Source organism: Tinamus guttatus, unplaced genomic scaffold (assembly GCF_059628265.1).
Source record: "Tinamus guttatus ecotype Peru unplaced genomic scaffold, ASM5962826v1 Tinamus_guttatus_pri_ptg000242l, whole genome shotgun sequence".
NCBI classification, from domain to species: domain Eukaryota; kingdom Metazoa; phylum Chordata; class Aves; order Tinamiformes; family Tinamidae; genus Tinamus; species Tinamus guttatus.
In genome coordinates this window covers 5,331,059-5,452,954 of record NW_028288776.1, presented here as the reverse complement: position 1 = coordinate 5,452,954, position 121,896 = coordinate 5,331,059, and the positions used below count along the sequence as shown (strand labels likewise).

The 121,896-nt window shown below is 53.4% G+C and overlaps 7 protein-coding genes across 9 annotated transcripts in view; 3 read left to right on the top strand and 4 right to left on the bottom strand.

Moving 5' to 3' along the window:
• Positions 1–1,221: 1,221 nt before the first annotated feature.
• HYI (hydroxypyruvate isomerase (putative)) lies at positions 1,222–4,886 on the top strand. Its single transcript, XM_088526101.1, has 8 exons — positions 1,222–1,417; positions 1,702–1,813; positions 3,240–3,354; positions 3,443–3,521; positions 3,725–3,774; positions 4,184–4,253; positions 4,421–4,555; positions 4,741–4,886. The coding sequence occupies exons 1-8, from the start codon at positions 1,222–1,224 to the stop codon at positions 4,827–4,829; spliced, it is 846 nt and encodes a 281-aa protein (XP_088382227.1). The 3' UTR covers positions 4,830–4,886.
• A 1,128-nt stretch (positions 4,887–6,014) lies between these two features.
• Positions 6,015–63,583, bottom strand: SZT2 (SZT2 subunit of KICSTOR complex). Its single transcript, XM_088526103.1, has 73 exons — positions 63,552–63,583; positions 62,969–63,094; positions 62,646–62,819; positions 62,156–62,326; positions 60,317–60,448; positions 58,076–58,235; positions 57,525–57,631; positions 57,152–57,362; positions 55,808–55,978; positions 50,203–50,434; positions 49,401–49,530; positions 48,650–48,792; positions 47,828–47,980; positions 47,366–47,480; positions 45,810–46,015; positions 45,144–45,368; positions 44,173–44,251; positions 43,838–43,935; positions 43,372–43,540; positions 43,154–43,268; positions 41,612–41,725; positions 40,913–41,110; positions 40,684–40,796; positions 40,041–40,182; positions 39,325–39,489; positions 38,464–38,668; positions 38,131–38,243; positions 37,781–38,039; positions 36,204–36,369; positions 36,024–36,116; positions 35,751–35,832; positions 35,331–35,612; positions 35,028–35,166; positions 34,669–34,785; positions 34,493–34,556; positions 33,942–34,127; positions 33,533–33,871; positions 33,205–33,394; positions 32,739–32,813; positions 32,391–32,529; positions 32,026–32,146; positions 31,649–31,778; positions 31,390–31,542; positions 31,179–31,281; positions 30,705–30,822; positions 30,325–30,436; positions 29,776–29,894; positions 29,221–29,385; positions 28,518–28,602; positions 25,074–25,259; positions 24,760–24,957; positions 24,257–24,426; positions 23,912–24,078; positions 23,471–23,568; positions 22,687–22,819; positions 22,446–22,573; positions 19,548–19,678; positions 18,863–19,045; positions 18,144–18,414; positions 17,879–17,958; positions 17,399–17,524; positions 15,477–15,682; positions 15,264–15,357; positions 13,805–13,885; positions 13,289–13,363; positions 12,241–12,306; positions 10,882–11,095; positions 10,424–10,607; positions 10,035–10,157; positions 9,266–9,767; positions 8,867–8,983; positions 8,410–8,478; positions 6,015–6,179 (listed from the first exon to the last, which is right to left on the bottom strand). The coding sequence occupies exons 1-73, from the start codon at positions 63,579–63,581 to the stop codon at positions 6,036–6,038; spliced, it is 10,980 nt and encodes a 3,659-aa protein (XP_088382229.1). The 5' UTR covers positions 63,582–63,583; the 3' UTR covers positions 6,015–6,035.
• An 82-nt stretch (positions 63,584–63,665) lies between these two features.
• On the top strand, positions 63,666–72,506 carry MED8 (mediator complex subunit 8). Its single transcript, XM_088526184.1, has 7 exons — positions 63,666–63,671; positions 66,166–66,284; positions 67,334–67,478; positions 68,162–68,302; positions 68,672–68,753; positions 69,234–69,482; positions 72,261–72,506. The coding sequence occupies exons 1-7, from the start codon at positions 63,666–63,668 to the stop codon at positions 72,323–72,325; spliced, it is 807 nt and encodes a 268-aa protein (XP_088382310.1). The 3' UTR covers positions 72,326–72,506.
• Positions 72,507–95,227: 22,721 nt separating this feature from the next.
• Positions 95,228–99,013, top strand: ELOVL1 (ELOVL fatty acid elongase 1). Its single transcript, XM_010215668.2, has 7 exons — positions 95,228–95,360; positions 95,640–95,830; positions 95,986–96,066; positions 96,255–96,311; positions 96,659–96,764; positions 96,999–97,135; positions 97,566–99,013. The coding sequence occupies exons 1-7, from the start codon at positions 95,315–95,317 to the stop codon at positions 97,818–97,820; spliced, it is 873 nt and encodes a 290-aa protein (XP_010213970.1). The 5' UTR covers positions 95,228–95,314; the 3' UTR covers positions 97,821–99,013.
• A 3,668-nt stretch (positions 99,014–102,681) lies between these two features.
• On the bottom strand, positions 102,682–108,770 carry CDC20 (cell division cycle 20). Its single transcript, XM_010215667.2, has 10 exons — positions 108,537–108,770; positions 107,865–108,010; positions 107,010–107,106; positions 106,285–106,413; positions 105,320–105,516; positions 104,460–104,554; positions 103,874–104,105; positions 103,592–103,717; positions 103,322–103,439; positions 102,682–102,944 (listed from the first exon to the last, which is right to left on the bottom strand). Exons 1-10 carry the CDS (start codon positions 108,733–108,735, stop codon positions 102,766–102,768), a joined length of 1,518 nt encoding a protein of 505 aa, XP_010213969.2. The 5' UTR covers positions 108,736–108,770; the 3' UTR covers positions 102,682–102,765.
• A 577-nt stretch (positions 108,771–109,347) lies between these two features.
• MPL (MPL proto-oncogene, thrombopoietin receptor) lies at positions 109,348–115,766 on the bottom strand. The gene is made up of 12 exons (XM_088526175.1): positions 115,564–115,766; positions 113,062–113,200; positions 112,545–112,720; positions 111,989–112,230; positions 111,760–111,916; positions 111,439–111,568; positions 110,970–111,142; positions 110,745–110,887; positions 110,446–110,605; positions 110,273–110,360; positions 110,042–110,129; positions 109,348–109,615 (listed from the first exon to the last, which is right to left on the bottom strand). Exons 1-12 carry the CDS (start codon positions 115,664–115,666, stop codon positions 109,364–109,366), a joined length of 1,851 nt encoding a protein of 616 aa, XP_088382301.1. The 5' UTR covers positions 115,667–115,766; the 3' UTR covers positions 109,348–109,363.
• A 2,860-nt stretch (positions 115,767–118,626) lies between these two features.
• TIE1 (tyrosine kinase with immunoglobulin like and EGF like domains 1) overlaps positions 118,627–121,896 on the bottom strand; it is a 16,239-nt gene continuing 12,969 nt past the window's right edge. For all 3 annotated transcript variants that reach the window (XM_010215671.2, XM_010215672.2, XM_088526100.1), the window contains 8 exons: positions 121,225–121,335; positions 120,912–121,102; positions 120,328–120,441; positions 120,030–120,100; positions 119,688–119,728; positions 119,397–119,493; positions 119,007–119,106; positions 118,627–118,737 (listed from right to left, as the gene is read on the bottom strand). In XM_010215671.2, the coding sequence (XP_010213973.2) occupies positions 118,666–118,737; positions 119,007–119,106; positions 119,397–119,493; positions 119,688–119,728; positions 120,030–120,100; positions 120,328–120,441; positions 120,912–121,102; positions 121,225–121,335 (797 nt within the window). In that variant the 3' untranslated portion in view covers positions 118,627–118,665. The remainder of the gene's footprint in view (positions 118,738–119,006; positions 119,107–119,396; positions 119,494–119,687; positions 119,729–120,029; positions 120,101–120,327; positions 120,442–120,911; positions 121,103–121,224; positions 121,336–121,896) is intronic.

Sequence of the window (121,896 nt, the reverse complement as noted above, 5' to 3'; positions counted from 1 at the left end):
TGAATATCTTAATTGAGACTTTCCGAAGGGGGCAACACGTTTCTCCACATTTCCCATGTGAGGCCTAGCACCGGCTCTGGGGCAGACGGGACTGGAGGACAGGCAGGTAACGAGGAGGAGGAGGAAGGGCCGGCAGCCCCGGGGGCGGCCCTGGCATCAGCACCAGGGTGAAGTGCTGCGTAGCCACCGCGCATCCTCTCTATGGCTCAGCTATTGGAGATCCCCATTTCTAAGCAAACACATTTTTTTCCTCCTTGAATGCTGCCTAGGGATGAAGCTGGACAGGGCCAGGCTGTGAGGCCAGGGGGAGGCTGCTGCTCTTTTACCAACCTATTTCTTGCCCAGCAAACTCCCACTTGCAGCAAATGGAGCTGAAAAAAGGTGATGGCGAAAGATGCGCTAGAGCTGGACATTGGCAAAGCACAGGAGATGCTGACTAAAAAAATTGCAGCCCCCTCGGCTGTGAACACGTGGTGTAAACAACAGCAGATCGGTAAAGGAAGCGGAGATGGGGGAGATGGGGCAGCTCAGGGTCCCAGGGACAGCACGGCAAGACCCAGAAGCACTGAAATTCTGCCACAGATGCAGAAAATGATCCACAGAAACGAGTTGAGAAATTGTAAAGCACACATTCGAGGGAGGCTCTAACAGCTCTTGTTGAGCAGCTCATTGAAGAGGAGGAAAGGCAGCACCACAGGACAAAGACACAAGCCCAAAACAAAACGAAGCCCCCAGCCCTCCCAAGCGAGAGAGGTTTTTCTCCGGGGGTGAGAGGACGAGCTGCTCCAGCCCTGGTGCTGCAGCCCCCACGCACTGGCCCCTTTGCCAGGAGCTGGAGTACGTGTTGTTAAAAATACTGCAATGCCAATTTAAACAAAAACGTGTTTCAGAGAGAGACAGAGAGCTAAGCGGCTCCCAGCAGCGCGGCCAGGGGGATTTATGGGGTAATGAAGCAGCCCAGCGCGCCGCACAGCACGGGATTGATGCTCGGCCGGCAGCAGGCCGGTGGGCCCCCCATCGCCGGGGAGGGCTGTGGCCGTCGCTGGGCGGTTGAGCCGAGCGCCGCTAATTGATTAATCGGAGGCGCTAATTGAGCCGGGGCTCCGCGCGCCAGATGCGCCGCGCGGCTCCCGCCGCCTCCGCGCGGTGGCGCCACGGCGCCCCCAGGGGCGGGGTCTTCCCGTCGGCCCCGCCCCCTGCTCTGCATGGCCCCGCCCCGCCATGGCGCTGCGCTTCTCGGCCAACGTGTCGTGGCTCTTCCCGGAGCGCGCGGCGCTGCCCGCGCGGCTCGAGGCGGCGGCGCGCGCCGGCTTCGGCGCCGCCGAGGCGGCCTGGCCCGCGGGCTGCGAGGCGGCGGCGCTGCGCGCGGCGGCGGCACGGGCCGGGCTGCGCCTCGTGCTCCTCAACACCCCGCCCGGTACCGCCCGCGGGGAAGGGAGCCGGGGGGGCGGGGGGCGCAGCCGTTGGGGGCGGAGCCCGCCCTCATGGGGCGCGGCCGTTGCGACCGTTAGGAGCGTTGCGGGCTGATCCCGCCCTGGAGCGGGGGGAGGAAACGCGGCCATAGGGAGCTGATCCCGTCATGGGGCGGGGAGGCCGTTGGGGACCGTAGAGCCCCGCGCTGGGCCGGGGAATGGCGCGTGGGGGCTGCGGGCTGTCACGCTGAGGGGGGCGCCACTAACCTCCCCTTTGCCCGCCCTGCAGGAGACCCCGACAAGGGCGAGATGGGCCTGGGGGCAGTGCCCGGGCGCCAGGCTGCCTTCCGCGAGGGCTTGGCCCTGACCGTGCAGTACGCCAAGGCCGTGGAGTGCCCCAGGTAGGTGCGTGGGGATCTGCCTGCGCCCTTCTCCCTGCGGGGCTGGTTGCACTGTCCCCGCAGCAGGACCAGTGCTGAGGCCGCACTCTCACAGCGGTATGCGTTTGGGCAGCAGCTGAGGCCACTGTTCAGTGCTGCCTTGAACAGAACAAGCTCTTTTTGTAAGAAAAACCCTCTGCCTGCTGCTGGGAGGCACCTCTGCTCCTCTCATGCCCTAAAGCAATTAATCTGAGTGTGGCGGGGGAGGCAGAAGGCCCCCGTGGGGCCTCAGATGATTCACCCTGACTGCATCCAGTTCTGCTGTGTGTCCCTTGCTTGTACCTTGGCTGTTCCTCCATGCAGGACATGGCCTTTGTACTGTTACACCTTGCAACCTTGTGGGATAGAGACCTTCCTAACCAGATGCCCTTTTCTGCTGTGCAGGCAGCGCCTCCTGGGCTGGGAGCAGCAGCCAGCTCCATTTGCACCCTCCTGCCTGCAGTCCTAAAACAGTTAATGATTTCACGCAGAGCAGTTAATGTTTTCACTCAGAGCAGGCCCAAAGCTGACCCGTCTCAAGGGTCTCTGCACTCATCTGACCCTGTAAGGCCTCCTGGAGACTCTTGTCCTCATCTCCGCACAGTTGTCCCCCCTCTGACACCATTTCTATGAGTAATTTCCACTGTGACACCACAACTGAAGTCCCCACTGATCAAAGTGCAGTAGATACATTGCTAGAGATGCAATTAGTCTGGCACAATCCATTTTAGAGAAACAGTGTTGTATTTTTGTGCCATTTACCTCTGCATCATTCTTTCCCTCAAAATGTAATCTATGGCCCTGCCTACAGACTAGGTCAGACTGAGGGCTGCAGTTGCCTGGGTCATTTTGCTTTCCCTTTTAACAGGGAGATGATAGTCTCTTTTGTTTTCACAGTGCCCCTTAACCAAATCGTTTAAGATCTTTGCTCCTGTGCTGCCCATGGCCAAACAGCTGCCACCTCTTCTCCTCCCTCTTCTGAGCCTTTGGCCAGAGCCCACAGTGAGACAGAGCAACTGATCCACCCTAGCAGACAGCACGGCCGCCAGCCATCGTGATGGCTTCGGGGTGGCTCCAGCAGCGAGACCCTACAGGATCTGATCTGAACTGCCAATTGCTGGGGCCGGCCTTGGCATGAGGGAGGAGGTGGCAGCTGACAAAAGAGACCTATGATTTAGCACTTACTAGGTTCAAAGAGTATTCCCTTAGGATCCTGAATTGTGCCAGCTTGCATCCCTGCAGCTCACTGGAGCTTGCTTTGCCTCCTGCATGGGAGAGAACTGCTTTAGACACGTGTTCTGGGGCTGCTTCCCCATCCTGGCTGCATCTTCTACCTGCAGAGAAAGATGCACTAGTGCTTGACTGGTTTAGAGACTGGTGTTACTGTCTGTGGCTGGTGTCTCTGCAGGATCCACCTGATGGCTGGGCGGGTTCCCCTGGGTGCCGAGCGGGCAGCAGTGGCCAGCGAGATGGAAACCACCTTCATTGAGAATCTCCGCTATGCGGCTGACGTCCTGGCCCAGGTAACCGGGAAGCGGGGCCTGCCCTGTGGGTGTGACGCGTGGGGGCCGGGAGAGAGCTGCTCCAAGCGGGAACATCGCTGTGTTACAGGAGGACATGATTGGACTGATAGAGCCTATTAACAGTCGTATCACTGACCCCCACTACTTTCTGAACACCCCACACCAAGGTAAGGCAGACGTCCCTCCCCAAGTCTGTTCCACGGGAGAAGGGCTGGCCTTCAGTCAGATCCCTTGCTGCTGCTCGAACGCAGGGCCAGGAGGGTGCCTTGGCTGCGGGGAGCTGCGGTGGGAGCACAGCTGGTGCCTGGGGGTCTCAGGACTTCACCTGAGCTCCCAGCCCAGCAGTGACCTGCTCCTCTTGCGCCCTTAGCTGCTGCCATCTTGGAGAAGGTGGGACGGCCCAACCTGAAGCTGCAGCTGGTGAGTTACCATCTCGAGAGGGCACCTTCCAGCAGGGAGTTCTGCTCCCACCATGTAAAGCCAAACCTGGCTTCATGGTGAAGCTGAGTGTCAGCCAAACGCAGCGGGTGGCAGATGGAGACACCTACCCCATTGGCGAGGGCTCCTGACACCCAGCCCAGCAGTGTGAGGGCTCTGGACACCCAGTCCAGTGCTGTGAGAGCTCTGGAAAGGCTCAAGTGCTTCAGGGCTTTGCAGCCCTGCTCCAGCATCCCCAGCATGTGCACGCAGGGCCTGGCACCACAGGGACCTGGTGCCTGTGGTTGTGTAGCTCTTCTGAGGAGATGGGGAGGGACAGGGGCTGTGACACAACCATTCCTGTCCTCAGCTGCTTGCTGTTAAACAGCTGACACTGTCTGCTCTCACCCAGGACATCTTTCACTGCCAGATCATGGATGGGAATTTGTCACACAACCTGGAGACGTACTTCCCGCTCATAGGTAGGGCTCTGCATCTAGGGGGCTCCTACTCGTATGTGGGGCAGGAGGGGCTTTGAGATGGGGCCCTCCTTATCTGCGCTCCTTTGTGGCTGGTGGGGCTGCTCTCGGGTCACCCTGTCCCCTGTCTTCAGCAGCCCTGCACAGAAAGCCTCTCCTTCTCTCCCTAGGTCACATCCAGATTGCGCAGGTGCCGGGGCGGCACGAGCCCGACAGCCCTGGTGAGGTGAATTTCCCCTACCTCTTCCAGCTCCTGGAGTCCCTCGGCTACAGCGGCTACGTGGGGTGCGAGTACGCACCCAAAGGTGAGCGGGCTGCAGGGCGTGAGTGCCTCAGCACAGAGCAGCTTGCAGGGACTAGGAAGGAAGGTGGCAGGTCCTGGAGGATCTGTGTGGGCACAGGGGGCCTGCCTAGGGCCGAGTACCTTGCCTGCAGGAAAACCGGCTCCTGTTTGCCCAGGGGCCAATAGAAAACCCTTGCTTTGCTGTAGGAGACACAGTGGAAGGTCTGGGCTGGCTGCGCTCCTACTGGGAGAGCCGAGGCCTGCAGCATGGAGAGACTAGAAGGACAAAGGAATAAAACACAACGGAATCAGTGAAATAAAAGTCAAATCAATGGTACTAATGGAAAAGCAAATCTGTTTGCTGTTTGACTAGGGTTGTTTCTAGAGTGAGGGTAAGAGCTTCTGTGTCCTAGTCACCTCTTTAACACTCTGCTGAGACCAACGCTGTTCTGCAGCCAACCCTTCTGGGCCCACACACAAAGTTGGAGCCGTGTCTGCTTAAGCAGTGTCTGCCACAAGTCACACTTGGGGCAGCAGGGGAACAGGCAGGATGACTTCAGGTACCTCCTCCTGGCACACCAGGTCTGTGAGGATGGGCAAGGGAGGGGGTTCTTCCAGTCCAGCTCCAGCTGGAAACAGGGAAAGAAGGACTGCAGCTATGGACTTTGCCATCCTGCATTTTCCACAGCTGCAGTTCCTGAGGCTGCTGTTGTGTGGCCATGGCAAACCCTGCAGGCAGGTGGGGTAGGGAAAGAGAAGGGACCTTGCAGCTCTCTGGTGTCCAGCACTGAGGCCAAGCTCTGAACCAAGCTGCCAGGCTTGGAGCTGCCATCAAGGCTCCGTGCTGCCAGGGGGCCGTGTTACTGCTGCTCTAGAGCAAGCATGAGACTCCAGTGCAAATGCAGCCAGGCATCTGCAGCCGCAGTGAAGGCTTAGCCAGCAGCACACCACAAGGTATCTGGTTCAGTTTACTTCACAAATATAGCAATGGCTTTAGTGTACATCTCCAAAAAACCCTTTCCCCAGGTCCAGTTCACCCTTCCTGTCTCATTCAGTGCCCGCCTGATAAAAGCCAAGGGCCAGAAGCGGGCAGCGTCACTACCCAGAGCCCTAAAGTGCAGGAGCCTCTTTGCCTAGAGCAGGGTGCGCTGCTGCCCGCGCAGGGAGACGCAGCGCGCTCCTCCACCCCGCCTGGAGGCACAACTTGCGTGCAAGAGCCGCCCTGCCCACTCGCAGCAGCCCCTGGCTCCTGCTGCGCACACGAGGGCCAGGGCGACGTGTGTGCCGAGGGCTGCGGCTGGCGAACAGGGAAGCGCGGCCGGGGCCAGAGCCCAGGCGGAGCAGCCGGGCTGCCCTCGCTCCTCGCGGTGGTAGTGCCGCGTGCTGCTCGCGGTGCTGCCTGCAGTGCTGGAGCGCGGCTACCACGGGGCCTGTTCTTCCTGCCGTCCGCAGCGGCGCAGATGCGCACAGGGCCAGTGCGTGTGTCAGCGTGGGCCCTGGCGCTAGAGCAGGCCTGTCCAGAGGTTGAAGCAGGCAGTGTTGATCACTGACTCCAGGTGATGGTAGGTGGACACCAGCTGTGGCAGGGGGCTCTCGCTGTTCTGCGGCTGCACCGGGAAGGGCTCTCGGAAAACCACGGTGAGGCTCTGTTGACAGCAAGGGGCAGGTCAGGGATACGATTGCGACAAGTACATACATGTCCAGGGCACGAAGCTAAGGCCTCCCCTGCCATGACAGACTGTGTTTAAGCCTCCTCCTGTTTGTCCTGGTGAGAAGCAGGTCTGAGGAGAGGCCCACTCCTGCTTCAGCCCCATGGTTCTACAGTTGTACAAGCCTTGCATCCACTACCTCAGGAGAGCCCAGGATCTTTTTGCCTCCAGGGAAATTAGAGTGAAATTTCTTCTAAGGTGAAGAGTAGGAGTGCAACAAATGAGGATGGGGAGGAGATTAAATGTAATAACTGCAATGCAAAAAACTACACCGACAAGGCCAAGCAAGGCCAGAGAGGACAGAGAAAGGGGTTTCATAAGAGGTTGTAAAAACTGAAGCACAAGAGAAAACACAAATGGCTCAGCGCACTCATAGATCAGCACGACAGAGGCAGGAGAAAGGGGACTGCAAGATCTCCAGAGCTGGAATACAGACTTCACACCCAGCAGCAGGCTCTCCTCCCAACTTGTAAAGCCAGGAGTAGAGCTGTGTAACAAGCAGCAAACACACTGGCCATCACTCGAGGGAAGAGAAAGTGATCGGTGAGCTTAACTCCAACGGTGTGCAAGGCCTTGGAGCAGGCCTGGAAAGAAGGAAGCACAAAACAGACACAGCGCTGATTTACCAAAGTGATATGTGGACCCTCGAGTTTCCTTTGATAAGGTAATATTACCAGACAAAGGAATCATGATGTATCTTATCTGAGCTTCAGAAAATATTTGACATGGTACCATATGGGAAATTTAGGTAAGCTGAAAAAGATAGGAATTAATGCAAAAATTATAAGGTGAAGATGGTAGTGCTGAAAGTACTGGGAGTGCTGGAAGTAGAAGGCTGGAGAGAGGTTACAAATGGAATTCCTCCAGGACAGGTTTTGGGACTCTCAATGTCTCACATGTTATAATGAATCAGGTACAAAGATGAGGAGCACGCTGATAAAATTTGAAGCATTAATACAAAAGAGAATTGGGATAATACAGAAAGAAACCCTAGAGACTGTTGAGAGGCAACAGGAAAGGGATGAATGCTAAGCACAAATACAAGGTTAAGAACATGAAGGATTTCTGTAACAAGATGGGCATTTACTGACGGGAAGTGACAGAAGCGGTAGAGGGTCTGGATGCATGCGTGACCACAAGCAGCGGCAAACAGCACAGTGACAAACAGCAGTATGACACAGCCAGGAAAAGGCTAACGCCACCCCAGGCTCTACCAGATCCAGGAGGGACAGGAAAGCAGTGCAACTGCAGGGGGCTCTGGTGGGACTCCTGTGGAAGACCAACCACAGCCTCAGACATCCGTATTTACAACTGCTGACCTTTAGTGAAAGGGGGATGAAGGACTAGGAAGTCACTGGGGAAGGGAACGCCTTTCTTAGTAGTAGAGGCTTGAAGAGCCCAGCTTACTTCGCACGGGAAAATAGAGGTAAGAGAAAATTCCACCGTCAGATGTGGTGAGGAACCTGGGGATCAGGGAAGGACCAGTACTAGCCCTGTGAAGAGATGCTGTAGTTCAGAAACGCCGCTGGCATGAGAGGATAAAACTGGCCATGACAGAATCTCTAAAGTCAGCACAAGATGGGAAGAGCTCTTCACCGCCAGCTGTCAGGAAGGTTCTGAGCAGCCTTCTAGCAGGCACCTCTTCTGTCTCTCCTATGCACATTTAAGATGGGGTGCAACTTATTTACAAGGGGATCAAACAAGCTGCACTCCCTGTGAGAACATCACTGTGGAACTGGGTTTCCTGGGAGCCATCCTGCCCTCTGCCTGGAGCGCAGCTGGTAGCAATCTTGGCAGCAGATCTGAAGAGGGCCCAAACAGTTGCAGCTTTGCTTGGACCCTCACAGCACAGGTCCCTCTCCCTTCTTCCCAGGTACAAGCAATCTGCAACACTAGGGACCACTTTTTCAGCCAGGCCGAGTTTGGTCTGGCTTTGGATTGAATAGAAAAGGACTTTGCAGCCTGGAAAGAGACAACTGACAAGACGTTCTAAAAGCAACCCTGGGAGATGTCAGATGCAGGGATCGTATTTGGGAAAGGTGTCACAAGCTTCTTGACTTGCTCTTACATTCCCCATGGGCCATCCGCTCTTGGCCACTGCTGGATGAATTTAGACAGACTCCTGGTCTGAGCAGATACAACTACTCTTAAATTCTTAAATTCTTACCGTCTTTCCTGAATGGGAATCAAGAAACACAAGGACGAAGCAATCCGTAAATTTCTGGTTAAGCACAACCTGTCAAGAGAGCCACAACACACATTGGAAAAGAGACAGTACAAATCCTGGCAGAAGGAAAGCACCAGCCCAGGGACGTGCAGGACTGCTAGCACGATACAGCGGTGAAAGCACAACCCTGCCCTGGCTCATGGGTGACACTGGCTAACTGTGGGGATGTACGTTGGGTTACTGTGGGTAGGGTGCTCTGGAGGGCTAAAAGTGACCTGCCTGCCCGGAGGCAATGAGTGGCCACTGCTGCACTGCAGGAGCACACACCTCACACTGCACTAGCCCCAGAGCACAGAATAACATCCTGGCAGCACCCAAGCAATCCCGACAAGCTTCCTGCAGGTGGGCCCAGGTCAGGAAGCATGAAGCTGCAGGCAAGTGACAGGCAGGCTCTTACCAGGTACTGGGTGCCGGTTTCAGCGTTGTGGAAGTGCCGACAGCTCTGGGGAAAGCGGCTCAACAGCACTTTAATGAGGCTCTGGTACCAGGAGACCGTCATGGTGAGGAAGCATCCCTATGGGCGTGGAAAAGGTCTGATCTCAACCTCCCTCCAGCCATGTCATCAGCAGTCATAACGCTAAAGCATCCAGACCCCTAAAGGGACCCATCCCTCAGAGCTCACTGAGGCACTCTGAGCCAGGGCCACTTTCCATAGGCTGGTCTGGCAGCCTCCCCCTTCACTCCCTGGAAGGAACATTCCTGCCTCTGCCCCCTCACCAAGCAGCAGACGCGCTGCAGGGCTTCACCTGCAGCCCCGCTCCCACCCTGGAACAGGGCTCCCAGCCCCTCTGCTCACCAGCTGGGGGTCAACGTCAGCAATGGATTTCCCATGCACAGCGTCGAGCAGCTCCTCCAGCTCCACCAGCGACAGCTTTCCCAACTTCAGTTTGTCAGAAGCCAGGGGCTCCAGGAGGAAGAGGCGCTTCCAGAGGTTGTCCCTGCGGCAGTGACACTTAGCCAGCTGCACCATGTTGCTGAGCTGCTTCTGGGCTGAGGCCACCTCGGAGGCCAGCAAGGGGAAGAGCGGAGAGGTGTAGAAGAGGCCAGGCCCCAGTTTGACTTGCGTGCCCCCTGCATAAAACTCGCTGCTGTCCTCCACGTCCTGCCACAGCTCCCGCTCTGCCGGCTGCTGCTGCCCCAGGCTCTGCTCCGGCTCCGCCGCCTCCCACGCGGCCCGGCCCACCACAGGCTCCAGCACCTCCCGCTGCAAGCGGGGCAACTTCTTGAAGCGCCGCATGTCGGCCGTGAGCCGGGGGAAGAGCTCCCGCTGGCTAGTCATGATGACGTAGAAACGCAAGCTGAGGGGAAAGACAGGCTTGTGAGCTGCAGAAGGGCTGCCCTCTTCCCAGCCTGTCTGCAAATGAACCATGGTCACCTCCACTCCCACCAGTAAGGGTGTTCCTGTGCCCAGACACAGGGACAGCAGTGCTGGACAGACACCACCCTGCCCAGGCCCCTGCAAAGGGGCCTCCTCAGACAGCATCACACCTGCTCACAGTGTCCCCGCAAAGCCCTCTCCCCAGCCCCAAGCTTTGGTGAGGTGTCCCCGGGCCCTCCCTTCTCACCGGAGCATGCGTCTCTCTGCCTCGCTCTGCTCCTCAAACGGTGCCGCACTGTGACACACCAGCAGGGACACGTCAAAGTCATCGTGGTGACGCAGACCTTCCGAGTCCTTGTAGGAGCCCGAGCTGGGAGCAAAGACATACTGGTGTGAAACAGATCTCACCTCCTTTCCCAGAGCTCTCAGCCACAACAGAATTGTTGTGCAGGAGGGACTAGACACAGCAGGACTCCCTGGTAATGCCCATGAACTTGCTCACACACCAGCCCTGCTGGCCGTCCCCTCAGAAGAGCCAGCACTAGGGAGGACAGTCTCGGTTTTGCTGGCACCTCAGGGCAGCCTCCCCCCAGCTGGCGTGGGACAGCTCCAGGGACTGGCAGCAGCTGCACTCACCTGTTCCAGATGGAGACCAGTGCATATTCGTTCTGCTCCGTGCCCGGGGCGCCCTTCTTGCTGTCGCTGCCCGTGGCGGGCCGGGCCATGCGCAGGGGTTTCATGTGGTACGTGTTGGCGTGGTCAGCGATGTAGTTGTACAGCTGGTGCGCAGTGATCATGTTGGTGGGCAGGGCCAGCGTGCCTAGCAGGGCAGGACATGTTGCTGTCACAAGTCACTCAGCACCTGTTCCCTGAGCAGTGTCACTGCAAACTACTCCGGGGACAGAGCCCTCGAGCAACCAGCATCCCCCCCCACAACAGGGCAGCACAGACTTCTCCTAGAGCCCAAGACACCTTCTCCATGCCATCTTGCTGGATGCTCCCAGGGTCAGGTTTGCTTCTAGAACACTTGGGAACTTTTTGCCAAGTTACAGGCTGGCAATCATCCTCAGATTGATCACATACCAGTTACTCACCTTGGAAAACATGGTTGCGGCCAAATTTGGGTATGTCAGTGTGGTGGGCAATGAAATCCTCCAGGAAGCTGGTGAGATGGTAGCCCTGGCGGAGGGTCATATGGGAGCCCAGCAGATACTGGTGCACAATGCGCAAGTGGAAGTCATAGCTGAACGAATGCACGTGCATGAGGTCGCGCACCTTGTCACACTCCTCCGTGAAGAGCATGGAGAGCTGGGGAGGGACAGGCAGTCAAGGCATGTTCCCAAGCACCTCACACCCTTCTCCAAAGCCCTGGTGACAGCAAGGGTCGTTTCAATCACCCTTGCCCCAACGCCAGAGCAGGATGCAGCCCTAGATCCAGCTTAGTGGCTCCTTCTACACTTGACCTTCCTGCTGGGACAACGAAAACGCCACTGCTGACACTGCCTTCCTTTTGGCAAGGGGCTTGTCCCAGCTCTGAGCTGGAAGCCACATGGCTGTGAAGGACACAGCTCCCTTTCAGCTGACTCCTGAGCTGCCCTGCCAAGTCCCTGGGCAGGGACGGGATGCACCAGAGCAGGAGCCCTGGCAAGACTGGGGTCTGCAGGTAGAGGGATTGACCCCTGAATCCTCTCTCCTCCCAGAGGCTGCACAGGGGCCTGGGGGGAGTGGTTGGACCCAGACCCCATAGACAGGCAGTGACAGAGTGGCCACCACCCTGTAGTCAGTAACTAGCAGGGAGCCAGGCTGGCTGCTGGGAAGCTGGATCCAGTGGCAGCTGGTGTGTCCTAGCAGGAGCTGCCGGCATGTGGCCATCACCTCTGCGCCACACGCGAGTCCTTCGCAGAGCACTGGCCTTCATGCACACGCCACTGCCCCAGTACAGCTGCAGCTACTGCACCAGGGACAGTGTGAGTGAAGGCCTTGGCCTTGCCCTCACGCCAGGAGCCCATGGTGCCATTTTGCTGGCTCCCAGCTCTCTGAGCCTCTGGGCAGTTGACCCACACCATAAGAACGTATAAGAATGGGGGCAAGCAGGGAAACCAGCAGAGAGGAGGCCCCGGCACAACAAGAGGCTCTCGCTGCCCACACTGCTGCTGCCACAAGCACCCACAGGGCATGAGCAGAGCCAGGCCCAGTCTGGAGAGGGGCCTGGGGCTCTGTCCCAGAAGAGGCGGAGCAGAGAGCCAGAAACACAGGGCACCGTGGGAGCACCCAGGGCCCACCCCGTCCTCCTCCCGAGCTGCGCTGCCGCTGCGGCACGTGCTGCTGCGCCAGCCTCCAGCGGCACAGGAGGCGAGAGGCAGCCCCGGCAGTGGAAGCACAGCCGTGGGGAATTCAGCCCTGCACGGGCAGTCCTGCTGTGCCCAGCGTAGCCGTGGGAGGAGAGGACGTACCGCAGACTCAGAGACGGAGCTGGGTCCCATGCAGCTCTTGCTGCGAGCTCTGGCTGTAAGAGTGCCCTGATGGAGAGAGATGCACAGCCAGTGGGAAGAGGGACAAGGCACTGCCCAGCCCCGTCCCTGCATCCAGCCTGCCCAGAGTGGGACACAGGCCCAGGGAGGGACAAGGGGAGCAAAGTGGGCACAGGAGCCCAACTGCCCCACTGGAGGTAACGCTGGGCTGGTCTTGGCATGTGGAAAGATCAGCCAGGCCCTTGCAGCAAGCCCCTCTGCTCTACTGCTCCCAGCACTGTCCCCTCCCGCTGCAGAACCAGGCAAAGCCTCCTCCTAGCTCAGCCAAGACATTCCCTGCAGTGCTTGGTAATCCTGCCCTGACACACGCACGTCCCCCAGGAAAGGCTCAGCAGACCCTAGGGACTGCCATGAAGCCCTGGAGTGCTCAGGCCCAGGAGAGCCATTCCTGGTGTCTGTAAGATCCAGTCTTGCTAAGATGCCACCCTGAGAAGAGCAGCGGGGTCGTACAGGGCCTCCTGCTTCAGACAGACTGGAGGCAGCCACCCAGTACCTTGGGAGAGGCGTGAAAAGTGGCATTCCACAGAGAAGGGAGCAGGCACCTTGTGGTGCTCTACAGCAAGCTATGGAGGTGTCAAGAACTGGGGCTCATGGTGCAGAAAGGGATCTCCTCCAGCCATGGTGCAGAAAGGGCAGCCAGCCATGTTCGCAGCTACTCTGTTTCCCCCTTGCACAAAGGAAGCAGAGCGCTGCTGGCTTCCCATGCATTGGCTTTTCTTGGAGCAGCCATCTGCCAGAATCGCTCCTGTTCCTCCCCAGCCTGCTCTCTCTTGTTCACCCAGCTAGGACAAGAGTCCTGCACTCCAGGTTTGCTTAAGCAGCATCCCTGGAAGAGCACGTGGCTGCTGAAGGCTCTGCATGGTTCCGCTTTCCCAGGAGGAGGCGGCAGCGCTCTCCAAAACCTGCTGCACCGAGACGCCCACCCTGTCCCAGGGCCGAGAAGCGCCGGCTGTGCCCGCGAGGCCGTTACCTGCGAGTTCACGGACTGGCCCATGGGGATCCGCGAGCACTCCAGCGCGTACTGCTTCACACAGAAGTAATAGCCCTGCAGGAGAGAGCGCTCTGAGCATGGGCCAGGCCTCGGGCTCCTTCAGTGAAGGAGGACAGCCCCTGCCAGGCTGGCTGCTCCCCGCACTGTCCCTTCCCCATCTGGGTTACGTCCCAAAGAGCACTCCGAGTTTTCTCTCCCTTCCTACCTGAACCAAGCAGGTGCAGGGAGAGACCAGGCACCACGGGGCTGAGCAGAGTGCTGTGCCTTGTGCTTCAGTCCTCGCCTCTACGTAAGCCTGACCCCAGGCAACTCTTACTGCCCTTGGCCCTGCAAGAATCCCCCTTGCTGACCCACAAATGCGCAGGAATGTGGAAGAGGCAAGATGAGAAACGGAACAACCACGTGTCCCTGGTGTGTCCCTTCTCATAACACTCACACTGTGTCCTTTGAAGACTGTTCCCTCCCCACCAGAGACAAGAGTTTTGCTGCTCTCACCTGGAAGGCCAGCTCCATCAGCACAATCCCACCCGGCAGGGCTCTCTGTAGATGGTAGGTGGCAACTGCAGGGCTTGTGCTCTGGAAAGAGAAGGACAAAGCTGGAGAGGCTCCGAGGCACATGGGAGCAGCCATGGTGCAAGGAGAGAGGCTCCACGTGCTAGGGAGGAAGGGAGGTGCCTCATCACCGGAGCGCTGTCAGTGCGGGAAGAAGAGCAGGTACCCCAGAGCTGACTGCAGAAAGAATTCTAAAAACCTAGTAAATACCCTTCATGAAATCACGCTAAACATGCCGCTCCCCCTCAGCTTGTGCCTGCTCAATGCAGAGTGTCTCTAGTTTTCTGGGCTGGGGACCTGTGGCTAGAGGGGAACGCTGCCTGTAGAGCCTCCCCCCACTTCCCTGCTCAGTGCTCCCCACACCATCACTCCTGCCTCAGAGAGCAGCTATTGGGGTGGACAACTCGGATTTAGAGATTAGCCACAGGCAAATTCATCTGCCTCCTGCTAAGATATCCCAGCGAATAGCTCTCCTCTCATTTGAACTGGAAGAGGTCATCTAGCTCACAGTCCTGACAGCCCAAGCGCATGTCCAGGAAAAGGCCAAAATAGGGCAAGCAAACGTGATGATCTCCCACTCTCCATAAGTGATTCCTATGCAGTGATGCCAGTGGATTCCTCTTCCATGTCCCTACCTATTCTCTCTTAAGACCACATAATCTCTTAGTGTCCATAACATGTTTTGATGAAGATCTCCATTACCTGCTGCATGAAGGAATACTTCCTTTTACTGTGAGCTTGGCTCCCAATAGTTTCATTGGATGGCTTCTAGATCTTGTATTGAAGAAGATATAGGAATCAATCCCTTTTCAAGGCAGTTGTGGTTTGGTAGAATTCTATCCTGTTCCTCCCTAACCGCTTCTTCTCTAGAAATGAAGACCCACAACTTCCATAGTTCCTCCTCACAGCTGAGCCATTCCAGGCTCATCTTTGGCCTTTTGCCCTACTCTGATCTCTTCATCTTCAGCTTCTCCCATTCACCTCATTCTGACAAATGAGCTTTTCTGCCTCCAGAAACCTCCTCCCCAAAGAGGCTGAGGGGTCTCTTGACAGGTAAGTCACCAGCATCCCACCCAAAGACAGCTTTCTTGGCCTTACATCACTCTGGTCCCTCCTCTGAGCCCTCACCAAGTTTTTGCCATCCTTTTGAGATGTGCTTTGGTTCCACCCAGTCCCCGGAAGGGGTTATCAAGATGGCCTGAAGACAGGCCAGAAAAGCAGGTGTCACACGTCCCAGCACCCAAAGATGTTGCTGTTCTAGACAGACTTTTTGTGCTTGAATTCTCCCCCTGCCCCTTCACATTCTTCCTGCCCTAAACTGGTTCAAAAGCCAGCCAGAACTACCCCGCTCTCCAGCCTGACTTCCATCCCGGTTCCACCTTTTGGTAGCACATACACTCACCTTTGGACTCCCCTCAGCTTTTGGCTTTGTGTAGGAAAAGGATCCTCTCCCCTCCACACCCATTGCTGCCAGAGCTCGGATCCGGCTTGTGCTACTGTAAACGACAGCAGAGAGGGCCTTGAGCTGAGGCCTAGGGCCCTGTTGTGCCAGGCCTGGGCTAGCTCTGTGCATTAGCTACTCGTTGACACCAAGCTCCCAGAACACAAAACTGACCTGCGAGCGGTAGGCGAGGGCGGCCGCACCTGGACCAGAATGAAGCCCATGCTCTGCAGGTACTGGATGTACTGCTGCAGGAAGGCATTGCACATCTCCTGCAGCCAGGGCTCCTCCTTCAGCTTGCAGGGCAGTGCTTCCGTCGAGTCACAGCTGTGGCTGCGATCCCTCCCTGAAGCCGTAGAATCATTTGAGCGGTGGCGCTTCTGGAAAACAAGGTAGCTTCCTCAGGAGACCTGCTGCAACTGTCCCCCAGCAGGGCACATTCACAGGGATGCCACAGCTGCCCCTGCCAAGTGGAGGGCAGACCTTCTCTGCCGGAGAGCACTAACAGCTGCTTCCTCAAACGCTGTCCTAGCGCACACTGAGTGCAAGACTGAAGACTTCTCTGGCCCCTGACAGACCTACCAGCCCCGTAAAGGCTGCAGGAAAAGGCGCAGCGGCCAGAGGGGGATAATCCGCAGCTCCCACCCCCACGAGGCCTTGCACAAATCCCTCACCACTGGCTCACACAGGGCTCAACAGCTCCTGCTCTCCATGGGAAAGTCCAATCCCCTTATAAATCCTGGTTACTTTTCAAGGATGATTTAGCTCTAGTTCAACAGCACAGTTGCATGATATCAATAGCACTTCCTTTTACATGCTTTCAGATCCTCTTTTAATCCATTTGAATATTTTCTCTTGTGCATGGGTTGCTACTGTTATCCCCTTACTTCTTTGACATTTTTCTATCTGCCCTTTCATTCACCTCCACCAGGAGTATTCCCCTGGGTCTCTCCAGTTGCTCACTGACCTGTTGAGTCTAGTTTAATGCCTTTGCCATAGGATGCTTGATCTCACACCTACTGTCTGAACGAAGACATTCACCCAGTAGTATTTTACAAAAGCACTAGAGTATTATCCATAACATTAACACCCATTTCTCACATACTGTAAGTGGTTTTCTGTTTGCATGCAACTGTTTGTGTTTTGAAGGAATCCTCTGAGCTGTCTGCCCTGTTTGTGCAGGTTCTGAGTACAATAGAGGAGGAGTGCTAATTTCTCTTCATATTGTGCTGTTCCGTCAGAAACCGAACCCCAGCTGCCATAATAGCACTTATTGCACAGGTTATCCAGGTCCCTCTCGAGTCCCTTGCAGTCCCCCTCTGTTCAGACCAACCTGAACAGCTATACAGCATTGCAAAACTTGGCATCTTGTATATACTATGATAAATTATCTGAAGATACAGAACCCAGTACACAATCTTGATGCCCCTGCTGCCAGGCTTTTTGTATGGAATAGCAGTTTTCATTTTGCTCTGTTCCAGAAAAAACAAAGACAGGTTTTCATTTTGTGATAGGACTTTTCTCTTGTGAGAGCTCAATTTCTATAGCAATCTCTGCTTAAAGACCCTGTCAAAATCCTTTTGACACTCAGATAAATTACAGCAGCCTGTTCTTCCCTTCTGACACACACACGCACGCACGTACACAGACCACGAGTGACTGGCACAGGATTTGCACTGGTCAGACTCTGTTGGATTGCAACCTGATCAGGATTCAGCTCGTTTGTTTTCAGTTGTTCCAGCTCTTTGCTGGGTGTGGCTGAGGTTTATCAGGTCCGGCTGCTGAAGGTCTACAGGCAAGTTTTGCTTCCCTAATTGATCACTCCCAGATGGTGCTCGCTGATGCTCTGCTAGATGGAATTCTCTGGGCAGCAAAGGGAAGTCGGGCTTCCTCAGGCATGGCCTAGCTGCAGGAAAAAGGCTCTGAGGACTCAAACATTTTCTCAGTCTCCTTATCCACCACTGTGGGAGCCCTGAGCTAAGCATGCAAGCTCCTCCTATAGCACAGTGGTGAGCTCAGACCTGTCCTGTCCTAGGAAAAGACTGCAAAGACATCCTTTGCCCCCGTGCACAAAGCCCAGCCGCAGCGGCACTCACCTTCCCCTCCACCTTGCCCTGCTGGTCAGCCTGGATCTGCTGCCGGAAGGCCGGGTCGAAGAGCAAGGGGGTGGCACAGTAGTGAACCAGGCGTGAGGACTGCTTCAGGGTCTCCAGGTCTGCCAGCTGCTCGGCACAGTGCAAAAGGACATAGCTACAGCACACGCTCCTCACCAAGGCCAGCAGCAAGCAGCCTGCCACGCCACCCTGTTGCTCAAGTGGGGATTAAGTTTTACAGCCCTCCCCTCCTCGTTTTATAATCCAGCCAGTGTTGGGCAGTACGCCTTGTTCCCAAAGCTCTGCGCTAGAACCCAGAAGTCCCAGGAGTTCAAACAGGGAGCTCCTCTCCACAGCCAAACACCAGCCCCAAAACGCGCCCTGCTTTGAGCTCCAGAGCTTCCCTGTGCCCCGGGGAGCCAGCTGCTCCCAGCGCCCCTGGGAGGGCCCAGCCTGCCCTCTGCCTGCCCCAGCTGCACTCACACTGATAGGCATGTTGGACTGTGCCGATCGCTGCTGCCAGGTCACAAAGAGATTCTCAATCTTCATCTGTTTCTCCAGTTCTGGAGGAAAGAGAGCCAACACAGGAGTACCAAGCCACAGCCCCCCATGGTGCCATTCCTCTTCACCCACATCCTTTCCACTTCACGCACTGGGCGGGCCAGACCCCACCTCCTTACAATACCCAGTTGGGAGCAGCTGAGCTGGGATGAGGTGGGCTCCCATGACAGCAGGGCCCTTGCTTTACCTTTCCTCTCCATGCTCTTGATTTCCAGGAATTGGGCCCCATGCCGAGACACAGGGTCAGCAGGTCCCAAGTCAGGCCCATGGGGTATGCGCTTAACAGCGGAAACGTCCCGGAGAGCTTCGTCAAAGGGCACCACGTCGGGGTGGAAGTGCAGAGAGGGCAGACTGCGGGCAGAGCTGCTCAGCCGGCCTTGCTCCTTGCTGGGAGGGGGGGTGGAGTTGCGGATCAGCGCATCTATCTCCAGAGTGGAGTTCAGGAAGGGGTTTGGCTCCTAAGGAAAAAGACACAGCCATGAAAGCCTGCCAGACTGGGAGCAAGGATCCATAAGAGCAGAGCAAACTCCGATTCTGGCCATCTGCAGTCATCTCTGCCACCAGCACTGAGGACATCAGACAACGCCCCAAGTGCTGTGCAGGCCTCTGGCCATAACGTGCAGCAGAAGGCCCATTCCGCAGCCTTATCCACCCCCAATATTCCAGGCACACATGAGTGCTGGCAACAGCAGAGCCTGCATCCCTCTCTGCCACCAGCAGTCTCCTAGGGCAGACAGGAGCAGTCTGGACGGGCATGGCCACACGTAGACTTGTGAGCACCTGGGGATGACTTGCCAACTGGCAGGCAAAAGCACAAAGTGTTGGAGCCTTCCTCAGATCCAAGAGCTGCCAAGATGGGCCTCTCATGAGGGGGAAAGGACTGCCCTGCCTGGCAGGGTGCCCTACCTGCTTGCTGTCCTCGTGCCACGGTGTGTCCATGAAGCAGTAATGGTGGAAGAGTCCCAGCTTCTGGCTCAGCAGGCAGTGCACGATGTGAGACCGGGCATTCTGCCACTGCAGCAGGCGAGTGAGGGAGCAGTTCAGGTTGGCCCCAAGGTCTGGAGACCAGTTGTAAGTGTAGAGCGTCAGCTGGTAGGAGAGAAGAAAAGAGAGGGTGAAGGGTCTGTTCAAGAAGGACCCTGCACAGTCCCAGGTGCTCTGGGCAGTACTTGCTTCAGCTCCAGCTTGTTTCTAGGATAGGTTTGAAGTAGGATAGTTGCAACAGCTCCTCTGCAAGAGCCCTGCTAACAGCTGCAGCCATGTGTGGTGATTCCTGCACTGGGCAGCACAAGTACCTCGGCTGCCCTGGCAGATACTGCGTGTCTCCACAGGCCTTGCTGTGGGAGGGAAAGGGAAATTACAGCACCCAGCTGGACGGCTGGAATCAGCAGCAGAGAGGGCGGCTACCTCCCCAGCGCTCCCCACAGCGCTGCAGGGAGCCCTCGACCTGCTTGTGGCGCGAGCAGGGATGTCCTGCCCAGCTGTTTAGCAGGTTCCAGCCCAGAGGCAGCTGCCTGAACTTGTCTTCCCAGCCCCAGGCCAGTCGGAAACAGCCTGGCTTTAAGGAGACAGTGTCACACACAACTGTTACCTTTTTGTCGACAATCTCCATGAAGAGGAACCTCTGCCGGGGTGCCAGGTCTCGCCCAGAGAGGCTTGGGTCAGACCCTCTCTCTGCTGAGCTGAATTCCATGGCCTCAAAGCGCTGAAGACCTTTGTGAGCTGCAAGGAGCCAGCATTAATACTCTTGGTAGCAATTCATCCTGCTACACCATCCCCACTGAGGCAGCACGACAGGACCTCCTGCCCGAACCTCAGCCTCAGCTCATCACTCTTAGAGGAATATGGGACAGATCCTGACCTGCACCAGGCCTGCTATCACACCGACTGCCCAAGATCTCTTGGTCATATTCAAAGCTATGTGGCCATTTTGCCCCAGCTGGTCCTACCTGAGGCTATTCCAAGAGCTAAGGGGATGCTGCCACCCGTTGCTGCAGTTCTAGGCACTGCCTACTCCCATCTCCCCAACTTGTTACCATGACACAGCTACTAGAGAGGCTTCCTCTGCAGCACCACTTGCACATGCATGGACACCATGAAGCAAAGGCAGTCGATGTTCAAAACTACAAGGAAGTTTTTCATTTTTGGAGACTATGTGGAACAGTCTCCGAATGGGACTGCTGGGGTTGGGAAAGCAAGCCTGGGCCATTGTGATTACAGGTAGTAACTGGCATTCAGTGAGATCTATGCTCTCCTCAGGTCACTTCTTGTATATTCTCATGTATACTGCGATCTGAATAATCCCAGCTACCTAGATAATATATTTGGCTTCTGTTTTTTTTCTTTCCTCGAATTACTTCCACCATGCCCTGTAACACCTCCTAACTCAAGGTCCATCCTTGGTACCGGATGGGCAGTTTCAAGGAACTCACTACACTGTCCACTTTGGCCTCGCTCTTCTAGAAAAAGAGGAGGGAAAGCAGAAGATATGGCATGACCTCAGGACATTCCTGATCTCTCCCATCCCATGAAGCAACCCAAATGTTAGCACCGTGCAGCCAGTCGTGAAGCTCAACTGAGCATAGAAGAGTGCAGCCTGTCTGCCAGTCGCAGGCTTCTCAGGGCTGCAGCTTTGGTGTTAGAAAAGCCCCAGAGCAGCCAGATTAGACCTGATGATGGCTGTGCGTGGCGAGTCCTGTGATGGCATGGTCACCTGGAGCCCTTCCACGGTCAGGCCATTTAGCTCAAGGTTTTGGAGCAGCAATTGCTCAAGCCCATCACTCCAACAGCATCATGCTGAACAGGGACTTACGTCTGAACCTGCAAGTAGGTAAAACTGGCTGCTCCTCCTCGCTGCTGCTGTCTGCAGGTAGAGACAACATTAGCTTAGCAGGAGGAGCAGTGCCCAGCTCTGCTGGACCAGCCAAGGCAGGTGCTATTTGTCCTGGAGCCCAGCCTGGGCACAGGAGAGGAAGGGGTCACAACACAGTGTGTCACCATATGTGAACATCTCCAGCTCAACATTTCCCAGCAGAGCAACCCGGTTCCCCACCTCATGTAGCTACACTCCAGACAAACCTATCTCCAGCTCTGCTGTGCCCTGCCAAGAGAGGGCAGCAGCAAGGTATGTGATAGCCCTCAGGAGCACAGGCCACATGGGTTTCCAGGCTAGGGGAGGTCAGCTTGCCCTCACCAAGTTGCCAAAAAAGCCTGAGGAGTGAGCAGAGCACAACAGTTTGGGAACAGGGACATTCCTGTTCTGGTCCCGGGCACACTGGGGAGGTGCTAGATTTCTGTCACAGACAAAACGAAGACCCAGCTCTGCTGAGCGCCAGGCACTTGCACTGATGAGCAGTGCCTCCCTGCTGACCTCGGCATGCCCAGCTCCCCGAGCTGTGCCCACCGCAGGGCCTTGCTCTGGGCGCTTCTACTGATGATACATCCGGGCTGTGGCTGCCTCGTGAAGGACCAGGGCAACAGGGTAGCTTGTCAGGCTGCTGCCAGAACACTTAAGGGCATCTCACGGGTGGGACCAAACAGCTTCCTCGCAAGCTGGAGCTGACCCCATGGTGCTGCATGCCGAGAACTCACTACACCCCAGGACTCCTGGTCCAAGTGGTAATGGAAAGGACTAGTATAGGGGCACGCACTCACTTCCTACCAAGGGAGTCACAAGATATCACCAGTAGGGTCTTTTACTTAAATGCGAGCAATGGTATAAGAGCTAATACCGTTGTTTTTCATTTATTTCAGAAAAAGGATTTCCTCCCACTTCATGAAAGAGGAAGATTGACAATTCTTGTGCTTCAGGGCTGAAGCACAAAAAATATAGCACCCTCATCCACTTCCATCCACTTAGTCTAAAAGGAGCACCAAGCAGGCGGTAGACATGGTGGCTCCATGCCAGCCATGGCCTAAGAGCCTTGAAGGACCCTCAGTTCTCCTTGTGAGGAGCCAAGGAGAAGACCCTTGACAGGCAATACACTAGTAATGTCTGGCAGGGAGATGCAGGTCAAAGTCACACAGGTAGGTGCCCTGTTTGAGACTGCATGTCCCTGTGGCACTAGTACTACCCACAGAGGAGGGTACACTTTACAAGCAGAATACAACCCATGCTGTGGGCAATGTCTCCTGTCAAAGAGGAGACCATGAGACATGTCTAGAGAAAGACAGGCTGACAGGAAGGCAGGAACTGTTCCTACTGGGAAGGCTGTGTACTGACAGGTAAATAGGATGCAGTTCCTGATCTTTTCCAAAGTCCAAAATCTCTGCAGGAAAACCCTTGAGTGGATGAGGGACCGAAGAATGCCTGGAAACAGGCAGACTCATGAACAAACCTGAGAATAAGAATCTGAACTAATAAGGACACAGGAGCTGACAGCAGGCAAGCAGCTGCCCGGCTCCAGTCACAGGGGGACCCCCTGCCTGCTCCTCTCCCACCTCCACAGCTCCCAGCGCGCAGAGGCACAGACCCCGCGCGGCCGCTCACCCTGCTCGGTGCTGCAGCGCCACTGCTGCAGGTTGCGCCCCAGCAGGACGAAGTGCCTCACGGCGGCGGGGCGAGGGCTGGCGCTCTGGCCAGGTTTGTAGGGCAGGAAGGCGGTGCCCCGATGGCAACTGCGAAGGAGAGCACCAAGACAGCTGACAAGTAAAGCCACAGAAATAGAGGCTGGCACAGCCAAGCGATGTTTGCTGGTCACAAACAGCCCTTTACGAACTACACAACTCACCAGATCTTCTCGAAAACCTTGACAGTGGTATCGCTTGCCAGGGCAGTGACCAGGTTCACCACTTCCACCAGGATGGAGGACAAGAGGAATCGGGACACAATGTCCACCGAGCACTGCTGCACTGATGGGCACCCTGCACGGAAAAAGTACCATAGCACAGGCACCAAAGTGCCCCAGAGTGAAGCCCTGTCCACTTGAGCAGTGGGGAGGACAAGGGCCACTGCAAGCTCCCGCCTTGTTCAGGTCTGAGGCAGGCAGAACTGGACAACTAGGACTGTTCATGGAGGAGCTTGAGGAGGAAGAGACAGGGGCTAAATTATCCCCTGGGCATTCTTCCTCTGCTTTGCTGCTTCCTCCTCCTCCCTTCTGCATGGTGGTCCCCCAAGCTGCTCCAGAGCACCAGAGCATGTTGCAAAGCTCCAACACTTATCCCTGCTCCATCTGGAGCTCTACAGCTACTGCAGCTGCTGCAGGGGTCCATCTCCACAGCAGCCACAGCCGAGTCTAGCAGCCCTAGACTTTGAGTATGGCTTTAAGCTTTAGCAGATTTGCTCAGCCGCACGGAGACATGCCAGGACTCCTGCCAGGACTTTGCGATGATGATGCTGGCCCTGAAGCCAGAGGCGTTTGGGAAGAGTTAGGGTACACAACTAGGTAGAGATCAGCAGCGGATGAGTAGATGAAGAGGAGTGGCTCGGTGCCAAAAAAGAACTTGCCCGCAGGGCTCAGGGGAGAAGGGCCCATCCCCACCCCATCCAGAGCAGAAGGTGCCTGGGGCACATACCCAGCTGGTTCATGAATGCCATCCACTGCTGGCAGGTTTGACTGAAGAGTGGGTGCATGGTACCTACATCCCCCTCCTCCAACTGGCAGGCCCGGCGCCTGGAGGAAAGAAAGGGAAACACCAGGTCAAAGCCTGTGGAGAGGAAGGCACAAAGGTGAAGCAGCCCCCTCCTGTCACCAGGGCAGTGCACCCTTCAAGGGTTGTTGCAGTCCTTGAGCTTAGTGCCTCAAGGACATCAGGTGTTGTGTAGGGGCCCAGTAGCACCCCAGCAGAAGATCAAGATCCCTAACTAACTGTGCAAGAGAGAAACAGCAAGGAAAAGGGACATGATCCAGAGGGATAAGATGCATACAGAGTAAAAGCAGGATGTCAGGCTGAGGAGTGCTGCAGGGAGGGCAAAGGGGGGCAGCACCCTGCTGCCTGCCCGTGGGCTGTGCTTACCTCTGTGCCTGTTCCAGCTCAGCTGAGGCCGTGGGCCGATCCTGGCTCGGTTGCTGCTTGACGCTCTCAGTCTTGTGGCGCCGCCGCGTGCGAGCCTCTTCCGGCCGCTCCAGCACGATGTCGTCGGTGGTCTTGGGGCTGCCCAGCTCTGAGGACTCTGCCTTGCTCTAGGGAGAAGGGGGATTGAAGCCTCTGGCCACCCGCAGCCCAGCTGGCACCCTGCTCTCACAGCCCCGCTCCCGGCACGGCCCCTGCCCCGCCAGCTCCCGGGCCTCGCTCCCTCCCAGCCCGCGGTGCCGCAGGGCTCTCGAGGCCCTGCTTCCCCCTGCCCCTCAGCGGCGTTACCAGCATGTCCCAGAAGCTGCGGCGCCCCAGCTTGCTCGTGGGTGTGACGGGCTCCCCGGGGCTGGATGAAGGGGTAGAGGTGAAGTGCAAGGGTGGAGGGCAGCTCCTGCCAGCCCCACCAGCAGCCATGGCCAGGCCCTTCGTCTCTGACATGGTCCTCCTAAGGCCTCCTGTGGAGACAGTGCAAATCAGACTGTGCGGTCCTGTCGGCTCTGCTATCCATCCGCCCAGCCTGCTGCATATGCCAGGGCATGGCCAGAGCCTGGTGGCAGAGAAGCAAACTGTTGGCAACCCCTAGCAAAGTCTATCCTTATCTTGGGGAGCAAAAATGGACATTTAAAGGCCCCTTAGCACCCTATTTTCTATAATGCCTCTGCCCTGAGACATCACGCAGCACAACATGCACAGCAGAGAGTGGCTTCCTCCTCCTGAGCCCTCCTCAGCACAGGCCCACGTCCCGCAAGCAGGAGGAGCGAAGCCGGGGTGGCTATCCAGGCTCTCACCTGCAGAGCCCAGCTCCTCCAGGTCCGGGCCTGCGAGGGGACAGGTGACCTCCACGCAGAGTGGGGCCGGCAGCACGAGGAACTCCATGACGGCGTCGCAGAGCGCGTGGCGCAGGGCCCCACGCAGCTTCTCGGACAGCTGCAGCAGGCTGATGTTCCCCTTCTCCCAGATGTCCAGCCGCACCAGCACGCGGGGCTCTGCGGGGGAAGGCTGGTACTGGGCTGCTCTGCTCCCTGCTTTGGGCAGCCCTCGCAGCGGGATGCAGAGGCACCAGCACCTACACGAGCAGCGCGTGGCTGGTCCCGCTCCGTACCTGCCTGCGGGGCGCCCGTCCCTGGCTGCTGCTGGCTGACTGCGGTGAGGCTCTCGAAGTCTGTGTCCTGCAGCAGGCCCACGATGGGCGAGGGAGGCACCTTCACGGGGTCATGCTTGTCCCCATGGGGCAGGGAGGTGGGGCTGCCGTTCTCATCCACGAACGTCAGGGCGATGCACGCGATGCCTGGAAGGAAGAGTCTGTCAGCCCAGAGCTGCACGTGCCCCAGTGAGCCCTGACAAGGGCCGACACAGCCGCACTCTGTGACTGGGGTCGTCCTGATGCCACCCGGCTTGCCAAGCTGCACAGTGCCATGGGCACACGTGCACAGCAGCAGGCAGGGCCCACAGCAGAGGTGGCAGCCGGGAAGAAGAGGCTGGCTGTGCCCATGGGTGCCGTGTCCACGGGAGCCCACGGGGAGCTGTGCCCACGGGGAGCCGGTGTAAGCAGGACGGTGTGTTTGGTGCAGTGTCCCTGTGGTTACCCCAGGAACCTCCCCTGCAACATCACAAGCTTCCACCTTGCTCTACAGGAGCTCCCCTGGTTGCCCAACCCCACATGCAATGGGAAGAGGCAGTATTTCTGTTCACTCCAATAGGGCCTTTATGCAGAGTGATCCCCCCAGGATGGCACCCACCATCCCTATTTTCTCAAGGGACAAGGTGCAGTCAGAGCCCAGATCTAGTAATCCTCTCCAGGCCACACAGGACATGGACTCCCTGTGGAGGAAGACTATAGATACGACGACCTGTTGCAGATTATCCTCACAGCCTCTTTCCCATTGCACGCCTGCACAAGGTTAGGCGATTAACTCACACTCCGATCAGCACGATGGGGCACAAAGCAGCCCTGCACCTTGTATGAGTACACTGAAATCCGGGCCCTGCCCCTGCCTCGCTACACTAAGTGCCACACACGAAACAGGGCGCTTTGGAGGCGCAGACAGGGAGGTGCTCACTTGGCAGCCCGTGCGCTGCACACCCTGCTCCATTCCAATGGGAGCCTCAAGAGCTCTCACCTGGTCCACTACAGACCTCCTCACACCACACCTGGACAGCAGAAACAGGAGCTCACTGTCCATGCTCCACTAGCTGCCAAGGGCACCAAGGAGGCAGCTGCACTGGAGTTGCGAGGTCCAAACCTCATGCTGCAGAACGGAACTGGATGCTCCCACTTCCTTCAAAACCCCCCAACTGAGGAAGCCGGCACTCACGGGACAGAAAGGCAAAGCTGCCCAAGCACTGCCGAAGCAGGACATGTGCAGATGTTGGCAACCCTGGCCCCAGCTGAGCACGGCACTGCTGAGCCCGCACTCAGACCCTTGCCGTGCAGGGAACGAGAACGGGAGCGACAGCCACCAAACGGCACGGGCTGGATTCACAGCACGCTGTGGAAGATGGGGGCTCTCTCCATGCTGAGAGTAATCCAGCCCCAGCACTGATACGCCTTACTGCTAAAGGAACAACAGCCTGTAGCCAGTCCGATGGCTCTCCCTGAGATGGGCACACGAATAACCCTTTATTCAGCAAATGATGGAGAAGTTTGTAATTTCCTAGATATCAAGGGTAGAGGGGACTGGGATTTCACCCAGACTCTTTCTCCTTTGGAGAAGGGCAGAGCACCTCATGCAGCCTCTTACTGCAGCAGGGCACCTCTCGGGGATGTGGTGTCAATACAGTGGCACCAAGAATCTCACATCAGAGCCAGTCTGAGCTCTTCCAAGGACATTTGTCCTCTCTAAACAGCACGGAGCACAAACTCCTCATCTGTCTGCCTTGACAGCCCATCCCAGCCCAACCAGAACAGCAGCAAGTGCTCATCAGATTCTTCCTCGTGAAGGTAACTGCAGGCCGAGGGGACATCGATCCCCCCCTTCTCAGGATGAGCTCCTGCTCCAAGCCCCTTTGCTCTCACTTTCTCCAACAGAGCAAAGCCATTCCTGTAGCTCTTCTCCAGTCCATCTTAGGTGAGAACAACCCAGCACAGCATCTCCCGGCTTCTTCGTGCTAGGACACATGCTCCCAAGAGGAAGCACTCACAGAAGAGTTTTCAAGCAGGCCAGGGCAGCAGCTGCAGTCTCGTTTGCATGGGATTTGCCAGGCAAGAACCAAGTACACAGCCCCCTGCAGCGAGCTCTGCCCACAGGGCAGAAACGATGACTCTGCCCCTGCTTTACCAGCAGAAAGGCTCACTTCCCCCACGTGGAGAAACAGAAATGCAGCAGCTAAATTGCAGGAAAGAAACACCAGGACCCTTGGTTATGGTGTCGGTCCCTCTCCCAAGATACTGGTCCTTACACCCCTCATTATCACAGTGATACCACCAAAGACTGGGGCACCTGCAGAATGCTCCTTGCTGGCTGCTTTTATCGTTTACATGGTGTTGCACAGTGCTAAACTGAGGTTAAGACATCTCTCTTGACAGGGCTTGGCCACAAAACAAAGAGCCTCACTGCACCGTGCTGTGGTCACTCAGGATTGGCTACCCTGGGACATAGCTAGTGGTAAAGTTACGATACTGCTCCCTGGAACATGCAACCACAGTGGAAACATCAGGACCCTTATCTTCCTCAGGGAGGAAAGGTCTGTGTGAACCTGTGAGAAAAGAGGGTGCAGAGCTTTGGACTCGGCTGCCTGCAAGCTGGCCCACAGCAACCTGACACGGTGCAGCTGCCATCCCGAGGCAGCAGAAGCTCTTTGCTGATTTATGCAGCCAGCAAGAAAGAAGAGACTCAGCTGAACAGGACACACAGACACAGACACACACACACACACACACACACACAGAGGAGTCAGAGCTGCAGCCACAACACGAGGAAGACGAGAACAGCGGGGATCAGAAGGGCCAGGGAGCTGCATGGGAAAGGAAATGACAGCAATGCCCGGAGCCACAGGTGCTACCTTGGAAGTGGGAGAGTGGAAAGAGATGGTGCACAAGGTCCGACATGGTACCTACATAACAGAAAAACATTCAGACAGGGCACAAGGGACACAACAAAGGACATGATGACCAGGTGACAGGCTACATCGCCTGGATACAACATGACAGGACAGCTGCCGCAGGATGGACCCTACGCACCCCTTCCTCCAGCAGCTCACAAGGGAGGAGAAGGGCACTGCCTGCATAGCGCCCAGTTAAGCACAGCGTCCAGCTGTCCCTCCGCAGCAAAGCTGCGTCCTCCTCAGAGTTAGTGCACGCAGGACTCCTTCCTGCAGCGACAGGCCAAGCTCAGCAAGTTGCCCCAGGGGAAGCCTTAGCCCCACTCTGCCATACACAAAAGGGCGCACGGTCTCCCAGGCACATACCCTGCCCGCCACCCGAGCACAGGAGGAGGGCACCTCCCTGACACAGGCTCTCCTCTGCCCTCCCGGGCTCTCCAGCAGGGTAAAGCAGCTCTCTGGCGCACAGCCCCATGCCCCGGCCCAGCAGAGCTGTGCACAGTACCTTTGCCACCAGTGCCTTGGCCACCCGGCTTGTTGTACAGGTAGAGGTCCTGGTCAGGGGTGCTACCACTGCTGTGGAAGTAGTGCTAAGGAGAGGAAGGAAGAACAGTGATCCGGCCTAGAGCACTTGTCTCAACGATAAGCAGAGGCCCACACACATGCAGAGCTCACCCCCCGTAGCACAGGCCCCACGGACCTGCAGCAAGCAATCCTGACTGTCATAAAACATTTGCTTGCACATCCCTGGCCACTGCTGGGCAGACAGAACCCTCCTGCGCTTCTGTCTGCAGTTACAAAGCACTGCTCACCAGGTCATGTTGAGCGGGTGGGTATTTGCTCTCAAACATATTAATCCTGACATTTCAGCCCTTAGATCTGAGGGAGCCATGCAAGGAGCTGTGCTCAGCCTTAAAAGGGGCTCAAGAAAGAGAGATACCCTCCTTGGAGAAGGCTCAGGACTTGAGCTTGTGGCTGCTGTTTTTCGCACTGCGATCACTTGTGTCAAAGCAAGGACTCTTAAGTTTATATGGGCTAAACATGAACAGCTCACAAGTCCTGCCAAACTGCTCCAGGCTTCAGTGCTTTGTTCATCCCTACCACTGCATGGCACAGTCAGGGAGAGGGTGACTGAGTCACCCCAACCGATGACCCCAGGAGCAGGTGGAAGCTGGGCAGACCCCTGGCACCGTCACAGCCCTCCTCACCTTGAAGTGGTGCTCCACGTTGCTGTCCGTGTACTTCGGGGTGTGCAGGAAGATGAGCAGGTTCTGGCGCAGGTAGTAGGACACGGCGTGCAGCCAAGGCAGGGCAGAGGGTGGCAGTGCAAACTGCAGGACCTCTGTGGGTGGTGTCCCAGGCGGCTGGATAAACTGCACAGAGGGGGGGCTTTCACATTCAGGCTGAGCCCTAGCAGCATCCTCTGGGGCTTTGATATTGCTCCCAATTACACCAGCTGGTGTGCGAAGGGAAAGTGCAGCTTGTAGAACCTAGGCCCATACACAGGGGCCTGGCAGATGTGGGCAAACGCTGCAGGGCTATCTCAGGGAGGCCCTGCCACACTGCAAACCCCAGCAGAGGGAATCCCTCCCTATCCTGGCACCCACGCAGAAAACCCCTTGGTGAACACCAGGCCAAGCCAGCCCTGGAGCTGCGAGAGTGATGCAGCAGATTGCCCTGGGTTTCCCTCTTCTGGGACAGCAAGTGAAGCAGGAAGGTGTTGCAGGCTCTGGGATGGGCAGAATGGCTCTCTGGGGAGGTACCTCCACATCTGCCGGGGTCAGCTTGCAGTTCCGCACCAGCATCACAGTGATGATATCCAGAGTGGCCTCATCCAGGCGTCTGCGCAGCACCTTCACCAGCTCATCTGTAATCTCAGGCCCTGCAGGGTAGCAGGAACAGTTATTGCAACAAACTAGGTAGCATGGACTACAGCCATCTCTCTGCCTAGAATATACTGCCTTTTTGGATACTTTCCACAAGGAAAGCATCTTTCCCCACAATCAACTTCTTGAGATTTCTTTTTCTGCCTATCACTTGATCATACAAGACTGCTGGCAAAGGAGAAGCAGTCTGGCACACAGAAAATTGGCATAAGTCACTTGGCCTGCAGCAGTTTTCATCCTGTGTCATAGGTCATATCTTCACATCCCACCAAGGCAGAAAAGAGCAGCTCTGAGCTAAGGAACAAGAACTCGCTCAGGAGGAAGACATCATCTTTGCTCTTCAAGCTCAGAGGATAGGGACCAGAGTTGTGTTGTTCTGCTTTATATCACTACAACTCATCTCCTTCTGGGCACTGTAACACTTACCTGCTGGGGCAACACCATGGACCATCAGCTGGATGTGCCTGTCCACCTGTCCCACAGGGCGAGCAGAGTCTACACTGCGGCACGAGGCCGAGTCTAAAGATGACCGAGAGCCCTGGAGAAGCAAAAATGGCCACACGGAAGCAGTTTCCACATGAAACAGACCCAACATGGCCCAGCGCTGCCAGCAAGGCCAGGCAGAACCCACTCCCTCCTGCCCCTTTGTCCACCTCTACAATATATAAATCCTACCATATATAAAATCCACGTTGCTGAAACTACTGAGCCCGCTGCCCACCCCAAACGCCCCTGCTTCTCTGTTCCAGGCATGTACACCATCCCCCAGCGAGAGCCATGTCTCCTCCCACAGTCAGCAGGCTCACCATCAGATCCTCGGGGTAAATGGGCTCCTGGCTGCGTGTCAGTGCCAGCGAACGAGATGCTGGACTAAGGGTGCTCTCTGCTTCCCACACCTTCCCACTGGAGGTGGTTTCAGTGAGTCTGAATACAGGAGAAATATGTCAGCCTCCATTCCCAAGGTCAGCAGCATCATATCTTTGCAGACAATCCATACCCTCCTTGCCCTCCCTGTGCACTTCTTGAGGATCAGTCCTTATGACACGATACTTGCGCAAAAATTGCTGACTCCCTCACAAAAATCATCCTTTCTCCTCCATGCAAAGGCTGGGCATCGGGAGAGTCAGAGGGGCCCAGCTTGATGTGATTGACTCAGAGACCTGGGTTTTGCTGCTTGGGCCACAGCAGGGTCTGTGACCCTGGCCACATGCTTTCTGCCCCGAGGAGCTCACAATGTAGTGTAACACGTGCAGCAGGGCAGGGTCAAGGCGACTTCTTACCGGAGGTAAAAGACGGATTTAGTGGCACGTTCCTGGTAGACAAACATGTTCTTCCTGTTTACCACAGAGAAGGCGTTGAGCACCGAGCGAAGCGCCTGGATGGCTGAGGGCGACAGGGGATATTAGCTACACCATACACATCCCTCTGCTGCATCAATCCAGCCAGAAGCAAGGCACTTACCACCCACCCTGAGGGGCACCCTGTACCCACCTCGCGAAACCCCCATGTTGGGGCCCATCTTGAGCCGTGAATGCACATGGATGAGGGTGCTCCACACCACCTCACAGGCAAAGTGCCCTGGCATGAACTGCATGGTGGCTGCCAGATAGTCGCGGGGCTGGTAGCTCTCCTCTACGGAGTAATCTACAAAGAAGGTAACACATAGTTGGGGCCACAGCCACTGTCTTCTTAATCACTCATGTGCAGGCAGTAGAGCTGCTGCTGAGGCTGGCCAAGGGAGCACTCATACCATCTGTGGGCAAGGCACGCTGCCTGTAAGAGGTGTAGGGTGTTTCACTCTTCCAGATATCCTCCTCGCTCTCTGCCACCAGCAGTGAGTTGCACACATGGCTGTCATGCAGGTCCTGCAGTAGCAAGCGCTGCAAAGAATGAGAAAGGATTGCATCTGTTGCTTGCACAGCCCACAGAAGAAGATGGCAAGGGAGAGGGGTTAGGGTCAGACTGGGTCATATCCCTTTTGATCCCATACTTGGGCTCTACCAGCTGAACTCGCTTCACAGGCCCTGCTCTGAGCAGGGCCTGGACTAGATGATTTCCTGAGGCTCCTTCCCATCTAAGTTATATCACAATCAGCTGCTCTGACGCAGCCTTCTGCAGATTTGTTACCTGATTAACAACCCTGCAGATTTCACTGATCTTCTTCACCACTAACTGGTTGAGACTCTGGCACTCCCCTGGCTGCTCCTCTTCTGTGTCTGTTGTTGTTGTCTTCTCCACACTCAGGCTGCTTTACAGGAAGAGGAAAGAGTGGCTGGTCAGCAGGGCACCTGAACAACACCTGTCTCTGCAAGCCAGGAGCAAGAAAGCAGTCAGGATTGATGGCTGCTTTCTTCACATGGAGCACCAAAATCTATACCCACCAGCTTCCCACCCATATGGGGCAAGAAGGAAGCTTCATCCACAGAGACAGGACAGTGACAACAAGCTTCTAGTACAGAGAAACAGCAGCCAGGCAGGAAGACACTCCTTACCGTGTGTGATAATAAACCTCCACTCGGTCCTGCTGGATTTTTATGATCAGCCAGAAATCCGGCATGAGGGGACACCTGGGTTCCTGGTCGCTTATCAGCGCCTCCTCATACTCCGAGTCACTGCTTCCCCCATCATAACCTGCAACATATCCTTGCTTCAGCCCCAAATCACCTCCTCTCAGGGCACAGCAGGCTCTGGGAGACAGAGCTGCTCACAAACCCTGCCCTCAGAGCCTGTCCCTGCTGTCCCAGACATTTGCCCCTTACTATTGCAGTGCCAGTGTCTGGTCACACATCATCTGTCCCCCTGCTCTGGAAGCGGAGCAGAGCCCAGGACAGGACACTCACCCAGGTGGTCGGAGTCCATGCTGCCCTGGCTTGACACGAGGCTCTGCACCCGGCTGGGACGCTGCTTGCTGGAGCCTGCAGAGAGAAGGGGGCTGCTGATGAAAGCATTTGCTGAGCCCCTTCACACACACACTGCACTGGAGAAATATTACTGCACTCAAGAACCAGGCAGCTCAGACCACACCAGGGATGGGGCTCACCCATGTATTACTGGGGTCAGCAGAGACTTCACATCATTAAGATACCAGAGGGCACCACAGCCTCACACCCTAGGTACCATTTAGCAGCAAGTTGCCAGGGCCCTGGTGAGGGGGAGGAGACCTACAGTCCTGGGCACCAATTCTGGTATTCAGAAACTGGAGCAGGAGCAGCAATCAGATGTTGTTTGCTACATCCAAAGCGAGGCCCTTCCCTTACACTCTGTTCCCAGGGCACAGGAACATCCCACCACGTTCACAGCTCCTACCTTCCCTGCCCTGAGTTACAGAGTCAGCCAGGCTTGCAGCAGATGGTGTCACTGATGGTGATTTCTCACTGTTGCCCTTTTCTGAGGATGAGGATGGTAAGGACTGTATGGTTGTCTCCAGAGCTGTCTCCTCCAGGGAGTCATGGCCAGATACTCGACTCTGCTCAAGGCTCAGTGCTTCTCTTGGGACCTAACACAAACCAGGGCTGCATGAGCGACCAGGAAAGCAGGAGCTAAAAAAGTGCCACAATCCTCTTGAATCTTTCTGCTTTCAGCTACCAGAAGTTCCACCCCTTCCCAGCATGCAGACCATCCTGGTGTCCCTCACCTCATCCTGCACATGGCTGCCTCCACCTACAGGGTTCCCTGTGTCCGGTATAACGTTCTTCTCGCTCTCCGACCATTCCCAGAGACCCCGGGCTTCTTCTGGGAGGACAGAGCTCGCGTGGGGTAGCTCAGAGCTCTCTGCTTCAGCTTCACTGCTCCCCTCTCGGCCTGCCTGGTCCAGAGTTGTCCTAGTGTCCCCTCCAGCTGGCTGCTGTAAGCCGGGTGTCCCCACAGTGTTTGGAGCTGCCTGTCTGGAGTGCAGGCGGCTTATAGAGATGTAGTGATAGTCACTGCCTTCTGCATTGAGCACATAGCCTGGCAGAGCCATTCTCCTGAACTCCTGCAACACAGGGAAGAATAAGCATCCTGCTAGCTGAAGGCATAGCGCTGCCCCAGGGCTCCCTCTTTACCTCCTTGAACTTCTCGAGAGAGTGCTCTGGTCCAAAGACAAACTGGAGCAGCACCACTTCGCTGTGGCAGCTGGGACGCCCTTTGGAGTTATAGATGTGGGTGGCCACGCGGTGCAGGATGGCTGTGCTGATGACCTGCGAGTGGCGCAGTGCAGATACTATCTCATCATCCAGGAGCCAGCGAATCTGAGAAGGGACAGAGAAGACAACCCAGGTGACTTGCACTTGCAACACTGCCCCAATTCCAACCCAAGTCCCAGCAGATCCAAAGGGCAATCCCTTTCATCACCAATGCCGCTCATTCCCTTCTGACTATCACTAACAGAAGGGCTTCAGAGATGTAGGTCTGTCCCATCCCAACTGCAGCAGGAATTTTGTCAGGGTAGCCCTACACTTCTGCACAGCACAAGACCTGTGCGACACCAGCAAGGCTTGAAAACCACTTTGGCTGATAAAGGCTACAGACTGCAGTAGTCTTCAAAGAGTGGAGTAGCAAATGTGCTGAGGCCGGATTGCTTCAGCTGGTAGCAGGGAGACAAGGCCTGGCTTACCTCATTCATGGTGGCTTCAATAGCTTGTCTGTGCACTCCGGGGAGGTTGGAGAGCGCAGGGTGCCTAGGGGAAGAGTACAAGAAGAATCAGACAGTCATTCCTGCAGACACCTCAGTGCAGCTGCTCAGCAGCAAAAGGAGCTCATGAGGGGCTGGTTACCCCCACAGTGCTCTACCTCTCATCGCCCGTGGATGGGAGACGATCCAAGTTGTGCATAATATCCTCATCTGAGCGGAAAGAGGACGGCTGCCCTGGAGAGCGGGTGAAGGACACGCTGCTCTCCGAGGTGCACCTGCCACGGGAGAGAAAGTAGGCCGAGCATTGGCTTCTGAGACAGGAAGGAGACACACACAGGCTTCAGAGAGGGAGCAGGAATCCATAGAAAAGGTGAGCCTATCTTGGAAAAATCTTAATTTTCTTAGGATTGTGGCAGGCTCTTCAAAAAAAAATCCCTAGACTCTCAGTATCCAGAGGCTGCCTGGCTGGGCAGGGCGAGTAGAGGATGGCTGAGCAGTCAGGCATCTCCCAGCTTACCTGTTGTGGAGAATGTCTGCATTCACAACTTCTATCTCCAGGGGCAGTGTCAACACAAAGATGTCCAGGGTCACGCAGAGGTCCCCCAAGTCAATGGTGTTCAAGCCCTGACAGCTTTCCAGGCAGCCCAAGACTTCTCCTGATGAGAGACCCCAGATGAAGGGGATGAGGCAACAAACAGTGGTGGAAAAAACCAGGGACTCTAGTACGGAGGGCTGGCATTATCCCAAACACAGCACGCCTAACCCGAGGGTTGCTTGCCTGACAAGGGCCCTACTGCCCCTTTCCCCCACTTGTTCTTACCTAGACAAGTGGGCAGGGACTGCACGGGCATGGAGCTGTGCTGGCTCCGCAGCTTCACTGAGCAGGTGAGGTGCACAAAGAGCGGGGGCATCTCCTGCTCCAGGAACTCCTGCTCATTGAGTGAGTCCCCTCCCAGCACGCTGAAGGAATCATCATCCTGGTTTACCGTATTGGAGTCCGAGAGAGAATCTGTATCTGGGAACTCGTGCTCTAGCTTCTCACGATACTCCACCTCCAGCTCTGGGTCACTCTCGGTGGCAATGCAGCACCCAGATACAGTTCCTGCAAACACAGGACCCCCATTGGCAAATCAGCTCCCCAGACACCCCTTCAGACAGAGTGGAAGCCAAGCTCTGACAGGTATTATCACAGTGGGACAACAAAGATTTTCTGTTGCAGGTCAGAGCAAGCAGATTTTACCTTCTTCAGCTGCCAGTTCTACCTCTGATCCCTCCATGTCCTCACTGCCTTTCCTGTCGGTCTGATCCCGAGATGCCTCCTCCTGAGGGGAAGAGAGGGAGTGCTGCAAGCATGTACCAAAACCACATCAGGCAGTGAACCAAGCCACCCCTGGATCCCCCAGCTGTTCAGTCTCCCCAAAGACCTGCCAGCCCAAAGCTCAGATCTGATGACAAGCAAGGCTACTACTCTCTACAAGTAGCAGCTGCCTTGCCAGGGCAGCACTGCACCTACCTCTTTCTTGGCTGATGGTGGGCAGTAAAAGAAGTAGTGAGGATTTGATGGTACTGGCTTGAAATGTAAGCTTCCAATTTCCAAGAACTTTTCCTAAAAGAGAAATAAGAATCCAAACATGAAGGCATACACTTCACTCTACCACCCGAGGAAGCCAGGTTGAGCCCCTATATCCCTCACCTGGATAATTTTATGCAAGTCAGGGTGAGCCTGACAGGGTTGCCCAATTTCCAGCAGTGAGAGGGGAAACTCTGAGCAGCAGCTGGTGCCCATACCGCTCTTTGGCTCCTCTGTGAGGCTTGCAATGTTGTGGGAGTCCTGCTCACTGTAGTCCTCCATTTCCGCACTGACAGCATCGGGGACAGGTCAAACAGGCAGATTGAGAAACAGGAGTAGTTATAATATAATAGATAATATGTATCTACCCTGCAAGCACCCCACCTCCCAAGTCCCCACACCTCCTCCCTGAAAACGCCCTGGTGATTTACATGCCACCCACAAATCCCCTCCTACAGCTCCAAAACCCTCCTGCCACCCCGATAAGCACTCGGGCTGTCTGAAGCCAGGCAAGAGCAGATTAACCATGTTGATCCTGTGGCCAAGTACTCCCTGCTACACCCTCCTTCATGGCTGAATAGAGGGGCACACCTGGAGCAATCTGAATAATTCAGCACCCAGTTCAGTGCATCTCACAGGACACACTATGTCTATCACCTTGGCAGCATGGAGCAGAGCATGAGGCTCACAGAGCTATTCTCATTCAGCCCCATGCCAGGAAACTCAGAAAAAGCAATCAGGGGAGAGGAATGTGTAGGCTGGGCAAAATAATTCCAGGTACTGGAATTAGTAATACAGATGGCAAATATGGGAAGATCAGTAGATTTTGGAGCAATATATCAGAAGCTGTGCATCCTGTTTATACGGCCTGCATTGGGTAGGTGAGCTGTTATACAGTATGTTATAAACCAAGAAAGGTTTCCACAGTTTTCCTCTAGGAAAGCAGTAGTTGAGAAAGACTGAAATCCAAAACACCAAGCACTCTTCAAAATCAAAGCATCATCTCACTGACTTACAATATAAAAGGATATAGGATTGGAGATTCTCAGCAAATGCTAGAATCAAAGATAATCAAGTGCAATCAGGGGGCAACCTCAGAAGTAGGTTTCTCTAACAGACAGAACACTGAGGCACAGCATTATTTTCTACTTAGTTTCAGAAGCAACACAAACTTCAGAAATATCCTTAGCAACAGCAGTACAGAAATTAGCATTAAGTACATTCTAATTCTGACTTGATAGTTCTCTTGTAAATGTGTTTCCAGTATTTTATCAAAAACTTGAGACTTTATTCATTAAGAAAAGACACCAACAATCTTGGTATTACTCATCATTTTCATCAGTCAGTAGCATTCTCAAATGAGTCAGGCAGGAGAAGATGAGTAATTTATCCAAAACCAACAAACTCCAGTATTAATTCCAAAGCAAAATGTTGGATATCTTCCGGGTCAGGCCCGATTGAGCAGCAGTGAGCTAGGACTGCAAGTGTCAGCTGTGAGATTCATGTTACTAGGGATCACAAAAATGGAGAAGTCCTTGAGGACACTGTATGAGATGGTATCCTACTGGAAATACCTACTTTTATAGAGGGCCCTGCTAACCCCTTACAACATTGCTTCCAGCAAGCAACAGAGGATGCTTGAAGAAATCTAGCCTAGACCAATGTTAAGAACAAAAAGCAACACCTAGATAGGTTCCCACCTGGATTCAGAGACCAAGACACCCCGTTCCCTGGAGCTCTGCTCCTCCTCTTGCTCTATGCTGCCCACTTGGAAGCTGGCAGTCCTGTGGCATGTCTGGAAATGCTGGTGGCTTTCTCGAAAGGAGCGCACGTGGCTGCACACTGTCAGCAGAAAGTTGGTGATATCGATCTCTTGAAGTAGCTCCTCACAGTAGTCCATGGCTGTGAGCAGGTCCTGGGAACTGATGCTGTGGGACTGCTGAAGGCTCTTGAACAGCCCTATAGATCAAAAACTGTGAGACAAGGCTTTTTGGGAAGACCTAGGGCCCAGCCCCAGTCCCAGCTCAGTTCCCATCATGCTGCTCCTCACCTTTCACGTAGCACTGGTGGGAATGCTCCTGCAGCAGCGTGCAGTAACTCATCAACTCCTTATGCTTGTGGTCTAACCAAGTAGCAGTAGGAGGACGCTCCAAAGACTGGGGCCTGAAAAGAGGAGCCACAACAGCCTTCAGCACCAGTTAAGCACTTTTTAGATGGTAAACAAGCACTGGCGCCAGCAAAGCAGGGCCCTGGGCTGTGCACAAGCAGTGGCTGCTGTGAGCTACAGAAGCCAAGCCAAGAGATCAAGGCAGGGCCACAGTCAGTCTCGTTGTCAGGGATGCTCTTCAGCTTTCTGTCCGGGAATCAAGTACATTGGTATTACCTGAAAAAAACATCCCGGGGAGGACGGTGTGTCCGTGGACTGACCAGCTGCTCTCGCAACAGCTCCAGGGAGCAGCTGTAGATGTAGATGGGGCAGCGAAACCGGCGGCACTCCCCCAGCTCAGCCTGCGAGCTCTGGCGGCAGAAGGAGATGTGTATGTCTCTCCGTGAGGGGCCGCCCTGATCTCCAGGGTCACGGCCCACTTCTGCAAAAGAAACCATCTCAAATAAAACTTTTGACACGTTCCTTATTCCCGACCTGAGAGGCCACAGCCCCACAGCAGCATCCACATGCAGGTATTGGCTTTAAGAGATGCTCATCACCCAAACTGATGTCCTTCCCAGGCAGCTGTGAGCATCCGCTTCCACCAGCACCCTCCGCAGCAGCACATCTGACCATCCCCAATGCAGGTCTGGCTGACAGCACCAGGACTGCACCACCACATCCCAGCTAGCTTGAGCACTGCCTGTGCCCCTCTCCCTAAGGTGAGGTGCTGCTGATAATGCCAGTCTAGGTCACCACATGGTGGTCACTTCCTGTCCTGGGCAACCCACTACTGCTGTTCCCAGTAGCCTCTAACTTCCCTGCCCACAGGACGCCGGCTCTGGGCCATAAGCAGCAGTCAGATCACACTTGATCCAGCCCCCATAACGTCATAAAAGCTGGCCTAAGCTTTTATGTCCCAATTGTCCTAAACCCGACTCTGTTTATTATGAGAAAGAAAGTGATAGTGATGGACTGTAGTGGCTTCTTGTCACTATTACCCTAGCCTGCCCAATAACAGGAGCCACTATGCTTAAGAAGCGCCAAGGACAGGCGCTGACAGAGGGCCTTAGGAAGGTGCCACCCTGAGGCCAGTACCATGGGCTGGTGTTATGCTGAGGGTAGGTAATGGCGCTGGGGTGTCCCCTTCTTTAGCATAAGCCATGCTCCGCTCTGCACAGGTCGGTCCCAACGTATCTGCTCCCATCCGACTCTCATCTTTCAGAGGTTTGTCCAACCCACAAGGCATCAGCTTCTGTACATCTGGAAAAAAAAAGAAAAAATCACTGTCTCCCCAATGATAACAGCTTAACCTCTCCATATACATTCCAAAAGTGCAAAGATACTGGCTACCTCTGTGCATGGGAACAGCTCCAAAGAGCTGCTCAGCTACAGCCTAATGGCCTCCACCTGCAGCTCCGTGAGGAAGGGGTAGAGAGGCCAAGCCCAAGCCCCAGAAATAAGGATCCTCCCTCCCCAGGCTTCACCATTAGGAGCCTCCTGGCTCCATCCAATAACCCCAGACACTCCACATGGGAAAAGGGTACAGTGACTACTACCAGCAAAATAATTAGAGCTACATTCCCTGCCTGGAGCAGTGAGCAGGCAGCACCACATCCAGGGAGAGAAGAGCAAGACATCCATCCTTTTAGGCCACTCTCTGCCTGGCAATATGGTGAAAAAGACTTGGCCAAGACTCTGCTGTTCAGCTTTCCCTCCTTCCAAGAAGGGCTGATTCTGCTTCTGCTCTTTCCTTGTGGAAGTGCTTCCACCCTGCCTTCCTCTCCCCCTCTCTCCCTGATGGCAAGCCTCACCTGAGAAGGTGGCTGGCAGAAAGGTGAGGAACACGTGCTGTGGATTGACCAGCTTGGCATAGCATCGCCACTGCGGCAGGAAGAGCCTCGCTGTGTCACAACGCGGCACGTCGTCCTCGGGCAGCTCTGCGTTGCCCAGGCTCTGAGGAGAAAGCACAGCTAGATAAGCTCACAGCACATGGCACAGTACTGTTCCGGGGCAGCTGGCAATCACACAGAGGAAGTTCCTGCAAGACTGATGGTTGAGGCACCGCTGAAATCACTTCGGCCACCCCCAGCAGCATTCTCAGAACAGTGTGGCTGCAGAAAATACCACGCACACAGTCTGGGGTGGCTGCCCAGCCTTGCTGGGGCTGGTCGTGACCTCTGAACAATGACTGCCCATGATTTCTGAGCTCTTTGCAGCACATTGTCAGCGTTGCTGTAGCAAACCAGGCCCACAGCTAGTTCAACTGCCCGTATACCTACAAGGCCAGCTATGCCTTGCCTATGCGTGCCTATGCCACTCAAACTGCTGTCAAGAGTGGCAAGAACACTAGCCACTCAATCTGTTGTCAGCCCTTCTGCAAACCTTCCTGCTCCGGAAGAGCAGCTGCTTTGTCTGCGGAGGGAGCTCAAGAGAGGGGCAGTAGCACAGCGGTACCTGCAGAGTGCTTGTGGAACCAGTCGTCTCTCTGGTGCCATTGCTGCCAGCAAGGTTATACGATGCAGAAGTATCGTGCTGCTCCAGGGTCCCAGAGGCTTTCAGGGTCTCTTCTGAAAGGAAGTACAGAAAAGCAACCTGAGAAGCATCATCTGGGAAAGCTGTCTGAAAGCAAGGCTCCTGAGATACCCCAGTTCCAGGGTTCCCCCTGCCATGCTCCTGTCCTTACCTCGAATCACAGGGAGCGTGAAGGGGGGCTGATGGCCATCACGGTCCCTCTGCAGAACCTGCTCCATGAAAGCCATGTGATCAGCATCGGCCATGGGGATCTCCCGGTCACTGAGGTCATGCTGCAGGCAGCCATGGAAGAGGTTTAGTAGCATTTCATTGGGCACAAACGAAGAGTCCTTGGTCACCTCCTCATTTTCTGCTCCAAAACAGAACCATGGCAGCTTCAGAGACAGCATCTCCACAGCCACCACCTGCCCAGGGCCCTGTGAGACAGCCCTTTGCAAAGAGGCGTTTCCACACAGACAGAAGTCTCCAACACCTCTACAAGGCTGACTTGGAGGATGCTGAGGAAGCCACACAGCTCCAGCATCATTTGCTACCCAGCACTGACTCCTTCTGCTATTGTAACTGTTCTGAATATGTTTGGGGCTAGTGACAAGAAACCACCAACACAGAGCACTGACCTAGGTTTGAGGTTTATAGAAGTAAATGCTTGAACACTGACATCACCACAGGAAAGACAGCAATATCAGTATATCCACCCAACCCCGGGGCTACAGAGACGGGAAGAGCAGCACTAAGCTACTGCTAGAGGTTACTGCAGCTCCCACACGCCTGCTTCCCAAGAAGACATGCACAAAGAGCAGGGCATCCATCCTCTCGAAGGGAGGACAAGAGGAGGTGCGTGGTGACTTACCTTTTGTCAACATAAGGAAGAACATCTCAACCTGCTGGCACCTTGGCAACAGCTTCATGAGATTGAATTGGAATGGGATCTCATGTACTCGGAAACCAGCCCCCATGTCTGGATCTGCAACAAGAATTAGGAACATGACATGCCTGCTGGCACTGCCACACAGAGCCCTGCCCCTCAATTTGCTTCCATGCATGCAGTGACAACCCTAAACACACTGAGGGGAGCACAAATGAAGGTACACAGCAAAGCTGTCCAACGCCACCGGCTTAGGAGGACAGAGGGACAAGAAGGGTGAATGTGACCATTCGGTCAAAGCCTAGCAGAGTGCAGCACGCTGTGAGCTATCTACTGAGGGACACCTCAGTGCAAGACTCTCATGGGCTTATTGCCACCTTCACAAAAGAATGGCCTGGGAGACACAAGGTCCCATACAGCTCAGGCTGTGCCCAGCAGAGCAGGACCAAGGGGAACCTGGGAACGAAGCGCTTGACATGGGTGCTGCAGGAAACGCTGCTGGAGGGCAAGTGTGCTGGGAACTGCAGGCAGCCTTCGTTACCAGAGCAGTCCAGCACAAGCCACCCCTGATCTCAGTAGAGATTCCTTATTCAGCAGGCTCTGCACATCCCCACAGACATTGACTGTTCTCTTTCTCAGAGAAAGAGCCTCTGTCCTCCATGCCTTGAATTTTCCTGGACTTCTCCTGCTCACACAATGCCAGTGATCTGATGTGACAAGGGTCATTCAGGTCCTTCCTGGAATGATTCTGGCTCCCTCAAACTGAGTCAAAACCTGCTGTGCTTTCCAGCACAATGCAAACAAGATTAGGCTGGGATGAACTAGTGACAAGAATCTTAAGTAGCAACATCGAGACTAGACATTTGGGGAAAGTTTTAAGGACAAAATTAAGGTATTGGAACAAACTGCCTGTCAACGGTGAAAAAAAACCATAACCCTGAAGTTCTCATTAAACTACAACAGTCCTCTCAGGTGAGAAGGACAATCCTGCCATGAAGGAGGAAGATGAACCAAACATTTTGAAGTTCCCTTCAATATCTCCACGTGCTCACAGAGCACTCATGAACTATTCAGTTATAACAGGATTCTGTGTTTCAGGAGAACAGAGGAGCCCTCCCTCTGCCTTGTTCACAAGCCCTGTATTCACCTGACCAGTCATACCCTGCCCGTCACTGTGGGGCAAGTTCATCTTCCACAGAGAAACTTTCTCTGGCAAGGAGGCCTGAACACCTAGGAACCAAGCTGAACGCATGGAGACATAGCGAACATAGTAATTTTCCCTGTGCTCCAAAAGTCAGATCCATCTAATCTGGGCAGAAAGTCACAATTATTTCTTGGCTTTCCAAGCATGAAGCTATGTTTTTGGCAGCTTATCATAAATTCTATGAAGTGACTTAAAGCGATCCAAGTCTAGAATGTCAAAATACCTGTTCAACCTCCCTGAAGCTGCAGCCACAGCCTGGGACATTCAGGACTTAGCTGCCTCTTGCTCCATCAAGCCTGCCTGGACAGACATGCTGGACTCACCTTCAGTGGCTTTGGGGTCAGAAGAAGGGCAGACCCACTCCTTGTTCTGGCACAGCTGGCTGATGTACTCAAAGGTCAGCATGGTGGCAATGCATGCCAGGTCCCGTGGATAGAGCTGCAACAACAGTCAAGGCTTAGCTGTACGCAGCAGTTACTACCTCCACACGCAGCAGAAAGTGGTCTAAAGGCAAGGAGGGGAGAGCCTTGCAGGGACTCACCGCTTTCGGTATTTTCTGGTAGGGCAAGCCATGCAGGTGCTTCCAGTTTTCGGCAGTACTATGGACATGGCCACTCTGGGGTTCCACCCAGCACTCGGTGACCAGATTCAGTTCTGTGTCCACCTCAATGGCCTCCACCTCTGTATCATTGTCATCATCTGTGGAAAAGCTGAAGGGGCACAAGGTGAATCCTGCAAGATGTCACAGAGCCAGCAGCCCACTGTAGCTCATCCTGGAGCTGGGAGAACAGCATACAAACTCCAGGCTTGCCTGCAAAGCCCTGATTGATAAGCAGCCCATGGCAGCTGGTTGTCCTCTCCTTGCATTTGGCAGAGCTGTGGCACCACAGCTATGCACTCGATGGCCTAATGCCAGGGGACTACCCCCTCCCCACAAAGGCAGGAAAGACGCCTGGAGCCATGTCCCCCACTGCCGACTCTTCCTGGGAGCCAGGTCACAGCCTCACCTGTCCTTGGTGGAGGTGGAGTGCGGGGGGAATAGGATGTACTGAACAACACAGGTGTGCTTCTCCCGGCCGCCGCCGCTCTCGCTCGAGCCATCAATCTGGAAGGGAAACACACCATGACACAACCTGGACAGGAAACACGTCACAACACAGCACAGCTCCATCCCCCTGATGCCACTGCCAGTGCAGAGGAGAAGGAGCCTCCACCTATCCCCAAGAGTTACTCCTGCACAGCCTGTCACAGCTTCCTAATGGCAGATAAAGGCAGGAAAAGCCCTGACTCACAAGCTGCTCTGTTCAGGGGTGCAGGCACATCTCCCTGCCTCCAGACTCACCTGCATTGGCAGCTCCAGCACCATGTTGATAATTCCCTCCCCGCTGGATGCAAAGTGGAAACCCTCTGACAGACGGACCCTGGCAACAGAGAGAAGTCAAAGTTGGAGGATTTCTTCACCGATACTGAAAACCTTAAATACCTGACTGACTGTACCCTTCACCACAAAATGCACTGTTCCCAAGACAGGGAGATACACACAGTGTGGAGACAAGTCACCCTGCAAAGGAAACCCTGTGTAAGCACCAGCACACCCCAAGCACAGGGACCATGTCCTGCCACATTTTTTTCTTCCTCCCAGCTGCAGCTGGCTAAAACAGCTTAGAAGATGTGAACGGGATCTTTTCATACCTCTCTACAAGTCTTTGGGTTTACCCAGCTTTCAGAGAACCATAAAATGCTTAAGGTTGGAAGGGACCTCTAGGGATCATCTAGTCCAACCCCCCCTGCACACGCAGGGTCACCTAGAGCACGTGGCACAGGACTGCGTCCAAGCGGGTTTTGAAGATCTCCAGAGAAGGAAACTCCACAACCTCTCTGGGCAGCCTGTTCCAGTGCTCTGTCACCCTCACTGGTAAGAAATTTTTCCTTAAGTTCCTGTGAAACTTTTGATGCTTCAGTTTCTGGCCATTTCCTCTAGTTCTATCAGTGGCCATCACTGAAAAGAGGCCAGCACCATCCTCCTCACCGCCTCCCTTGACGTACTTATAGACACTGATCAGGTCCCCTCTCAGCCTTCTCTTCTCCAGGCTGAACAGGACCAGCTCCCTCAGCCTCTCCTCATAGGGCAGATGTTTCAGGCCCCTGATCATCCTTGTAGCCCTGCGCTGGACTCTCTCCAGCAGCTCCACATCCCTCTTGTACTGTGCAGCCCAGAACCGGACACAGTACTCCAGACGTGGCCTCACCACATCTTTCTCTGCACTCCCAGCACTGGCTGGAAGAAGCAACCCTATCCAAGCTACAACTTACTCTGTGAGTGTGGAGAGGAGCTGGGCTACAGCTGTGATGGGCACAGCCGGTGCCAGCCCCGACTGGACGCTCCAGATCCAGCGCTGGTGATAGAAGTAGCGGGACAGCGAGGCCAGCGTGGAGGAGGCAGTGCGGTTGGCCACCATAGTGAGCGGGCCGGACACTGGCGGATGCTCCAGGTTGAGAACGAAGGGAGCGCGATAGTCGGAAGGCAGCTTCTCGTACCTAGGAGGTGAGGACACGCAGCTTGGCGAGGTGGAAACGATGCTCAGGGCTGTTTGCTGGGCTGGGGCGCGTTTGGGTGCATGGCCTGTTTGCTGGCCTGGGGAAGAGGCCTCTAGCAGCAGAACAGGGTCAGTCCAGCAAAGGATCAGCTCCCACTTTAGAAACCAGTGACCCAATTTTCTTCTGCACCATAGTTAAGAGCAACTGTGCCAGGCCCCAGGCTGCAAGTCACAGTTCTCCCAGGCTACAGCTACCTTTGCTAATGTGCAACACAAGCCAATGCCAAAAAGCAGAGGCTTCCCAGCACTCCTGTCCCACAGCTGGCACCATCATCCACAGCCCCTTCCTTCCTCCTGGCAGAACAAGGGGTAGGTTTACACTGCAGAAGGCTGTGCTCATCACTACTGCTGGTCACTGCTGCTGCGTTACTGCAGTTACTACCTGATGAGTAGCTTTTCCAAAGGCTTGTGCAGCACTACGAGGCAGGGCCTATCTGAAAAGGCTGACTGAGTCCCAGTCACAGGTGGAGACTTGGAAGGAGAACTACTGCCAAACATTTTCCTCTTTGCTTTTGGAGTTGCTTCTTTGCTCTGGACCCTGTGGGGAAAGCGGAGCTGCAAGATTCGGTCCCGTAACTCCTCCACTATCTGTCATGACAGAAGCAAAAGGTAAGAATGACCACCTTTGTCTGGAGACATCAGCTTCCAGGAAAAGAGTGTGACAAAAAAGGCCCAGCACACACCGTGGATTTACACATGAGCAAGAGTTGAAGGTTATTTTACTTGTGAAGCACTAGCAAGATCAAAATGCCACAGGGCTCTCTCAATCGTATTTTAAAAACTAAACAAAAAGCAGTCAAAAAACAGATTGTGTATGATACAATTTATGATCTAAAAATCCTGGTGTGATGATCTGAAGCTTGCTCAGAGCTGCAGGGTGCCTGTGTTGTATGTTCCCCATAAGGCAGGTGTTTACTTGCACCTGCCAGAGGGAACTCTTTCGTAAAATTTGTCACTTGGTGTGCTCAGCCTACGTGCCAACACCTGGATCCCCTAAAGACATAAAAGGGCAGATCCTCCAGACAGCCAGAGCACTTGGACTTATCTGGATTCATACTCTCAAAAGAGACAGTCTTCCCCACATTTGTCAGCTTTTCTCCAGATCAAGCTAATGATAAGTTGAGCAAACTAAAAATTTATTTCATGAAGGCAAAAGATCAAGGTTTAATTATAGACTTCCTGTTCACAGCAAAACATTTATAAATATTAATAACAGGACATCATCTTCACACTTAACTCTATTACCTAAGAACACTCAGACTTGTCTCAACCATTAGAGCTGGAGAAACAGTCAGTCTAACCTCCCGAATCTGACTGATGCAGCCCATTTCTGCTGAGGCGAATGGGATTTTAAAAGCCTACCTAGCTGACGTACATATCTTTAAACCATTTCCTAAGTCTCATGGTCCTTTCCCTCTCCACACTGCTCGTGCAGAGCAGTGTTTGCATTTTAATGCCAACTCCTCTTTACCCTAATGATTCAATATACATGCACAGTTCAGCACCTCCTGAAACAGATAGCTTATGGAACACGTAGTACATTCATCATAAAGGCTTTGACAGACAAGCCAGACAATATCTGCTCTTCCTGACTGACAATATCGATTGTGCTTTGGTTGCAAGGACAGATAAGATAATCTTAGTGTCATTTTAAGCCCCACACTTCTATTAAGCAGTGGCAAAGGCATTCATTTGCCCAGCTATTCTATTGATTTCAAGTCTCCGAATTCAGATTTTTCATAGTCTTAAACTAGAAAGTGTTGCACAAACTGCCCCTTTCTGTTCCAATAAATTCCCACCCCTCTGAGCCCCAATATAGTAGTCAAGTTTTTAGAAAATACCTGGCCATAGTACTGATTGTAGGCCTCCCCACCACCTCCATTCCTAGAGCTATCTGCATGCCCTCCCTCCCCTGGAAGGGGGTCAGCAAGCTCTCACCTTGTTCCTGGCCTGTGCAGGTGTGCCAATGGGGAAGCCCAGCCGGAGAACCATGCAGGGAGCTTTGGAGATGATCCGCACCACATAAAATGAAGAAGGAGTAGGATCTTCAGAGCTAGGGATGAGGAATTAAGCATGGAATGAACTACAGAGACAAAACTGAAAGAGATCTCGCTGTTCTCTACAGCATCAGACCTAGCAGAGGCCATCTCCTCAGGGCTCAACGGCCCACATAACTTGGCAGTAGTGTTAAGAAACCACCGACTAATGTGTCTTTCTCTCTGGCATGCATTTGGTTCACAGCAGCAGCAATCCAGAACACACAGGGTTTCATATCTGCTTGTTCTGTTCTTATAATCTCTGACAGACACCTGCTTTGGGCCCATCACAGCATCCTGGGCTAACAGAATCTGTGGCTTCAGTACCCGATTCCTCACGCAGGACTCCCCCAGAGCCACTCACCCCTGCATCAGTTTGACGTAGGAGTAGCCTTCCACGAGGACGAAGCTGCTCCAGTCGCGCAGGAGGGAGGTGAGCGCCGAGTGAGAGATGCGGCACTGGATGGTGCTGTAGCGGCCGTTGTTGCCCGGTGTGTGCAGGTGCTTGGGGACAGGCCTGCAGAGTGGGGCAGCAAGTGATCAAACCCCATCTCCCCAAGCCTACAGGGACTTTGCCACATCTATTCCAGCCCATCCCCTGCCCGCTACATCGGCCCTCTGCTTCCTCCACAGCAACCCACATCCAAGCACCTCCCTTGCCTGTGCGCATCAGTGAGGGCCACACTCCTTGCTAGCACAGGGGCTTTGCTCCCCAGTTTGCAGGCAGCAGAGCCTTGTATGGTTTCCATCTCCCTCCCACACAATACACAGCTAATATTCACATAATTCTGCATCTAGGACCAGTCCCCAGAAAAGCAGTGCTTTGGGAAAGCAGCAAACAAAAAGTTATGGGATATCTCCAACTGGAAGGCCCATCCTCCTGGCAATCAGAGAATCTGACCCCAAAAGGGACTTGAAAAATAAACGTATTCTCCTGAGAACTCCCTGCCTTTTGACACTGGTGATTTCCCAGCCCACCATCCCTGTCAGACAAATAAGCCTTCACCATCCATCAGGATCAGCAGGCAGAGCTCTTCCTTGGGCCATAGGCACCTGCAATACTTAAATTAAACTTCCATAACCCTGTGGGTAGACTGAATTGGGAAACAGTTTCCACAATGTTTGCCTGGACAAACTGATGCCTTGATTTTGCAAGACTGGAAGCTCAACCCTACTAGTTACATACGTGTCATGCTCCAAAAGGAGAACGATGCGATGCATGTGCAGCCACCTCTGCCAGAAGTTGGCGTCCATGGAGAGGATAGGCTTCCAGTAAGAGGCAAACTGGGAATGGCTTGAGTCAGACCCACTGTGCTGCAGGGACAGCACCTGAAAAAGTGAGATAGGTAGGAAGGCAACGCTCAGAAAGAAACCAGTCCCGTAGACAGTCTCTCTCGGGCATGAATTGTGTAGGCCTAGAAACTAGCTGCATCCCTTTCAGGAAAATAGCTAAATTTGTTCACATCAAAACAGTCAGTACAATGATGAAAAATAAATTAGGTTTCTAAAATATGAAGTTAATCAGGAAACTAACTACTTAGCATCAAGAAAATTATGGAAAAGGTGATATAAGCAATGGTGCACTTTGAGAGGAATATACATGGCTTGTGTTAGCTGAGCAAGGAAACGCCGAGATAACTCGCCTGAAAGTGCATATGTAAATACTGTATCGGGGCACTGAGCAACACCAAATGTGTTTATATGATAACACTGCAATTCCCCCACTACAGTACTGCTGCAGATGCAGAAGCAAATGGGTGGCTGGACATGAGATTGGATACTCCAGATATACAGTGGGATATATATGCATACACAGTGTAGAAATCAGTAATGTAAACTGCACCTGAACACCCTGCCTGCCTGCCATTACCCAGGAGCACAGAATAAGCAGGAGGGACCTCCCGTGCCACATGAAAGGGGACAAGGGTGGGACATACCGGGGTGGTGGAGCCTGGGGGGATGTAGAAGAGCGGCACACCGTTCTTGGTGCTCTCAGGAATGGTGAAGTGTTCGGGGACGGTGTCAAAAGACTGCAGGTGAACCAGCATCTGATCTGTTTGGTTGATGCTGGAAGACAAGGGGCCTTCAGGCACGAGCACCCAGCCTTTCCCCTCACTGCCCAGCCAGCCCAAAGCCTCCCCACACAGCATGAGCCCTCCGCACCAACACAGCCCCCAGGCCAAAGCCAGGATCCAATGCCTGGCTGCAAAGAGCCCGTTAAAGGGAGCTCAGTGCAACAGCCCAACACGCAAGCTGGACGAGCAGAGCTGGGAAGAGCACGAGGAAAGGCGAGGGCTAACGGCCACCCTAGCCAGGAAATGGTATATCCTGCCAGCCCAGCGACCCAAGAAGACATGAGACAAGTAACAGTGGTTCCTCTTAACACGATTGTGCCACCCAGCCACTGCCAACGAGCCCTCGCACTGCCAGCCTTCACAGCAAGGCAGCATTGCAAGAACATAACACCCACATGAGATGGGAGACCGAGTTAGGCTTTGCATCACTCGGTGGATCAGGATCCTGATCAGGATCAGGACTCACAGATAACAGTATCTTATCCATGGGACAATTTATGGACTAGATCACAGGCCAGTTAGCATCTTTTCCTTGACTAGAATGCAGACTTGTCACAAACAGGACTTCTTTCTCACAGCACATTAATTTGGGACCTCAGATTGAGGAAGGAAAAGAATTTCTGCTACTCCAGACAATGGGAACTGCTGGGATGGTCTCACTCACCTCTGCAAGGTGTTCCAGAAGCGCCGTATGACGGTAGTGCGGTACAGACTGGTGATGGGCTTCCTCATGGTGCAACTGATATCATGCAAGATGTCATAGCTACCCTCCATGGTCACTTCCACCCACGTGCTGCGCTTGAGTGGGTCCAAGGGCCAGGGTGTCACGGCTAAGTACTCTATCCTCATGTTATGCTTCCACAGCAGCACGAGCTTCACCTCCAGCTGCGACCCACCTGCATGGAAGCATTAGAATGAGATCAAGTGCCTGTTTTGCAAACAGCTGAGCTTCATCTTTGACCAGGGACTCCTGAGTACAGGGAGACTGCTTGAGCAGTGTAAGGACAGCACAGGAGAGTAAGGGCTGCCTCCTCTAACTGGAGTCATTCTCTCTCCTCTCCAACAGAGGGAGGCTTTGCTCAATAGCATTTGGGAGAGTAACTGCACGTGAGGTATCTGCGGAGCAGAAGGTGACTGGAACCTGGCGGTGCTGACATCTGCAGTGGGCTGTTCTTCACAGCCTCAGTCCTGCTTCCAAGAAAATTTGGTTGCTTTGCACAGATGAGCAGGACCTTTAAGCTCTAAATTTTTCTTAACTCTGCATAGTTATCTATTCCACTGCAGAAACATGGGTATTTGGATACAATGGACCCAGATCATAAGGAAACCAGAAGATACAGCTTAATACTTGAATTACACTCCATGTTCTCCCTGTCAGGAGAACACCTGGTGCAATCTTGAACCTGAAGCATGAAAGCTTCTTGCCATGCTTTATCCTCTTCTCCTTTGGTGCTTCTGAAGTTAAGAAGTATCCATTCACTCATCCATTCTTCAAAATGTGCATGTTTATCTCTTGCTTTAAATTCATCACTTCGCTTCTAGCAAGGCTAAAAAGTTGACTGCAAACCTCACTGAGCCAGAAGAACAAAAAACTGTCACAGTCCTGCTGACTGTGCCTGTGTATTTGTATCAAAACAACCCAGTGAAATTCGTTTTCTATAAGAGTGCCACACTGCTATTTCAACTGCTCAATCATCTATTTTGATGTCTAGTGTGCTCTATAGTTTGCTGGACTTGCAGTGTTTGTGAGATGAGTGATTGGATGTGCTGGAACGGTCCAAACAGGTCACCAGCCCGGGCCCTGTGCTTCCTGCAGAGTTGCATCTCCTGCTGCCACAGGCCCATCAGGCCACCCCTTCACAGGCTGACTGCGCTCTATTTTAGGGCCAATTTGCTTTTTGCTCCTGCAGTCCTTAGTGGGAGGCTGCCTCAGAGTGTTCCTCCCCCATGGATGCTTGGAAGAAAATTTCCAGAGTACATGCCCCATTAATGCTTACTCACTCTCTTCCTAAAATTGTTTTTATTCTGATAAACTTCATTTCCAGAGAACTGACAGTGAGTGGACACCAGGGGGAGAAATCCTCCCCAAATTCAGCTTTCAATAGGCAGGTTAAGCCAAGCCACAGGTATTAGTCCAGCGCAGGCTCTCCCCCTTTCCAGCCTCCGTCCTTTCTGCTCCTAAGGAATTCACCTTTCCCAAACAGTGATCAAAGGTATATGCTGTAATTTCACCTCAGATCTTACCAAGGGTGTTGAAGGCCACTAATGCTCTCCACAGTGGGCTCTCTATAAAAGCATTACTATAAAAGCATTTGCCAGGTTTGTGCCATCTGTTGTTTCCAAATGAAGACTATCTTAGTTTACCAGAGGGACTGTACAAGAATTTGTAGAGTCGTGTCTTTGCATTTCATTCTGTCAAACTGCATCTCATTTCTACTGCCCTAGTGCTCATCCAGTGCTTTCTGCACAATATTTTGGTTCCCATAACAAAGCCTCCCTACTTCATCAACAGCAAACATGATAAGTAAATTCCTACATTTTTTGCCCAGATCATTAACGAAAATATTTCCTACTCCCACCTGCATTTCCATTAGTCATCCTGGCTTTGCTCCTACCATCCAACACAAGCGAAATAATAATAATAAAAAATTAAAAAGAGGCAAAACATTTGATTAGTTTCAGACCATAACGAAAATTAATCTTTAGTCTGTTCGTACAGCAAAGCAGCATATTTCTGGTTCCTGACTTTATAGCTAATGAAAGATTTTGCTGCTTTCATTTCCATGAGATCCAGCTCCAGTTTTTAAAATTTCACTTCATCCTCTCAAGTCCCAACCTTCAGGACAGTCAATATCAGTGGCCAGTTTGTGCCCAACTGTTACGTTGTGATTCATGAAGGAGGATAAGGTCCAAAAATGTCCTCAGGGCTCTCCTCAGCTCCCAGCAGTAAAAAATGGTCAGCAGGGTTTGTTGTTGTTGTTGTTTCTGTTACAAACAGCAATCCTGACAACACCCCACTCGAGGAAACACGAGTGGAAGGGAGCTCCACCACTCCCCATGGCTTCTCAGACAGAGCCTCTCTCTTCTCAAATCCTCCCAGTTCCTCCCCCTTTCACAAGAACTTCTGTATTCCCAACCTTGGTAGGCTTTTAGACACCTCATATCAGAAACCAAATAGTAATGGGAAGCAGCGCAGTAATAAACACCACACACAACCTCTGGCACCTCCAAGCACAAAGCCAGCTATTGATTCCATTCTGCCCTTGGCAAAGGGAAGCAGAACAGTGACAGTGTCGAAGTCCACAACAGCTCTCCCCCTTCTTGATTCACAGCCACTTGGCTTCTTAAATTTTGGCAAAAGCTTCTGGCAATCCCAGTTAATTAGCTACTCTCTGTTATACACTTCTCTATAGAGAGGCCCAGAGAGCCTGGGTTAGCCAAGCTTGCTTTTCTTTGCACAGACAGTTCTGGATCACTAAATGCCCTGGTCTTTTATAAATTATACTTTCACACATTGGTTCAACCATTTTTTTTTCTGATCACAGCCAACACTTCCTCAGGGCCATTTAGTCTTTCCAAAGTGTAAGCTGCATTATCAGTTACTATTCTGAAGGCTGGCATAGAAATGTAAACGCTATTTTTGACACTCACGCGTTCATTTTTAAATTCCTTAAAAAAAAAAAAGTTATGAAAATACAAATAAACTATTTTTGGCTCAAGGAGTTCCCAGGTTGCACAGTGTTCAAGGAAAAAGAGGGGATGGAAAAAAAGAAAGCAGAAAGTACATATTGGGGGTAAACACGTATATTTTCCCTGTTCTTACTCTTCTCCATGCACCTGTCCTTAGTTACTTGTCACGGACAGTAACTCCAACTCAGTAAGGAACTCCTGTTCGCTGTCTTGTCCTCATAGGACACTGGGTGTCCTACGAGTGAAGGAAGACAACAGAACACTTGAGGAAAAACACAGGAGCAAGGTAAATATGCAGCAATATTTCACACACACTGTTCTAGGGTCCAGGAATTAGGTTCTTAAGGATACCCTGAGCCAGACCTTGTAGCTATATCTTGGTTAAAAAGACATTTAATGAACCTTTCCCCTGCCCCCCTTCCCATCACCAATTTGTCTAATTGCTTTTGGCATGACTCAGCTTGTGCTTTTCTCCAGCTTTTCTGCATGGTACTTCCCAGTCACCAAAAGCTCTTCACCATTCAATTAAATAAAGGCTCTTTCTCCACTGCCCTCCAAGCTGTTAGTGAACTTGTGCACAGAAAGATACAAGGCCCAATGAACACAGCTCGTGCAGTAGGTGACTTGTCAGAATGGTCATAGACAGCCCTAGACAAGGAGAGTGCCAGAGACCTGACGTGCCTGAACTTAAGCAAAGTATTTCATGCTCTGCCTACAGGAGAATAGTGAAAGCAGCCTAGAGGCATTACTAGAAAAGCTGTCTCAATGGAAAAATCTTCTTACATTCTTAATTTTAATATAATCACCTTGAAACAATAAATTTATGGTAGATCAGCTGGAAGATCAGCTTCAGAAACTATCCCATTTAATATGATCATGAGCAACTTTTGGACAAAAACTAGATTTAGATTCAGTTTGTAAATAGCATCAAGTCAGGAGGAACCGCAATCACAGTTAGTCAACTACACAGAATGGAGCAGTAGATTGATATGAATTTAAGAGTATTATTATGTGAAAAAGTACATTTAGAGACTAAAAAACCAACCAACCAAAACAAAACAAACAAACAAAGAAAAAAACCCCACACATTTTGACATTAGCTAAAAAAAAAAATCCAACAAAAAATAAAAACTCATCAGCTAGAAGTAAAGATGCATGAAGGATGTAGGAGTTTTTGAGGAAACAATGTAATGCAACCATGGAGAAAGCTCATGTAATTTCTGGTTTATCAGATAAAGTATTTTAACTAAGAAGCAGGCAACTATGAGGACTACTGACCAAGGCACTGATAAGACCACATTTGCAGCACCCTTATCAACTGCTTTTAAGAAATATGAGGCCAAACTGTGAAAAGTGAACAACTAGAAAAAAAATAATGTGCTATTGAGATAAACAAAGAGAGCAGAAAGCCCGCCCTTATTAAAGGGGACAAAAACATTGACTTGTTTGGTCTGGCAAAAGGAAAAAGGAAGGTTACAAAGGAGAAAAACTTTTTTCCTAAATATGTTTCCACTGTGCCAGAAAGGGAGAATATAAACTTGATTAAAAATAATGAAGTCAAACAGATCTAATTTGGTTTGATTGAGTTTAGAATGCAAACTAGAGAAGCAATGATGTTTTGGGACAATCTTCCAAGCAGGAACAGAGGTACAAGATACTTAAATAGCTTTAAGGTAGATCCCAATAAATTGATAGAAAAAACACCATCATGTGGCAGTTGTGAAAAATCTGCAGTTATAACACAGACTTTGTTTTTTTGATATAAAATTTGTTCTACACAATAATAACCCCCAAAAGATAGTGAGGATCCTGGATTATCATGCGCTGCACACATTTATAGAGTGCAACTCAGGGTTTCTGCTGGTCATTGCTAAGATCAATAATAATTTCTAACTTTGCCTGCAACTCATGACTGGTATCTGGATTTTTGTCTCTCCCCTTCAGTTAAAGCACTAGTCACAGGTGGAAATTTTAAGTTTTACTCTAACTCATTCCTTGGAATAATCAAAACCCTTGAGGGCCCTGACTAGTGGCTAGTTCTCACACTCCAGGTGCCCAAACAACCTCCATCAAGTTCTAAAGAACAGAAATAGTGGGTGCTTTGACATTCCCCTAGTACTGCTCAATGTCCTGGGCATTTTCACCTAGCAATATCCTTAGTTTCCCCAATTTTTTCCCTTGAAACACTATAGCTGGGAGACTTTTTTTTTTTTTTTTTGTATTAGAGTGTTTGAATTAGTGTTAAAATTCTGCAGTGTGTTCTGGCAAGGAACTAGAGAAATGATGAAACAAGAATGAAGAAGATGAACCACAAAAATGCAGAAAACCAAGTCTGTCCCTTGTTTCCCTGCAACTGTGAGGACTCATTTCCAAGATGCTGAGGACTGCAGCTTGTCTGCCGGTCCCCTTCATGCACATGTGGCCACAGAGCATCAGCCCAGCAAGTGCACAACCAGGCAGTCCTGCGCCAAGCAGCTGTTGGTAGAAAACAGCCTCAACGTCCTCCCATCTCACAGCCCCTCTCCCGAGGCAGCACAGCGCCCTGTCCGAGCACCCAGCCCCCTTCCCAGCCCAGTCACCTTTGGTGATGTTGACCTCGCGGATGCTGTAGCCCTCGCGCAGGCGCACGGAGACGACGCTCACGAGGTCGGCGTGCACCTCCTTCTCCGTGTGCTTCTTCCTCCTCATGGCCAGGGCCGGGTTGCTGCTCGCCGACACCAGGTGCTCGTTGAACAGCCTGTGCTGCGACACTGCAAACCAGCAACAGACAACGAGGCTCATGAGGGAGCGTCTCCCCCACTTCTTGTCCTAGAGGGGCTGTAGGTGCTTTACAGAAGCTGCCTAGCACTTTCTGGCCTGGGGAACCATGTACACCCCCTTGTTGCCATTTCTGCAACACAGCAAACGGGTCTGCTAGCACAGCCAGGAGGCCTGCGAGACAGACAGGGTGGGGGCCAGGCCCCAATTCCTACGGCCTCTGCGACAGGGCATGCAGTTTTATGTTCAGTCTGTTTAATCTAGACAGACAGGAACCGTACAGCTGTTGTAACGGCCACTGCAAGCTTTTAGACTTTATTCCTTTCCCTGAAAAAAGCTCAGGTTCCCAAGTGCTTTCCAAAAGGTGTCAGGAAGTGGAAGCCTTAACCTAAACCACAAATACGATTTTTTAATGATGCAACATTCCCAACTGCTAAGCCAGCTCTCTCCAAACTTTTCACTGTATGTGATTTCTGCTGCCAAGCTACAGAAAGCACAGATGGCATCAGAAATCCACCTAATCACTAAAGAGTGCTTCCAGGTTTTACTTGTAACTAGTGTCCCTTGGCATACTCTCAGCCACTAACATGCACAAAATAAGAACAATCAAGAGAGGCGTTCTGGCTGCTTCTCCAGGGCCTCGTTTTTCAATCCAAATTGCCATTTGCAAGCTTGATCAGGACAAACTCTCCAAAATGTCCCCATCTGTGAGCTAGCCAGTGCAGAGAAAAGGCTGGAAGAGAGACTCTCATCCCTCCACGCTCCAACACAGCGGCCCTAATTGCAGTTTGCTGAGCGGAGCCCAAAGAAAGGGGACTGAGGCAGAATGGGAAATTAGTTTTCCCCAAATTCCTAAAGCCAGGAAGCATGAGGGCAGTCACAGATTAGGCTCCAAGGCCCAGTAGTGCTCAGAGCCTTCAGGAGTTGCAGGTCTGGTATGCTGAGCACTCCTCGGGCCCTCCTCCTCACACAGGCACAAGCACGCAACACTGCAGCACTCTCGTCAAACCCCACATGCTGCTGCCTTTTCCTCATCTCCATAATACTCACAATGGCCCAGAGGGGACAAGGGGAAATATCAGCATAACCCAGCCTGTGGGGGTCACCCCAAAGAGAGGTGCTGCAAGACATCCATCTGCTGGAGGGAGCACATGCACACTCCTCACCGCAGTAGTACTCGGGATTCAGGGACTCGCCAGTGCGCAGGAAGGAGTACAGCAGAAACGCCTTGTGATACACGTTCAGATCGAGGCTTAGGGGATCCAGCTCGGGGCACGTGGAGAGGTAAGCACCAAAAGTGGCCATGGCGATGAATTTCATCAGCTCCACATTGGGAACGTGGCCAAAGCTGCAATCATACGAGTAGACACCGCCCACCTAAAAGGTAGATAAAGAAGAGACTTGTGCAAATACTGTAGTACTGAGGACACGGGAGAGAACAGGTACAGACAGAGACCTCGGAGAGGGACAGAAGACCCCTCTCCACCTCTCCCTCTGGCAGGCAGTAGCCCCTCCACTCCCCACTGAAGCCAGACATACCTGCACAAAAGAGCAGGCCACAGTGCCACTGCGAAGCTGGTTGAGTAGGGTTTCACACACAGCCACATCAGGGACACTGGTCACACCGTCTGTAATTATTATTATACCTGCAAAGACAACAACATCTCAGAGCATTTCCACCTCAGCCAGCTGCCACCCTGCCCACGCACACACGTGGGATGTGCAGATGGCATTTAGGCATGGCACAAACAGAAAGAAAAACCCTGTGGCTTGTTCAGACTGATACCAGCAGCTTTCAAGGCACTGTGGAGCTGGTAGACTTCGTGACTGTGCAGAGCAGCATCCTGCCGGGCCACAGCTCTGCCCTGAGCAGCACTTGTAGCTGTGCTTCCTTGCAAACTCCCTCACAGTGTACATGGTGCTTAGCACAGTGTCCTCCTCATTCCCACATCGAGTGCAGAGCAAAAGCTGCACTCGATGAAGGAACCAAAGGGTCCATGCACCAGTTCCTATAAAACTCATGCCCAGGACGCAGGATACAATCATCCACAAACAACTAGGCACCCTCAAACCGGGAGGATGAAGCCAACCTGCACTGGAGTTGGAGGGCAGCAACTGCAGTGCCAGAATACCCTGCCGGACCATGCTGACAAGGCCGACGTCGGCGGTGACAACGGACACGCTGGGCTTCCTGCCCGACGGCTCCGGAGGGTCACCAGGGCTCTCCTGGCTCAGGGGTGACAAGTCCACCTGGAAAAAACAAACAAATAACGCTGGGCTTCTTGCCCAACAGCTCCAGAGGGTCACCAGGGCTCTCCTGGCTCAGGGGTGACAAGTCCACCTGGAAAAAAACAAACTAAAAAAAAAAACATCAGCCAGAATTTAGCCTAACTTTAGTTCTTATTCCTAAGCAGCCTTTAGTATTAGCAGCCTTATAGTCTGGCAGCCCAGGAGCACTTTAACAAGCTCCACTTTTAGCCCTAACTCAAACCATCCTCAAAGTCCTAGTCATTTGGACCCCTTAAAAGAGTACGCCAGAGCTCCCTTTGGGGTAGAGGAATGGGATGACAAAGCCAGAGCTTTATTATAAGCTTATTTCTCACATGCAGGAAAATACAGGACACTTTGTGGTCACTCACATTAATTTGCAGAGCTTTAGATAAAGCAGAAGAATTAAAGAGATGCTGAATACCTCTTTTGTTTTCCCTTGTCATTTAGTAGAAGCTTCAGATATTCAGCATCTGTTCAGCTAAAATTCAGAATCCCTCAAGGGATTGAGGCAACATCTCTCAGCAGCAGAGCAGGTAAGGAACTTCCCAAGAAAGGACAAAGTCTGCGCCTATACATTTAACTCTGTGTAAACAGCACTAGGGATGCAATGCTGATATATGCAAATGCACGCAGGCTTCTCCTGTATCCTCTACAAGAGTGTCCCTCAAGTAAAGCACAAAATTTGTGCCACACATGTGAGGAACCTCAAGTGCTCATAGGCCCCTCATGCCCAGGAGGCTCTGGCAGTTTCATCCTGTAATAAGCTATTGCTATATTTTTACTTCTAGCTCAGAGAATGGATAGGAGACAAACTGCTTTTTTGTTCTGCACAGATGAGAAAAGCCCGAGTCTGTGAGCAAAAAAGCTGACTATGATCATATTAACTCGCTGGATGCCTTACATTCAGGCACTTGTTGACAGTGATGCAGCTGATGAAACTTCAAGAGTTAAAAAAAAAAAAAAAAAAGGTTTCAGCCCCTGCCTTCCCCTGGGGCCTCCCACCTCCACCCCACAGCCTGTGGCAGGATCTGCCCGTCCCTCCGGCTCGGGAGCGCGTCTCTGTCTCCGTCTCTGTCTCCCACTAGCATAGAAGATGTTACAGTGGCGTCGAATACATCAGGGCAAGCAGGAATGCATACAAGGCACTGTAAAAATACCACCTGGACACAGTAGAAAAGTTATTTCCTTCCTGCAAGTCAATTTGTGTTTCATGACCGACAGACAGTCTTAATATTCGGAGGTATAAATATTTTTCAGCTAGAAGATGAGGGTTATATCTCTTTGAATATGGAATGGCCAGAGGTCATCACTAGCCTCTTGCTCACATAATTGAGATTTTTTTTCCTTGAGCCCAAATGCTACCAACTAATACTAAAGGACTAAAATTCAACTGGACCAGCCATGCCTATGACTACAAGAAGAGTGCCGATATATATTGTTAATTTATGTGAACACTGCAGTATCATAATCCATGTTTTTCATTCTTTGCTTGTAAGATTACAATCTTGCTCTAATTTTCACCCAAAGCTGTATTATATAGTGCTATCAATAACTTGCTGATATCTATATCCCTGACTAATAAAAACACCTACCACATATCAAGGAGTATTTGAAGATCTGTGGGCTGTTTATTCAGCTGCAAAGTCAGTTTTTATGCTAACAAGGAATCATCTTCATTCAAGATTGTAACAAGGGCCAATAGTATCTTCACAGTTATTTACAGATTAATGATACTAGCTTTATCACCTCTCCACCACCCCCTTCAGACAGAAAACAGTCCTAGGAGGAAGGAAATCCTATAAAGGAGTCCGCTTGCTTTACTACATAATAATCCTGGACAAAAGAAGTGTTCATGTCAGTCCTTCTCCTCAATGCTTATTGCTTCTGCTTCCTCAGAGTTCATTTCTCATTACTGAGTCCCACAAAGTTCTCTTAGAAATTGCTGTTCCTTCTCCAGACCTACATGACTCTTCCTCTCATTATCAGCCCACCACAGAAGAGCCTCAAAGTGCAAATCTCCAGTGAGTCCAAAAAACACCAACCACGTCTGCCCTTCTCACCTGTGGCTTGGGTTCATACTGCTGCTGAAGCATCTCTGCCACTTTGTTCTCAAAAGCACATAGCTGCGTGTACACCTGGTTCAGAAAGGCCTCCCGCTTCGTCTCATCCAGCTGACAGCCCTGGAACAGCACCTGGACCAAGGATACACACAGCAGCCATCAAGACAGGGTTTTAAAGAGTAGCAGTCCCCACAAGAGCAGCTCTCACTGGGGCGTTCGGGCACATCCCTGACAAATCACAGGCCTCTCTGCTTGGGGCCAACTGCCTGCATGCAGCAAATCTGCAGTAGATGCCTGGAATTTGCTCTGGGAAGTGCCTGGGAAGACACTCTCATTCTTGGGCAAGAGCTTTCTACTTCTTTTGCTGCCTTCTTGCAGTGATCACGAGAAAGCAAAAGTCCTAAATCTGATCCGATCTCTGTAAGGAAGGCCTGTTTGTTTTAATTTAAATTCACTTTTAGACTAATCCAATTATCTCTCAGTAAGTAGTTGGGAAAAGGAACAGTTACTTGAAATAAAAAAAATAGAAAAATGTGGCTGGATGTTACAGAAGAGGCTGAGGGATGAGTAAGACTGTCACACAGAAACTCCCTGAGCTGACAGGCAGGACACATGCACGCTGTACAGGCTCTCTCTGCCCAGACCAATGCAATGTGCAGGCAACGCTGCTCGTTGTCGTGGCATTCCCTCAGCGTGAGGTGGGCACAGAGTGACATGGGAAAAACAGACAGGCTTTCTTGGAAAAGCTACACACATACATGTCTTTTCTTCCATAAAAAGAAGACATAGCTTTTTTCAATTATGTCCAGAGATGACAGTTACTGGCCTCACACAGGAAATGGGATCTAAAGAATACGAAAGTACCAACTTTGTAGTGCTCAACCCAGTGTGAATAGGAGAAACACTGAGGCAAAGCACGGTTCTGTCTGCAGGACAGATGGGCAAAACTACCACTAATTATCACTGGTAAATGGGGAAATTCCTGCTCTGCTTACTTTTATAGCACCTAAGAACTGACTGAGGTGTCAGTCAGTGCCCTTTTCAAATACTGTACAGACCATTAATCTTGTAGTCTGCACAGAAGTCTTAGGCAGATGTGGACCAGGGAAAGGAGAGGGAGAGAACAGGTCTAGGTTTAACAGATCATCTGTTTATCACCCTATTTCTGTGATATTAGCAGTGGGATGAAGCACACTATCAGAAATGGAAAAATGATGCAAAACTACTGTGAGGTGAGGGAACCAATACAAGGATAAACTTCAACCCCCCGCATTAGAATCATACACCAGAACCTGCTCTGTCTCAAGTAACTGTGAGGTTAACTGGGGCTGGGCTATTCTTCCCTGCAGGAAGAAACATGCTCATACTGACAAAAAAAAAAGAAGAGTAAGGTTTGTGTAAACCAGTAATTATCTTTGAATAAATCATTGCTACCCAACTGAAGCATGCAGACAAGCTTTTGGGGGATGCTGCTTCTTATTCCATGTTCCAAGCTAATTATAACAGGGCAGAGAAATTATTTAAACAGAAAATTGTGGATGGGAAAAAAAAAGGCATGAGGGAAGCATTAATTACAACCTAACTCTGAGAACATGCCTACGGGCATCCTTCTCTGCTAGGCCTCGCTCCCCCTTGAGAAACCTCTGCTTCCTGCCCAGGAAAGCTGCTCGTGTGCATACCTATTGCACTAGGCTGCACACTGTAATGAAACAAGCCTACAATAACACATTTAAAAGAGCCCAGCACACACATGTCCCCATTTCCCTCTGTGTTCACAGGCAACCAATGCAGCAGGTTGCTCGTGCTTTGAGATGTGCCAAGGAAGAGGCAGAATTTTACCTGGTGGGACTGCAGGCCGATGATGGAGGAATACGCCTGGATGGTCACAAAGATCTCTGGCTGGTAAATAATGTCTGAACCAGGGATACGAAAGGGTCTCAACAACCCCACTAGGCATCGTGAAAGGGCATGAAACACTTCATCAAAAATTATCTCCCCTGTTGAGTCATCCTACAGAAACAGAGAAAGGAAACTTAGCTTCTTTACTTTCAACCTCATTGATCATTGCCCCAGACACAGACATATGAACAAACACCCTTCTCTAACAGCAGCTGGACTAAAACAAGAGCTCTCAGCAAGCAAAGGACACATACGGAGCATCCAACAGAGACCTGCTCGGAAGCTGCCCAGCTAGGAGCATTTCATGCCTCACTCTTGGGAAAGCAAGTCCTCTGCAAAAAGCTAAGGTTGACATGGAGAGGAATAACCCTTCTCAGCATAGACAAACAAATCCAGTCTTTCAACACAGAGAGGCAATTCCTACACTTACCACAATCCCAGTGGAAGGGCTCAGGTCAAGCTCAATCACAAACCGGTACTGGCGGGCCAGGAAGGTGACCCGTGTCGAGGGCACTAGGAGATAGGGCCGAGGCTGGACAGGCTCGTCCGGCTGCCACCCATTAGGCAAGATGCTGAGAACGTCCAGCTCGTTTTCTGACTTCACCTGCGCAAAAAGGTTATTGGTGTGTGGGAGACCACGAAGCCAAACGTATCAAAGGAAGAATCAGAATAAAGAACAGGGTTAAAATCTCCTGCAGGCCCTGGTGCAGAGCCCAGAGGCACCGGCTGCTCCAGCCCAGGGCACCAACTCACCAGCTCCGGCTCGGGCACAGCCCAGATGACCTGGTGGAGGCGGCTGAGGACCCAGGCGAGGCGCACGTTGCGCGAGATGCGGTAGTCTTTTTTCATGAGGAGGAAGACGTGCCCTGCTTCCTCCACCTGCGGCACGGGGGAGCGCGGCCAGGCCCCAGGTCAGCGCAGGGCCCCATAGAGGAGGGAAGGAGCTGGAGCCCCCAGCCCCTCCAGGGAGGCCTTCAGCAGCGCCCCTCACCCGTGCCCACGTCCCCCCGGCCCGGGGACCCCCCCAGCCCCTGCTCCCTTGCAGGCCAGAGCAGCCCCCTGCACCTCCCCACGGCCCGGCCCCCCAACGCCCCTGCTGCCCCCACGGGCCGCAGCCGCCCCCTGCCCCAGCCCTGCTCCCCAAAGGCCCCAGCCACCCCCGACATCACCCCTGCCCCCCAACCCCGGTCACCCCCCACTCCGTCCGTGCCCCCCCACACCCCGCAGCTCCCCCCCCCAGGGCTGCCCCCCACCTCGGCCCTGCTCCCCCCGCGCCCCGTCACCCCCCCGCGCCCCGGTCCTGCCCCGGAGCCGCCGCCGGGCCCCTCTCCCGCACCTCCCCGTCGCCGCGCTCGGCGGCCGCCATGTCCGCGCCGGCGGCCGCTCCGCCCCGCGCCCTCTCACCCGCGCCGCCCCCGCGCCGCCGTCACCCGGAAGCGGAGCGGCCGCCATGCAGGTGAGGGGCCCGGCGGAGCGGAGCGGCCCGGCCCGGGACACTCGGCTCGCGGCACGGGCTGCGCGGAGAAGCAGGGAGGAAACGGGGCTGCCCGCAGCCTCCCCTCCCTTCTGTCCCCTTCCCTGCCGCTCGCACGAGCCGGGCTGCTCCCTGTGCCTTAGCTATAGACCGTGTCTTCAGTCAGCCTTGCTGCCTTTCTTTGCACTGATCTTTACTGTATTTTTTTTTTTTCTGAGATCATAGAATCATTAAGGTTGGAAGGGATCTCTAGAGATGATGTAGTCCAACCCTCTTGCTCAAGGAGGGACACATAGAGCTTTGCACGTGCCGTTCAGGATGCAAATAAAGCATGCATTTTTAGAGCAGTAAATACCATTTAGTTTTATCCTCCTTTTCAAGTAAATCCCATTATTGCTCATGTTTCCTTGATTAATTCTTGAGCTTTGAGTTGTTGTTTTCAGAAGATACACCAAAGATGTTAGGTTTTGAGCCATAATGTTCTCAGTTAGGTGAACGCCACAGGTTATGAAGAGCTGGGCTCCTTTTTCCCTTGTTTAGCCACGTGCCTCGCTTTGTGTTGACCTTCTCTGAATTCAGCTTTTGCCTCCCCCTTGGTATCAGGAGGCCTCTCAGAAGGCCAGTCTTTACTACCTGGGCCTAATCCAGCATTGTATAACGAACTTCCTAAAGCCTGAGTGTATTTTGGGCAGGCAATAGGTAGGGTGCTTCTTGGAAACACTGCTCTTATTGCATACGTGCTTGGCGGCGCTTCCATCTGCTTCCTGCCCCTAATGGCTTTGGAGAGAGCTCGGCGGAGCCGCGGCTCGAGAACAGCGTGTGCCCCGTGCGGCTTCGCCCAGCCTCTCGAGGGCTTCTTGGAGAAGCACCGGCGACGGGCCAGGTGAATTGCCTTGGATGCATTACCTCCGCAATAAAACGCTGGCTGGTAGCCCAGCCTGTAATGCGGTCATTATTGATTAATTACCTTGCACAAGCACAGTGAACACGTAGAGCAAGTTACAGACTTGTTTCCTAATTGCGCAGGAATTGCCCAGGTCCGTCGCAAGACAGAGGAGAGTTGGAGTATTTTGATCTGCCTCTGCAGCACCCAGCAATCCGCTTTGGAGGCTAGAGATTGGATTGTGCCAAAGTTGACTCAGCCTTTTTCTCAAAGGCAGTTAACAGAAATATAGTCTTTTTTTTTTCTCTCTCTTTTTTTTTTTTAAATAAACCTTTATCTTCTTGCTAGATATGACTAATCTATTTAATTTACAATGTGCTTGTGAACATAGAAGATGACCGGATAATCCCTACATTATAATTAATAAATAAAGTGAAGCTTATGCTAATCCACTTCATTTAAACTTCATTTTTTAAATACCTCCTTCTCTGGAGATATTCAACCGCCTGCCCCAGACACGATCCCGTTCACTGTGCTCTAAGTGACCCCTTCTCGTGCAGTGGGCTTGGACTAGATAATCACAAAGGTCCCTTTCAACCTTAAATCAGGGCAGTCCTCGCAGCAAGCCTGCAGACAGCCTGGTTCAGCCCATCTGCTTTCCCAATCGCATTCTCTTTCTATTATTTAATTGCATTGTCTCTCCCGTCCTCCAAATGGATTATTATTCTACAGTTCTTGATTTACATTAGCAGTTTATTAGGGCTGGAACTTTAATTATATTTTAATTTTAATTATATTTTGCACAACTCTGTTGTATGAATAAGTAAGGCTAGACAAGATTCTAAAGGGTTTTTGTAAGAGTCAAGGATCTGTCTTGGTATCTTCAGCACCCGATTTCCTGTGCTCTGGTACTTTGCTTGTTGCCATCCTCCCTCACTCAGGGATGTTGGTGGGAAAGGTGCTTGATGAGTTCAGGTCAGGCTGAAGGCAGGTGGTGATCTCCAGCATGGTCCTCATTACACCAATACCTCCCACAACTATTAAGGGAAAAGCAAAATGGGAGTTCCTAACTAGAAATGCTAGAAATGGCACTTGGGCAGGAAGAAAGTAAAGAATGAGGTAAAGTGTAGAACCTGGGGCTTTCAGGCCATGGACATGATGCACATTTTGCAAGAGGCTATTTTGAATGAAGACACCACTGTACCCACATCTGCTAGCAGGAGTCGAGGGAATGCTAATCTACCAAGAGCTGAGCTGGCTTAAACAGCTCATAAAGATGGCATGAGCTAACCCTGGTGACACTGACTGATGTAGTAAAAAAGAAAATGCAGGTGATGATATCCTCACTGTGCACATCTGGATCTTCCTGGGGACAGCCGGCTGAGGGCTCATCTCCTGCCTAAGTGCTCTCAGTGAAAGAGGTCTGCATGAGAAAAAATATATATAGTATTAACTCAAGAGTTTCTGTTTCTCTCCCTCAAAGATGAGTGTGTGTTTGGGAGGGCTATGAACACGTGGTGGACCCCTCTGGTCCTCGTAAAGGTGGCAACCTTGTTCCCTTGTGGCAACCTTGTGTCTTTCCTACCTTTTTAGAGAGAGGAAAAGCAGCTGGAGCTGACTCTGGAGGCGCTCATCAGCCAGGTGGCTGACCTGAAGAACTCTTTGGTCAGTTTTATTTACAAATTGGAGAACGAGTATGACCGACTCACATGGTAAGGCCTCTCAGAGCTGGCAGTGCTGTCCATCGCTGCCAAAGCTGTTTCAGAATCTGCTCTAAGGACCTCAGAGTATAATTAAAAACCACTAAGCTATTGTCATTAAGCCTAAATATGCTTTTCACATTTCTACTGATGGAACCACTTAACGTCTTCCACTAGCAAAACAGCTGAAAAACATTTGTTCTGCACTACACTGCAATAGGGTCATGCCAACATCTTTTAAGCTGGGCCCTTTTACAGTAAGTCATGTAGTTGTTTGTGTCCACAGTGACTGGAAACTTCTTGCACAGAGTATCTTACAGACCTGCGTATGCTATAAAATGAGCAGCTGATCTTTCTGTATTTGTTGACCCTTAGGACTTTTTCTGCCTCTGGTGTAAATGGAATTCTCGTACCTGTCTGCTAGTTCTGCATGTTTTACCAGATGGTTTGAGAGACTTGCAGGGTCACATTCTCCTCATGAAGCAGCAAAAGGACAATGCAGCTTCAGCTTAATAAACCATACAGCGTCTGACACAGTGTCTATCACTGCAGCAGAGCTTCAAAGGCAGTTAGCATTAATAGTTACTGTTGTATATGGCAGGAAAGGTGGTGAATCCCTGTAAGAAAACAAACTGAAGGAGACTTGCCCGATGAGATTATCCACTATCTAGATCCATTATCCATTACTCTGGACAACTGAGCTACAGATAGTGTTTTTCCTAACTGTTCTGCTTGGGAGTCAAGTTGTGTCTCCGAATTTGTTTTAGGGTCCTACTGAGAGAGCACTCAGAGAGCTAAGCATTCTGTGTAACTCTTGACATCCCAGACACCTGACACTTTTAGGGCCCACCGTGTCCCTGAGCTGTCAGCTGCATCATTTCTGGGGACTGGCATTTGTCCTCTGTGTTCAGCCCTAGGTTTTACTCTTCATTCTCTGAAGGAGACTTGTGGGAGGAAGAGTAATGTTATTTCCTCACTTCCCAGCTATTTGAGTGAAGAATAGGTAAAGACCATCTCCAGAATCCCTTTCCATGTTCTGTCCTCTTTCTCTATTTTCCCAGGCCTTCAGTTCTGGACAGCTTTGCGTTGCTCTCAGGACAGCTGAACACCTTGAATAAGGTGCTAAAGCATGAGAAGACCCCATTATTGCGAAACCAGGTTATCATACCCCTGGTGCTATCACCAGATCGTGATGAGGAGATCATGGTAAGAATCTTCCATCTGAATGAGGGCCTTCAATATCAGAATGTGCTTGTGTACTTGCTCCAGCTTGCTATTCGTTGTCCTTGTCCCTTCCTCCGCTCTGGGTATACAGAAAGAAAAGGTGATGAGCTGTTCTATCTGGGAGCTGCTTTGCTGGGGAGCTTTCCCCTACAAGCATTTGCTCTTCGTGCCCTTTACAGGAAGTGTTCCTGTTCATATGTCATTTTCAAGATCTCAGAGCCTGAGGAGCTGTAGTATCCCGTTATTTAACCAGGATGTCTCCTTGCAAGCTTTTATTTTCTCTGCTATAGTTGTGCTGTTCCTGACAGACATCTGCACCTAGCTTTGCACCTAGGTGCACCTAGTTTGTCACCAGACTATCATGGGTGGCACTGCAGAACCTACAGTGTGAGCTGGCAAGATTTAGTCTTGGACTGAATGTGAAAACATTTCTACCATGTGAGCAGGCAGCAGGTGGGACAGCACTGCAGCCTCCCACGGGGCACTCTGACTCAACGGGCACAGTGCAAATTTCTAGATGAATAGCTGACGCTTCCTAAAGCTGCATGGATCAAGGGTTCCCCTGAGCTTGCTGCTCACCTTGATCCTGTACCGTGCTCTGGTCTGAGCTGTTTGAGTGCAGAGCTGGAAGAGAAAGTTCTGAGTGTGGCTTTTCCACCTTGCAGCGACAGACGGAGGGACGTGTGCCGGTGTTCAGCCATGAGGTGGTGCCTGATCATCTCCGAACTAAGCCGGATCCCGAGGTGGAAGAGCAGGAGAAACAACTGATCACAGATGCAGCTCGAATCAGCCCTGATGTGGCACAGGTAGGGGAAGACGACTTTGGTGCTTTTGTCTCTTTCTTAATACCAGGGCAAAGAAGTCCCCTGCTTCTCTTGCTCCTGTGTTCTGCCTCCTTCACCCTTCCATCTGACAGTTCTCTGTCTTCTGTCTCCTCTTCTGTCTGAAATTCTTCCAGTTGGCCCCAAAGTTTGGGTTTCTCAGTCTCCCAAAGTAAGGGTCTGCAGCCTGCTCTGCAGGAGGTGCCTACACTAGAATGGGACTCTCCAGGCCCTGCTACCAAAATGCTTAGATTCCATAGATCCTGGAGAAGAGAAAGCATGTTTGCCTACCTTGCTGGCTTGTGCTGTGTTGGAGGTATCCTGGTGTTTTCTAATTATTTTCTCATTTTGTAGAAACAGATCCAAAGTCTGAACAAAATGTGCTCAAATCTGCTGGAGAAAATCAGCAAGGAGGAGCGGGAATCTGAAAGTGGAGGTATGAGGTGCAAGTGGGATACAGGGCCAAGCAACAAGCTTGAGAGAGCAGCGGCAGAATGGGAAAAGCAGAGAGGCTAAAGCATGGGGAACACATTCTACCAGTACAGAGGAAAATGTTCAGGAAGATGCAAGACTGACTGTCTTGTAGCTCCCATATTTGAAAAGGCACCCAGTGCCTGGGGTGTGTTTTACTTGTGCTTAGCATTGTGCTGTGCATGGCAGAAAGCCATTGCAATCCTTTGCCATACACCCCTTCAAGTTGATCAATGCTATCTTTGGTGTTTCCCAAGAAAACCTCTCGGTCAACATGGATTAAAATAGTTATGAAAATGCAACTGCATGTCAAGTGGCTAACAGATTTGTCTTGGCATTTTACATGTATGTAGAGGTACGTAACCATGTAACTACTTTTCCAACTTATTTGCCAGAATGCTTAAAAAACAAACCAACAAACAAAAAAACATTTTTTTTTCTACAGGTTTACGTCAGAACAAGCAGACTTTCAACCCTGCAGATACCAATGCTCTGGTAGCAGCTGTGGCCTTTGGGAAGGGGCTGTCAAACCGGCGCCCCCCTGGCACAGGGGCATCTGTGCAGTCAGGCCAGCCAGGAGCTGGTGCAATCATTGCAGGGGCTTCAGGCATGCAGCAGGTCCCAATGTCAGGTGCAGCAGCTCAGCAGCAGCCAATGCTGGCAGGAGTGCAGATGGCACAAACTGGACAACCAGGTAAATAAATAGTATCTCTGAGAGTGAGAGAAATGTAGGGACCAACAGCATAAACTAAATGACTGTTCTGTAAAGACATCAATTGGAAGTTCAATTGGCCCAAAAATGTAACTGTTAGGAGCTATTAAGTACATCTATTGGGCACCCACATCTGCAATATTATATGTAGTTCCAATCTTTGCTCTTTGCAAAAAACAAACGAACGAACAAAAAAAGCATTATGATAGAACTGGAAAGGCTCTGTGAAGGGTGACAAAATGGTCAAAGGTCTGCAAAGGCTTTCATATAAGGGAAGACTTCAGAAAGCTGTGGCATTTCATCCTGGGAAAGAGATAGTTTGAGGATGGGGAGAAGAATGTATGGAAATCTATAAAATCTCAAACTGTACAAAGCAGATGAATGGGGAATGATGGTTCACAGTTTCCCATGATCCAAGAAGGAACCCTGCATTTTCCAGGAATGCACCTGTGAAAATACCAGCCTGTGGATTTAGGACAAAAGGAGATAGTTTTCTGAATACTAAATAATGAAATCATAGAGCACATTGTCCACCTGAGTGATAGATTTATGAAATTTATATATAATAGAAAAGTAAGTAGGTACATTTCTACATGCAAAATCACTCAGCAGCCAATATTCATGACAACACCATCTCTGACTCAGAGTCCTTGAGCCACAATATGCTGGAAGCTGAGTGGGAATTCTGAAGGCATCACCACTGGCTTGCCCTCTTCTGGTATTGATCCTTAAATCTCCCCTATGAGATGCTGTCAGAAATGGGTTTGGCCCAGGGGACCTGCGGCCCTAACTTCATGTTGCTATTTTTATGTTCATGTTAATTGGAAATCTGGATATCAGATATTTTAATTGGTGTTTTCTTGCTTGTATAATGACTGCGTTGTTTAGAAATTAACTTGAGCAACAGTATTAATCCTAAGTTAATGATGTATTTATGTTGGAATTAAAAAGTGATTTCCACTTTGGAAAGAAAGAAGGCCTCTATGATTTTTGGCTGTATCTCCACTGACAGTGTCTCCAGGCTGAGAAGACAGTTGTTTCTGTGCCTTGAGCATGGTGGTAACGAGAGTACTTGTCCAGCCTGTGATACTCTGGACTTTCCTTTTGATAAAAGCAACTGTAGTGGGTTTGGCCACAGGTCCCTCTGTCTCAGCAGCCAATTCCTGATAATGAGCAAAAGTGGACACTGAAAGAATAGAAGAACAAAGGGTACCTCGGGTGACACCTTCAGCGGTCACCATTGAGGGATGCTTTGACCTACAGTTTGCTTTGAGACCAGTGTGTGTAGTAGCTATCAAATTCTATAGACACTTTCTAAACTATGATTTTGACTTCTCCAGTGACTGTGGCAGAATGTCCCATAGTCTTATTTCTTTTTGTTTTTAAATCTTTTGTGTGGTAATTTCTTTGGTTGATTCCTTTTTACTTATGTGTGAGAAACAGTGAATAACTCTTCCTCATTTACCTCATACCAGCTTTTAACAGTGTGATGTTGTCTTCTTTTTGTCCATCTGTTTTTTTCAGCTAATGAGTCCTAGTCTATTTAATATGTATTTGTCTGAAAATTATTATATAACTTTGAGCATCCTTGTCACTCTTTCCTGCACCTCTTCTGTATGTTTTCAAGGCTGAGAGGAGTGGAACTGCTCAGAGCACCCCAGATGCCAGTGAACCCTACAGTGCAGTTTTCTGAAAGTCTAGCAGTATTTGTCTACTGACTGTTAGTCCTCATAGAATCCTTAAGGTTGGACGGAACCTCCAGGGATCATCTAGTCCAACCCCTGCACACACAGGGTCACCCAGAGCACGTGGCACAGGGCTGCATCCAGGCGGCCCTTGGAGATCTCCAGAGACGGAGACTCCACAGCCTCTCTGGGCAGCCTGTTCTCGTGCTCCGTCACCCTCACTGCTAATACGTTTTTCCTTCACGGAAGTGATGTCAGGTTACCTGCCAACTCAATGCATTGCCTTGGATGTGCCTGAAAAAGTTCAATAATATTTATTCTGTTAGCTAGTTCTTCATCATTTTTTTTTCACCAGTCGCATTGTAATTTTAATTCTCAGAAGTTATTCCTTTTTCTGTTCTAATATGGGTACACATTCCACTTTCTGAAGGAGTGTCCCTGAGTGCTGCTCTTTAATCAGTGTCCTTTTATTTATTTTTCTGATTATAGTTTTGTCTGGCACAGTACATTTCCACCAAGCTGCCTACATGATGTCTTTTAATACACTCCCATGTATGATTGGCATCAGCCAAAAGTAATAATGCCCTACATTTAGATGTGGTTTAAGAGAAATTAAGAGATCTGAGAGAGAGTTAGTAATTTAAATACATGATCTGACTATAAAAAATGCTATGTATAAGAGAATACAGGTTCTTGTGTTTGTCTCTCTGGATAGAAGTGGGGGGCAGTCTGGGTTTTATCTCTATCAGCAATTTCTGTGAGCCTGGAAAGTCCAACTGTCCTGTGGGAGCCTCATGGCAATAAGAAGGGCTTGATTAGGATTAGGATGGGACGAGAACAGAAGTAAGGGGGGAACTGGCAGGAAATGTCAAGGTGGTTTCTCAACAGATTTCTTAATCATTTGTAGGAGAGAGTGATTGTGTTACATGACAGACTGGAAGATGTTGTGGCAAGTAAGCCTAGTGTAGTACAGGCAGTGGAATAGAAGGCCCGACAGGACTGTTGTGCTTCTTGCATAATCCTCAGTAAACGTCCTTTCCGATTCTGCATGGCTTTTTCTTTTTTATCTCTCCAGGAAAGATGCCGAGTGGCATAAAAACGAACATCAAGTCTGCCTCAATGCATCCATATCAGAGATGAGCTGAGATGAAGAAAACCCAGGGAAGAGCCATTACCAGCATTGCTCCTGCTGCAGCCACCGCTCCTGGATGCTGTCTAGGACTTCTGAGTCTCTTTGCATACCCACATACCATATCCAGGGAGCTGGGAACCCCTCCCTGGGTTTGATTTAGCGCTAGGTGGTTTGTGCAGAGCTACTAGTGGCTCTGCCTTTGTAGCTCTGCCTTTGTCCCTTGGGATCAGAACTCCCTGTTCATCCAGAGCTTTACTTCTGGAATGAAACCCATCTTCACGTCTAGTCAAGAGAACTCCTGCTTCTTCCTGATGTAGAACCTGAAGAGCTGCATGGAGCGCTCCTCTCCCGGTTTGTTTGTTGGTTCAGAAAAGATGTTCGTTCTTTACTCCCTCTTGTTGAATAAAGACCATGTTACCCATGTTCTGTACAGTGTGTCACTGATGTCTGTTTCTCGGGTCATTAGGAGTGTCACTTCCTTTTGAGTAAGGCTGAAGAGCATCTCCAATCTAAAATACACAAGAAACCTCCTTGGCAGCCAGGTGCTATGGGCTGATGTGTACAGAGCTGTTACAAAGTGAATCCGCAGGGTGCAAACACAAGCAATAAACATCTTGTTCACTGTAAGCCTGTTATGACTACTCCCCAGAAAGCCAAGAAAGCGAGAAAGACTTATGACACAACCCACAGCAAGAAGAGCAACATTTCAAGAACAGCACAGAGCGTTTGTATTCTGATGCTGCTGCAAGTCTTAGGGGTGTATGATTTCACTTCCATAATTATATGCTTCTGTGTTCCTATAAAGCTCCTTAGCTACTTGAGGATTAATTCCCCTCCTTCAGAGAGGTATTTCGTTCTACTTTGAGCTGTGCCATCCTTGAATTAGCCAGGCTGTAAAAATCTGTTCCGTTTCTTTCTGGAACTGGACACAATGACGCTTTTCCTGTTCTACGTTCTGCCCTTGAGTGGTAACATAGAATGAGCCCAATGAAAGGGTCCTCTGCAAATAAAGGGGGCAGATGCCTGCCCACAAAGCATGCCAGGGTGCACAGAACTATCCTGAAGACAACCAGCCTGCCTCTTGCTGCTTTTGCCTGGACTTCCCTTTTGACTTGTGGTGAAAGCTAGTACTGTATTTTACTCAAGAGCATCTGTCACCAGTCTTAAGGGTGAGGAAATCTCCACTCAGCAGATACAGCCTGCAGCTGCTCCCACACTGCTTGTATCTGAGCTAATCGGACCCATCATATTTGTGGAGGCTGTGGACTGTCCTCCCAAATCTAAACCTTCCACAAGCCTGTGACGCGGGCAGTGTCTGGCAGCCCTTTTTGATCTGTAGCACCTAGAAATAGCCTCATGGAGGCATAGACTCTGTGGTGAATTTAAGCATCTTCATCTGGAGATGCTTTGCTAGGGTATATTTTGCAGCCCCTTCAAAGTCACCTTTGTTTTACTGAGGTTCTGCAGCCTATGGATTGAAAAGCAGTGAGCTGCGAAATAGAAAGTTCAGCTGCAAGTACAGACAACCCATAGGTAAGCAAGGCAGCTCCCCCACACAGCCCAGCTACACATCGGCAACAGCCGCAGCCCTCCGCACTGACGGGACTGCTTTTTGCTCCTTGGAGCTGTTGACTCTTGCGGGGAGCTGCTGCAAAGGCAGGGCGTGCTGCTGGCTCTGCTCTGAGGGTTTTTTGCAGTGCTTGCAGCTGAGGATAGCCCAGAGGAGTCCACAGGGCCGTGTGCTGTGACAGGCTGGCACCACATGGATTGCTGTTCCTGCTCTGTTTCTTCCCTGCTTTTCTCGGAAGGAAAACAGAAAACTGTGAGAGGAGCTGGTATCCCACCCCCCGCACTGGTGGCCTGTGGTCTCTCAGCCCCGCTCGGGTGCTTTCAGATGGGGTTTGGAGCTCGTTTCCCATGGACGTGGCCCCCTTGGCTCTGGTGTGTGGCACGTGAGCTGCAGACAGGAGCGCGGCTCGCGGGGGCTGCCTGCCGCTAACCTGCCTCTCCTGAAAACGCCTCCAGCAGGGCCGGCGGGACCTTTCACACACTTGGACGGGAGGAAGGGAAAGACAGGCAGGGTTTTTTCCGCAGATTACAGAGTCGGAGTGGCCTGCTAGGCTCCAGCAGTGCAACTTCCTGCATGACACAGGCGGCGGGGCGGCACTGTATTAATTCTTGTGTATGTCAGAGCACGGCTGTTAAAAAAACAGTTGATCTTGAGCTGATATGTTTCTGTGGCAGTGACTGCTAGGTTGTTCCAAAGTTCAATGATCCAGACTGTAAAGTGCCTGCACCTTGTATTGAGGCTGTATTTTCTAATTCCCTGTAAGTGGCTGGCTCTTCTCCAAGGAATTTGTATATTATTATGAACAATTTTTCTTCCTCCATTATGATAGACTGAATTGATGGAGAAGTTCCAGAGCCTTTTGCTTTAAGGCATATTTTCTGTTTTCCACACTTTGGCTCTCACCCAAACCCACTTGTGTATCAGTGTCCTTTGGGAGCCACCAACACTGCACTCGGGCGCGGGATTCAGGCTGTGGGAACAGGAATGTCAAGCACAGAGTTACTTTAACCTCTCGTCCCGTCACTGCCTGTGTGTGAATGTGTAAACGGGGAACAAACACCAAGAGGCCTTTTCCCCACAAACTCGCACTGGAAATTCATGGCCTGCTGACCTTGCAGGGATTCACCACTCCTGTGCACCATAGCAGAAGAGAAGCACAGCTGCACTGCAGGCACCGAGAACGCTCCCCGCACGCACCGGGCACCCTGCCATGGCAAATCCCCGCAGGGTCTTCCCTGTGTCCACTCCCTTTTGAACCGGTCTCTTCTTGGTGAAGAAGGCTCAGTCCCCAGCTTGGCCGGGCTCCCTGGGCCCCAGGGTGGTTGCAGAAACGGGTCCGAGAACACAGGCACCGATTTGCCCAGCCAGACTGAGTCTGGCTCTCCAAATCCTCCCCCTGAGCACCATCAACGGCTGCATCCACTGCTCGGATGCTGCTAACAGCTACAGGTCGCTGACTTGGTGTCCCTGCTCCTGGCCGTGCCCCGGTTCCCGGGACTGCACACTTCATCACTCATTCCTTCCTTACCTTCCCACACTTTATGCTCTTCAGCATTCCTGCTAGAAACGCATCGCCTCTGCCAGTTCCCCGGGGAGCATCTCTTCTCGTGGTTGGCCAGGTTGCAGAGATTCCTGTTCCTTGAGCACACGTGCTGCAGCACAAATCAGATGTCTTTGGGATATTTAAGGACATAGAGTGGCACAAAAGCTATTGTGTTAGTTTGACAAGTTTATTGCCTGTAAGCCCTGGTGACTGGTATTTATATTTCTCTGCTTTAAGTCCTTATCTATGTAATCACATATCTTTCAGTCATTATTTTGCATGGAATGACTCTGACACACCTATTTACAAGGGCATCCTGTTTACTTTTTACAAATGCTGGCATAATATTAATTTCTCCTGAGTCTCTGGAGCTTCTCCAGTCTTCCTTGCCATGTTAGAGATCGGCATTACCAGTTCAGATTAAAAAATAATGATAATATTAAAAAAAAACTGGATGCACAATATCTGGGCCTGCTGAGTTTTTAACTTTGCCTTATGCATCTGTAGCTTGACATCTTCCTGAGTTACCATTTCAGTGGAAAGTGTTTCACCCTTGTGACATGAGTACTTCCTCTGGCTTCCTCCCAAAAGCAGGAGAGCAATTTATTGCCTTTCCTTCCTGCACCGTGATCACCAGTTCCCCCAGTCCTACCTCATACTGCACTGCAGGCTGAGCTGGCTGCTTCCCTGCAGCCTGCTCTGTCTCTTCTCTAGAAGTTGTGTTTGTTGCCCTCATTTCAGTGTCTGCCACCCATAAAGAGCATGGCAAACATCTGCTAATGTGAGAAGTGCATAGTGGTGTCTTGGTTTGGCAAAAAGAATGAAACAAAACAAAAAACGCACACAAAATCCAGCAGACGCATTTTTTTTTAACTTACACATTTTTCAGTGTGTCATTATGCCTTTACGGCAGAGGAGTGAGGGGGGAGCCCAGGAGGCTGTGCAGGCCCAGGAGGGAGATGTGGCCGAGGCGAGGAGGTCAAAGCTCTTCATTTGCAGCCCGGGTGCTGAAGACGCAGGCAGGGACCCACCTTGGGCTGACGGGATGGGTTTGCAATTTTGGGGTCTGGTGATCTGACCTTTCTGATAGAACTATCTGGGGCCCAATGTGTATTGCTGATCGGGTTGGGGAGCCTGACCCTGTTTTGGGGCTGAGAGAGACAGTCGTGCACGTGCTGCCAAAATGTGGAAAGCCAGGCTGAACATCCACATCACTACCTAAGCAGCTTCACCTGCACTCCCAACGGGGAAGGCCAAACCCACGGAAACATGGGCAGAGAGCACCTGGAACTGGGAAGTGAAACACCCCAAGACAGCTCCCAAGTTCAAGGCACACGAGAGGACAAAATGGCATAGGAGGGGAAGCACAAGCCCCTGGGCCAGCTCTCTGCTTTCCCCAGGCTGCCTCTGTGAGCTTGGTAGCCCTGTGAAGGCCAGATGTTTTCTTAATGATAACTGCTGTCTGAAACCCCAGATGCAGTCATGTAGGAAAAATGGCCTTTCTGCATCTGCCTCACATCCATCTGCACCTGCCTCCCTAGTGAACTGTTATCACTGTGTAGCTCCATAGGTGCTGTGGTAGGATGCGCACACCGAAGGGATGGGATGCTTGGGAGTATGTGTAACATATGTCCTAGGAGGAGTTCAGGTTGAATGTGACTCCACAGTGCATTTATTGTCCTTATGGCACTTATGGTCTTGGGGCTGATCTGGGCTTAAAAATTAATGTCAGCCTTCTACAATTTGTTCGGGCAAAACTGTACGTGAGGGAGGGCTCACGACTAATGCAGGGTGTTTTGGCAGGTCTTTCCGAGGGAGCTGCTTTCCTTTTTTTTTTTGGTTTGCTTTGTTTTTCTTCCTTTTTTCTTTTTTTTCTTTTTTTTTTTTTAACATGCTGGGGAGTGTTCTGTGAAGAAAGAAGATCGCTGCCTGTGTTTTTCTGATGGAGATACATATTTTCCAAAGTCAGGAGATCAAGAACTGTGGTTTCCACAGCTAGTACCTTGCCAATGCTACTCAGATAATATTACTGAATTATGCACTTATCTTAAGGCTTCTCCCTTTGCTATCTCAGTATTGGAGCAGCTTCTGCATCAAATTAGCAGTGGTGGTAATGCCTTGCTGTGCTTCGTGGCATGATAGCTCCATTTCCTCTAAAAAAAGGCTGTGCTCCAGGGCGGTTTTGCCTGTTTTTGTTTTGTTTTGCTTTGCTTTCATCGAGGGCTTGCTGGCTCTGTTTTGGGCCAAAGCAACATCCTTTCTTCCTGTGGATGCTGTCCCCCCTCTGGAGTCAGGGTCCTGCTGCATGGGATATGAGCCAGCTCTCATGTCCTGAGCTTGGCTGGAGCCAGGACACACGGGCCCATGGCCCCAAGCTGCTGGAGCCCCATGGGAACTGCCTGCCCATGGGGTGATCCTGCCCAGCTGAGCCGGGAATGACTCACATGCAGGCTCCGCTCCCACTGTCGCTCTTTATCATTTGCATCTAGGGAATTAAAAAAATAGAATGAACCTCACGGGCTCAGCAGGCAGCTCCCTCCCTGCTGAGGGAGCGTGAGGCTCCCCTCTCCTCCCCTCCCCTCTCCTCTCCTCTCCTCTCCTCTCCTCTCCTCTCCTCTCCTCTCCTCTCCTCTCCTCTCCTCTCCTCTCCTCTCCTCTCCTCTCCTCTCCTCTCCTCTCCTCTCCTCTCCTCTCCTCTCCTCTCCTCCCCTGTCATGCTTTGCCTGAGGTCACCAGCTTGCCCCACGCACAGGGTGGGCACGAGGCAGGAGAAGGGCAGTGCCGAGCAGGCCCAGGAGAACGGTGCCCGAGCCATGGTCGCAGTGATGCCCCAAGCTGCCCCAGTGCTGGCGGCCGCCCCCTCCAGTGCAGAGTGCCGACCTCCAGCCCGAGCTCAAGCGCGGCCTCATTTCACAGAGAAACAATCCCTCTTTGTGCTGACTGCCCTGCCAGCGTGATCCCCTGCCCTCACAATGTCCTTTCTGTGGCAGAGCCCTTGTGTGGAGAGCGGGAGTAGGTTCAACCCTGCCGCCCCCTGCCAGGGCCGCTGCACCGGGAGCCCCGGCCATGCAGCCCTGGCAGGCGTCTCTGTGGCAGCTTTAGGTAAATACGGGGCAAAGGCTGCCCAGGGAGGCCTCCCGCATGCTGGGGACATGCACAAGGAGGTTTCCTCCCGGCTTGTTGGCTCTGGGGGGCTCCAGGTAGGAGGATGGCCCTGGAATGTGGTGGCAGAGCATGGCACCCTGGCACCAAGTCACCGCTCTGACTGGAAGCCCAACATGGAGAAGCTGCCAGGCTTCGCAGAGCTGCGCTCTTGGCCCCGGACAGGCTGACGGGCCCTGCCACTCCTGCGGTCGCCACATCACAAAGACAAAACGAAATGGAGTCAAATGAAGAGGGTGACTCTGGGGACTACCTAGGGCTTTGTTATCACCTGCGTTTTTGCCAGTCAAGGGCCTGTGAGATGCCCTGTAAAGCCCCTGCTAGGGGGGCAGCTTTGAGGTCTCACAAGAGGCAGAGCTCACAGCGCCTCATCTCCTGCCCAGGCCTATTGCACATGGGCAGGGGCGAATGTTTGCACTGGCGATGAAGGGCTCCAGTCCTGCTGCACATATTGAACCCCAGACCTCCTGACCCTTTCCAAACTCCTGCCAGTCCTTTCTGGTACTGCAGCAACCATCAGTCTTGCATGTGCCTGGTGCTTGCAGCCCACCTGGAAAATTCTCCTCAGAGCTGGACAAGCAGATGTGTGCTTTGGGCACCAACATCATTGCACAAGGCTACCCTGCCTGCCAGGGGAACAAGTAAGACACTTTAAAAGGCTGGAAGAGACGTGAGACCTGTCCATGGAGGCCTGGGGGTATTGCTCACTGCTGGGCTCTTGCTCCCAACCTGTACAGTTTGGTGCAGTTTGTGCTGGGGACGACGTTGTCTTTTATGTGGCAGATGTGCAGAGCTTGTGCTGGCAGGAAACCACAGAGCTGCCACCCACCCAGCTGATAAGCGAAGTTCAACCATATATCCCAGGATGAAAATCTGTCATCAAAGCGTCTGTGCCACAAGCATACCCCTGTGGTGCCAGAAAGCTCCTGGGTGACACTTTTGCCTTTGTTTTTATCTCACTGCCAGCCTTTTACCAGGTGATGTTTTAAAGTGAAACTAGCGCCTTGGGTTACCCCAGGGACTTTGAGCAGGGTCATTTTGTGTCTGCTGGCTGGAAAAATGTTTTGAGTTGTTTCCTGGTAGCTTTAGGGGCTTTCACTGACCTCGGATTCCAGAGCTGAAAATATTTCCCCATCTTCCCACTGAAGGGGAAGAGGGTAACGTTGACAGTGATGGGGTAATTGGCCTGTACTGCCAGGGTGATGTAATCAGGGTAAATAACAGGATGCAAGTTTGCACCGATGAGTCACTAATGTTGATATCAAGCATGGAAGGAGGCAGCACATCAGGTGGGGCTTAGCCAGGCATGTGCACTCGCCCATGCACCACCTGCCCACCTGGGTTGCTGGAATCATGAGCTGGTGTTAATGGTCCTGCAGGCTCTGCATAGTGAACACCTCAGCTTTCAGGGGCCAGGGAAGCCTGTTCGTTGTCTTGGTACTACACAGTGGTGATACAGGAAATATTTATGGATGTTTTTGAGATGTGTTTGTCATTTTTGGTCTTGAAGTTAGAGAGAAGGTTTGCAGGATTGACGGGCACTTGACGGTGCTTTAGAGTCCAGCCCTGAGAAGACAAACACCACTGGAGGCCCACTTTAAGCACACCGTTTTTATTATGCAAAATCCCTGCCTTTTCAGGATTAAAAAGAAAAAGGTGAAAGAATCACGCTATCAGTTTTTCAATTCCTATGTATAATTAGGCAGGTGCATTTGCCAACTATGTGTCTAAGATGCTACTGAAGAGTTGCAGGACCAAGTGTGCATGTGTGCTAATTTGACATTTATAAGTGTCTTTCAGAACTTTCAAACTGAAAAATGTCGATGCTTTTGCTGCATGAGAAACTCATAATGCAAGTTTTGAATATTCAACAAAATAAATTCATAGCTCAGTAAATGATAAGGAACAAGTCTAAAAGGTATTTTAGTTCCATGGAAATAAAATATTTTGAGAATTTCTACTTCTGCAATGCAAACTGAGAAATCATTCATGGAACAGACTGATTGTAGAACCTGGTGGGGCCAAATCTCCCTCCCTTGGCCATCTGCAGTGACTGGTGGTGGCAGGAAAGGCAAAACAGGGAGTTGCAGCTGCAGTGAGTGTCACCATGCACAGGAGAAAATCTCCTTGCTAATCCCCAAGGTCACAACCTCTCCCTGAACTTCATTCCTTCTCTATTGCTTACTTCCTCTAGACCTTCCCATCTGACAGTCTGCTAATCCTCCATGGAGGAGACGGCTGCCACGGCTGTGCCTTCAGCAAGGCTTTTTGGTGAACGCCTGCTCCGTGCAGCAAAGGGAGAGCGCACGGCACCTGGCACAGCGAGGAGAGGGGTGAGGCAGGACAGCGGGATGGAGGAGGACACTCCTTCCCACCCATCTGGCTGCATTCGGAGGAAGCGGATAAGCAATGGGGCAAGGAACCCAGTGTCTGGGACAGGCCGCGGGCAACTCCGGTGGCCAGGGCGCCTTGCGGGGAAGGCCGGGGGGAACCCCCCATTTAGGGGATTTACTCCACAGACGAGACCAGCTGAGGCGCAGGGAGCCACAGGGACAGACACCGAGCTCCAACCATGGCCATGAGGGCCAGGATGGTCCAACATGCTGCCCGGGGGAGGGGCTATGGGAAGGGGGTGGGGCTTGTGGTGGGGAGGCGGGGCATAAATTGATGGTCTATGGAAATGGGCGTGGCTTGGGGCTGGGCAATCCTGGCATGGGGTGGAGCTATGTTGAAGGGGCGGGGCTTGCAGGGGTGGAGCACATGGGGTCACCTTGACACCTTGATGGGAAGGGGGAGAAAGCTGAGGAATGTCAACCAATAATGGAGCATGTGGGTAAGCAAAGGCAGGCACCCAGACACAGGTAACCCCTCAAAGCAAGTGGTCCTGAGAATGAAAAATAACTGGTAGAGGAGAAACAGCATGGAGAAATATACTTGGCGTAATTGGAGAACTAAGAGAAGACGCAGAACATGAGGCTGCAAGGAAAAACTGAAGAGCCAGTGTCCCAAAGGGAATAATGGTGGAGACAGTGGATACAACAGGGAAATAGAGCCTGATAGGATGAAGCTGCATTCAGGGCAGAAGAAGAGTGAGCGATCTAGAAGTTTGTGGCAGTAGCAGGAAGAGGTTTGGCTGTGTAATTTGGGGCGCTCTGTGAAGCCTGCCAGGAAGGGTGGATCCAGGGCAGAAGGAATGCTTGAAGAAAGCTCAGAGGTGTGGGACATGAGGTTGAAAAGTATCTGCGAAGGAGTAGGAAGGAATCCACTGGTGTTCTTCCATGTCAGGACAAATGACATAGGAAGATTTTCACTGAAATGAATCAAGAATCAATTAAAATCAATGATTCAAAATAAAAGCAGGACAAGAAAGAAAAAGAAGCAATCCCTGTATGTGAGAGGTGAGCAAAAGTGATCCAGACAGCTGCAGGCCGGTCAGTCCACAGTTAAGTGTCCAATTAAAGAGTAACTCATCATATGGATGGGAAATAGAAAGTGGGTAAAATACAGTCTATTATGTCTGACTAAGCTCATAGCTTTCTCTAAAGAAGCTTTATTTGGGAAAGGAAAACCAATAGGCCAGGACTCCTGGGAAGCAACAAATCTTTTGGGAACTTGGTGAAGATTGCAGGGGCAGGAATTTAATCTACAGGAATTTAGTGTGATGAGGAGCTGGTTAAGGTTAAGATGAAAGCAGAGCCTGGTGAAGGAGAGCACAGTGGGATGTACAGAAAGGTAGAAGTGGAATAATTCAGGGATGATCTGATAATTTCCTTACGGACTGCCACAAATATTTGGAGTATTCCGATGAAATCTGCTGGAATACAATGATGCTGGGCACTGATGCTGTTGGAGGGTGAAGGAACACTTCTGGTAACACATCTTCAGTAAAGCGAACTTGAACGGCACCTTGACCATAGAAACTACTGAGGCAGCAGGCACAGGGACAGGCTGAATACTAAGAAAATGGCGGAAAAACCTGATTGTTTAGTCGTTCATGTGCTGAGAAGAGGGATGGTTGCTGTGTACAAATATATTGGGGCATAAATACTAAGGGGGAGGACCTATGTAAGATAAAGATGATTTTGGCACAGAACAAATGGATATTAACTGGCCATGAAGTAATTTCAGCTGGAAGTGAGAAGATGACTCCTAACAATTAGAACAGCAAATTCTGGAAGGTGGACAGGAGACCAGGTCTGGGTTGGGGAACCATGAGGAACACGGGAACGGCACCGCTGTGGCCCCCGCACCAGTAACGGCAGCAGCCCAGCTCAGCTCCCCCGCGAGCGATTCTCTCCCTGCAGCGCCCCTAAAACCACCCAAATCCACCCCAAACGCCCCACGCCCGGACCCCGCCTCAGGAGCCGCCCGGCCGCTGCGCGCCCGCCACCCCTCGGCGCTCCCGCCCAGAGTGGGCGGAGCCCTCGCTGTGGGCGTGGCTTCTCCTCTCCCGCCGATTGGCCTCGGGCGGCGCGCTCCGCCCCCAAAGGGCGCCCGAGGCCAATGGGCAGCGGCGAGGGGGCAGGGCAGCGGTATTTAAGCGCGGGGCAGCCGTGGCGGTGGCAGAGCAGGGTGCGGCTGGCGGTGAGTGAGCGCCGTCCGGGGCGCCGCGCGCACGTGGTGGGGCCCTCCCGCGGCGGGGCCGGGCCCAGCCCGCCATGTCTGCGTGCTGGGGGCCGGGCTCCTCAGGCCTGTGGGAGGGGAGTGGGTGCTGGGAGGGGTCCCCCCCTCGCTAGGGCTTGGAGGTGGCATCTGAGTTTGCGGGTGGGTTGAGAGTGTGAATGTTTCTTTCTGCCGTGGGCACAGCGCCTGCACGGCGTGGGTGTCCATCGGAGGTGGTTCTGGCCTCCCCAAAACCCTGGAAACACCCAGAGTGTGCTGCAAAGTGAGGTTGCTCAGGCCTTAGCGGGCTCTAGTGCTCAGCTGCTCCCGGCTGGCGGCTTTGCCCGGGTGCCAGGCTGGACCCTGCCCTGCGAGGCCATGCGCTAGCTCCGCAGCGGAGCGTGTAGCGTAAACAGCCCTCGGGAGAGGAAGGTGCGGGCGCATGTGTGATGGCTGCCTCTGTGTCTGTCAGTCGGGGATCCCAGACCGCCCCAGGACATGGGAGGAGAATGTCCTGTAGAGAAACTGTGGCGGTGACGCCAGGCGAGGTGGCAGAGGGACAAGTTTGGGAAGCTGTAGCCTTGTGGGCAAGGAGGGCTGGTTGTTGCAACGTGCCGCGGGCGGGTGGTGAGGCGGCTGCGCTGGGGTGGGGTGGCTGTGGCGGAGCGGGTGCTGTCACCCCGCGCTGCGGGGAAGATGACTCCATCGGCTGGGCCTCTCGCCGGGCTGGAGCAGTGCGCGCCACCCTGCGTCACGGCAGTGAGATAAGAGCGAGGGCTTTGGGTGGCATCTTGGGAGTGCCTCTGGGGAGAAACCGCTCTGGATGGTGTGGAGATCTGCAGCAGAACCCAAAGGCAGCTCTGGGTTTGGGTGCCGCTTCTCCTGCGCTGCCTCCAAGCAGGAGGGATTTTTCTTGTCCCTTTCCTGCCACAGCGGCCACCCTAGTTTGGAACTCCCCACAGCAGTGCTGTGGGTGCCACCACAGATCTGCCCAGCAGAAGGGAGTATCTCCCTGCTAGTCCCCACTGTCCTGCATCATGGCCAGGGAACCCTCCTGCTGCAGTGCCGGGGGTCTTGGTGCAGCTGTGCTGGCCGCAGGCCGTGGCCGCGCTGCGAGGGGGAAGGTGTCTGACTCATGGGTCTGCTTCCTGCCTGCTCGCGAGTTCAGATATGCCGGTTATACAATGCGGGGCAGTCTGGCACTTCTCCTGAATGTGGAAGTGACTCTCACAGGGGACTGTGTGCCGGGGCCCAGCTGGGCTGTGCCAGGGGAGAGGCCATTCAGTGCTTGCTGTGAGGAAGGCCTGGAAGTGGCTGGAAAGCTGTGCCGGGCCTTGCAGGGCAGGGCTGCTGCCGGTGTGGGACAGCCGCCGCCTGGGAAGTGCCAGGGCTGCTCTGAGTTGCTGCCGCTGCGCAGGCCTGGCCCCGGGAAGCCTCTGCTGTGGGGCCTGCAGCCTCCCCGGGGCACCCGGCCGCCACACTGGGCCCCAGCGGCACTGCGGTGCCTCCCCGAGCGCAGGGGGCAGCCAAGCCGGGCAGCGAGCTGAGCTCTCCCCCCTCCTCTTCCTCACAGCTGGAGACACAGTGGGACGCGGGGCACGCAGGGCCTGCGCCGAGAGCCACCTTCCCTGGGAGCGGAGCACAGGTAAGCCTGACCCCGTGCGTGTTGTCCTGCTGCCTCGCTGCTGGGTCTGGCACGTGTGTGCACTGTGGAGGAGCCTCCAGCTTGGTTGCTGGGGAGGGGGTTTAATGTCTGCAGAGTGTCATGCAGGGCTGGACCAGGCATCTCTTCCAGCAGCTGTGCTGAGCCTGCAGCTGGGCTGGGCTTGCTCACAGCCTGATGGGGTGAAAAGCGGCCTCCCAGGCAGTGCTGGCCGCTCGGAGGCAGGGGAGCTTTCTCCCACACAGCCCTCAGCATCAATGTGCCATTGAGAGATTCCTCTTCCCTCCTCCGGGCAGCATGGCAGTACCAGGCCTCCCCCACTGCGGCTGACACAATGTTGGCTTTGAGTACCAACTTGTGTAGGTGCTTGGCCTCCCTCTAGCCCTTGTGCTGGAACATGGGTGGGAAGAGATCCTTGTCCTCACCCTTCTGGTGGCAGCACCTCTGATGTGAGCTTACCTTGAGCTGGTGAGTGGTGTGTGGTGCTGCCATGCATGGGGGGTGTCTGTCAGTGCTGGACAACTGCAGCCTTCAGTAGCCAGAATCAATGTTCATCTGGCTTTCTGCATGCTCTACTGGAGCTGGTCTGTAGCATATGGGCCTGTTCTCCTCCTGTAACAGAATGACAGATGGAAAAGCTGTCTGAGACAGGTAGGGAGGTATTTTGAGGGGTCAGTCTGTTTGCCTCAGTGCAGGACTCCTTCCTGCAGCCTTGTTCAGAGCACGGTGGGGGGGACAATCTGGTCCTTCCACTTGGGTGACTCTGTTGATTCTGGTGCCTTAAGGAGGAAGGGAGATGAGTGGCCCATCCTTCCCCTGGAGTGTGAGGGGAGGCTTGCCTGCTCAGTGGGCAACAGGTGATGATGAGAGTGTTCTTGCTCCTGGCACATTCCCTCTGAGCATCTTTTCCCCAGTTGGAGACAAGGCCCATCTGTGTAGCAAGTGCATCCATCCTGCTGTGCAGCAGCAGTACATCTATCCCAAAATTTGACCACCTACTCTTCCAGAATGCAGCTAGGGTGGATTCCTGGCTGGGCTGAGCTGACCTTCCCACCAGACCTGCTGAGCAGCTTCTTGAGGATGGTTTAGAGAATCGAGTTGCTGGTTGAGTCCTTAGGGCTTGAGACAGCTGGATTTTATCTCCTTCATAGGAAGCTGCTCCAGCTCATGTTTGTAAGCTGTTCCTGACAAGCTGTTCCTTTGAGAAGTAGCACCATGCCAGCTGTTGCAGCAGCCTGTGCTTGCTGCATCTTGCTGAAGGGCTTGGCCATGCCACCCACACAGCCTGGGCCTCTGCAGTCCTGCTCTGCGTGAGATTCTTGCCTCTGTTTTCTGAAAGTCTGTTACATATGGGGTGCATGATATGGTGCACTCCCCTCAAAAAACTAAGGGGATAGACTAGGGCTTTGGAGCATGAAAACTTATTCCCCATGGTTTGCAGGTGAAACTAAGGGCTTATTCAAGGTGTGCTGTGCTGCCTTTTTGTTTTGGTGGAGTGCATCACCAGGACAATGCTGAAGACAGTTTTCCTGCAATGTTAAGTCAGGTCTTCAGCAGTGCCTTTGCTGGGTGAGGGTGAATGCTTGTCCTTCCTCTTTCCTGCTGGGTTTATAGCATAGCAAACCCTCAGGTTGAGATCCTTTAGGAAGGCGCTTACAAGAGGTGTTGGGAGTGGTGCCTGTGATGACCTAAGGGACCTTGCCTCTGTGTTCCTGTACTGTTGTACTGGATTTGTGTTAGAATGTGCCTTGGTAGTGGTCAAGTGGTGGGAGTACTTGGGCTGGAAAGTCAGGTTCTTGCTAGTCAAGCAAGTGAGGCAGCCCAGCCTCTTTCCTGGGGCACCTGCTCCCTGGAACCAGGGCTCTTCTCTGTAGGAGTTGTGGGGTGCTGTAGCTGAGGCTGGCTCAGCCTGGATGCTACCTGAGTCTTTGGTAGCTCACTGCTGTTGCAGGTGGAAACCTAGTCTGGGGGTTCTTGACTTCTTTCTTAGTATCATTGAGCATCTAACTTCAGGTTAATCCTCTTAACTTGAAGTTGATCAAGGTAGGAAGCATCAGACAGTAAGCCCTTCATCCTTGCTGTAGGGAGTGCTCCTACTGTCTGGACCTTAATTAGATCAGCTGGCTTGCTGATAGACTTTTTCTGTATATGCTTTGACTTGTTAGGGTTGAGTGGAAGCAGCACAGGATACAAGATTCCTCTCCTCCTTCCTGTGGGAGCAATAGCACTGGCTTTGGGTGAACCTTCTGCACCTGTGAAGGTAACTGAGGCTGGTATCTCTGTTCTCTTGGAGGGGCTGTGACCCTGTTAAAGAGAGTTCCTGCCTATTGGCATTTGTGGTGCATCTGCCATACTGCTGCCATCTCTGGAACTGGTCCTATTGCCAGTGAGCATCCCCTCGTGGTAGTGGCCTCTGACCTCTTGGCATGGAGTGTAGGGAGGCCCAAGCCCATGTTGTGTGTGTGCTGTAGCCTGTCCCCTTCCATTCTGCAGTGGTGACCCCTCAGTTTGTGTCTGGGCTTTGTGTGATCTGCCAGAGGCAGAATCTGGCTTTGTAGACATCTAATGTCCCTATTTTCTTAGAGTCCATGTTCAATTGATGCAAAATCCTTGATGAGACAGAGCATGGTAACAGCTACAAACTGTTGTGGGAGCAGTGTTCAAGCGTTGTTGTGAGCTGCTTGCTTGATTACTGAACAGTAGTAAAGTGCTGTGAACCCCTGTGTGCCCTGCATGCAGAAAGATTGCTCTATATGATTCTGCTTGAGGGCTTTGCAAGTCTTGATGTATTTCTAGTAGCAGCTCTCAGGAAGCAAAGCCATGTGCCCTCCCTTTGCTCCATGTACTGTGGCACTGCTGTCACCTCAGAAATGAGGCCTAGTTGCCTCCATCTCCTTTGCTTACCTGGTGCTCTGTGAGCCACTGAGCACTGTTTTGATACTGGAGGAAGAAATGCCTTGTTTTGACTTGTGTGAGTATCTTGCCCTCTCTTTCTTCATTCAATTCTTCCTTCATTCATTTCTATGCCAGAGTGTCCTGTTGTCACCTTTTGCCTGCTTGTTCCTGACTGATTTCATCTGAACTGATTCAGATCTGAATATGCAGTCAGCGCAGTGTTAAATGTGGTAGGGAGCAAGCCTGTCCTAAATTTGCATGATTGGTCCGGGGAGGTACTTGTCTCCAGAGGAATACAGTGAGTATTATGGAAAACAAGCTTGGGTGCAGACTTCTTATCTTGTACTGAGACCTTGACGTTGGGTTCCTGCCTCTGTACAAGGCTTCTGGCACCCTTTGCAGTGGGCTTGTTCCTTCCCCTGCATGTTTGGGGTGACTACCCAGACTACACAATTTATCTGCTCATCTGGGAGTCTCCTCAATCTCTCTGCTCCCAAAGAACATGGGAAGGGGAGAACTTAATCCCTGTTTGTAGGATGCCATCCAAAGGCTCCAGGGTTTCTACAGCCACAGTGTGAGACACAGCAATAGGGTGTTAACACCACCTGCTGAAGATGAGGGAACTACCTGTTTCAGATGGATCGCTTCCTGACTTGGAGTCAAACTTGCTGTAGTGTTAAAAATAGCTTCCAGCCAACTTGATTTCAATACCAGCTACAGTTGCAGCTCTTGCAAGAGCTGTAATTTATCGGAGTTAGAGTTCGTGTCTCTACTGTGAATGCAATCCTCTTGCACTGTCATCAGAAGTGCCCTGGTATGAAGCTCTTAGCTGTGTCCTCTGATATGAGCAGGAAACAGCTGAGCCAGAGGCAGTGGCAAGGGGATCCCCTGTTAAAGTAGGGATTTATCTGGTGGTGTCACCTGCAAAGTCTGCAAGTACTTCCTGCTGCATCTTTGAGATTAGTTCCTGAGCTCTGCTCAGGGAATGTGTCACCAGTCCCTGCAGCCAGTGTGTCACACCAGGAGAGCTCTGCTTTCCTACTGTGTCCTAAAACTCCCTGTGTGGGTTTCCACACTTCAAATATAGCAGCTGGTGCTCTGCTGCCAGGCTGGTCTCTTGTGCCCTCAAAGGGTGTACTAACATCTCTTCAGACAGTGACTTTCCTTGGGAAAACAGGACTCTGGCAGCCTGTGGACAACAATGTATTGACTGAATCTTCATTTAGATGGCTGTGATCATTAATAGGAATTTGTGTGTGGCTGGATGCAGCTTTCCTGAGTGCTGTTTGCTGTTATGTGCTTGAGCTGCCTTCTTGAGGTGCTCTATGTGAAGCAGGCTACATGCAGGCCTCCTTGGGACAACTGCACAAAGGAATAAAGAATCTAAATCCAGTTATCTCTGCCTTATGGTGAACTGCCCTGCTCAGAGCTGCATGCAGATTCTACTGGAAGCTGGGTGTTTTTTCTGGAGCTCCTGTGTGTTATGCAAGTGCTGCTGGCTACCTGCTCTAAGGAGACTGGGCACAGGAGGAGTTAGAGGCTGCTCTACTGTTGGCTGTGCAGGTCAGTGCTGCAGCACTTGCTGCCCCTGTTTGTAGGGCAGGAGAGTTGGTTTGGTTCCTAACCAGCTGGTTATCTCCTGACCTCCTGCCCTGCTGGGAGCCCCAGAGGGGCTGGGGCTGCTTCATCCAGTTCAGCAAGGTCCTGGTGCCAGCTTGCCAGGGTGGCAGCTCCATGGCTGCCTACCAGGCTGTTTTGGTGCTGTCTATAATTAAACCAGTGGGGAGATCATGGTGACTTATTCTTACCTATTACAGGTCTGATTTATGGCTTGAATATTGATGAGGTGATGACTGCTGGGGGAGGCAAGGGCTGAGTCTGTTTGCAGGTGGCTGCTGTGTGGGGTAAGATTTGCTCTAACAAAACTCTGTGGGTTGTGTCCTGGCTGCTGTCAGTGTCGTGGCTCACAATTACTGTGGTCTGCCTGCTCTGGGACTGCTGGGACTTGCTACAAAGAGGTTTGCTGTTCTTGCTGAAGCTGCACTGATTAGCTGTGTGGCTGTGAAAGTAGACAGTCCACAGTGCTGAGTGTAAGCAAGTCTCTAATCCATGATGTTGGTTACTAAGGCAAAACGCAGCCTCGTACTCTGCCTGCAAATAGCAAGAACATGTTTCTAGGTAGAGGGAGCAGCCCTCTGATGTGAGGTGGAAGGAAATGTTTGTCAAGTGTCTACCTATTGTGCTTGGTGTGTTTGGCCTATGGGTTCCTGAAGTTCTGGGATATGGGGTGAGTTCAGGTTCTCAGCACTACTGCTCTGTGCTGGAAAATCACAGAATAATTAAGGTTGGAAGGGATGTTTGCAGATGACCTAGTTCACCCCTCCTCTGCATAGGCAGGGTCACCTAGAGCATATTGCACAGGCCTGCATCCAGGCAGCTTTGGAACATCTCCAGAAAATAAGATGCCACAACCCCTCTGGGCAACCTGTGCCAATGCTGCCACCCTCATAACCAAGAAAGTTTCCATCATTCAGATGGGCTTTCCTGTGCTTCAGTTTGCGGCCCTTGTCTTTTGTCTGGCCACCACTGAAAAGTTTGTCCCATCCTCTTGTTACTCTCCCCTGGAATATTTATACACACTGTTAAAATTGCCTTCTGCCTCCTCTGTAGGTTTAACAGGTCCAGTTCTCAGCATCTCCTCACAGGAGAGGAGTTCCAGTCTCCTAATTGTAGCTCCACATTAGACTCTCTCCAGAAATTCTATGACACAGCACTCCAGATGTGGCCTCACCAGGGCTGAGTAGAGAGGGAGAATCATTTCCCTCAACCTGTTGGCAACACTCCTAATGCACCCCAGGCTACCACTGGTCTTACTGGCCTCAAGGGCAGATTGCTGGTTTGTGTCCAGCCTCTTGTCCACCAGGATCGCCAGGTCCTTCTCTGCACAGCTCTTCTCAAGAAGGTCAAGCCCCAGCCTGTACTGGTGCCTGAGCTCTAGGTGCAAGACTCTGCATTTGCCTTTGTTGAACTTTGTGAGGTTCCCACTTCTCCAGCCTGTTGAGCTCCCTCTGAAGGGCAGCACAGCCCTCCACTGCATCAGCTGTTCCTCCAGTTTTGTATCCTCCTTAAACTTGTGGAGGGAGCACTCTGTCTCTCCATCCAGGTCACTGATGAATAAATTGAATGGCATTGGGCTCAATCCTGACTCCTGTGGGATACCACTAGCTACTGGCCTCCAAATATACTGTGCCACTGATCACAACCCTTTGAACTCTGCCATTCAGCCATTTTTCAATCATTCTCCCTGTCCACCCATATAACCCACCCTTCCTGAGCTTGTCTGTGAGGGTGAAAGCCTTGCTGAAGTCAGTGCAGCATCCACTGCTCAACATTCCCTTCTGTGCGAAGGGAACTCAGCCAGTCACTCTGTCATTGAAGGTTATTGGATTGGTGAAGCAGAACTCCCCCTGGGAGAACTCATGCTGACCGTTCCTGATCTACCACATTCTTAGAGACAACATTGGGGATGAGCTACTCTACCACTTTTCCAGGGATGGAGGTGAAATCAGCTGGCCTGTAGTTGCCTGGATCCTCACTCTTGCCCATTTTGCAGACTGGTGTGACAGGGGCTTTCTTCCAGTCCTCAGGTATCTCTCCTGTTCTCCAAAACATCTCAAAGATGAGGGAGAGGCAATAACATCTACCAGCTCTGCAGCCCTCTTGGGTGCATCCCATCAGGGCTCATGGATCTGTTGGTGTCAAGTTTACCTAAGCTCTCCTGAAGTCCATGGTTGTGATCCTCCTTATAGTCCTGCATCTTCCTTGCTGAATCCTGAGCTCCATCTCATAATCACACAGCTAAGGCTACCCCCTAACCTTCACATCTCCAACAAGTCTGTCTGTCTGTTAGCACCAGACCCAGCAGCACGCTCATCCTCATTGGCTCCTCTATCACTTGTGTCAAAAAGTTATAGTCCATGTTCTGCAGGAAGTTCTGGTGTGGTTGGAGTCCCCCATGAGAACCAAGGGCCTGTCAGTGCCCTCCAAGGGCACTTCCATCTGGCTATAGAAGGCCTCCTTGGCATCCCTATCCTGAGCAGCTGGCCTGGGCTAAACACCCACAACATGTCTCACATATTAGCCTGCCCTTTAATTTTCACGCCCAAGTCTTCAACTCTCTCTTCATCCACCCCTAGGCAGAGCTCTGTACATTCCAGTTGTTCTTGCTCATAAAGAGCAGGTTCCCCTTCCTGGCCTGTCCTTCCTAAAAAGTACATAGTGTCTCTCTAATTGCAATGGGATCATGGCCCTGTGACCACACACGAGTCTCCCTCCTGTTTATTCCCCATGCTGTGTGCACTGATGTAAAGTCATTTCAGGGAGGTAAATGAGCCTGCAGGTTCCCCAGGGCAGGTGTAAGAAACTCTCCATAATCACATCCTCACTGACTGCCCAGTTGCTGTAACTCTCCCCTTCTCCCATCTTGCCCTCCTAACCAGGCTGGACAAACTGTTGGCAAAGACACATATGCCCTGTTTATTGAGGTGTCTCCTGGCTCTCTCTGTCAGTTGTTGGTCTTCAAACAGGGTCCCGTAGTCATATAAACTGAAACCCTGCTGCCAACGCTGGTGGCACAAAATCCGTACCCGCAGCAGAAACACTGGGCATGGAGCTGTTGGGCTGTGGCTGGCTGGTGAAGGAGGGTCACACCTGGCTCTGCTCCCGGGCTCTCTGCAGTTCCACTGCCTGTGCCAGAAGGCCGGTGGCTGCATCCCTGGAGAAGGTGAAGGGTAAGGCAGGTCCATGGGCATCTGTTTGCTGCAAACAGCATTACCCCTCCTGCTGCATTAACTGTCCTGCAGGACCATGTCAGCGTGGATTTTGTGTGTTGCAAAGGTCCAGGGTGATCTCAGGGAGCCCCTGGAAGTTTAGTGGTTCTGTTAGCTGGGCGCAGCAAGATGTTCAGCCTAGGGAAGCTGTGCAAAACTTCCTGGTCCATTCTGAAAGGATCTGCAGGTGCAGTCCTGCTAGTCCTCTCCTGGTGTTGCAGTAGGAAGTCCTGCCCAGAGCATGTCCTTTAAAATACAACTGCAGTGCCTCCTCCCAGGTCATGGCATTAAGGACTGAGGGAGTGCTGAATGTGTCTATGCAATAAGAGAAACTTGCTGCCATTTGTGCCAGTGGGGACTTCTGTGCCAGCGCTGAGCGGGTGGAGTTGGCTTCTGTAGCTGCTTGGGGAGCAGTTGTGCTCCTTGCTGCTGCCTGGGTGGCCTTGTGTCCTGCACACGTGCTCTGTGCAACCTCCACAGGCTCGGGGCAGACTGGATCCACATCCAATGTGTGCTGGGACCGACCCCAAGCTGTTCTGAGCTGCCGTCCTGGTTGATCAGTGCTGCTAGAGCTGTGGTCAGCAGAGTAATTCGCAGTGCCTGGGCTCAACATCTCCTGCATCCTGCAGTGTGGGATGTAGCTGTGAGCGACGCTGGCGCTGAATTCCCTTCCCAAGCTGCCCTACATAGGTGCTTCCCGGTAGTTTTGTCTCCGTCTTGGGCCTGTAGTAACTCTGACTCACTCAACTCGATAAGATAAACACAGAGCTTGAACAGTCAGGTACTTATCCTGAGAACCGACTCTCGAGGAGTCCTCAAGGTAATAAGTAAAGGCGTAGCTGGATATAGTGGTTTAAAACCTAAACTAGACGGACAAGTTTGGAGCTTGCTTGGAGCTCAGCAGCTTTCAGGAGTTTATTTACAGCGTTTCCCAGAGCCTTTAGAGTGGCTTTCAAGGATGTGGCAACTCCCGCTACGCTCTTCTGGCCTTTGTTACACATGGAGAACAGATAATTTAGTGGTGCCCAGGACCTTAAACCCTCTAGTATTTGGGTGATCCTGCAGGTGAGTATTACTTGCTATTAAACCATCCAACCCCAGGCTGGTGAGGGCAGCAGGGTGTCTGTTCTGCTGTGTGTGGCCTCGTGGTCTGAGATGGGACTTGCTCCCCAGTGCCCTGTTGCTGCAGCCTTTTCCATGAGTGTATGAGGAACCTCATTTAGTGATTTCTGGAAAACAGCAACACAGTCAGGCTGTGTGGCTGCTCAGGCCTTCTCTGGACCCTTGCTTGGGAGGCAAAAGGGTATTTTGTGAGGGGATAGCAGTGAAGGAGAATGTGACTTACCCTCCCACTGCTGTTGCAGAGCGGCTGTGTGGCATTCCCCACTTCAGAGGAACATCCTGGGCCCCCACTAGAGTTGATTGCCGGGCCCCTTGCAGTGGGGTAGCGTGTGCCAAGCCCATGGCAGCCCCCTGGGCAATGTCACTGAAGCATTTCCTGGCTTTGTTGCACCACGCTCAGGTCTTGCAGTGTCTGCTGCAGTCCTGCCTGCCCTCCCTGCCTGCCTCTCAGGTAGAGCAAAGAGCGGACTCAGCTCCTCACTTTGCTGCAAAGTTGAAGGAGAGATGGAGGGACCTGAGGTGGTTGCACCTGTGGGATATTCCCAACTAGGACCTTGCTAAGAGTAAGAAGGGGCCTGTAGGTCACTCTGCTGGCCTTGAGGAGCTGTCTGCTTCCTTGGGGGTGGCAGCAGGAAACCTCTGGGAGAGAGGGGAAGGAGGCATTTGGAGGTAGGTGGAATGGCCGTTCGGTGGCAATCGCAGGGAACACCTTCTGCAGGGGATGAGTCAGGGAGGCTGGGCCCATGCGTGTTCCAGCTGGGGCATGTTCTCTGCCCCCACGCCATGGGCCTCTGCAGGGGCAGGTTCTGGGGTCACAGGGGTTAGGAGAGCTTTCCCAAACAGGCTGGCAGCAGCAGGAGCCTGGGCACACTCCTCTGGAGAGCGTCCGTGTGGGCAGTGTGGTGTGGAGAGTGTGGTGTGTGCTGGCAGTGCAGCTGGGCATGTACTGGGGGGCCAGGCCTTCTCCCTGCAGTCACATACTTCTCCTGTAGCTCTCCCTGCTAATCCAGGGGCAGTGCTGTCCTCTGCAAGGGGAGTGCAGGTGCCTTTGCCAAGCAGCCTGCACCTGCCCCTGGGATGCTGGGTTGTGGGAGTTAGTCCTTGTCAGGCCAGTGATCCAACAGGTACGCTCTTGCTCCTAGTAAGATCCCATTTGGAAAGGTCAGCAGATGCAGGCCCTGCAGGTCCTCGCTGGCTGGCATAGGGATGCTCACTGCATGGCAAGGGCACCCAGCATTTCTGTTGTGGGTGATCAACACCTGGCATGTGTGGTAGGAGTGAGACTAAGAAAGGGCTGGAGATATGGCCCTAAGGGTGGAGCCCTACCTAGATAGTTTCCCTTCACCCCTTCTTGGGGAAGGACTGGTGCAAGAAGGTAGGTTTCCCAAGCAGCTTCTTCCATCTCAGGAGATATGGAGCCAAGTGAAGCTGTGGTGAGGGTGGGTGAAGAGCTGTGGGGAGCACAGGGCTCTCTTGGAGAGCAGATGCTGATGTGGGCTCTGCTGAGAGAGGTGCTGACTTGATGCTCATGACTGAAGCTGTGCTAGAAACTGCCCGACTGCAGCTGTCTGATCCTTTCCTCTGTCTCTCTGCAGAGTCACCACCACCGCCATGGAGGGGATCGTGACCATGTATCAGGACTTCATGAAGAAAGCAGGTGGGTGCTGGGCCACTCTGTGCTTACTGCCCCAGCACAGTGGAGGGGTCTGTCTGCGTGTGGGCCTGCTCTGGCTGCCCCTTGTCTTTGCCCTGACCCGGCTGCAGCTCTGGGTTCAGGCTACACCTTCATTTTGTTTGCTGCTTCAGCCCCGAGCTGCATCTGCCTGAGCTTCTGTCCTAGAAGAGCAGGACCTGCAAGGTGGTCCTTGTCTCCTCTCTGGTAGCAGCGTTGCTCAGCAGGGTTGCTTACTGCTCTGCACCATGGCTCTCTCCGCAGACCCCCGCATTGCTGACTACCCACTGATGCAGTCTCCCTTCCTTGTGATGGGCATCCTTCTGACATATGTCTACTTCGTACTATCCTTGGGCCCTCGGCTAATGGCCAACAGGAAGCCTTTAAACCTGAAGAAGTTTATGGTGCTATACAACTTCTTTCTGGTGGGACTTTCACTCTACATAGTTTATGAGGTGAGTGTTATTTGGCATATTTAAAGCAGTCTTTACCTTGCAGGCTGCATGTGTGATGGGAGGCCCTTCGGTGCGCAGCTTTTTGCCCTTCCTGAGGAGGGCTGGGAGGCCTGGGTGATGTGCTGGGCCTCACCCGGGTCATGCTCTTGTTGCAGTTCCTGATGGCTGGGTGGCTGACTGGCTACACCTGGAGATGTGACCCTGTGGACTTCTCGCAGGACCCCAAGGCTCTAAGGGTGAGTTTCCTTCCCTCTCCCTATAAGCAGGGAGGGCCGTTAGTGCCTGTTTGGGCAGTGAGGTTGTAGCTGCTGGTCTGCCCCAGAGCAGGTGACTTCCTGCCCGTGGCTCCTAAACTGACCCAGGCACTCGATCCCTGGGCATGTTGGCGCTCAGTTGAGTCTCTGATGGACTGGTTCTCTTACAGATGGTCAGTGTCGCCTGGCTCTTTGTCTTCTCAAAGTTCATCGAACTGACAGACACGGTGAGTGACACACTGGACAAGCCCTGTGTTTGAGCAGGGGAGGCCAGGGGGACACTCCTGGGCAAAGAGTTAAGACTGAGCGTGTCCGAGGGAGGTGCTTCCTTCAGTCTTTGCTTGTGTGACCCAGCAGAGCTTTTGTTGAGCATCACTGCTGGGAAGGCCACTCTAGGCTACTGCAGGTGGTACTCTGGGACAGTGTAGCTCTGGAAGCTGAGGGATCAATAACACATGCTGATAGCAAGCTTGAAATGAAGCATCACTGAGATTGGATACTGGGAGTCATATCCAAGGCTGTTTCTGCTGTTCCCAAGGCTGCTGATTCTGATGCTATTGAGCTCTCATTGCAGGTGATCTTTGTCCTGCGGAAGAAGAATGAACAGGTCACATTCCTGCACCTCTTCCACCATTCTGTTCTGCCTTGGAGCTGGTGGTGGGGAGCGAAGTTTGGTCCAGGTAAGGCTGGATGTGGCTAGGTGCACAGCTAGGGAAGGGGTGGTGTTAGGCCCTGCCCTCAGGAAGGCTTCTCTGGCCTTGATGGGTGCACCTGGGTGCTAGAGCAGAAGTTGCCCCTTAAGGAGGCACCCTCCAGTCCAGCACCACACTTGGGCACCGCTCTGGGAGGAGGGATGTTTGGCTCCTTGAGTGGCTGTTGCAGATGACTGACACTGGTAAACATCTGCCTCACAGGGGGAATGGGCTCATTCCATGCCATGATCAATTCCATGGTGCACGTCGTCATGTACTTCTACTATGGGCTGTCAGCAGCAGGACCTGCCTTCCAGAAGTACTTGTGGTGGAAGAAGCACATCACAGCCATCCAGCTGGTGAGTCTGTACTGTGAGCAGAGCCTCTGCTGCAGGGGGCAGGCCAGCCCTTGCTGCTAGGGAAGGTGCAGCCACAGGCTGTGCTTGTCTTCCGCAGCCTCTCTCCCTGGCCTTCCAGCTGCTCCGGGTGCTCTGGGGGCCTCTATTCTCTCCCCAGCCTGGCTGGGGCACCACTGCTGCTCAGCCTGCTGCACCTGAGCTGTGCCCACGCTGGGAGCGTGGATGCTCATGTTGTTCAAGTATTGTTGTATCTCCAGTGGTCGTTCCTTTCTGATGTAGTTGCTGGCTGTCCCTCACTGTAGAGGCACCATAGACTTGTGTTTTGGGGTGGGAAAGGAACATACTCCTTCCTTTTGGAAAGGCTGGCTGTAGTGTGATCCCTGACATTGCTCCAATGTGTAACTTGGGTCCCTGTTTGTCCGGCTCCTAGGCACAGTTTGTGATCGTCTCTGTCCACATCTCCCAGTATTACTTCATGCCTAGCTGCCAGTACCAATTTCCCATCTTCATCCACCTCATCTGGATTTATGGGACCATCTTCTTCATCCTGTTCTCCAACTTCTGGTACCAGTCCTACACCAAGGGCAAACGGTTGCCCAGAACGGCTCAACAAGCAGCCCAGCACAACGGTAGCAGCATCCATGAGAATGGCACAGTCACCAACGGCAAGGTCAAAGCCAACTAGAGGGCAAGGCCCTCCCAGAGCCAATGAGAGCCCCGGGGCAGAGGCAGCTGGGACCTGTTCCCCTGCTCCTGGGTGCCACTAGCCAAATCAAGTGCCTACAGACTGTTGTACCCCTGTGCCCGGCCCTGCTGTCCTCTGTCTGCATGCCCAGCCCCTCTGCTCTGAGCAGCCACGGGCAGCTTCTCCCGCTGCTGGGAGGGCTCATGCTGCTTTTCAGTGTTGTTGAGCAGAGAGGCAGCTGCCTGCATCACAGCTCTGGGGCTGCAGCCCCATTCCAGTGTTTCCAAAGGAACTTCCCCCAAGTGCCTGAATCTGGCCCTTCTGCCTGGGGCTCACTTCCTTCTGAGTAGGACCAAAAGAAGAGACCGGTCCCTGTCCTGGTGCCCTTTCCTCTTCCCTCATCAGAACCGGTATGGATGAGCAGACTTGTCCCCGGTTGCTTGCTGCTGCCAGCACAAGGGTGAATATTCCTGCTCTGCCATGCCTTGTGCCACCTTGTCAGTGCCACGGTGCTGCATGTGCCTTCCCCCTCTGGTCCCCGTGTGCCCGGATGGAGAGTTGTGCCCTGGTGCTGGTGCTCAGGCATGGCTGTGGAGAATGTAGGGGCAGCGAGGGTGGCACCTGAGGCCCAGAGCTGCCCAGTGCAATACACAAACCCTGTGCCTGGTATGTGGCAGGGGTTGTGACAGCCGGAGGTGCCTCTACCCCATGAGAAGGCCCAGTTGCCTTGCTTGTCTGTGCCTGGGCTGGGTGTTCAAGCTTTAGCCACATTTACCTGATCCTGAATGGCAGCTGGTGGCTTCTTCTAGAGCGGGGAGGCTCAGCCTTGACTTGGACCACCTCCACTCCTGTAAATGCAAGACTTGAGCAATAATTGTCCCTAGAAACAGCTCCTGGGTTATCCTGCTTGGGACCAGCCCCGCTCTGGCCCATGTCAGCACAAAGGAAGATGGTTGGGCCATGTCCCACTGTGCTGTGTGACAGAGAGCACCCCTCGGCTCCGTGGGCCCCCAAGGCCAGGCTGGGGGTGCCCTGCCCCACAGCAGGGCAGTGCAGCCGTTCACCTGGCGCCTGTCACCTGTTCTGCCTGTAACCAAAGCCATGGCAGTGGCCTCGAGGATGAGGTGAAGGAGCCAGGCCCACTCAGGCTGGGCTGCTCTTCTATCAAAAAAATAAACAGACAGAAGGAGAAACGGCTGCGCCCTCTTGTTTTCCTGGCTTGCCCTGCTCTGGGGCTGTTCCAGGCGCTTGGCCCTGCCCAGTGTGGCTGGAGGCAGGGCTGGGAGAAGCAGCTGGTGTAGCAGGTTTGTGTGTTTGGGGGAAGACGGAGAGCGATAGTCTCCTGATGAAGCAGAGCGCAGGATTGGTTCCAAGGGCTTTGGTAGAGTAGTGCTCAGGGCAGGAAATGTGTCAAGGCTCCAGTTGTGAAAGCGGATCCACCCGGTGAAGGAATGGCTGGGGTGGGACCTGGGCGAGCCGGCCAGAGCTGCTGCTTTTCAGAAATCCACTGGGAATGCTCTGAGGGGAGGCCTTTGGAAACCCCAGTGATGGGGAACGAGCAGGGAGGCCAGTTAGTTGCTTTCTGAAGCCAGGAGCAGGGCATCTGCTTAAGCAGAGAGTCTCACTGCTGACAGTGCTGCGCTCTGCCCCTTTTGACCAGCCAAGGTGCTCTCGATTCTTCCCAGGGTTGCAGAGCTGCCTTCTTTGCCTTGGACTCTGGCCCTGTCAAGTGCGGAGGCCAGGTCTAGGTGCCTGTGTGCACCCAGGAAGATGGGCAGTTGCGGCTCGGAAGCTGGGACTGTTGTGGCTCGGAGAAAGGCAGTAGCCCGGTGGGCTTCCACTTTTCCTGCGGGTTGGCTGCTGGTGGGAGGGCTGTGCTGGAAAGGGCCCTGCAGCAGCTGCACTTACTGGGACCAGGAAGCTCCTTCCTGATGGGGGTGCCAGGCTCTGACCCATAGAAAATGCCCCTTTCCCCCGTGCCTCCCCAGCCCCCGGAGCTCCTGCTGCCGCTCTACCTGGCTGCGCCCTGGCTCACAGGCCTTGTTGCTCCTGAGCAGATGAGGTCCTAATGCTGGGGCCCCTTGTGCTTTCTCCCCCAGGGGCTGCCACTTGCCCCTGTGCAAGGAGGGGCAAGAGCAGTTGCTGGGAGCCCAGGAGTCGCTGCTTCAGGAGCTCTAGGTGACAGTGCAGCTGCCACTGAGCTGCCTGCTGCGTCCCCGCTTCCCTGCTGGCCGCCTCGCAGTAGAGCCTGCTCTTGCCCAAAATAGTAACCATACTTTGAACTACTTAGGCTTGGTATTTTGAAACAGGGGCTGTTCCTGGCACGTGCTCTGCTCTCTCTTCCTCCAATTGTCCTTGTTAGCTGTGATCTTCCCGTGGGCCAGCCATTTGCCTAAGTAATTTATATGCTGTCATGTTCTGTTCAGGCTGCTTGCTCCAAACTGATTTCACACCTTATATGGCAGCGTTTCCTGGGCTTGCTTGGTCAGTCTGGCTCCTTCCTGGGTTCATCCTCCTGCTTCAGGGCACTAGGAGCAGAATGCAAGCAAAGGCAGGGTACTGTAATAGCATCACCTTCCAGTAAGGCTCAGAGGGCTTAAAAGGGTTATGTAAAGCAACGTTGCTGGGGGACAGAGGCAAGACAGGCTCTATTTGAGAAAGATAAACTGTTGTTATGTTGGACTACATGGAAAAACTACACCAGCTTTCAGGCATGCAACGCCTTTCTCGCAGGGTCAGGGACGGCCCATGAGCCAGACTCGATCCTGGAAGCCACATTCAGCTGGGGGACAGAGGACAGAGCTGCTTTAAGTCAGCCAACATTGGGGCAGCCTGGGGGATGGAGCAGGAGCTCTGACCAATGCAGCTCAGCTCTGGGGAAGGTTCCTCTTCCCTGCCCTGGGTCCAGCTCCCACTCTAGGCTTTCCTTCTGGAGGAGGACAGAGCTGCCTCTTTCTGGCTCCTGCTGCATGGCTAAGTTCAGTTGGGCCAGCAGCCGCAGCCTGCGCTCTTCTCCCTCCTCCTGGGGCTGCTGCTGTGGCACTGTGCACCCCTCTGCCCCCCTCAGCATGGGGCCTGCAGGGCAGCTCTGCTGTGCAGAGGGGTTGACAGGGCCGGCCTGGCCCAGCACAGCTCCACACAGGTGTCTGGGAAGGCTCCAGGCAGCTTAAAGAGCAGAGCCTGGTGCTGTGTGGTACTGTGCTCCGGGGAAGGAGGAAGCGGTTAATAATCCACCCTTGGCTAATTGTAGGGCAGCGGGCGGTCCCAGCTTTGCAGAGCAGCTTTGCAGAGGCCAGGCTGCTAATCAGGGCTGCGCCACGCTCCGGGCTTCCCCGCCAGCCCCCGCTGCGCTACCCTGTGCTCAGCCTGCAGCACGGGCTCCCTGGGGCCGCTGCAGTGCACAGCGTGGCACGCAGCAGGGCACAGCACAGCAGCGCGGCACAGCACGGCACTATCCCAACTGCCTCTTACCTCAGTCAAAGCCAACCTCGGGCTGCTTCTATCTCCCTGCTAGGGCAGCAGCAGAGCTGAGACTGACATAACCTGTTTCTCAAGCTCTGCAACCAAGCCCCAGCAGAGGCGCCACATGAGGGTCCCTACTATAGCATCACTTGCCCCTGTGTCTGCTTCCCTGGGCACAGCCTCAGTTGGCACCAGGGCTTCTCCTCCCTCCCCAGGCAGGGCAAGGAGGTGCTCAGGGCTGCCTTAGAAGGGGTAACAAGGCTGAGGGCATATGGTGCAGTTGCTCTGCTCTGGGGGTAGCGGCTAGTGTAACTGCATGTAGCTTTACTCCTACTGTAGTCTAGCCCTCACCCCCCTCCTCCTCAGCACTAGCCCCAGCTGTTCAGCTGGTGCTTTGTTTACCCACTCTCCCAGCTCCTGGCATCAGTATTTGTTTGGACTCCCCCCTTATACCTGTAGGCCTCAGCTTACAACTCCTCTCTACCAATTAACCCCTCTTCCCCCATCACTATTTCAACCTAGCACTAGAAAGGAAAGGCAGGGGCAGAGCTCCTGGCTGCAGCAAGCCCAGGGGCTGTAGCAGACACGTTACCCCTCCTGCTGTGGCTCAGCCTGTCCAAGCCAGCTCCCCTGCTTGCTGGGAGGAGGATGAACCCTCACACGTGGTACCTGACACAGGGCCCTGAGGCAGCCCCCAACCCCCATTAAGGACAGAGTTGTGGAGCAGGGGCAAAGGGCTGTGCCTGAGACAAGAGCTACTTTGGAAGCAGCTCCCCGCTCTGGGGGTGCTGGGACTTGCATCCACTACCTCCTGCCCCCACCAGCAAGCAAGAGCATTGCAGGCTGTTCAAAACAAAAGCTTTTTCACCTCATAACTGTTTCTCAGGGCAAAAGAAAAGACAAGCCATGTTTATGCTCTTGTTCATTAACATTCCTGTTTTTCTTACCTGAGGCAAGAGACCACAAGCAGTATCCAACCACAGAAGGTCAGGCTGCTTCAGCACTGCTAGTTTGAGAAAAGATTAGATATCCAAGAAACCTGGCTTTTCCTGGTATAGCTTTGCTAAAGTAAGAGTGAGTGGGGAACTAATACATCCACTTCCTCATAAGAGGAATATTGCTGCAAGCAGAGTCAGACTTGGGGGTCTTTCAGGGCTGCTGCTTCTTCAGAGTGGTAAAGCTGCTTGAGTCACAGCCCTCCTGGCCCCTGACAGACCTCTCCCAGCTGAGGCACTACTGCTGCCAGGGTCCCATCTTCCCTCTCCCAGGGCCAAGCTGGGCCAGCCTTAAGGAACAAGACAGCTCCACCACTTGCCCCAGTCCAAGCCCTTTAGGGTAAGTTGCTTGGTACTACAGCCCAGGGCCATTTCTTCCATTAAACTCCATAAAAATTAAAATATGGAACTGAAGATGTTTATTAACATTTAAAATACTGTACAATATAGGCCCATTTCCCCCCTCCCCTCAGCAGGACACCCTGCACTCATCGGATACCCTGGTGAATGATGCTGCTTTTGGCACTGCTGGCCTTCTCCTTTTCCTTCTTCTTTATGGGGTCCATCTCAAAACACCGCCAGAGCCGCAGAGTTTCATCAGCAGCTGCTGACGCCACTGTGGAGCCATCTGGGCTCATGGTGAGATTCAGCACTCTGGCTGCGTGCCCTGAGGAGCAGTGGTGCAGTTAGGGCTGGTCTGATGGGCCCCATTTCCCCTCACTCTCATTCTGGAAGTCACATTCACCCCACACTTTGCAGGCCTGTGCCATGAGCCACCCTAGCCCCCTGCAGCTTGCACAGCTGTGCCCGCTCCATGCCGAGACCACGTGGGTTCACACCTTAGGTGCACAGTTGGAGCACACATCTTTCTTCAGCATCCCCCACAGGTGCCTCCCTCAAGCAGCATTCCCCCACCCATTCATCTGCATCACCAGCACTCCAGGCAAGACCTCAAAAGCCTGCTCAAGCCAAAGATCCCACCAGCCTTTACTCTATGGCAGGCAGCCTTTCCCAGCCTCACTCCAGGCAGAGAGCCCAGCCTACCTCGGAGCTCGGTGACCTTGGCCATCGTTGGATACTTCCAAACAACCAGCTGATTCTGTGCAAAGCCGTGGCCTGAAATGAACTCCTTGTAGTTTGTTGACCACAGAATAGAGCAAACCTGGGAAGAGGTAGTAATGCAGGTAAGCTGCTCATGCAGACACATCACCCAGAGCCAAACACTGACCCTCCCCTCCTTTCCCATTCTCCCAGACCTCCGAAGCCAGCAGCTCCGTACAGACACTCAGCCCCCAGCTGGTGTTCATGCCTCACCTGAGAATGGGCATCGACAGCACTGAGGCAGGTGCCTGAACACACGTTCCAAATCCGGATGTATCTGTCACTAGTGCCACCTCCTGTGGCTAGAACATTTGACTGCCATGGACACCAGGCCACAGCCTGCAAGAAAAGTGTTAATTCTAGGACATGTTGGAGGCAAGACAGCAGTGTCCCCCTCAGGACAGAGGTGCAGCAAATCCTCTAGCAATCCTCATGTCTGCCTTGTACACAGACATGCACCCGCAACACACCTCACCCCAGCAGCCATATGCTTACCTTGACAGCACCTTGGTGCTGAGTGAAGGTCTGTACAGGAGCAAAGTCCCCACTGTCCCCTTGGGTACAAGGCCAGATATTCACCAGGTTGTCATTGCCACCACTGGCCAGGTAGCGTCCATCTAATGACCACTTGAGTCCACAAACCTCCTGTGAGTGGCCAGTAAGTGTGGCCACATGGTGCTCAGCCACTCTGACATCATGGTGGTGGATATGGCCAGTCCGTGCCCCACTGAAGAGAGAAAGTAGGTTGGCAGGATCAGGCAGGCCTGTGTTTTCACTGCAGCCATCTTTGTGCTTGTGGGTTGCTAGGTTGCCTTAGGCACTGCTGGGTTCCAGACAATATTACCAACATCACTGGGTGTTGCAGTGAGCAGGCAAGGCAGCCACAGGATATCAACTTCAGCACAGAGGACAACAGGGTAAAGAGAGACCCTCCACCCATGATCCAAATGGAATGAGCTGAACAGGAATCCCAAGCCAGGCCCAAAGCTCCTCCAAGCCATCCCTTATCACACTGTGTGTATCTAAGAGGAACCCGCAGCAGTCAGACGTGATATTCACCCCCACATAGTTACAATCTTACCTAGAGAGGATGTAGTTGTTCCAGCTCAGGGACCCCACACGTGAAGAATGACTGATCATATTTCGGAGGCGTTTCTGCTGCTGTATGTCCCATAGCTAGAGATGCAGAGCACTAAGTTTTCCAGTGCACACACACACAAAAAAAAAAAAAAAAAAAAAAAAAAACACCACACACACCCCCCCACCCCAGCCAAATCCACTCTTATTTTAGCCCCAGGAGTCCCACTGCACAGGCTTTGGCATTCCACCTTTCCAGTGTGGGACGAGATACAAGTTTGTACCTCATGCCTACAGAGCAAGTAGTAAATCCAAATTCTGGAAAACTACAAAGCCAAACACTGCCTGCTGCTGCTGTAGTTAGTCCCTGCACTGAAGTCTGTCTGCAGCTGGATGAACTCCATGACTAGTGGGTCCTCGCTAGCCAGGGGCACAACCACTGGTAGACAAGACTGCAGAGAAAACTCCCACTGCAATGAAAGCCACAAACAGCTTGTTGGAGAGCAGCAGCCGATGGCAAAGATGTGCACAGCCAATTTGGATTTGTGCCACTTCCTGCTGACAGAACTATGAGGATTCTTTCAGATAATACCTGTCAACTGCCAAAGCAGAGTACACTGTCCTGAGATGTCCTGTGTGTTCCTTTATCAGAGGTCACACATTTCACTTGGCAGATGCTCATCAAGGCCAACAACTCATTGCCTAACAGGGTTAAGGCCCACACACACCCAACAGCCCTCCTACTTGTGGGGTAAAGACAGATCAGAATTCACATAATCCATTTGCTGCTAGCTGAGACTTTGTCAAAGGTCCCTATCTTCAGCAATCCTTAGACAATACTTCTAGTTTTATTCCTACACTCACCTGGACCTCAGCATTGCTTGTGCCAACAGCAAGGTAATTTCCTTCTTTAATCCATGACACAGAAGAAACATAATCATCTGGATGCTCCATCTGCAGCAGCTGGATGATCTCCCCCGAGGAATAATTCCACAGAAACACAGAGTTGTCCAGAGCCACTGCCAGGAAGTTCTGCGAGCTCCAGTCAATAAGATTCAGATCTACAATTTGAAAGAGCAGTGCAGGACACTATACTCACCTGGAGAGCCCTGTACACACCTCAGCAGAGCACTGCAGCAAAACCCCTTCACCCAAGGCTGCTGCCACAGCTTCCACCTAAGCTTGAGCACAGTTAAGGGGCAGTCTCCAGGGAGTCTCTGTGCTCAGCTAGCAGGGTCACATTGCCCTGATCCAAGGCACTTGCACAGTACTCTGGACCACTGCTCCTCTAAGGCTACACATGGACAGACACTCCAGAAGTGGCCCATACCAGCCTGGAGGAATAAGACCCCAAATCAGCCAAATTAGCTCCAGTGCTTGGAACAACACTGGAGAAAATATGTAGCCAGTGTTTTTCTGCTGTTTTCATTCACCTTCTTGCTCATAGATATGGGATTCGTAAGCTGATCTCAGCCTTGGTCAAACTCACACAAAGGTTTCAGCAAAGAGAATAAAGTTTAGCAAAGTTGCACTTACACAATCTAGACAAAGGGAAAAAGTGGTGAGGAGATGTAATGTGTTACAATAAAACTCTTTCAAAGCCTTATTCAGAAGTATCTTAACAGGACCAGAAGCTCACAGGAGCCAAAGAACAAAAGTGACACTAAATTGGTCACTAAATTGCCTTTCCAAACCCATCCCAACTGCAGAAGTGGGGCCAGAGGGGCGTAGCCTCGCAACAAGAGAGCAAGAGGAAGCAACAGACACCTCCCAGTGGCACTCCAGGGCAGAACCACCTCAGAGCCTGCTGAGCGCAGCAGCCTACTTACAGTAATCATTGCGAATGTCAGGTGCATCGAGAATTCGATCTGGCATTGAGGGGATGTATCTACCATTCTTCCTGCTCGAGCCAGGTGTGGTCTTCTGGCTGTAGAGCACTTTCAAGTTATTCTGATAGCCTGCATGCAGAAAAACAGCTTTTATCCTAAGTTACTTTTTCCTCCTGGCTGATCACTGTTATTCCGACTAGTAGACCTTTTCCATGAAAAGTCAAACACCAGAGGGAAGAGATGAGTTATGCCTAGGAACACAGCATATGTGCTTACACTGCAGGTGCCAAGCCTGTACATGGCCCATTTGTCCCTGCTACTGCCACTAAATCAACATCACTGGCTGTTAATAGGAAATTGGAACTTGCCCTGCCCCAGCTAATTCACATGAATGTGCTTAGCTGAAAAGCACATGGTTTGCTGTGTCCCACCACATTTACAAACGGTTAAGCTGTTAAGTGTGCAGCAAAGCATTTGAGGCCTTTACAGACATCATGCAGATTTGCCATTTGCAGTGTAGAGAAGTACACTTAATTAAGAAAAAAATTAAAGAGCTTCAGCATAACTGTTTCACCAGACTCTGAACTTTAGGAAAGCTAGGAGGGAGACACCAGCATGCAAGAGCTCTGAGGAAGTCAGTTGTTCTCTCCCCTGAGTTACAGTTCCCCTCCCCAAATCTCTCCAGGTGAGTCAGCTCTCTGGCAGACCCAGCATCAGCATCCTACCTTCTGGGGCATTCTGGGGCTTTCCACTAAGGCGAAGGATCTTGGCCTCTTCTACATCAAAACCATTCAGGTTCACTGCCCAGGCTTTCTGTTGCTCCTAAAGAAAGGAAATGGCCTCAGCAGGACTCATTTGAAGCATGAAGTCCAGGCTGCACCTCAGACAAAACTGCAGCTGGTAGAGCATGTGCCCAGCACTCCTCACTGGCATCAGAAGGTACATGGCTGTACTGTAGGAAACTGCTACACACAGGCAGCTCAAAGTAGATTTTCCTCAGACCTTGGCACTGTGTCCTGCTCACAATGTTTTCCATACAAAAAGAAGGGCAAATTCAACGTTTCTCATTGCCAGAGGGGAAGCCACAGCCACAAGGGACCATGTGCTTCATAAACAGATTTGGGAACACTGCGTACACATTCCAGAACAGCTCCTCCATGCAGACATTGTCCTAGAATAGCTACTACCAGCAGTTTCCACTATGTACAGGCTCACAGCTTTGTGCCTCTAGTCTGCTCCATTCAAAAGCCTCATTAGCCCTTCAAAGGTGAATTTTGCTACCAGAAGCCACACAGACCAGCATGAAAACAGGAGGCTCTACACTTTCTTGTACCTAAGGAAGCATCCCCACAGAGCAGAGATGCTCAGCCTCACACACAGCAGCTGCACACCTGTTTCGCTTACGGCCACTACAGCTTCCACCTCAGACCAGAGCTGGAAGCTGTAGTTGCTGGAACTGGTAGCCTCACAAGCCCAGACAATTTTGCTTCTCCAGCAAAGGAGAATGAGGATTAACTGTTGCATTAACTATTGCATAATGCTTATTATTACAAACATAATACAGCCAACAGCACGCTTACCTTCTTGGTAGGGGAATCCTCAGCAGGGTCATTCTCTTTGGTGAGGAGGAAGTTGGCCACCTCCATCTGCATAGTGCTGCGGTTGGGAATGTAGCGGTCCCCTCCAGCCTTTGTTGGTGTGTTCTGTATTTTGGATCCTGATTTACCTGGATTCATAAGTATATTGTCTTACAGCAGCCAGACAGCCTGTATTAGCACTTTCAAGAGAAGCAGTAAAACTAAAACTCTGAGGCACTCTACCAGCAAGGGACTATACGATATGCACCAGAGAAGTACTACAATGATAGTAAGGCTCAGAGCATTGTTACTCATTCCATACAAGTTACAGACAATTCATTTCTGGCCTCTGCACCATGCTGTACACCAGCAGTCCCCAACTGTAACCTAGTACCCCATCAGGCACAGCCTTGGGTCTAATGCAGCAATCCCAGTGCTCTCAGCTAAGAGGGGGAAGCAGGAAGGCTGACACAGGATGCAGAGCCACCAACACACACCCTCCCACACGTGCCACAGCACAGAGCAAGGCGCTGCTGGGGACAACAGCTCAGCCACCCTCACTACATGCAGTCAGGCCCACCTTGAACCTGGGAAGGCTCCATGTGGCCTTCCCAGGCTCCATGTGGCAGGTGGGCCTGCAGAGCCCAGACACTCCCCGCTCCCTTCACTGCTCACCAGGGGTCTTGGAGGGCGTCTTGCTGGCGCTGTGCGAGCGGTTGGCCGGCTTCATGGGCGACACGCCGGCAGCGGGGCTGGGCCCGGGGGTGCCGCTCTCCTTAGCCTTGCGCTGCCAGCGCGCGGGCGGCGCGTTGGGGATCGGGGTGTCCAGCTTGAGGAGCCCGTGCAGGTCCGCCTCAAATACGAACTGCGCCATGGCGCTGCGGGCGGAGCAGCGGCCTCAGCGGGGACCCGCCGGCGGCGGCAGCACCCGGGCAACCCCCGCCGCGCCGCCAGACCCCCTTCCCCACCTCGCTCCCGCCCGCCTCCCTCCCACTCCCCCTTCCCATGAGGGCCCCTCGGCCTCCACGAGACCCCCGTCCCCTCGGGCCCCGCGCGCCCCTCACCACCTGCTCCCTCCGCCTGAGGCTCACGCAGCCCCACTCCGCGCAGCACTTAAACCCCGCGCGGCCGCGCTTCCCATTGGCCGCTTCAAACCCCAACGGCCGCGCGCTGCCGTGGCGACGGCGTCACGATTGGCTGAGCCGTGCGGCGGGGCGGGGCTCTGCGCGGCGGGGCGGGGCTCTGCGCGGCGGGGCGGGGCTCTGCGCGGCGGCGGCCCCGACGGCGGCAGTGGGAGGGCGGAGAGGGGCTGGGCGGAGTGGGCGCCGTGTCGCGCCGCCTCCTTGGGCGCCGCTTCCGCGCTGGGCCCGGCCCGCCGCGCCCTGCGGAGCGGGGGGGGCTGGGGGCGCTCGGGAGGAGGCGGAGGAGGCCGAAAGAGAGGAGGCTGAGCCGGAGTCCGTCCGCTCCTTGTTTATGACACGGGCGCGGAGGCGGGGCCGCGCTCAGGGCGGCCCCCGCGGCTCCCAGCCGCTCATGAGGAGATAGGACTGGTTGGCGATGTCCGTGGTGGGCGCAGGGCGTTCCGCAGAGCCCCACAGCGGGCCCTGCTCGGCAGGGAGGCCCCCGGGCAGCCTGCTGGCTTCCTGCTGCCCCGGCGGCCCCTTGGGCGGTTCGGTGGCCCGGCGGCCTGGCAGCACCTCCAGCAGGCAGGGCTGCACTGCGTCCTCCGGGGGCTGCTTGTAGAAAGCGTTGGCCTGCGAGGAGAAGGGATGCTGTTTGGGGCCGCTCTTGCAGTGTGGAGTGCCCTGAGGTGCCCCTGAGGAGCCATGTTGGGTGTCCAGGGTGCCCCCAGGGAGCCATTTTGGGTGCCTTGAGATGCCCCGGTGGAGCCATTTTGGGTGCCTTGAGGTGCTCCTGAGGAGCTGGGTAGGCCAGCCTGGTGCCTCCTAGCCCTATCCCTGGAGCCAAGCCGTTGCCATGGAAGGGCCTGGGTGTCTGGGGTCCCTGTGGTTTAGGGGCTATTCCGTGGTGCCTGTGTGCTCTTCTCTGGTGTCTAGAGGGAGGTAGGGAAGGTGCTGCTCTGGCTGGGATTGCTGGAGGGGGCTCAGCTGTAGAGCAGGGGTTCACTGTTGGGGCCAGGGCAGCTCCCCGCTGTGGGGACCCTGCTGCAGCCTCCTCACCTGGCTGTGCTTGCTGCTCTCATTGAGGAAGTTGCCCAGTGCCTGGTGCAGGTCTGGGACAGGTGGCCAGAGCTTCTCCTTCACGTTGCTGTGTGGGAGGAAGGGGGGTGACAAAGACAAATCCCAGTTCTGTGTGTCCCAGGCAGAGTCCGTGGGACGGGGTGCCCAGGCCTCAGGCTGCACTCACCCCAGTGAGGTGCAGGCAGGAGGTGCATGTGGCTCAGGCCCTACCTGTAGAGGGAGGGGAAGGTGCACCTCAGCCCCAGGAGCATTCCCGTGAAGAGCAGTGGCACCACCGCGACACTTGGGATGATCCAGTCTGGTTGGAAGAGAAGCACTGAATCCCGGTGTCCCTCATGGGACTGTCACCCTCTGGCTGGTGCTCCCTGTCCCCTGCCCCTTACCTGCATCAGCCATGGCATCAACCACCACAGGCTTGGACCAGGCGCTCCAGTTGCCCTGGTACCATGGCCCGCTGGGCTGAGCTCGCACCTGGGCGAGGTAGCGGGCACCGGGGCGCAGGTCCAGGACTTCTTTCCTGGCTGCCTGTGGGACTTGCAAGACCTGCAGGGCAGAACTTGATCAGTGATGGCAGCTTCTGCGGGGCTGCTCTGCATCACCTCGTGCAGGGGCTGAGCACCACCGCGCAGCAGGGCCAGGGCTGCTTCGGGGAGCCCTGGTTGTGGTGGGCAGAGCCCGTTACCTTCCAGTCGTGGCTGTTCTCCACGGAGTAGCGGAGCTGATAGACCAGCTGCTCCGCCAGCTCCTCCAGGGGTGGCACCCACTGCAGGCTCAGCCGGCCCTGTGCCACAGTGGCCTGCAGGAGCTGTGGGGGGTCTGTGAGCACTGTGAAAACAGGACATGTCACCGACAGGTCTGAAGGGCCTCTTGCCAGCTGGCTGTGAGCGGCGTCAGTGCTGGCACTCACCAGCCTGGTGCAACCAGAAGGGTTCCCTGAAGTAGCTGCGCGTGGGCTGCCCGTGGGGCCAGGTGATGTTCACCAGGACAGAGATGGCTCTGCCAGCCATGGGCTGAAATGTGCATGTGTGGGTGCCCTGGGCCACCATGCTCACCGCCTCACACCGCTGCCAGGCTTCATCCCTGCAGAGGGAGCAGGGAGCACGTCAGCCGCTTGGACTCATTCTGCTGCCCTCACCCGCTGCTCTGCTGGGGCTTCTCTCCTGGCCCCACGAGGCCTGTGCTGCCCCACTTGGCCCCAAGTTGGAGAGTCAGCAGGGCCCGATGTGGCAGTGGGAAGTGTGCTGGTGGGCAGCGCGGGATATGATGTGAGGCAGGTGGCAGTGTGGCAGGGCACGGCGCAGAGGGCACAACACCAGACATGGTACCGTACGTGCGCCTCATGCCTTTACCTTGTGCCAGCCCAGTCATGCCCTTACCTTGTGCCAGCCATGCTCTGGGGTGCCTGATAGAAGAGCTCGTGGGAGCTGCTGGTGTCTGCGGGGTCCCAGCTCCACTCGCAGCGCACGCGCTGCAGGTCAGGGGTGCTGCAGAGCAGGCCGATGTCTCCTGGGCAGGCAAGGGGAGCCAGGGCAGGAGAGGGCTGCTTCCCCTCGCCCTGAGCCACCCGCGCCTGGGTGCAGCCCCTCACCTGCCCCCAGCCCCGCAGCCGTCGCTCCCGGGGTGTGCGTGCCCTCCCCACTGCGCTCGGTGGCTCCCCTGCCTCGCTCAGACCTCCGGCAGTGGGGACAGCTGCTCACCAGAGGAATGGGGTGTCTCTGCAGCCACTGCCTGGGACCAGGGCCCCCACACGCCGTCTATGGAGAGGCCGTCGGGCTTGCTGCGCACCTGGATGTGGTACCTCCCGCCAGGCCGCAGCTCCCGAAGCAGCACCCAGCTGTCGGTCTGTACCAGAATCTGCAGGAGCGGCGTGAGGCTGAGGAGCAGCTGTGGCCCTGAGCCCTGTGTGGCCCTGGCCTCTGTACGTACTTGCCCAGCTCCTGCAGAGGCTGCAGCTCCTTCAGGGGCGGGCGCCCGGGTGCCGCTGGCCTGCTGCCTGCTGGGGTCCAGCGTTAGGCTGCAGGGTGGCTCCCCAGAGCCCTCTGCACAGTAACGGACCTCGTAGAGGAAGAAGTTCAGGTAGTCAGCGAGTGGTGGCTGCCAGGTGACCCAGAGCTGCCCTGCTGCCCCAGTCCAGGTGGCCGTGATGTTCGTTGGTGGAGCAATGAGACCTGCAAGGAAGATGCCAGAGTGTTGGCCCTCCTGAGCAGCCCCCATGCATGCATGGCCCTGCTGCGTTGTGCTGAGGAGCTGGAGGAAACCTGCCCTCGCCCTAGGGCTGCCTCCCTGCCAGGACCTGCATGGTGTTCCCAGCCCCTGCAGGGACTGCTGCAGGTGGCACCATGTAGGGCTGCTCCAAGCCTGTCTGTGACAGGGACACATGGTGGGCAGGGGACAGGAAAGACGGAGAGTCCAAGGAGCATCCTGGAGCTTTGGCTGGGGCCAGCTGCTGCCTTATGGGCACTGCGCCGCGGCAGGGACTCACCCACTGCATCCACACTGAGCTCCCGTGAGTACTTGGTCTGGTTACTGGTGGTGTTCACAACGAGGATGGAGAGCTGGCTGAAGAGCCGCACGTCCTGGCTGGGGAACGCGCACACGTGCCACGTCCTGCTGGCCCCATGGCTCTGCGTGGAAACTGCACACACCTTGGGCTTCTCCCTGGAAAATGGGGAGCCAGCGATCCTCCAGCACATCCTGCGCTGTGGCCAGGCTGGAGGAGAGGGGTCCTGGCAGTCAGAGGTGCCACCTTTTGCTTCCCTGCACCTCAATCCATCGCAGAGCGCCTTTTGGGTGAGACAGAGGCAAGACCAGGGGCACCAGCAGTCCCAGCCCTGCCGTGGACATACACTAAATACCCTGTAGTTTGCAGCAGCTGTGCAGCCTCTCCTTGTGCCTGGCCATGGAGAACCCAGCACACTGTGTGCCACGGGAGCTGAGTGTTGCGGTGTGTGCCAGCCTGGGTCAAGGGAAGGCTGAGCGGTATTGGCACCATGCCCTACCTGTTGTACCAGTAGTAGAAGCGGCACTTCCCACTGTTGGCCTCTTCCTCCTCCTCTTCGTCCCAGAAGCATGTGAGGTCCTCAAAGGAGCGGGAGAAGCAGAGGATGTCCTCAGGCACCCCCTCCAGGAGCGCAGCGTCTGGGAGGAGCGTGGGCATGGAGGAGCACCTCAGCACAACCTCATCCTCCACGTGCTCCCCTCCGTCCCCTATGCCAGCTCATGTCCATGATGGGCAGTGGGTGCAAATGTCTCCCCTGCTGTGTGACACCGCGGGAGGGCCGTAGCACGTGGACCAGTTTGGCAGTTGGCATGGGGGGTGCTGGCTGGTGGCACAAGGCCTCACTGCCTGCCCCCCTCAGCGCACGGGGTCCTTTGGAACAAACAAACATCCCAAAATAGCTCTGTGGTTGGAGTGAGGCTCAGGCCTGGCCAATGGGTGGGAAGGAGCCCCCAGCCCGCGCACGCCGGAGATAGCGCTGCCTGCGGAAAGGCACGTGGAAGTGAGATAAGGAGGAGCAGTGCCCCGCGAGAGGGAAAGGGCCCTGTGCCTGGCGGGGGGACACACGGGGTGGCTGCCCCAGCCACCCCTGTCCATCGTCCCGTGCGCGGGCGCTGCTCATGCCCCGGCGGGGGCAGCTCAGCAGGCTGGGGGAATTCTCCAGCCTGCTTGGTGTTGCAGGGATAAAGCAGAGCAGAGCCGTGTGGGCCCCCTCGGCAGGATGCACTGCACCCAGCAGGACCCTCCTGCTCTGCTAGCACAACAGGGTCTGTCCCCATTGGCGTGGGAAAGGGGACAGCCCTGAGGGCTGCAGACGTGTGTCATGCAGCCGGGCGCACCCTGTCTCACTGCTTCTCCATCACTGCTCCAGCACCCTCCATCTCCCTCATGGCTTCTGGCCTGGGCTCTGTCCTCAGCTGGAGGACACCTCAACAAGCTGTGTGCCACCACATGACCCTATTCCATGTGCTGAGTGTGCCCGTTCTCTGCTCTGGAGCCCCCTGCACAGCCCTGCAACTGGCCAAGCCACTGTGAGACAAGGGTGAGCACAGGACAGTCCCTCATGTCCTTGCCACTCTCCCAGTGACCCCTGCTCCCCCTTGCACTGAACCCAGGCCTTGATCTTCCCTCCCCAGTCCAGCATTGCCTTCCTCCTTGCTCACAGACCACAGCCTCCTCTCCCTAATTCTGCCTTCTGCCCTGCTCTTCCCTTTCCATGCCCTCCTGTCCCATCTGGCCCTGCTTGGCTGGGCACCCTGATCTCATGGCAGCACCAGGCCTTCCCTGGCCACCATGGGCTGTGTTTGGGGACAAGGGATGGCTCCAGTGGCCTGGGGATGCAGGAACTTCCTTCCCTCTGCTCAGGCTCCATCCCAAGGTGCTGGCAGGGACTTGCAAAGGTCCTGTGGAGGGAGCATCTCCTCACAGCACTGGCCATTTCCACCAGCAGAACTCACTGCACCGCATGGCAGGCCACGTGAGCGGGGCTTAGGTGTGATGCTGCTCACCAGCAGCAGCACCAGGGCAGAACGACCCTGCTGAGGCCATGAGCAGAGGCAGGATGAGCCCTGTCCTACCTGCTACCCCTGTCCCAGGCTGCTGTGGTGTCCAAGTCCAGCCCTCCAACCCAGCTTCCTACGGGTGCTCTGGATACTTTAGAAAGTATTAAAAGGTCTAAGGGGGATAGGGTGGGTAAACCCCAGGAAGCGTGGACAGACCTAAATATAAAGGAGTTGTGAAGCTGCACTCCTAGGCAGCTTGTGAGCCAGGCTTGGGCCAGCTGACAGCAGACTTGAAGACATTCACGTAGACACGGAGGTCGCATCAGGCCAGTAGCTCTCAAAGCTGCTACGTGCTGCAAGGCCGGCACATGGGCAATAGGATTAGCCAGGCAGGTGCTTCTGTGTCACCCGTGGTCTAGAGAGGTGCCTTCAGATTTTAGCTTGAATTTTATTCAGCCCATGTCATTATAACACCAAGAGCTTGACTTGAGTGAAGAAAAAGCTCCTTTCTGCTACCTGCATGATGCAGGGAGCAGCGTCACCCCAAAGGAGCCTGTGGGGCTGGAAGCCAGGCATGAGTGCCCAGTGCTTGGTCCTTGGGGTGACGCTGCTCCCTGCGCCAGGCAGGTAGCATGAGCAGCAGGCCCCCTTCCTGCAGGCACTCCAGGGTGTCCCATGGGGGAGATGGGGGCTCCCACCCACCCCAAGGGCCCACCACTCTCTTTGCTCCAGCCCAGGGTCCACGAGCGCCCTGCAGACCCCCTTCACACTGACCTTGTGCCTGGCCACGTGTGCAGCTGCAGCCCTGCTCACATCCCTTACCACCTTTCTGTGGGATGCTAGGCTGTTCTCTGCACCTGCCCCCGCACCCTGCAGTGCAGGGGAGGATGAGGAGCCCTAGTCCTGCATGTTCCCCCCTGCCTGTTCCCCGTCCCATAGGGACAGCCCATCACATCCCTCTGGCTCATCCTTTGCAGAAGAAAGCAAGCCCCAGGACCTACCTTCAGATGTCACCAGCTCGGGGGGCGAAGCTGGGCTGAGGAGGCTGAGCAGGACCTCCATGAGCAGGGAGAGAAGCCACCCCTGGCACAGCCAGGTGGCCATGCCTGCCCCACACGAGCTGCCCCGGGGCGCAGGGCAGCGTGTGCCCCAGCCCCGCTCTTCCCAGCTCCCCGACTTGCTGCTGCAGCTCCTCAAGGCGATACCTTTATCTGGGAAGTGTCAACTTTGCTGCTCAGGAAGCCTGGCTGAAGGGCTCCCTCCACCCCCATCGCCAGCACTTCCCTGTGCTTGAAACCACCGGCTGCCGCCTCTCCGCCAGCCGCGGTGCCAAGAGAGACTGCTCCTATCAGATAGGCAGCACGTCCTGCCCTTGTGGCTACCGGGCACACTGGGAGGCTGGAATAGGAAGAAAAACAACCCCCGAGGAACGCGCGAGGCCCCTGTTCGGGTGATGTGCAGGCGGCCAAGGCCACCCCTGCTCCCCACGGCATGTGGGGCTGCAGCGTGAGGGAAGTCTGCATCGTCCCACTCTGCGCTGCCCTTCGCAAGGCCCTGACACTGCCGAGCTGGGTCTGCTCCCCACAGAGCAGTGGCACCATCCCTGTTGCTTTCCAGGAGGGGCCTACAGTCACTGGGAGCACTGGCAGGGCCCACACGGACACACTTGGTGCTGTAGCACCGGCAGGGATGGGGATGCCGCCGCCTTCATGCCGCACCACAGCTGCAGGAGACACAGTCATGTGGGGAGCACCCGGACAGAGCCCCAGAGCTCCTCTCTGCTCTCCTAGATCCAACCCTGCATCTGCTCCCAAGGCCGAAGGCAGCCTGCAGAAAGGGAGGGGAGTGGAGCCTCCACCTCAGACCTGTGATGCAGATGCCCTCAGCACACACACACATACCAGAGCTCTGGCTGAGGACGTGACACAAATGCAGGACCATAGCAGGGTCCCACAAAACCTCTCTGCTTTGTGCCCTCCTACCACCGCAGCAGGGTGCTGTGCAACTGGCACACAGGAGCAGGAGGCCAGAGGGGTGTCTGACCCTGCCATTGGTGCAGGACCAATGCACCCCTGGTGCAGGCCTCCCAGGGAGGTGCCGTCAGGGGCTTGGGAACAGCACCTAACCTGTACTTGCACTCTCTGTGCTGTGGGGACAGGCTCGCTGCCTTCTCCTGACCCTGCAGCAGCAGGCAACAGCCCCACCAGCCCCACAGCACAGATAGGAGAGGAGAAACTGCCAACATCCATTTGTCATGCTCAAATTTTGTCAAACCAATCCCACTTCCTTCTCCATCCGGCTAATGGGCTCTGCAGTCAGAGAAGCAGGAGGTGCAACCTTCATGAGGCAGCCAGCGGTGCTGCTGCCCAGGCCAGTCCCCACAGGGGCTCAACAGGGCAAGGGGCCAGTGGTGCACGTCATGGGGCTGCACCTCAGGGCCCAGCTGAGCTACCATCTCACCAAGGACCTCCGAGATGGGGGAAAAGAGGATGCTGGCTAGTGGTTGCACTTGGCACCAGATTACACGGGAGGCTGGCATGGGAAACCAACAACAGTATCAAAACATTTGAAACATGAGCTGGAGAGGAAAAAACATTATTTCCCAGACAGACAAATAATGCTTAGGCATCTACTTTGGAATGGGATAACAGACTCTGGAGGAATGGACCTCACAGACTGTAGAGGATGCCTACATGACTAGCTTGACCACACACCTATGGCTTAGGGAGCTGAAGACCACAGCCAGCTGTTGTCCATACAACAGGCTGCACAAGCACGAGCTGAGGATGCCTGCCCAGGCAGGAGCTCCCCAGGGAGCCATCTAGCATCAGAGCAGATCCCAAGCTAAGCTTGAGACAAATGTGTTGTTCCAAAAAGACTCATGTTAGAGTGCGGTGTTCAAACAGGACAGTCATCTAGGAAGATGCATGAAATGACCCTAGAGCATCAGCTAGTCCCCAGGGGAGAGGAGTCCAGGGACACAACCTACGCTATGGCACAAGGCTGGAGAACTGGGGTTGTTCCCCATAAAGAGGGGCCATCTGAAGGGAAGCTGCAGTAACAGTTTTCAGACATGTAAGAGACTGCTGCACAAAGGAAGGAAATAATTTGTTTTCCATATCCTTAGGGGACAGGACAAGTCACAGTCTTAAATTGCAGGTGAGGTGTTAAATTGCAGATGGGGTCTTAAACTGCAGCTGCAGGAAGGTGCAGCTTAAGAAAAATCTTTCCTGCTGTGTAATGAAACCCTGGGCTCGTGTGGGGACACTGGGGAGTCCCTGTTATGGGAGGACCCAGGAAGCCGACAGGATCCCAATGAATCACCACCGCAGCAGACTGGCAGGGCCCCAGCTGCCTTTCTACAAGGCTTTCAGTGACGCAGAGGTGGCAACCAGCTCTCCTTCCCCAGGTCCTGCGTGTCTGTTGAACTACGTTTATTGAAGAGAAAGCAGAACTGGCAGTCTCCAAAGGGTTGGGGTGGAGCTGGAGGCCACGCATGGCCAGCACCATCCTTTCTTGCACCCCTTTCTTGCCTGCCGCATCCCGCGCTGGCCGCAGTGTTTGCAGCTTCCCCAGGTCAGTGCTCAGGACATGGCACTGAGTCAGACCCTGAGCACACTGACAGCCTGCAGGGCAGTGAGCTGCCAGGTCTCTGCTTCCATCTCTTACCCCAGAGGGTGGGTATTTATGTCCTCCTGCATAGGCCAGCTCATACACACTGACAGAAGTCCACACTGCGGCAGCTGCCAGCTCCTAGGAGAGCCCTTCTCCTGCCATAATCCTGCAAACACCATGCAGGCCATGCATCTAGGGTCTTGTCCTTTGGGGACATTCCAGCATGTTCCCTGGCTGTGTGGAGCCACTGTCAGAGGCCAGTGGCATGCCAGCGTGGCCAGCACACCTTGAGTGGTAGCCGTGGGGCACGATGCAGTCCTGCTGCGTGGAAGGGCACTCTCAGGAAGGGTCAGTAGTGTTTGGGACTCTGACCTGGGGGACAGGCAGTCCCTCATTCCCACGGCATTATCCCGGCAGTTTGGGGGTCAGTGTTGTTCTTCTACAGCCGGCGTAGCTGGGCAGCCGGCTGCACGGTGCTGGGCGCAGCCTCATGCCTCCTCTGCGGTGGCATCAATCCCTGCGTAGGTGAAGTTCTCAAACAGGGCCATGTTCACGTAGGCCTGTGCAAGGAACCCAAGTCAGGAGCACGCTGTGCCTGTCCCTGTCCCCCTTCCCACCCTTAGTGGCATGCTCACAAGTGCAGCACCCTGGGGCACAGGGCTGGGAGCCTGCGGGGCTGCCAGGGAGTCCCCCCGCCTTTAGGCCCTGTGCAAGGTGGGCATCTCCCTAGCACTCCTCAGGAAGCCAGCAGTGCTTCCACACACAGACCCCACACGCAGCCCAGGGCGATGCAGGCACCCTGCACCAAGCCGTGTCTCCAGACGCTCACCTTTCTGGCCTCCAGCATGCGGATGAGCTGCATGGAGATCTGTGAAAAGGGTGGGCGCTCGTAGGGGCGGTCACGCCAGCACTGCCGCATCAGCTCGTACCTGGGGGAAGACCCACATCAAGTCAGCAAAGGGGACAGCAAAGCTGCTCATGTGAGGTGGGGAGAAGCAGGGGCAAAGTGTGGAGCTGGGTGACTGGGACGTGGGACCCTGCTCTTCTCCTGGTAATGGTGCACAGGTTGAGCAGCCAGTGAGAGCCCACTTGAGTAGCAAGCCCAAGATGACAGGGACACTGCTGTTGAGCTAAACCGCAGCTCGCAAGGACTGGCCCCGCTGAGCACAACAGCCCTGCACTCAGGACAGCCCTGGGCCAGGGCTATCTGCCCACTTACACTTCATCATCACAGTTGCGTGGCTTCTCCATGCGGTAACCCTGAGGGAGCTTCTCGTAGAGCTCGGCACAGGTCATCCCACAGTATGGTGTCCCCCCTGTGGGCCAGAGACATAGATGTGGCTGTGATGGGGACAGTTGCCTCATCCCCCAATGCAAAGCCCTGGGTAGCATGGTGTGCCTGTGCCCCCAGCCACCACTCCGCAGGGTCCTGGGGAGCCCTCCAAGGCTGCAGAAGGGCTCTGCCATGCCTTCAGGGGCCCAGGTGGGCACAGGGGACTAAGAGCCTTACCCAAGCTGACAATCTCCCATAGCAGGACACCAAATGACCATCTGAAATAGAAGGAGACCAGGTTGTGACACGGAACTGCTGTCCCACTCACGGAACTGTGCCCCACTCTTGGGCACCAGCATGAAGCTGGAGGGGTTTGTGCTGTCACTGCAACAGGGCTAGGGCTGAGCTGCAGGCAGGAGGCAGCCAGACCTTGGGCAGGGCTGCAGCAGCATTGCCTTCTGCCCTTGCCAACACCTAGTGCAAGAGCAGCACTGTGCCAGCTGCCCTGGGGGCACAGGGAGGGATGGAGGTGGGCATTCCTGTGCCTCCAACCCGTGTGTTGGTGCCTGCAGGACTTACACATCGCTCTTGGTGGTATACACGCTGTAGTTCAGTGACTCAATGGCCATCCAGCGAACGGGCAAGCGACCCTGTGGAAACAGATGGTGATCATCAGCGTGGGGACATGCCCTACACTTCAGAGATCTCTGCTAAAGACCAAGCAGCAGAAAAGTCTCCTCTCAGTCTTGAGGGAGACAAGAGCGAAGGACAAGCTGAGCCAGGATCCATCCCCTGAACCTCAGCTCCAGACTGCTAGTCCCAGTATGGTGGGTGTTCCCGCTCCAGGCCGCATGGAGACTCCTAGCTCCTGCCTCACCATTGTCTTCTTCACGTAGACCTCTTCCCCTCTGGAGAGCCCGAAGTCAGCAATCTTGGAGGCCAGGTTTTCTCCCACCAAGATATTTCTGGCTGCCAGGTCCCTGTGAATGAACTGAAAGAGGCCATAAGTGAGCTACGCCAGCTTGCAAAAGTTACAGTGCTCTGAAGATATGGATGGACAAAGTTTTCTGGAATGTTTCTGCCCTCTCTGGACCTGCCAGGCTCCTGCTCCCAGCAAATCCTCATCAGCTTCCTGAAACTCCAGGGAGCCTTGTCCTCTCCCCTGAGTGAGTACGCGACAAGCAGTGGAGATGAGAGATGAGCCATGAAACCAAGACAGGACAGACCAATGATCAAGAGCCAAATTCTCCATCCTGCATCCCAGGGGTTCAGTGTTCCATACAGGAGTCACCAGGCCCATGGTGAAAGGACTCTCTGGGCTCTGGGAGGGTTTGTGAGAGAGGAGAGCAGAAGCAGAAGCCTGGCATGTCCAGATCCTCGCGCATGTTCACAGAGAGGCCGGGGCTTGGTCCCTGGGCTGTGAGCAATGCAGGCCCTTGCCTGGAGGAGTTGGGCACATACCTGCTTCTCACTCAGGTACTGCATTCCCTTGGCCACATCTGAGGCAAACTGGAGGAGCTGCTGGGAGGTGAGGGTGGATGCAGTCCCATGCTCCTTGGCAAAGGCTGGGTCCGTCTCCAGGACTCGGCTTTTGCGGAGGAAGTCGAGGAGGTTTCCGTAGGGTGCATACTCAATAGCGATGTACAGGTAGCCTGCAGCAGAAAGGAGGCAGAGATTATCAGATGCTGTAAAGGAAAGAGGAAAGCTCAGCTGGGCAGGGGACAATGTAGGATCAGAGACACTGGTCCAGCCAAGAGAAGGGGGCTGCCCTCACCCTTGTTCTCGCAGGCACCCAGCAAGTTGATGATGTTGGGGTGATGGCCCAGTTTGCACAGCACCTCCAGCTCCCCAGCAAAGTCCCGATGGTCATTCTCCGAAGCAAACTCTGCAAGCAAAGCAGGAACAGACTCTTCAGTCCTACGCTGAGGGCCTTTCTGCTGCTCTCTTGTGTCCCAGCTCTTGCCTCCTCTTCAGTCAGGAGTGGTGCCCTGGATGCAGTCTTACATGGACTGAGCTTGCAGACAGAGAGAAGCTGCCTCTCCCCTGCCCCATCCTGTCATGTGCTTCTTCCCCTGCTCAGTATCAGCCCACCTCTGAGCAGACTGAACTACGCTAATCTGGCCAGAAATTCACCCACAGAAGAAGTGGGTATTTTTGGCTGGCTTGGTGAGTTGACTTCCCTTCCTGTGCACTGGAAGGGCTGCCAGGGCAGTGCCTAGGAAGGTCTGGCCCAGCAGCAGGAGCCCTGACAGCCACCCCTCACAGGGTCAGGTCAGGTGAGTTCCAGTTAACACCCCAGGGATATGAAGTGAAAGGCTGGCACTGACCCAACGTTTCCTCCGAGACTCAATGGCGACCACAAGTTTACAGGCTTCTCAAAATGCACCATGTAGGTATTATTCAGGGTTGCTAGAGGCTAATAATAAAGACTGAAGCTCTGCCAGCT

Bases quoted from the DNA above. Each gene is read 5' to 3' on its own strand.
- HYI (XM_088526101.1), top strand. From the start codon at position 1,222: ATGGCGCTGCGCTTCTCGGCCAACGTGTCGTGGCTCTTCCCGGAGCGC. The intron at 1,814-3,239 runs GTAGGTGCGTGG...GTGTCTCTGCAG, and splicing joins AAGGCCGTGGAGTGCCCCAG to GATCCACCTGATGGCTGGGC. The intron at 3,775-4,183 runs GTGAGTTACCAT...GCTCTCACCCAG, and splicing joins CCAACCTGAAGCTGCAGCTG to GACATCTTTCACTGCCAGAT.
- SZT2 (XM_088526103.1), bottom strand. From the start codon at position 63,581: ATGGCGGCCGCCGAGCGCGGCGACGGGGAG. The intron at 60,449-62,155 runs GTAAAATTCTGC...TCCTTGGTCCAG, and splicing joins TCGGCCTGCAGTCCCACCAG to GTGCTGTTCCAGGGCTGTCA. The intron at 10,608-10,881 runs GTGAGTAACTGG...CTGCCCTGCTAG, and splicing joins CCGCAACCATGTTTTCCAAG to GCACGCTGGCCCTGCCCACC.
- MED8 (XM_088526184.1), top strand. The intron at 66,285-67,333 runs GTAAGGCCTCTC...CTATTTTCCCAG, and splicing joins GAGTATGACCGACTCACATG to GCCTTCAGTTCTGGACAGCT. The intron at 67,479-68,161 runs GTAAGAATCTTC...TCCACCTTGCAG, and splicing joins ATCGTGATGAGGAGATCATG to CGACAGACGGAGGGACGTGT.
- ELOVL1 (XM_010215668.2), top strand. From the start codon at position 95,315: ATGGAGGGGATCGTGACCATGTATCAGGACTTCATGAAGAAAGCAG. The intron at 96,312-96,658 runs GTGAGTGACACA...CTCTCATTGCAG, and splicing joins TCATCGAACTGACAGACACG to GTGATCTTTGTCCTGCGGAA. The intron at 97,136-97,565 runs GTGAGTCTGTAC...TCCGGCTCCTAG, and splicing joins ACATCACAGCCATCCAGCTG to GCACAGTTTGTGATCGTCTC.
- CDC20 (XM_010215667.2), bottom strand. From the start codon at position 108,735: ATGGCGCAGTTCGTATTTGAGGCGGACCTGCACGGGCTCCTCAAGCTG. The intron at 106,414-107,009 runs GTAGGATGCTGA...TTCTGCATGCAG, and splicing joins GCCCCAGAATGCCCCAGAAG to GCTATCAGAATAACTTGAAA. The intron at 102,945-103,321 runs GTAGGCTGGGCT...ACTGCTCCTCAG, and splicing joins CAAGGTCACCGAGCTCCGAG to GGCACGCAGCCAGAGTGCTG.
- MPL (XM_088526175.1), bottom strand. From the start codon at position 115,666: ATGGCCACCTGGCTGTGCCAGGGGTGGCTTCTCTCCCTGCTCATGGAG. The intron at 113,201-115,563 runs GTAGGTCCTGGG...CGCTCCTCCCAG, and splicing joins CGAGCTGGTGACATCTGAAG to ACGCTGCGCTCCTGGAGGGG. The intron at 109,616-110,041 runs GTGAGGAGGCTG...TTCTCCTCGCAG, and splicing joins AGAGCAGCAAGCACAGCCAG to GCCAACGCTTTCTACAAGCA.